Genomic DNA, 144,179 nt, shown 5'->3' with positions numbered 1-144,179 from the left:
TTCTTTAAAGTCTACATGAAAAAAGAAATGGAATGTCTGATGACAGTAGCCTGCAGAGTCAACTCCAGTTTTTAACACATTAGGCACCAAATTTTCCAGTGACCTCAAGATGGCCTCCAAAATGGAGCATTCAGAACCCACGCTTCTGGACGCAAACGGAAGCAGGTGCAGCTGTGAATCTGACCAACAAAATATGCTCCCTGAAGCGGCTTTCAGATATTAGGTTATGCTAAGCATATGACTCTACTGGAGAGGAGACTACATAAAATTACTTAACATATTTTACAAATTTCATTCTTCAGTACACTTTCTTAACGCACTTTTCCCTCAGTGTAGTGGAAGGCTGGGATACGCTTGCTGAAGTGCCAATCAAGACTATATGTCAAGCTAACTCACTGGTTGCTCCCAATGTCCTAAGAGGACTATTGGTTGGCTGGCACTTCATGGTGCCATGTAGGCCCTGATACCATAGTGTGTGGGCAGACAGCTACGTGTGTACTGAGCCCCACAGATGTCACGGGTGGTAATGTAGGCTCAGCAATGGGTCTGCATGCTGCACTTTGCAAGGTTGTGTGTTAAATGGGAAGCAAAAGGATCAGAGGCCAATCTGAATAATCAGAAATACATTATGGATTTGACAACATTTGGCCTCATATCTGTAAAAGAGGAGTGAGTGCTCTTGATATCAATATTTTCTTGAGTCACACAGCAACTTCTTAAATAATGTAATATAATGTAATAATAATATATGCTTCTCAATAAGGCTATCATAGCCATTTGAACTAAGAATCAAGGGGAGAGCCACTACATGGTTTCAAAATGTTAATGAGGTCTTTGGGTGGAAGTCACTATAGAAATACAAAATATTAGTGTAGGCCAGGCATTCTACAAACTTGAATGTTTATCGTGATGATGGAAGGATCAATGACTTTGGATTTCAGTTCTGCTGATTAGGTGGAGGGGTTTCTCCAGTGCCCACTCCCCCTGGTCTTCTAATTGGGTTATGGCAACATCTCTTCATAGGTAGGGACAGTTGCGTTGTGTTTGTGTATGTAGCTTGTGCAATGTAGTGTTGGATTTTCAAAAATGCTTCCTGTTGGCCTGACTCTCCCAATGAAGTCAATGGGAGCACAGGTAGGGTAATGGGAAAGTCGAACCAAAGCCAGTGGGGCCAGCTGTTTCCTTGCCTATGGGTAGTTTTCTCCCACCCTCAGCTGATTGTACAGAATCTACAAATCCCTTATGCACGCGCTCACGCTCTCTCTCTCTCGTACATATATGCTCACTCTGTATTTCCTTTGGAGTATATGACTTGTTTTTGTTTCTGCCTGAACATTCTCTGCTCATTGTAATTTGGTGGCACGGTCTATTTTAGTGGTTGCAATATGGACTTTTATTTTCTAGAGAAGTGAGGAAAATTTTCATTTGCCTCATTTATTTTGTGCCAGCAGTGAGTCAAGGAAAGGTCTGATTCAGGCTTCAACTCTCAGTTCTGGACTTCCTGCTATGTGCTCTGACACCTAGAATATGGCAGGGAACATTCACGATTAAAAAAAATTTCACTTTTCCGAGGGGATTATTTACTCACTTTTTTTGGCTACCTCTCAAGTGTCTCTTGTCACGCTCCTTTTAGACCCCAATTTACCTCTGTCTCCCTCAGTTACTGCGACTGGCAATCTTCTGTTATAAATGACTAAAGCTGGGTAGGAGCTAGAATTTCCATTTTGTGGGAAATTTTGCCGATTTTGAAACTTGCTTTTTATTCCACTGGTTCACCCTTGTTCATATGCTTGTTGACCCCTCAAAGAATTCTAATAAGTTGGTGAGGCACGATTTCCCTTTACAAAAGCTGTGTTGACTCTTTCCCAATATGTTCATATAAGTGTCTGATAATTCTGTTCTTTATTGTAATTTCAGCCAGTTTGGCTGCTACTGAAGTTAGGCTTCAGTGGGTACAGGCATATCTGTATTCCTTAGCAGGATTTGGTGGTCAAGTCTTTTAGCTTCACAACCTTCAGCATCAGGAAGTTGATTCAATCTCCATTGAAGGCAAAGACGACTGTTGTTCACATACAAAGTATTATGGAGACAAAAAAATAAGTTTGATCATAAAGTTCCTCTTACCAACATGATCCCTGGCTGTGGGCTAACGGAGGCCCTGAATTGGCCATACGGCTCTTTTCATCCGTTGCACTCACATGAGCTCAGTAAAGGGAGAGAGACAGTAGATGAACTTTTCAATTTCTTTGCTGCAGTCTGGCTTTCACAGTCACTAAGAGCATCTCCGCAGGAGCATCTTAGCTGGAATTTATTTTGAATTTAACGTTAACAAATACAAGCAGCTTCCTAGGCTGTTTGCATGGTTTACAGGTCAGTCACGGCCAAGCTCAAGGTAATTTTCAGACAGGTTGCAGATCAGAAATTGTAGGGAGACCTGAGGGGAAGTGGGAGGAAGGCCACGCTTTCCAGAACTCAAAGGGGTACGGAGAAGGGAGAGTTTAATTGTGACATGAAAAACATTTGATCTTGTTAAGAGAAAGCTCAGCTACATTCTGAAATGAAGCTGCGACAGTTGGAAAATCCTGCATTAATTTCCAAAGATATTGCACATACAGTACCTAAATGCCATACGCCCTGCTGTTGCTACAGCATGTTCCCCTGCTCGCTGTGCAAATAGATTGTCACTCACCCCAATATGCCTGCATGACTTGGTTGTGATTACATGGCCCTAGAATTGCTTTCTCCTGGGTAAATGACTCCATAGGCATGCGCACTCAGGCACGCACCACAGGGCATAGAAACGGTGCTCAGCTCTCTGACTCTCTAGTACGCTTTAGTTAATGAGTCTAGGTATTGGATAGACAGGGTCAGCAGTCCATTCATCACTGGACTGACATGGGCTCAATTGCAGAAGGGGAGGTAATGCACTACATATCGAGCAAATTGGGTCTTTTGCCTTTCCACTCTTCCCCCCTCCCCCACAAACAAAACAAAAAAACCCCCAAAACCCAAGAACAAACAGATTGTTTCTGTCATGTGAAGGTTTGTATTGTGACTTGCTGATGTATGAAATGCAAAAAATCCTGTGTCAGGAATTGTACCTGCCTCAAATGCATATTAATCCACGGACTATTGTGTTACCTTTGTTTGCTGGAGTTCTCTGCAGTGGATAGAGGGAACGGCAAAGAGTCATTGGCCTTTACCTTGAACAAGTGTCTTAATCCTTTTGTTTACAATATATTTAATTACACTGGACCACATCCTGAGCGCTATCTGCATCTGCCCCAGTATTTACACCTTGAATGGGGTGCCTCCCATTTATGCCTGCCATCTCTCAGCATCTGGGCCCCTTGTTAATTATTTGTATCATGATAACACCTACCCCCCATGAGATTGTGGCCGTGCTGTACAAACACATAAACCCAGTCCTTGCACTGAAGAGCTTATCATCCAAATAGAGAAGGCAGAGAAAGAAGTATTATCCCATTTTACAGGTGGAGAACTCAGTCACAGAGTATAATTTCAAAAGCAACTTGTGATCTCTCTGAAAACCTATAGGTTAAAACCTGCACCTTCAACTCTAACTGGAAATGTACTGGAATCTAATGCAGATCCTGGTGCATGGATGTAATATAATCCTTTTATGAAACTTCACTGAATAAGCAGGCCATGGCATTGTGCACCAGTTTCCATTTCTGATTTCCAATCCAATCTCATGGATATTTGCGTCATTATGATATTTGTGATAAGGCCTGAATCAGAGAGAAAATGGGGCATTCTTCTTGCCAGGCACACATGGGACACTGCTCTTAGGCCTGATCTTCGCTGGGGGTGGGGGTCGACCTAAGATACGCAACTTCAGCTACGAGAATAGTGTAGCTGAAGTTGACGTGTCTTAGATCAACTTAGAATCACTTACTTCACATCCTCGCGGCGCAGGATCGACGGCTGCCGCTCCCCCGTCCACTCTGCTTCCACCTCTCACTCTGGTGGAGTTCCAGAGTCGACGGCAGAGCGATCAGGGATCGATTTATCTCATCTACACTAGATGCGATAAATCGATCCCCGATAGATCAGTCACTGCCCGCCGATCTGGCAGGTAGTGTAGACGTGGCCTTAGCCATAGCTGCTACTGGGGCATACAGAATGAGAATGAGTGAACTGGTTTGGATACACTCTGACATCCCGTAAAAGAAACGATATCACACAAACCTTCTCTCCTTACCTCTAACCTCAACCAAACTTTTCTGTGGCTTGTGCCTGTTAGCTTTTCCCTGTTCTTGAACGCCATATAATGGTGCTTGGGACAATCAAGGTCTGAGGTCAAGTGCTGAAATATTGCTAGAAAGCTTGCCATCATGTGACTTCCAGTTTTGCAGACCTAAGAGGTTTGGATAGTTTGGAAACTCTTCAAATGCCTAGTTTACAGCAGGCTACATAAAAAGCACTAGTAAACTCTGTACAGACTAAAATTTCACACAATGACAAGTTTATACTGCTCTATATACCATATGGTGAAATGTAAGTACAATATTTATAGTCCAATCAATTTATTTTATAATTATATGGTAAAAATGAGAAAGTAAGCAATTTTTCAGTAATAGTGAGATCTGATTTTGTAAGCAAACAGCTTTTAAGTGAGGTGAAACTTAGGAGTATGCAAGACAAATCAGACTCCTGAAAGGGGTACAGTAGTCTGGAGAAGTTGAGAGCCACTGCCCTAGAGACCAGTCCATTACTCCTTTAGAACCCAGCCGTCAAATTCCCAAGAAGAAACCCATTAACTAAAGTTTCCTGCCTGGTTATTTCATCACCTTGTACCGGTATGAAAGAAAAACAAAACAGTAGATCATTCAAAAGTGGATCTGTGCCTGGGGAGCCCTGGCAGCACGAAGACACCTGTAAAGTTTCTGATTGTTATATTTTACCATTATGACTTCTTTCTATCACAGTAATGCTCCCAGAATACAGACAACTATCCCCTAACTCCATCAAGAAAGACAGTAGGGTCTCGTATTGCCCCTTCTAGCAGAGTGTAAAATGCAGCGAAATGAGGTCGTGCTCTGTACATTAACCAGCCAAACACACACACACACATTTGACATAGGCGCAACCTTGTGCACACCTTTGGTTTGTCCCCTCCTGAGGCAGTGTACGCTGGGCACGCTTTATTCCTCAGCCCCAGCAGCCTTTCGCTGCTGCTATTGCGCCTATGTCCTGGGAGCCTGACGCTCCTTCCCAGCTAATCACAATGGGAAAAAAAGATTGGAACGTGCAAGTGAGTGGCCAGTGGTATGGGCCAAAGCTTCAGATGGTGTAAATCAGCCTAGCCCCACTGATGTGGAGGGAACTACTCTGATTGGCACCGGCTGAGGGCCTGGTGCTAGTACTTTATTTAACCGCACGCTGTGTCGGCCTGTACTTCAAAGCCTGCGACGCTGCTCATCTCTCCCGTGATGCCAGGATTACCAGTCTCCTGTGTTCAGGTGCTGCCATGCCACCCGTCCCCTGTGTATTAAAGCTCCCCCTTCACAACAACAGAAATATTTGTTTTCTTCTCCTTCAGAGAAGAGAGTGCTAAGGAAAATCCCCTCTCGGCTTGCCAATGGCCAGCATTGTGGCATTTGGTAGTATGAAAAGATTAAATGTAGGTTTGAGTATCGTGCTTTCCTGTTTCCCTCTCTGGCATGCCTGCAAAGCAGGAGCCATTATCAGACCTTTCTGCTTGGGGCCACTCTAGCATGTATTTGTAGGTTTTCATTTTCCTAGCTATTCACACCCTAAATTGGCGTTCCAAAACTGTATGGAGGTCCAGGTAGGGAAGGCTGTGCCTCCCTAAACAGCCTGGCTCCTGCCCCCTATCCACTTCCCGCCCTCTGACTGCCCCCCTTAGAACCCTCGACCCATCCAACACCCTCTGCTCCTTGTCCTCTGACCGCCCCCTCCTGCGACCCCCCCGCCCCTAAACGCCCCCCTGGAACCCTACCCCCTATCCAAGCCCCCGTCCCCTGACTGCCCTGACCCCTATCCACACCCCTGCCCCTGACAGGCCCCCCAGGACTCCCTTGCCTATCCAACCACCCCCTATTACCTGTCCTCTGACAGCCCCCCCACAGAACCTCTGCCCCATCCAACTGCTCCCTGTCCCCTGACTGCCCCCTAGGACTTCCTGCCCCTTATCCAACCCCCCTGCTCCCCGCCCCCTTACCGTGCCGCTCAGAGCACCAGGACTGGTAGCTGTGCTGCCCTGCAGGAGCTCTCAGTCCTGCCGCCCAGAGTGCTGGCAGCCTGGCGAGCTGAGGCTGCCTGGGAGCTAGCCTCCCCTGGCGGGAGCTCAAGGGCCTGGCAGGAGGGTCCTGTGGGCCAGGTGTGGCCCGGGGCCGTAGTTTGCACACCTCTGCACTACACCCTGGGCTTGATTGTGAGTTGAGAGAATCAAAGTGTAGGGGGCTGGCAAGCCTGGGGCTAAGTCAGCCCTGAAAACAGGATGAGCCACATCTGGGTTGAATCAGGTGTTCGCAGGACAAAAAAAGCAGGAAGTTGCTAGTAACTTGGGAGAGTTTAAGAAACTGCACCTAGTCCTGTAGGTGCTGCATGAAGTAGTAAGAAAGCTCCTGCAGGGCCCTGAGTCAACGGGAGGAAGGCACTGTCCAAGAAGTTTGCAGAGAAGGTCAAACTCCAGGCAGGGGATACCAGTAAGCAGATAGACAGATGATCCTCAGGGAGGAGGGGCTGTGCTCTACTGAAACTGGGATAAAGGCAATGGGACTCCTGGTGGGGATTGTTTCTTTCAATTAGCTTTGAACAGTGAGTTCTTAAAGGGGCCCTGGAAAGAGAGAACACAGGCAAGCTGCTGTAAAGGGACCTCTGACCATGAGGGGACACTCAGCTGATGGCCACGATACTACAGGGAAACCAAATGGGTGTAGCTTAAGCCTATCTGGAGGCTTGCTGGAGGATTCTCTGCACCTTGAAGTCTTTAAACCATGATTTGAGGACTTCAGTAGCTCAGACATAGGTGAGAGGTTTATTGCAGGAGTGGGTGGCTGAGATTCTGTGGCCTGCATTGTGCAGGATAATCATAATGGTCCCTTCTGACCTTAATATCTATGAGTCTCTGAGTCTACCTCTGGTCCCCTCAACAAGTATGTAACGCCAGCTTAGTCTCACTCACATAGTGGTAGTAGGGTTGCCAGGTGTCCGGTTTTCGAACAGAACGCCCAGTCAAAAAGGGACCCTGGCGGCTCCGGTCAGCAGTCGTTAAAAGTCTGGGAGGCGGTGCAGGCAGGCTCCCTACCCAGCTTTGCGTGGCTCCCAGGAAGCTATGACATGTCCCTCTGGCTCCTAGGTGTAGGGGCAGCCATGGGGGCTCCACGCGCTGCCCCCACCCCGTGCGTTCCTGGCCAATGGGAGCTTGTGCCTGTGGGTGGGAGCAGCTCGCAGAGCCGGATGGACATGTTGCTGCATCCCAGGAGCTGCATGAGGAAGTGCTGCCTGGAGCCCTCACCCCCTGCACGTACGCCAACCTCCTGTCCCAGCCCGGAGCCCCCTCTCGCATCCTGAACCCCTCATTTCTGGCCCCACCCTGGAGCCGGCACCCCCCAGCAAGAACTCTCACCCTCCCACTCCCTAACCCCCTGCCCCAGCCTGGTGAAAATGAGCAAAGGTGGAGGAGAACGAATGATGGAGGGAGGGGGATGGAGTGAGTAGGGGTGGGAGCTTGAAGAAAGGGTGAGGCAGGGGCGGGGCCTCAGGGAAGGAACAGGTGGGGCAAGTGTGTTCGGTTTTCTGCCATTAGAAAGTTGGCAACCCTAAGTGGTAGAGGGGTGCTAGTAAGCACCTGTCTATACTGGCAGGAGGGGATTTGCACACCAGTTAGCTGCAGTTGTGGTGCAAGCCCCTAGGGCAAATGTACTGATCTGGTATGAATTGTGACTTGTATCAGTGCAGCTCGTCCTGCCTGCAAACTGGGTTGGGGTGTCGTGGCTAAACCTTGGAACTGCTCCAGTCAATGTACAAACCCAGCATATATCCCATCCCATGCATTGTATGCAGTCTCTGGGGAAACAGTACGTGGCTGTCAGCACTTTTCATCTCTAGTGAACTGGTGATATTTCATGCCTGCAGGATTTTGAACTGGGGGAGGCTTGGATAGAGTAGCATATTGTGGAACGCAGGCTCATGGAGGATAGACTATAATCACTATTAGCCAGGATGGATAGGGATGGTGTCCCTAGCCTGTGTTTTCCAGAAGCTGGGAATGGGTGACAGCGGATGGATCACTTGATGATTACCTGTTCTGTTCATTTCCTTTGAAGCACCTGGCACTGACCACTGTCAGAAGACAGGATACTGGGCTAGATAGACCTTTGGTCCGACCCAATATGGCCGTCCTTATGTTCTTATATAAGCATGCAGGATGGGATTTTCAAAAAGTGCCTAAGACTCAGGTCCTTAAAGGTATTTAGATGCCCAACTTCCAGTGATTGAAATACCTTTGAGGAGTTTTGGCCTTACTGATTTAGGAGCACAAGGCACTTGAGTCTCCACCACTGGCAATTTTTAAACTGAGGCTGGATATTTTTCTAATAGAGTTGCTCTAGTTGAAGCAGGAATCCAAGGATGTTCTGTGGCCTGGGTTAGGCAGGAGGTCAGACTCTGTGATCACAGTGGCCTTAGGAGCACACTGACTTTCATCATTCTAGGTCAAGTAGACACCCTGAAAATCCCACCCATAATCTGAAGACTTGCTTGGCCCTTACATGTAGCTTGGACTGACTTGTAAATGGAGAGCTCATCTTCAGCTATCACCTCTGGCTCCCGGTATCTATTATACATCCTTGCTCCATATCAGTGTTCCACGTTGCACTCCTACTATTTCATTCTATCACAGGGGCCTCAGCAGAGCCAAATCCTCAGCTGTGCTTCGGAAATACGATGGCCAATGGACAAATGAGCCAATCCTATGCTCTTTGCTTTTCTGCCTGTGTTGAGCCCAGTCCTGCTCCTATTGATGACAATGGCAAAACTCCCAGTGACTTCAGTAGTAGCTTGACCAATCCCATTTTGTTGGGAAAGCAACTCAGATCTTGGTTATCCTGAGGCCCTTTTATGCCATTCTGGCAACAAAAAGGGGCTTTAAGTGGGTGGAGACAGCCCTGAGAATCCCTCTGTCCAGGGACCTCCCACCTGGTGTAGAACTGATGTAAATACTAGACCATCATCCTTGCTCCAGGCAGGAGGCATGGCCTGAGAGAACTGTACCATGGCCCGTCTCCAATTCGCAGGGCTCATTGTGAGAAGAAAAGCAGAGCGTGGTTAGAGCGGCCTTAGGACCCTGCACAGCCCTAGTGTATGAGAAGCATGAAGATGGCTTTTCCCCAAGCCTCATTCTTGTTGCAAGTGCAGGAATGGAGTAACTGAGAAGCAGACCCCTGGAGTTTACAAAGGAATCACTATTAAAGGAGTAGAAAAAGAAGATGACTTGAGATCTGACATCTAAACTTTAGCTCTCCAGATGTATTGATCCCTCATCTTCTTTCAAAAATAATACATTATTTAAGGAGTCAGATGAAAATGTATTTTGCCAGTATAAAAACAAGGCACTGTTTAAAAACAAGACATTGTTTAGACACCCCCCCTCCAACTCCATCTCAGTGAGTGCTCTGAATATCCATCTTCTGCCAGAAGTCATCTGCCAAAAGCTCATCGCAGTTGTTACCAGCTCTTGTAAACCACTCTGCAGTGTCAATAAACTACATCAGCTGTGCAGCACAGCAAGTGCCTGCCAAAGACAAGCTCAACTATTTGGGGAGAGATTCATGCTTCAGCATCTTCTTGCAGGGGACGGTGTTTCCTAATGGAGATGTTCACATAAAAGTTCTTTCTAAAAATTGAGAATTATTAGACTTGGTTATAAGATTGTGTCAAGGAAAAGGATACTGGAGAGTTGCATAGCTGGCGGATTGGGTCAAGTTTCATTAGCATAGTCTCCAGCTGATAGTATTTTATGAACTTGCTAATGAAGTCAAAGAATGACTTGGCTATATTTACTTGACACACTATTTGCTCGCATAAGCACCGGTTCAGGAAAGAACTTAAGCATGCAATTTATTCAGGACAGAACTTATGCATGTGCTTGGCTTTGTTTCCATTTTTAAAGCCAGGTACTATGTTTGCCTTTCTCCAGTCCTCTGGAACCTCACCCATCCTCCATGAATTCTCAAAGATCATTGCTAATGGTTCCAAGATTGTATATCTAGTTCCTTAAGTACACTAGGATGAATTTCATCAAGTGCTGCCAACCTGAATCCATCTAACTTATCTAAATAGTCTTTAACCTGTTCTTTCCTTATTTTGGCTTGTGTTCCTTCTCCCTTGTTAAAATTAAGTGTGTTGAGAATCTGGTCACCATTAACTTTTTTAATGAGGACTGAAGCAAAGTAGGCATTAAACACCTTAGCCTTCTTGATGTCATTAATTATTAGCTCACCTTCCCCGCTAAGTAGAGGACCTTTCCTTAATCTTTCTCTTGCACCTAATGTATTTAAAGAACGTCGTCTTATTGCCTTTTATGTCCCTTTCTAGGTGTAACTCATTTTGTGCTTTAGCCTTCCTGATTTTGTCCCTATGTGGTTATGCTATTGTGTTGTACTGTACTGCTCCGTAGCAATTCATCAATGTTTCCAACATTTTGTAGGATTCCTTTTTATATTCAGGTCATTAAAGAGGTCCTGATGGAGTTCTTTCACTGTTCACTTCACCACATAGGACCAGATTCTGATACTCTTACTTACCATGAGTTGTACCTTACTTCTCAATTAATCCCATTCACTTCAGTGGGGTCGCTTGTGGAGTGAGATACCCATACTTGTGTTGTGTTGGAGTCTGGCTCTGTATTTCTAAGTGCTTTAAGAGAAATAGTATATGTGATGGCTTGCAAAAGCATTTTAAAATCAATAAAGGGGTGGGAGTGTGCAGAAGGGGACTGACTTATACCACAGTGGTATTTTGGTTGTAATTTTTACAATGCTTTGGGGAGGGGGAAGCAAGTTGCATACAGAGAATTGTAAATGAAAGAGAACTCAATCCAGTCTTACAATTTTAACCTTCGTACGCTGTTCTGCTTTGAAAATGTTAGGCTGTTGAATACGGATGAACATAGCAGCCATTTCAATATACTGTGTGCGTTGTGGAGTTAGTTCAGATCAGCATCCCAGTATTGCAATGTAATTTCTTAAAATATGTAATAGACAGATGAAAAATTCCTGTGTTGTTGATGTGGGTACCTGATTTCCCCCCATGACCAAGATAAACACTAGCATTCTAAGGGTTGTTTTTTTTTAAAATGTCTGTTCTTTGAAGAGCTTCAAGAGAAGCTCTACTTGAGTACGAAAGTCATCTGACCAAACTGACCTCTCAAGCGTAGACGTATTTCAGCACGGCAGGACTTTTATCTTTGCATCTGGTCTCTTTGGGTTTTTTGTTTTGTTTTTTAAATCAGGCAAGAGATTTGAGTCTTCTGTGGCACAGAACCAGTACTGGAACGATGCCACAGCCGAGCTCGGGTAGTTCCCCGCAGGTGCCTCTAGACCAGTGTTTCTCAAATGTGGCCAGCATGGCTTTTCTTGTGGCCACAGCCTCCTGGGTGATGATGGTGGGGGGAATAACCCCTCGCCAGGGCAGCCAGCAGGGACTGGTCTCTGTCCCCTTCTGGCGCCACAAACACTGTGGGAGCAGGCGGCCAGCGTGAGTTCCCCACCTTCCTGGGGACGCTGGGGCCCAGGCTTACGCCCTGGGGTGTTGGGTGACAGGTTGTGGCCGTGCGGCAGCAGGCTCCATACCCCGGCCGCCGGGCTTCAGGCTCATGCCCCGCACATCAACCCTGGCCCCCACTGCCTCCTCCGGTCCCCATCTGTGCACCAGGACCCCAGACTCCTGCCCGGGGCTTACCTCCCCCATCTCCCCGACTCCCTCAGCCTCCCATCTATCCCCCCATCGCCCCTTGGGCCCCTACCCACCTCCCCATCCAGGGCTTAATTTGTCCCCCAGCTTGCCCGGGCCGAGTAAGTCTGCCGTGAAAAGTGATAGTTAATATCACTTTTCCCAGCCAGCTAGCAAGTCTGCTATGAAAGGTGATATTAGCAAATATACAAATGTCATTTTTCACAGTAGCAGACTTACTAGCTAGCAAGGCTTAAAAAAAAAAAAGCAACTAAAAAAAAAAAAAAAAGCAAACATGCAAAGCACCCTATTTGTGTTTCTATTCTGTTCAGGTCCAGTAAAGAATAGAGGCAACTGTCCATTATTTTTAATTGTTGAGTCTGCAAGAAAAACCCTGCATAAATGGCAATGATTTGGAGAAGTATATGTGCATATTTATTTGTTTTTCCTAAAGTTAATTAAGTATTTTAGGAAAAATTGTCAGAGTGGCCACCAGCAAAAGTTGGTGGCCACATTCTGAGGCCACCCAAAAATTTGTTGCAAGAACCCCTGCTCTAGACCTTTCAGGAGAGGAGGTCAGATGAAATGAAAGTGCTTGGCTACTCAGAACAAGTGATGGCAGCCTGATTCCAAAACTGCCTGCACCTCACCTATAGAACTGTCTGCTTTTCAGGTTGGCGATCGGAAATGTTGGATTCACGGCTCTAGTACTAAAATCCTTGGAGTTACACCAGGGTCTGAACATGGGTGAGTGGAGTGACTGAGTGGAGGATCAGACTCCTTGTCCAGAATGGTTTGAGAATGTGACATTATCTACCAGGGGTCACTTAAGAAAGGAGGACTAAGAACAGACAGCTTGAATGTAATTCCAGAAAGAGCATTCTGAAGAAACATAAATGTGACAATAATACAAACAGGACTTTTCAACAAAAAAAAGTCTAGGTAACAGATGGTGATTTGAGCAAAGCTAGGGAAAGTAAGTTATCAGGTGTCCCCCTGTCCTGGGGACTGTCTCAGAAACACAACAGGGGAATGTGGACTGGGAAAAGGAGGGATGCACAGAAAAGGAGATATTTTAATTCAGCATTTCTTCTGGAACTAGGGCTGGGTTGACATTTCTAGCTAGAAACTGGAAATAAAGAGTTGCCTGTTTACATATTTTAAGATGAAATGTTAACAGAGTAAATGCCTCATAAATAAACATCAGAAACAATATCAAGCGCTACTTGAAGAGAGAGATTAGCAGAGCAAGCTCCTCAGCTGATGTAAACCAGTATTGTTCCATTGACTTCTGTGAAACCACTTTGATTTGAGGAGCTGGCCTCTAGATTTCCAGAGGTGGAAAGATATTTTATTTTAGCAATAAAAAGAGCTATATCTTCCCCTTCTTTCAGGGGCACAAGAAGAAGAAGGAAAGCGTAAAACAACACTTCTGTTTTAAATGGACAATGCTTTAGAAGTGGCTGAAAGGAAGGATTATCTGGTCATTAGAGCTCTAGCTTGGAACTCAGGAGAGACGTTGGTTCAAAGACCTGCTCCCCCATAGATTTCCTGTGTGACCTTGGGAAGTGTCATTTAGTCTCTCTGTGCCTCAGTTATCCAGCTGTAAAATGGGGACAGTAGCACTTCCCTAACCCACAGGAGTGTTGTGAAGCTAAATGCATTTGAGATTGTGAGATGCTCAGATACTGTGGTTAAGAAGGTCATTTAAATACCTTAGTTAGACTCAAATACAGAAAACAGCCCCTCGGTCAACCCAACAAGAAGTTACCAAGAAATTCTACTAGATAGAGAGATGCCGTAGGGTAGGAAACCTTATTAGAGCCTGTGATGACAGTGAAAGCTTAATTAAAAACTTCTAAAGTTCTGCATGATGAAGAGATGCAGCTTTAGCTATACAGAAATTGCTTCCCTGGCACTGGGAAGGTCAGTTCCTTTGTATTTCATATCCTGTACTGTACAGATAATTTTTTTCAGAGAAGTCTGCTGTCAGCATTTTGGGATGTATCTGTAGGGGCATTGCCAGCAGATCGAGGGACGTGATCATTCCCCTCTATTCAACATTGGTGAGGCCTCATCTGGAATACTGTGTCCAGTTTTGGGCCCCACACTACAAGAAGGATGTGGAAAAATTGGAAAACATCCAGCGGAGGGCAACAAAAATGATTAGGGGACTAGAACACATGACTTATGAGGAGAGGCTGAGGGAACTGGGATTGTTTAGTCTGCGGAAGAGAAGAATGAGGGGGGATTTGATAGCTGCTTTCAACTACCTGAAAGGGGGTTCCAAAGAGGATGGATCTAGGCTGTTCTCAGTGGTAGCTGATGACAGAACAAGGAGTAATGGTCTCAAGTTGCAGTGGGGGAGGTTTAGGTTGGATAGTAGGAAAAACTTTTTCACTAGGAGGGTGGTGAAACACTGGAATGCATTACCTAGGGAGGTGGTGGAATCTCCTTCCTTAGATATTTTTAAGGTCAGACTTGACAAAGCCCTGGCTGGGATGATTTAGTTGGGGATTGGTCCTGCTTTGAGCAGGGGGTTGGACTAGATGACCTCCTGAGGTCCCTTCCAACCCTATGATATTCTATGATTCTATGCTCCACTGTTTGGTTAGTGGCCACCGCCTGTATGGCGCTAGGGGTCCCCTCTAGTAGACCTTCTCTTTTCTTTCCATCTTCCTCCAGAATTGTTTGTTGGCCACAAAGTCAAGCCGCTGATTCAGAAAGAGAAGAAAATGCAGCAGTGGTTCTAAGAGACGCTCCCGTTTCTTCACAATGTTCTGGTGAGTGATTGTGCCCCAAACCACAATGGGCAAAAAGCAAACACTTAAACAGCAGTAAAGTCCAGCTGTGGTAACAGCAGCTAAGGACCTTGAAGAATAGGTTTGGAAGCATCACGAAGTGTGCTGCAGAATAGCAATCTGCAGCAAAGGGCAGTCACTTATTTTTAATGTGTAGAACCAAAAGGCAACATAGACATCCCACTATAGGTACAACAACATCGGGTTTAGACATGGTAGGACAGGAGGAATGGAAGTGCAGGTGTAGATGGAGGAAGGCCTATAGAAGGTATCCAAACCATATTTGTCTCAGTAGAGAAATAAGCAAAGATGTCGGGAACTCTCTGTGTTTTAATCCCTGCTTTGTTAATGACTCTCTGTTTGGCCTTGGGCCTCTCATTGGTTCATTTCTCTGTGCCTCAGTACCCTAGTGCAGGACACATTTGATATTGTGAAGATTAGTTAATATGGAGTACATCACTTTTGCAGATGCAGCGGTAAGCCTCATTATATTGGGTCAGGCTGGGTAGCTTACCCAAACCCATTTTGAATGTCAAGCAAAATGGTTACCATGATATTAACCTGGTTGTGCTTTTTTTCCTAACAGTGTCAATGGGATTCCTTAGTCAGAATGGGAAAGATCACAAGTAACTTGTGACTCTCAAGTATTTGAAATAATAAACTTTGTGTGTAAAAGAGGCTTGTTCTTCTAAATCTAGCTGCCTGGTGTGCTCAGCATGGTCTTTTTTACATCACAACTCCCTGCCCTGGAAGTGTTTGTGATGGGAGCTGTGTGAAACCTTCCACCTTCTTCAGAGATTCCACAGGAAACCCAACTCTCAGTGTTCCAAGCAAACCTCTGCCCAGGTTCAACCAGCTGGGTGGAAGGTTTGCCTGAGTGTCAGAGATCAATGGCTTCACCTTTTGCTCGCTGGCTAGTGTAGCTGGTCAGGCATACAGGAGGGAATAAGCTGTTCCATGAAAATGAGCTAAATAGCTTCCTCCAGCCCCAGAGCATGGGGTAAGAATTGGAACTCTGAGTCACAGTTCACTTTTTGGTCTGCTCATGGGATCATGCAGCACTGCCCTGACTTACTGTGGACAGTAATGTCTCACTCTAGCCCTTAGTAGTCTTCAGCCAGTTCCCCTTGCCAATGCAGGGTTGCTCCTGGGTGCTTTGTCTAATCCTGTTTTAAATTATTCATACAATAGGATCACACTTCTTCCCTTTGGAGACCATACCCCTCTTTTTTAGTAAATTTCACCATTGAGAATTATTTGTCCTGATCTTAAAGCCTACGTTTTTCTTTTGCTTCATTTCAGCCCATTATCCTTAGTGACACCCCTTTACAACTTCCTGAACAATTCTTCTTCCTCACTGATATTTACACCCTTTAAATCAGGGCTTTGGAGTGGAGCCCGGAGCTGGAGCGTGGAGCAGCTCCGGAGCAGTGGAGCTGCAGGTTTTTGCCTGGAGCTGGAGCGGAGCCGGAGCACAGCTCCAAAGCCCTGCTTTAAATACTTTTAAGCAGTTATTGTATTTCTTTTCTGTGGTCAGTTAGCCAAAGAATTCAGAATTGCTCTTTCCAAGTGTCTTCATGGGTCATTCCCTCCAGCTCTTCATCTTAGTTGCTTTGTTCTGAAAATTCTTTATAACATTTTGACTTCCTGTTGGCAGCATTGTTGGTTAGATGTAGTGTCCCCAATGGCATATGGAGGGAGTATCACTCATCTGGTCCAGGATATCATGCCCCTGTAACTGTGGCTCAAAATTGAATGGACAGTTTTACTTGGCTATTGAGCTAATATCTAGAGATGGGCCAGAGCTTCAAATTTCCAGTACACATTTTTGCCCCCACGTAAGAGACTCAGGATGTTTGGATGCAGGGTTTTGTTTTAACCCATTAGATAAGAGCCAAACTTGGATTCTAGCTCCAGGTTTGGATTCTGAATTCTCCAAAGTCTGGACAGGGGTTTTGAAATTATCCCTTCTTTGATTTGCTGCATGCTGTTACCTCTATTCTGTTCTACCCTAGTCTATTCTGACTACTCTCACAGCATCACCCTCCCATCAAGCACCTGTTTTCCCAACACTATCATAAGGATTGTAGCTACAATATGTAGCTGCTAATCAATATCCCTCTGCAGCTGGTTCCTAGAGTCATTGACAGCCTGACTCCACTCCACTGAACTCAGCGGGCATCTTTCCCTTAATTTCAATGGGGGCTGGATCAGCCCCTCCGACATTTTGGTGGGTGCATGCTGTTCCCCCCACCCCTCCGCCCCACTCTGCCTACAAATCTCTGCCATCAGTGACGTGATGTTGTTTTAAGCCCATCACTCAGTTAAAACATTCTGCTGTAGCTTGCATCGTCTGTTTTCAGTGTATCCAGTTTTACTGAGATGTTATCTCTTTGCCATGCTGGTGAAATGTCACGCTGAAGCAGACTGTACCTTGGAATTCCACTCATGCATATGCTCTTGCACCACGACTGCCAATTTATCTCCGGTTTTAATAGAAGATAATATGATCGCTTTGCAGGGCACTGTTATAGTAATCCCACAAGTGGACAAGACCATATAATCCTCACATTCCATGCAGGGAAAAAAGCTCCATAGATCTAAACATAAATGACCAAGGGTGTGTTATTTTAGGTTTGAAAGCTTGGAGGCAGGGTTTAAAGGCCAGCCTAATGACATTTTTTTCATGAGCTGTCTTAAGTCCCCTTGTCTCTTGCTAGTATTGCATCAGACAGCAGTGACATACTTCGGTGCAGAACCTGTAGCTTCCTCTGTTCTCTGTGCACTTTAAGCCTTTGTATGTGGCTGAACTAAGCAAACTGGAGACTTGGAGCAAATGCTGGCTCTGATCAAAATTTCTTTTGATCCCAGGACTGTCACAAAACATAAAACAGCCCTATAAATGGATAAAGTCAGATTGTAAGCCTGCTTCTGGATGTTTCATGCTATTCCAGTTTGCATGCGTTCTCTGTCCCCTTGGAACTGGGAGACGGGCTAGTAATGTGAGAGAAAGTTTTCACTGCCAGGCAGATTTTCCTTCTACCATGGACAAGCTCAGCTTTACTGTAAATTAGAGAAGCCTCAGGCTGACTCATACTGCCCTGCATCCAGGTTAGCAACTGAGAATAGCCAGAACTCAGCCTACATGAACCCCAGCTGCCTTCCCGTAAAGTCCCCTGCACCAGGGCAGGCCAGCATAGAGCCATTGCACCAGCTCTGTGCCCTTATGTTGGGGGGATTCCATGAGGGCTGTTTCTGCTCGTTTACACCATGTTCCCATCATTGATAAAGCTGAATGTTTGTCACAACTGTGACAAAATCTGGGATTTATGGGATTGTTTCCCAAAATGTCAGAATCTTTGCCACCCCCTTTTTGTGCGTGTGCGCAGTGTGTATTTGTGTTCAAATATGAAGTCAGAGCTGCACAACTATGAGCCAGATCCTTGGCAAGTAGCACCACTGAAGTTAGTTAAACAACCGCAAACAAAGAATAACTATTAATTGAATGATGTCAGTTTGGAAGGAGATCTCAAGTGGGGCTCCGCAGGGATCTGTTCTAGGTCCTGGTGATGTTTAACATCTTTATTAATGATCTGGATGTTGGTATAGAGCATACTTATCAAATTTGCATATGACACAAAGCTGGGGGGGTTGCCAACATTTTGGAGGATATAGCTAAAATTCAGAGGGAGCTTGATAAATTGGAGAACTGGGCTGTAGACGACAAAATGAAATTCAACAATAACACATGTAAGGTGCTACACTTACGGAAGAAAAACCAAATGCATAAGTACAGAATGGAGGATAGCTGGCTTGGCAGCAGAACTGCTGAGAAGGATCTGGGAGTTGTGGTGGATCACAACCTCAGTGTTAGTCAGCATGTTGCAAAACAAGGAAATGCAATTTTAGGTTGCTTTAACAGAGGCATAGCATGCAAGTCACGGGAGGTGATAGTACCACTCCACTTGGTGCTGGGTAAGCCTCAGCTGGAGTAGTGTGTCAAATTTTGGTCTCCGATGTATAGAAAGGATGTAGAGAAACTGGAAAGAATCCAGAGGTGAGGAACAACGATGATCAACAGGATGGAATGCAAGCCGTATGAGCAAAGGCTGAAGGAACTGTGTATGTTTAGTTTGGAAAAGAGGCGATTAAGGGGGAACATGATAGCGGTCTTCATATACTTGAAAGGCTGCCATAAAAAGATGGAGAAAAGTTGTTCTCTCTTGCCACAAAGGGCAGGACAAAAGGCAATGGATTCAAACTGCAGCGTAGAAGATTTAGATTAAATCTCAGGAAAAACTTCCTAACTGTAAGAACAGTAGGTCAATGGAACAGATGGCCTAGAGAGGTCATGGAAGCTCCTTCACTGGAGATTTTCTAAAGGAGGCTGGTTAGGATGGTTTAGACCCAACAGATCCTGCATCTTGGCAGGGGGTTAGATTAGATGACCCTTGCAATTCCTTCTAACTCTATGATTCTAAGTTAAGGCCAATACAACACCTGAAGATCTGGTCCTCGGTAGTTCAGAAATACAGACCATGCTTTATCAAAGCCTGATATACTAGCTAGTGCTCTATGAAATGTTCTGGGCCAGATCCGTGACTGGTGTAAATCAGCCTTGACTTCAAATACAGCTATGATGTATTCCACCAGTCGAGGGTCTAGTCCCTTATCTATATTTCATTCTGCTAATTTATATGCTTTTAAACTACTACAGGCTCCTACTCAACTGTTTTCTAATAGAAAATAAACCTACTAGAAATTAGAGCTGTTTTGAAAACTTCACAAGCACTTAAAATATCAACTTCATTTTAGGTGACTTTTGCTAGCAATTATGTTTAACGAAAATGTAGTTTCTGTCAAAATTTTCCAACCAGCTGCTACTAATTTAAAATATGGGGAGCCATGCTTTTTGTATTTTTAGAAAACCAAAATGATCCCTTGCAAGTTTGCTATAGTTCTTGCTGTAACAAGCAACCGGCCTGAATTGTAATTAAATCTGGAAGATGGCAGCCTTTATCCGTTATTCAGAAGGATGGCAGGCTATATAGAACAGATACATTGGACATTTTTAATAGAATGTAATGGGCTATCTCTGTAAATCCTCACTCAGTCAATGCTCTCACTGACTGATCAGCATCTCTGAAAATCAGGCCACTTACATGGGTGCTGAAGGCCTGAGTCCTGCAAAGATTTACTCACATACTTAATGTTAAAGGTTAAGCATGTGCATCAGTCAGTCTTTTCCCCGATCAGGGTCTAATGATGGATTAAGATGCTTAACTTTAGGCATTCACGTTCAAAAACTTTGGCCTGATCATATTTTTTTAAGCCATTTCCATTGTTTTGGATACATACACAACCACATGCTTTGGAAAAATTACTAGAGTTTGTTTTATTAAAGTGAACCAGAGCCAAACTGGCTTGTTCCTTTCTGAGCTGTTTGTCTTTTGTTCCTTCTTTCTTTATACAGGGTTGCTTTTCTCCTCTTGAGTTACCCCATCCATCTCTTTGCTCCTCATAGTTCACACTTGTATTCCCTTTCTTGTTCTTCTTTGGAGAATACTTCCCTAATTATAACTCTCAAAAGCAGCGGAGGTAAGAAAACACAAAAGAAAAAGACAGACAATTTCTGCATGATGGTGTTGGTTTGCTTTGCCTCAGAGGATTCTGTGATCAGACAAAATTTCCCTTTCCTACTGTGATGGTCTGAGTTACTATCCAAGGGCCATTTGATATAAATTGGAATGATTTGAAACCTATTTAATCCCTTTGGAAAGTATGACAAAAAGAGGAGGTGCTTTTGGTCTAACGTTTCAGGCAAGGACAGCAAAAACCTTGTTAACATTTGAAAGGGACATCAGCATGAAGGGGTATATGTTCACAGCGCGGCAGTGTGGATACCTGTAGGGGTATGCAAAGAGGATTGTGTCTATATTGAACACCTCCCCGGTTCAAAGCAGCCTTTGAAATGATCCATGCTAGGTAGTGAAAGGAGATGAGGATTTCTGTTCCCTGTGGAGTGAGCTGGAACACACAATGGAAGATGGTCCAGCAGGCTCAATGATCATTGTGTACCTTAGAGAATCTGAGGCTACACTAGCCTTTTTTCTCTAAAATTTCCCTCTGTTGCTAGCAGGGATGCAGCTCTGTGGGGGGAGGGGGGGTAGCAGAGGTGGAAACACTGGTGTAGAGAAAGCATTAATGAGCTACCCGCATTTTAAGCACCATGGTCCAGTGGCTAGGGCAGCAGAGTGGCAGGCTGGAGCTCTGGGTTCTCTTCCTGGGAGAATTTGGTCAGGCATCTTCACTCCTCTCTGGCTCTTTCCCCTCCTGCCTTTTGTCTCTCTTGTCTGTTTAGGTAGCCAGCTCTCCAGGGCAGAGACTATTTTTTGTGACTGTACCATGTCTTGCACAATGGGGCCCTGATCTTAGCTGGGCACTCTGGGCATTCCCACAATAAATATAAAAGGTTCTAGATGATATTGAGGTACAGTAGAACCTCAGCGTTATGAACACCAGAGTTACAAACTGACCAGTCAACCACAAACCTCATTTGGAACCACAAGGACGCAATCGGGCAGCCGCAGAGACAAAAACAACAACAACAACAAAAACCCCAATACAGTACAGTTCCATGTTAAACGTAAATTTCTAAAAAAATAAAGGGAAAGCAGCATTTTTCTTCTGCATAGTCGTTTCAAAGCTGTGTTAAGTCAAAATTCAGTTGTAAACTTTTGAAAGAACAACCATGTTTTGTTCAAAGAAAGAAAAGGAGTACTTGTGGCACCTTAGAGACTAACCAATTTATTTGAGCATGAGCTTTCGTGAGCTACAGCTCACTTGTTCAGTTACGAATGTTTCAGAGTTACGAACAACCACCATTCCCGAGGTGTTCGTAATGCTGAGGGTTCTACTGTAAAAACACGGGAGGCTGCAGATGTCCTTTGTACATTACAGCTCCTCATTATTGCTTCCACAGGTAGAGCTGCACAGTGGGAGCAGCTGTGGGAAATTCTAGAGGGAAAAGGCTAGTGGAGACAAAGCCTATGAGAGGAGAGACACCTGAGCTCTAGGAAGTGAGTACTTGAGTCATAAAAACAACAAGGAGTCCGGTGGCACCTTAAAGACTAACAGATTTATTTGAGCATAAGCTTTCGTGGGTAAATAAGTGGGGTTTTTACCCACGAACGCTTATGCTCAAATAAATCTGTTAGTCTTTAAGGTGCCACCGAACGCCTTGTTGTTTTTGTGGATACAGACTAACATGGCTACCCCCTGCTACTTGAGTCATGGCACCGTAACTCCAAGTCTTTTCCTCATCTCCTGATGCTGTTACCTACACCTGGGATTAGACAGGCTTGTGTTACCTTTCATTCGCTCCCCTTAGATACTTTTGATTTAGGCTGATGGGGCAATCTTGTGGATTGTGGGGAAAGAAAATGAACTTCTGCTGTCTGGGGAGAGACTGAATGAGGGGAAAAGCTTAGAGCTAACTAGGTCTGGAAAACAGGGCCAAAGGTATTTAGGTGCCTAACTCCTGTTGATTTCTGTGGGAATTAAGTACTTAAATATCTTGCCACTTAAATTTCCAAATGATGTCGCTGAAATTTATTGTGTTTCTGGCTGCTTTAGAGCACAGGATTTTTCCTCGATTGTTTCAGCAATATTAGAACAAAATCCCCATACCACCTTGTGAAAAAAGAAGAAACAAATGTTTCAGCATCTTGATAAGCTTCCATGAGTCACACTGAATAAAATGAAGGAATCTGAAGAGAACTTAATGAGGAATGTGCAGGGAACATGTCTGGCTCTCCATGTAACTAGCTTGGAGATGGTAATGAAAAATAAAACCAATGCCATTTGTTTGAGAAATAAAAAAGTGTTTTGAAAAGAAGTGAGATTACAAATGCAACTAGAGAGTGACTTGCTGCTTAGAGCCAAGTTTAACATCATCAGAAGTGGATCATCAGAACAGTGACTTATGTTTCCCCCCTCCCCCAGGGCTGGAACCCATATTGGGATATGCCATGTTTGTAATCTTCTACTATACTGGGAGCCCTCCAAAGCAGAAGTGACATGGAAAGAATCCCAGAGTTTCCATCTGTTGAATTCCCAAATGACAGTAACTTGATGCCGAATGCAGAAGATACACTCCAATTTATTACTGGTGTAGCTGATCAAACTGCCTTAGTTCCTAGTCATGCATTATTAATTGAGCTCAGAGAAAGAGAGAAACTGATGATAACTGGAAAGGGGATTCAGTGGATTTGAAAGGGGAAAATGTCCAATTCATCTTTGTTAAAACCAGACTCATCATAACCTGTGAGAAAGACGGGTTGATGGCTGGAACTGAAAGGACAGTAGAGCACCTTTCAAGGACAAAGACGCTACCAGTGAGGCTGAGTTCCTTAGGACAATAAGAAAGACCGTTTACAATCATTTGTAAGAGCTGCCTAGAAGATGGATGGGGGAGGGATGTGTGCATAGGAATCAACAGTAAAATATAAAGTACTTAGAGTGTTTGCTTCCGCTGAGTATCTGGGCACAGGAATATTTTGTAATTGTGTGAGTTGCCACAGTGCCAAATCCTGTACAGATTGTGAAACCCCATATGCAGCATGAGCCAGCTGCATGCCCAACCAGCTGATCCTGGGGCAGGTTTGCCTGCCACTCAAAGATGGCGGAGTGCGTGCGGGTGTTGAGGCGGGCACTCCAGCAGCTCGGGGGTCATGGCGGCCTCCGCGGTGCCCTCTGGCAGCTGCTCAGGGTCAACGATTTGAAGACCGGTGCCCTCGTAGGTGTTGACAAATATGGAAACAAATACTATGAAGGCAAAAAGTATTTTTTTGGTCATCCTAGATCGGTTGACTATGCGACTGAAATGAATGGCAAAAATACATTCTGGGAAGTGGATGGAAGCATGGTGCCACCGGAATGGCATTGTTGGCTTCACTGCATAACTGAAGACCCTCCAACTACTCATCCACCAGCTGCTCGTAAATTCATTTGGGAGAACCACAAATTCAATCTGAGTGGCACTCCTGGGCAATATGTCCCTTTCTCTACAATGCATAAAAAGATACAGGAGTGGGTCCCACCTACGACTGCTAACAAATAATTGAAAAGCCTGACTTGCCTAAAACTAGGTTCTCAATGTAAACTGGACCTTCATTGTTTGGTTGGTTTAAAATAAAAGCCTCTGACAAAAGTAAAAAAAAAAAACAAAAAACCCTGAGGTGGAGGGAGCCTGTAGCTCATAAAATTCAGCTCTCAGGCCTGAATTAACGCTCTGTGCTTCCTAGCCCCCTCACTCCCTCCTGAAGTGAATCCAGAACTTACCCCAGAGCTAAGGTTGCTGTGACTCCTCCCCAGGTCCAGCCAGGGAAAGGGGGGACAAATAAGAGAGTCTCCCCTCCCATTCCTCTCTCAAGCAAAACAACCTACACAATTGTCGAGACTGTCGCATGGTGAATCATAGAACATGAAGTGTAACCTGTCCGTCCATCCCCCCACCACATACACACACGGAAGCAATGGGACTCAGCATCACCCCGGTCACTGCTAACCTCTCCCAGCCCCACCTTTTAGGGATGACCAGCCAATCACAGTCCCAGTCATAGAGGCACTGGCATTGACCAATAGCAGCTCCCTCAGAAGGGAGAGCCACCTAGTGAGTGCGGCCCCAGCTCTGTCCTGCAATCCAGAGCCTGCTTGGAGGACGGACACCCTCCTTAGCTTTTTTCTGAGTGTGGATTGCAATTCAGTGCATAGGTGGTCTTGTGGGTGTTCCCCCCCTCATTCCTGCCTGATTAACACCCCTGTGGCAACTACTAGGACATAATTAATTTCTAGCTGTTTTAATGCAATTTAGCAACTGCAAACCAGGAGGAGGGACTGGCCCATATAACCAGCCAGCTCTCTGAGTAGCCAGTGTCTTGCAGACCACCAGTGGCCACAGATCCTGGGCTGACTACCTCTGGCTTAGGAGGAGGGGAAAAGGCCATTCCCAATGTTTGCAGCAGAGGCGTAACCACAGAGTGCCAGATATTACAAACTTACAGGCTCTGCTGGAGGCTTTGCCACCATGCTGAGAAGCAACAACAGCACCCTGGAATTCGGCCTCGTCGATGTGTCTTGTGACATTGTAAGCCATACTTTTGGCTAGCCCCAACCTGACCTCCAGAAGTGTCCCACACTTCGGTGTGTGCATGAAATTTGAATGTAGTTAGGCATTGCGGATGCAAATCAGGGAGCTGGGTGACCCTGTCTGAGGTACTACACACACAGTATTGCCTGGTTTTAGGCTGTGATGTAGATACACTGGGCCAGATCCTGAGCTAGTGGCAATTAGCATCTGCCCATTTACACTTGCTGAGGATCCGGCCTTGTGATAATAGCTTTTTCCAGGGCTTTTTTGTGCCTTCTCTGATCCTGGCGGAAAGTGCAAACAAATTAGTGAACATTTATGAGCCTTAGAAGAGGTTCCGTCTGGCGCAGCTAAAGTTCTGGGTCAGTTTTAATGTAGGTTTAAATGGTTCATTATATCTCCCCACCCTTCCCCTTTCCTGTGGATAAATGGATATAAATAGTAATAGTTTCCAAAGGACAGAATTGTAGCATAACTTGAATGAATACATCCATTACCCCCAAATCAGCCTCTTTGGAGAAATGCAAACTTCCGATCTTGGCTCTCTTGCTGCAATATATTCTGGAAAAGATCGCCTTAAGCAATTAGTTTTAATGAGCATTCGGGTATCCACATGGCTTCAGTATTTGTTTAGCACTATGGTACATGTCCCTATTGAGGGAAAGGAAATTTCCATATTAATGTGTAAATTTACAAAACAGGCTTTCTTAAGGCTTTGTGTTCTTTTAGCTTTTGATCCTCCTCCCGCTGAAGTCAATGGCAAACCTTTCATTGACTTCAGCAGGAGTAGGATCATGCTTCTAAACAGAAGCGGAACTGGTGAACCCAAGTGTGTGCATTTGCCATATGTTGTTTTCTCTTCCCCTCTGCTTTCCTCTTCCCCTCTATCTGCTTTATCAAAGAAATGGAGCTGATCACTGGGTGTTTACACAGGGAGTGTAACTCAAGCTCCAAAGTGAATTGTTTTTGGCAGGGGCATCTAGGTACTGCTTGTTGTTTCAGCTGACCTCTTCCATGTCTTCTCCACTGGCCTCTCAAATGGCTGGGGGTGGGGGGGAGTTTACTGCGGTGGGTCTAATGCAAGGTCTTCCTTGGGTTCAATTTTTCTATTGTAATTTTCCTTTGACTCATCAGTGTGTCTGAGCTACTCACTTCCTCTTTTGTATCATGTTTGAATAAGCTACTGTGGGAGCACTTCTCCACCTAAGGGCCAAATTCTGCAACATGTATTCACTGTGAATGAGTAGCACTTAGTCATCTGAGTAGTTTCCACAGGGATGCCATAAATGGGTGTTGCAGGGGCTCTTTTGGTAGTACCTTCACCTCCGTGTCACCCGTTCAAATCCATTCTGGTCTACTTAGGTTCTTATACTACAGACACCACTGTTGATATCAGAGTGTCTTCACCAGGACCAAGTTCACATTCTCAACAAGTCCTGCACATGCTTCACTATAAGCCCATCCTTTGAAAATATGGTCCTTAAGGTCAAGAAAGGTATATGAATTATTCTGTGTATCAGCTGCAATGGTCTGGACAGCCAGAAGAGAACTCCTTACTTTGTAAGGGTGTGAAACACACCAAATTCCCTTCTGTTCCCTTTCTCAGTTATGTCTCTCTAGTGGCTACACCAGCAGAATGGAGAACAGTCAGTTCAGAGACTGACAATCCCAGCTGAAACATGTCAATTTTGAATATTCCATTAAAAAAAAATTAAACAGGAGGGTGTGTAAAATATTTGAGCCTCGGAGCATTTGCAATGTGTGTCCCAACAAGAGATTATGTGTGGGTCTTATACAATTATTTACTCTGATTAATAACAAAAGATAGTAACTATAGTAACTGCGATATCTCATGCCCCTCTGACATGCAGATCATTTTCTTAAAGAAACAGAGAAATCCCCAAAATGTTTAGGGTATGTTTTGTCTTTTTTTAAGAACAGGATGAAATAAATAAACATATAACTTTCATAGGGCCAGATCCTCAGCTGGTGTAAATCCACGTAGCTCTATTCAAGTCAGTGGTGCTATCTTGAGTTACAGCAGCTGGGGATGTGGGCCATATAATTTAGTGACTTGTTGTAAGGTTGCTTTTCAGGACTTTCAGGAACTTTCTTCCACTTTCCCTTGTTATGTTTTTTGGGTGGGTGTATGTTTGTTTGTTTTTTTTTTAATTTTGGACACCCTGCGAATGCAAACACACACTCTGTTCCAGAATCATTTTTTAATGTAACCATAATCTGTTTAGAATATGATTTTATTTTGGTTGCTGAAATTGTGGGATCCTGTTCTCTTCCATTTAGGTTCAACTGTTTTGCCCATCACTCTAGTATCTGAACTGGTGCATTCATCTGTGAAAATAAGGTTCTATGAAGTTATCAGTCTCTTGTGAGATTTTGCTTATATTGTTTAGACTGATGTCCAGTGATGCTGGGCCCTTGTCTTTACTGGTTACACCAGGGTACATGCCAGGGATGCCAACCAGTACTTCCTCTATTCATTCCAAAGCAAAGTCCTCTCCAAATTCAGTACTGGTCTGCATAGCCCTTTATGCACTACCTTCATGCTTCCAGGTGGGTAAAGGAAAATATGGGTTGGCCAGATCCCATTGTAGTTACTACTCTACTTGCTGAGTTCTGGGTCAAGTGGCTGCTCAGTTGCCCCAGTTCTCCTGAGGAGTTACTCCAGCTGAGAGTTGGGGTTCAAGGGTTGAGCACTGCAGAGAGCAGCAAGGGGCTAATGGGCTGTTTGCACAGAGAAGAGCACAGGCAGGCAGGAAAGGGTGAGGAGTCAAGTAGCCAAAGTTCTTGCAAGGACAGATGACTGATTACAGGGGAGCATCACATGCAGGGACAGAAGCTTCTTCTGTTACCCCAGTCTCATCCCAGATCCCTCACATAGTCAGCTAAACAGGTACATAGTGGCATTCTGTAGACTCCTCGTTATTATGTATTTATTTATGTGTATTACCATAGCTCCTAGGAGCCCTAGACATGGACCAGGATCCTATTGTGCTTGGTACTGTACAAACTCAATCATTTCCTTGTATAGATTTTCCACTGTGCCCAGGAGAAACTGTCTCTTGTGCGAATGCACCACATTTGGCCCTACGGTTGTGATTACCCACAGCCAGTCCAATATCCTTGAATATCATGCAAAGTTCTCTGCCCCACGGCCCCTTTCCTTTTCCCTATATGCCCCTGAAGTAGGCTGGTTTCTGCCCCCAGGTTGGGTGATCTTATGTAATTTCCTAACATTTGGCTTACTTCCTATCAAATCAGGCTTTCTTCAGCAATGGGGTATTGATTTGCTTAGAGACGGCTGTCTCCGCAGAAGGTCTGAGTGCTTCATAATTTATTGAACGGCAGCCTAAGGTTTTTGCTGATTACCACTGCTTATGCTATTTGGGTTAACAGCAATCTAGTGCAGGCAATGAGAGCCTATGTATGTGATTGTTCTTTCTGGTGTCTCTTTCAGAAAAAAGAAATATATGCAGGAAGAATTCATCTTGAAACATCAAGAGCTTTAGCTCTGTTTTGTTTCCCAAGGTCCTGCCTCTAAGGTACATTATTACTAGCATCAGATTTCCTTATGTATAGACCATTAAGTACTTAAGGCTCTCTACACACTTAGCCAAGTGTTTTGCCAAAAAACCTAGAATTTCTGTGCTTTAAAGGCACAAAGTCTTCCATTTGTTTCTTAATTATAGGGTTGAATACACAATTAAACTGCAGCTATGTTTCTACATGCATGGAATGTAACACCACTTCACTTTGTCTCACATGAAAGACAACTCGTAAAAGCCATAGATGAGTAATAAAACTGTAAGAACACTTATAAGAAAGGAAAGAACCCTTTTTAAACAAAAATAAAAAACGTTCAGTAAATCATTGGTCTTTTTAGGGTTACATTCCCGCGAATAAAAGACAAAAATCTCTTGGTCAGGAAGTGACTCTGTCTGAGAACCGTACTTCCAGAAAATGTGGTTTTTGTGGTAGAGAGCCCATCTGCTCATAACCACAAAGAGGGTGGGGCCCTTAATAAACGATATGCAGCCTGGATGTAGAATAATGCTGACTTGCTCACTGTAAATCAGGCAAACCCAGTGCTTAGACCCACTATGCAGCGTCACTCCTGGTGGCGTTTCAGTTTAGATTACGGTAGTGGCAGATTCTAGAAGCTTGCTCGTGTTAAAGGATGATACAACATTTAGCTGCTGCAGCACATTATAGGTGATTTTACAGGGGCTGAGCCTGCACCATGGAAGTGAACGGTAATTTTTCCACTGGCTTCTATGGAAGCACGACTGGGCTCATAATAATGTGTCCTGCAAAAGGCTGCAGGCCTGATTCCAACTCTGCTCCTGCACTTGGGGCAGGGACAGGAGCAGGGGACAAAGGTGGCTTTGAGCCACATTTCTGCTTCCATAGGCTGAGTCCCGGTGGGAGCTGATCTGGCTGGCAGTCCATTTAGAGCAGCTTCAGGGCTGCTCTTTATTTACTCTCTGCTTCTTGTGGCCTCCTGTGAATCCAGGGAAGCAAAGAACAGCTGTTGTGCAGTGTGATCTAGCCATGTCCCTATCCCCTGATCCTCCCCAGACCTGGGGGCTGGGACTAGTGCCAATGTAGAGCCATTTCACCAGAGCTGCACCAGCTGGGGCACCTGCATCTGCCCATTAAAGGTTTTTTTATGCTGCCAGAGCAACATAAGGGAGTCTGAGCATGAGAGAGGCTCCATCCTTGTGTATACACATGAAGAAGTGTATTAGGAAAGAAACCAGCTTATAGATCCAAAATGTGATTGACAGCAATCAAACAGAAACTTGGGCTTTTGTACATAGATAAATAGAGGCAATAAGACAGTGCCTATAACAAATACACCCCGTTACTCTTGCTGTTACTTTAAAAGAAATGTGCCCTCTCTTTCCTAGCAGAATCATCATCAAAGCCGGAAAGAAGCATCAGCAAAGAGATGCCTTCTTCACACAGAGCATTTAATCTTCATTTTAACCTGTGATTATTTTCCACTGAAAGATCCAATTAGCTGCTTCAGATACATGCCTAATTAAATGTTTTTCTTGCCCCCCTTCCAGTGCCAAATTCCTGCATAATTAAACAAGTTGTATCACCCAGCAGAATTATTTTTTTAGTCAGAACATGCTTGTCATTCCTAGCAAATTAGATTAAAAAGGGTGGGTTTAGCCACATTTCTGCACGCTAATAAAACAAAATGGTTAACAATCCTCACTGGGCTAAAAGTGCTGTTTTGCAGACTGCAGAGACCAATACGGGTAGTGCTACCTCACTGTGAATTGAAATGCAAATAGGCATTGTGCTGCATACCAGTCACAGCCCATTGTGGGTCTATGAAGCTGAAGTTTAGTGACCTTGTAAAGGAAACATGTAGGCTGTGCAATTGCATTTTTAAGAAAGCATAATAGGGCTTTTGTCTTCTGTTTTTTCCTGTGTAGCGTGTTACAGCTGGTTTTCAAGCCTACCTTAATCTGCACCTATTATTTCTGGACAGTTCTCTTGCCAATTCTGCACTTTCTCTTTTTCCTCGCCTGGATGTCTCAGCAGATAGCTAACGTTTTTGCAGTAATTGATCATTTTCTCATTTTTTTGTGTGGATATTTGCAGAATCATAGCCTTAATGTTCATTGGACACCCACATGATGAGAGCATAAACCCACCCACCCTGTTTTCAGCACGTAAAACCTGAGCTCCCTGGCTGAAAGGTGTATATTTACCATGAATCAAATGTCCATTTGTGTATGTAACTACAAGGAAGGTTGGTACAGAAATGTCACGCAGGCTTACTGGGGAAGTGGTTGTTGGGTGGTTTGGGACAGATGAAGTGATCTGAGGCATCCATAGTGCATTTGGAATAAGTTATGTGGTTTGGGTTTGTTTGTTAAACAGGATATTTTAAAGTAAAATTCCCATCTGTAAAATGCAGTCCCTGTTCTTTTTAATGTGTTGTTTTATAATTTAAAAACTAACTTTAAATAGTTGATGATCACAGGTCTCTGCAGTGGGTGTTGTTTTAAGCACCAGGATCTGACAGCCACTGTAGCTCACGAAAGCTTATGCTCAAATAAATTTGTTAGTCTCTAAGGTGCCACAAGTCCTCTTTTTCTTTTTGCGGATACAGACTAACACGGCTGTTACTCTGAAAGCTGCTTTCACTGCAGTACATAGATAAGCGATACATGTTCTCAAGCTCCTGGCTATAAGGAATGGTGCACGGAAGTGAATAACTTAGAAACATCAGTGTGAACCAGGATCCTAAAATATTGAGGATCCCGGGCTTCCCAGAACACCGCTAACGCCATTGTGGGATGTGGGGGGACCTGCAATGGTGTTGGGAGGCAGAGAACTCCCTACGAAGTCAACTTAACTCTCATGCCATCCAATGCCTGCAAGGGCTTGGAGTGAGTTCTAATGAGCATCACAGGTATTGTGGGGGTAGAGCTTTGTCAGACTCATGGTGGGATGGAGTTCAGCAGGACTCCAAACAACTTCCTAAGGCTTATCTTGATGGAACTGAGGCTGCCAGCAAACCTCTTAAAGCTCACCAGTGTGGGACATGGGGAGCCTCTGATTAACCTCCTAAGACTTGCCAAAGGACTGATGCACTTTCCCGGGTGTCACCCTGTTCCCATCTATCACCTTATAGGCCACGGGAGATGTACTCCACTGCAGTCTTAGGGAGAGTGTAGGAGGGAGAATCAGGAAATCGGGAGGAGATGGAAAGCTCCTCTTTGTTCCCTTCACTCCCTAGTCACTGCACAAACACAGAGTAAGAAACAATTCCTGCCCCGGCGAGTTTACAATCTAAATAGACAAGGCAGCCAAAGGATACAAGAAAGGGACACAGCACGCAAGCAGAAGGGTGGTCCCTGAGGCTCTGAGTGGTTAAGTAACTTACCCAAGCACATACAGGAAACAAGAGACAGAGTGCAGAACAGAGTCCAAGTCAAATCATAAGACCATCATTCCCCCCTTTACATGTACATGGCCGCACTGTAAATTAGGGGATTTGTATATATTGTGCGTTTTAAATATCTTCCACTCCTGCTTGATGTTGCAAAAAAAAATTAGTTCATAACTATTCTTATTTCTTAGTTGTATTGCGCTAGCACCTGGGAACCCCAGTCACGCACCAGGACCCCATTGTGCAAGGTGCTGTACAAACACAGCACAAAGATAGCCTCTGTCCCCAGTGAACTTACAGTTTAAGTGTGAGATGACAGTTGGATACAGATGGGTGGGAAGAGAAGGAAACAACGAGGCAAAAGGTACACAATGTTTTATAATCTTACGCTACATTTTCTTAGGTTACGGTTGCAGCCTGTACGGGTTCTGTTTCTTCCAAAGTAACGTAACACTTCTCCATTTTAATTAAGAGATACACCCTGGGATGTGAGACTGTATGAGCCAGATACTAGTGGAGTTAAAAATGGAAGAGCTATATAAGCATACGTTCTATAATAAACAAATGCTGGCAACTCAAAGGAGCTCATGTCCTATACAGGAGTTCCCAAATTAGATATTTTTGTTTAAATGACACTGCTGCCCTTACAGCTTTACTCACCAGCTGTTCTATGGAGTAATATGTTCTATATTCGTTTGTTTACCTTGTCTGCTGTAGGAACGGTTCCCATGACTGTATCTATTAGGGAGAAGAGAACACCTGCAAGGAGAGTTTGACCCCCATAATTTTCAATTCCGAAATTACTTGTTCTTAAGCATCAGTGTGAGTCACATAAAAAACAATGTTTCAAAAGGAAATCAAGTGCTGGTAGTAGGGAGTAGCACCTGGGACATCAGGGGTTGGTATAATGTTCTTCAAAATTCCACCTCACATCAGTGATAACACTGAGTACTTTGAAACAAAGTAAGTGCTCCAGAGTTGTCTCCTATTGTTAATCCTAGAAGCTGGGTATTGTGCAATCCTGCAACAAGGAGAGAGTCCCTGCCCTAATGATTTTACAATCTAATCAGATGACTTCAGCTGCAGCTGAATGAGAACTGGAAAATAGAGCCCCTTCCAGTTTTGGCTCTCACCTGGAACCAAGTCAAAGGGGCAATTTCAGATTCAGGAATGCAAATCCCCATGTCTGATATTCCCTACCCTTCTGTGTTGGGGTGGAGGCTTCAGGGTCCTCCCACACCCATCCCAGGAAAGGTGTAATGGAGAAGTCCTCTAAGCAGGCCAGAGTGGCTGCAGGGGAAGCAGCCAATCAGAGAGGCTGCAGGGAGCAGCCAATGAGGGCCCAGCAGGCTCATATAAAAGGAGCTGAAAGGGCTTGGCTAGATCAATCTGTTTGCAGAGATATGTGGAGCAAGTGGTGGTCCTGGCTGGCTGTAAGGGCCAAGGCAGGTGTGCTGGCAGGGACTGGGGAAGCGAGTGCATAGTTTCTGGTTGGCTGCCAGCACTCACTTGATACAGGCTCTGGGGAAGTAGCCCAGGAAAATAGTTAAAGGAATGTGGCGCATGGCTGCTACTTAGAGGATCCCTGGGCTGGGACCCCCTCCCCTAACAAGGGAGTGTAGACAAGCCCAGGGAAGGGACTGTCTGTGGAACTGTTATCCCCTGAAGGGGGGCTGATCTAGACTGACCCAGCTGGGGTCAGAGGACTAAAAGGCAGGTGAAGAGCCCCCAGGGAGGAAGCCTGAGCAGGAACCTTCACATGTAAGATGGCCAACTAGGGCACTAGTTGAAGTGAGCTGTAGCTCACAAAAGCTTATGCTCAGATACATTTGTTAGTCTCTAAGGTGCCTCAAGTCCTCCTTTTCTTTTTGCAGATACAGACTAACACGGCTGCTACTCTGAAACAGGGTACTGAGATAAATCCTGTTCCTCAGACTGAGGACCAGAGCCTGAGGAGGGCTACAGGACATTACTGAGGGCTTTGAGATGGGCCTGGTTGGACAGCATACCCCAGAAAGGGGGACAGTGTAGGTGGCTTGGCCAGAGAATTGAGCCACTGTAGACCCACCAAGAGATCCATCGGCTGAAACAGGGTGGTTGTGATAGGCAAGTGCTGATCCCATTACACCTTCCCTGCCTCTGAAATTCAACAGAGCTCCAATTTGAAGTTCCAGTTCTGGCCCATCTCAAGTAAAGTGTTAGAAGCCAAATGCCTATGGTATGTGAGCCAGGCACCTAGAAGGTAGTTAAAGATTTCCACACCAGATACATCCTTATCTGGTTGGATCTAACAGTTTTAATGCCCTATGGCGCTAACAAAGCAATAAATAGGGGCCGTATCCTAAAGGAAAATCTGTCTCATAGAATCTGAAGCTGGAAAAGACTGGTTTAGCCCTTCTGATTTATGATGTGTCTTGTTAAATTGGCTACTGTATTTGCACACATTTCCAAGGCTAATTTTGCAAGCTTCATGTTGATGTGTGCTCATGTACTAAAGAGAACAGTTTATTCTAAGAGGTAAAATTCACTAACTTAATTAGCAGGGCAATTAATTCATAGTTAGGCTGATAAAATAAGTAGCTTGTGTTACAGAGTTACTGGGCACCCAGAAAGGGATGTTTGTTTCCAGAGGACATCTTACTAGATGAGCTAAGAACCCTTCTGGCCTTAAAATGGATGAATCTATACAAGTTCATTATTTAGCACTCCCCCAATTTTTGTGTCTGCTTCAAACTTTATCAGTCATGATTTTTTGTTTTCTTTCAGGTTATTGATAAAAATGTTAAATAGCAATATGGCCTTCTTTCCCAGTTGTGGGATTTTGACTTTTGGGGCATCTAGTAGTGTTCTTTAAATGATTCCCAATGATCATTCACATTTTTCTGATTAATTCTTCCTCCAAGCTGATTTGTCTCATAATTGTTTCAGTTTTGTGAAACTGGCCCTTTTAAAGTACCAATTATATATTACTGGTTTGGATTTTATTCTGTTTGCACTTTATAAAAGTGATCAAATGATGATCACTTGTACCTAAGTTACCATTAATTTTTCGTTCATAGACTCATAGAAATGTAGGGCTGGAAGGGACCATGAGAAGTCACCAAGTCCAGCCCCCTGTGCCATGGCAGAACCAAGTAAACCTAGACCATCTCTGATCAGTGTTTGTCCAACTTGTTTTTAAAAGCTTCCAACTATGGGAATTCGATGTTCAGCCGTGGAAGTCTATTCCAGAGTTTAACTATCATTATATTTAGAAAGTTTTTCCTAATATCTATCCTAAATATCCCTTGATGCAGATGGAGCCGAGGACATCATGTCCTACCTTCCATGGATATGGAGAACAGTTGCTCCCCATGCTCTTTAGAACAGCCCTGAACATATTTGAAGACTGTTATCAGGTCCCGCATCAGTCGTCTTTTCTCAAGACTGAACATGCCCAGTCTTTTTAACCTTTCCTCCCAGGTCAGGTTTTCTAAACCTTTTATCATTTTTGTTGCTCTTCTCTGAACTTTCTCTAATTTGTCCACATTTTTCCTAAATTGTGGTGCCCAGAATTGGACACAGTCCTCCAGCTGGGGCCTCACCAGTGCTGAGTAGAGTGGAACAGTTATCTCCTGTATCTTACATACAACACACCTGTTAATATATCCCAGAATTGTATATGTCTTTTTATTAGAGCTGCATCACATTGATGACTTGTATTCACTTTGTGGTCTGCTATAACCCCAGATCCTTTTCAGCAGTACTATCAGCTAAACAGTGATTCCTCATTTTGTAGTTGTGCATTTTATTTTTCTTTCCTAAATGTAGTACTTTTCACCTGTCTTTATTGAACTTCAGCTTGTTGAATTCAGACCAATTCTCCACTTGGTCAAGGTCATTTTGAATTTTAAATCTGTTCTCCAAAATTCTTGCAATCCCTCCCAGCTTGACTGAGCCCTGTGAGACCTCACTAGATATCCTCCCAGTTTGCCAGCAAACCATTGATAACTCTCTTTGAGTACTGTCTTTCAACCAGCTGTGTATAGTAATTTCCTTATAGTAATTTCATCTAGACCACATTTCCGTAGTTTGCTTATGAGAATGTCATGTGGAACTGTGTAAAAACCTTACTAAAATCAAGGTGTATCATTTCTACTTATTCCCCCATCTCTGCTAGGCCAGTAATCCTGTCAAAGAGGGAAATTAAGTTGGTTTGACATGATTAGTTCATGCTTAATGCTATTATCCTCCAGGGTCTTACAAATTGGTTATTGAATAATTTGCTCCAGTATCTTTTGAAATACTGAAGTAATACTGAGTGGTCTATAATTCCCCGGGTCCTCATTGTTCCCCTTTTTTAAAAAGATAGGTACTATGTTTGCCCTTCTCCAGTCTTCTGAGTCTTTCCCATCCATCCTTCAAGAGTTCTCAAATATAATTGCTAACAGCTCTGAGCTTGCTGCAGCTAGGTTAAATACCTTGGGATGAATGCTAGGCAGTGCTGACTTAAATACATCTAATTTATATAAATATTCTTTAACCTGTTCTTTCCCTGCTTTGGCTTGCATTCCTTCCCCCTGGTTGTCAATATTAATTGCGTTGAGTAGCTAGTCGTCACTAACCTTTTTAGTGAAGACTGAAGAAAAATAGGCATTAAATACATCAGCTTTCTTGATGTCATCCGGTATTAGCTCTCCTTTCCTGCGAAGTAGAGGACCTACACCAGTGATGCCAGAAAGTTTGTAAAAGTGTGTGTGTGGGGGGGGGGGGGTGGCAATGCCAATGCCAGCCACTGGGGGTGCCAGAGTCTGCTGGGAACCTTTTGGGAAAGGAGGAGTTTACACAGGAAGAATGGGCTCCACCTAAACCAAAATAGAACCAGATTGCTGGCATGTAAAATTAAAAAGGTCACAGAGGACTATTTAAACTAAGGGCTCAGGAAAGCCAACAGGTGCAGAGAAGCACACAGTTTGGACAGCAACATCCCTTAGGGGGGGATTTATTGATGGGGATTCTCTGTATCCTAGTGGGGATGAAAGGATGGAAGCTAAAGTACACATAGGATCTGATGAGAAACAGTCAAATGAAAAGGAGTCTCCTTCAATTACATCACATGAAGGCAGACAGCTAAAAAGTAACAAATTTTATAAGTGCTTATATACAAATGCTAGAAGTCTAAATACTAGGATGGGTGAACTTGAGTGTCTGGTATTAAATGAGGATATTGATATAATAGGCATCACAGAAACTTGGTGGAATGATGATAATCAATAGCACACGGTAATACCAGGATAGAAGATATATAGGAATGACAGAACAGGTTGTGCTGGTGGGGGAGAAGCACTATATGTGAAAGAGCATAGAGTCAAATGAAGTAAAAATCTTAAGTGAACCAAACTATCCATAGAATCTCTATGGATAATAATTCTATGCTCTAATAATAAGAATATAGCAGTAGGGATATATTACCAACCACCTGACCAGGATGGTGATGGTAACTGTGAAATGCTCAGGGAGATTAGAGAGGCTATAAAAACAAAACAACCCTCAATAATGGGGGATTTCAACTATCCCCCTATTGACGGGGTACATGTCACCTCAGGACAGGATGCAGAAATATAATTTCTTGACACCATAAATGACGGTTTCTTGGAGCAGCTAGTTCTGGAACTCACAAGAGGAGAGGTAATTCTTGATTTAGTCCTAGGTGGAGCACATGATCTGGTCCAAGAGGTGAATATACCTGAACCGCTTGGTAATAGTGACCATAATTAAATTTAACATCCCTGGGGGGGAATAACACCAAAGAAGACCACCTCAATAGCATTTAATTTCAGAAAAAGGGAACTACACAAAAATGAGGAAGATAGCTAAACAGAAATTAAAAGGTACAGTCCACAAAATGAAATGCCTGCAAGCTGCATGGAAACTTAAAAAAACCCCAAACACCATAGTAGAGGCTCAAATTAAATGTATTCCAAATTAAAAAACATCGTAAGAGGACCAAAAAAGTGCCACCATGGCTAAACAACAAGTAAAAGAAGTGGTTAGAGGCAAAAAGGCATCCTTTAAAAATTGGAAATTTAATCCTTTGGAGGGAAATAGAAAGGAGCATAAGATCTGGCAAGTCAAGTGTAAAAGTATAATTAGGAAGGCCAAAGAAGAATTTGAAGAGCACCTAGCCAAAGACTTAAAAACTAACAGCAAAAAAAAAAAATTTTTAAGTACATCAGAAGCAGGAAGCCTGCCACACAGTAAGTGGGTCTACTGGACAACTGAGGTACTAAAGGAGCACTCAAGGATGACAAGGCCACTGAGGAGAAACTACATGAATTCTTTGCATCAATCTTCACTGCACAGGATGTGAGGGAGGTTCCTACATCTGAGCCATTCTTTTTAGGTGACAGATCTGAGGAACTGTCCCAGATTGAGGTGTCATTAGAGGAGGTTTTGGAACAAACTGGTACTTTAAACAATAATAGGTCACCAAGACCAGATGGTATTCACCCAAGAGTTCTGAAGGAACTCAAATATGAAATTGCAGAACTACTAACTGTGGTACGTAACCTATCATTTAAATCAGCTTCAGTACCAGATGACTGGAGGATAACTACTCTGACACCAATTTGTAAAAAAGGCTCCAGAGGTGATCGTGGCACTTACGGGCTAGTAAGCCTCACTTCAGTACCAGACAAATTGGTTGAAACAAGAACAGAATTATCAGACACATACGTGAAAACAACACTTTGGGGAAGAGGCAACATGGCTTTTGTAATGGGAAAGGAAATCATGCCTCACTAATCTATTAGAATTCTTGGAGAGGGTCAACAAATGTGGACAAGGATGATCCAGAGGATATAGTGTACTTGGACTTTCAGAAAGCCTTTGACAAGGTTCCTCACCAAAGGCTTTTAAGCAAAGTAAGCAATCATGGGATAGGAGGGAAAGTCCTCCCATGGATCAGTAACTGGTTAAAAGACAGAAAACAAAGGATAGGAATTATCAGTTTTCAGAATGGAGAGGAGTAAATAGTGGTGTCCGCTAAGAATCTGTCCTGGGGCCAGAGCTTTTCAATATATTCATAAATGATCTGGAAAAAGGAGCAAAGAGTGAAGTGGCGAAATTTGCCACACAGCTGTGTCCAGCTGCTGCACTGACTGTTTGGCAGGCTCCGTGCTTCTGATGTACTTTAAAAAAAAATTGCTGTTAGTTTTTGAGTCTTTGGCTAGTTGCTCTACAAATTATTTTGTGACCTGCCTAATAATACTTTTACACTTGCTGGAGTTAGTGTTCTTTTCTATTTTCCTTAGGATTTAAGAAGGGAGCATAAACTCTGGTTTATGCTGAGTGATGGGGTGGACTCCCCACACTGTCCATGCAAGAGCTACAGTAAGCCAGATGGGCCCAATCAGCAAATTAGGCTGGAAGCTGGGGAGATTTAGGCTGAAGGCAGCTAATTAAGGACAGGCTCATCGGTGCAGCAACAGGCCTGGCCTGTATAAATCCAGGTAGCAGGCCCCAGAGAGGGGGACTGCTGCTGCTGCAGCAAAAGACTGCGGGGAAGTAGGCTGCAGTCACTCCCTGAGTGGCGGGAGTTGGAGGCTGTCAAGCCCAGAGATGAGGAAAGCTAGATATGTAGGAAGAAGTCCAGGGAAACAGCAGCAAGAGGTAGGACTGTGGCTCCTTGTTATAGGGTCCCTGGGCTAGAACCCAGTGCAGAGGCCAGGCCTGGGTTCCCCTACCAGGGGGCAGTGGCAAGGGCATTGGAAGTACCAGCCAGCCAGGGGTCTGGAAAGACTATGAATTCCCCTAAAGGAGAGGATTTTGGTGACCTGGCTGGAGGGCCAAGCCACAGAGAGGAAGCTGCAGACCCAGGGGTGAACAGGGCAGCAGAGTGAGACAAGATGGGAGAAGACAACACTAAAGGGAGAAAGCAAGCTGGCAGAACTAATCCCCAGGATGGCCAGCAGGAGGTGCCACTTTCAGTGAGTGGACACTATGACGCTTTTGTTTGTCACTCCTCCTCCCCTTTTTCCTCTCTGATCCTTCCTAAATAGGTTAAACCAGTGATTTTTAACATTCCAGTCATGTGAATTAGCCCACCAAGCTTCAGTAATACCAACTGGATTAAATGTACGCTTATAAATGAGCAACTCCAATTCATCTTTGTTACCCAGGTCCTAGTATTGGTGTCTAGGCAATCAAAGAATTTCTTCTCTTCTTATCCTCTGGTTCCCTGATTAATTTTATTCATGGCATCTTGACTCTGTGCTAAATGAGAGCTCATATCTTCCCTCTTTTTTTTAAGCCTCCCCTTTTGTTGTTTTAATTCCCTCCTGCCTACTCTAGGCAGCCTGTCCCCAAAGAGATTGATTCCCCTTTTATGAGGTGGCAGTCACACAAACTGTATAACCCTTTCTCTCCATAGAAGGTGCAGCAGTGTTCCACAAAACCAAAACCCTCCACCCCTTACCTAGCCAGAGGTTCACTTCCAGAATCTTCTGCATTCTGTCTTCACTGACTAGTGGGAGAGGAAACACTTCAGAGAAGATTGCTTGGACATTCTTCTTCAGTATGCTTCCAAGTTCCCAGAAGTTCTCTATTATCTGCAACATTTGCTGTGAAGCGGTCATTAGTGTCAATGTGAACCATCACCAATGGATCATTGCCTATGGAATCTTACAGTGATGTTAGAGATGCATCACTAGATTGTCCAAGGAGCTTATGGATTCTGCTGGTAAATTATTTGTTGTTTTTTTTTCTGGTGAAAATCTGACTTTTTTTTAAATTAAGAGTTGCATTCTACTGCTCTGACTCTCACTGATTAGCACTTTACTCTGCGAGTTGCCCTTTCATGGTAAGATTCTATCCACAAGAGTAAAGCTGGTAGAATGTAGCTCAACATTTCATTGGTATATACGGGTCAATTAACGCGCAATCTGATCTGTGCCTCTAACTTTCAAAGGAAATGGCTGAAAATAATCTCAAGGCCTGTAGGTGTAGTGGAGAGATCAGATAGGTAATATACGTAAGTTACGGGTAACTGTCCATCTCTAGCCTTTCACAGCCTGCCACCTCACTGGGGTTATATTTAGCTGAGGCATCTGTGGTGACAGTCATTTTTTCAGTATTTAGGAAATGCTAGTGCTGTCTTCTGGTTGGCTGCCAGGTGCTACTGGGGAAACATTTGTTGGGATTATTTTGGGAGCTCCCACAACCCGAGTGCCCATCAATCACTTCTGTGGAACTGATTCAAGTCAGTCTGGACTACATCAGTCTTACAAAGTCCTGCTGCATGTTGGGGGAAGGCGGGGAGGAGAAAAGTAGAAGGCTCAAGCAAAGCATTCAGATTATTTTTAAAAATAAATAAATAAAATAAAAGCAAGTCCAGCTAGGATAAGCAGAACTGTACTAGGGCCTGCCCCAAAGCTCATTGAAGTCAGCAGAAAGACTCCCATTGGAGTTTCAATGGGCTTTGGATCAGGACCTAAAAATGCACTGGCAGACTGAAATCCTACAGTATAGTATTTAAACCTAGCAAATCAAATAACTCTACATTTTCTGCACTCCATGTTGAAATCTTAAGGTATTCTTTCAAAATGCTGCCCAGAAAGAGAAGCCAAATGGATGAGCTAACCCTCTGTCTTTACCATGTGTTCAGCATTATGTGATGCAGCAGAATTTTTAGCAAGAAACTCATTCAGTATTGATTTCTTCCGGAAATGGTTCCAAAGTTGCTTTTTGTATTGGTCTCTCTCCTTGTTGAAAAGGCAGAATGCAGTAAATAATAGATCAGAATTAAGTGAAGGGACAGAGGTTAGCTGATCGCAAAGTGCTTTATAAGAATCATTACTACTGGATGTATAGTGTCTTAAGCTCGTTATTTTTTATTTAGCAGATAATGGCACTTTTAATATGTACTTTTGTAGCAGCTGCATCAAGAAAATGTGTTGAGACATTATGGCTCTAAAACAGCAGTTCTCAAACTGTGGGTCAGGACCTCATTTTAATGGGTTGCCATTGCTGCCGTTAGACTTGCTGGGGCACAGGGCTGAAGCCAAAGCCTAAGGGCTTCAGCCCTAGGTGGCAGGGCTCAGGTTACAGCCCCGCTCCACAGGGGCTGAAGCCCTTAGGCTTTGGCTCCCCCACCCAGGGCGGTGGGGCTTGGGTGGGCTCAAGGTTTTGTTCTTTTTTCTCCCACCTCCCCTGGTTCGTGTAGTCATTTTTGTTGTCAGAAGGGGGTCGTGGTGCAATGAAGTTAGAGAACCCCAGCTCTAAAGAACCATTCTGTCAGACCCTGACACACTTTATTTTCCAATGTGACGTTTTCCTTGCGTCCCTATCAAGTCATCATGTACCTTTTGTAAATGTCCATTTTTAGCTCACTTTTTGATCTGAGGTTCTGATCCTTGCAGCTACACTTCATGGGTAGTCCCTGCACCCCGCATTGACATCCTTCCCCCTGAGTTCAATAACACTGCATAACCACAAGGGTCAACTTGCACAGATGCAGTTGGAGGATCAGAGCCGAAGTCTAGACCACAGTTATCAGTAACACTAAGGCTGGAACCCCATTGGGGATACTATCTCCCCGTGCTGGATTTTTTTCACTTTCTCCTTCTCTCTCTGTTCTTCTTTCTCACCCTTCCCCTGCCCCATAACCTCCTTATCATGGATTGATCACGTACAAGGACAGGACAGAGCGGGGAATGCATCTGCTGGGGAAAGGCCTTTTCAAAGAGGTGGGTTTTACCTTTAGCCCTGACCATAGTCATGTTTGTGCAGTCTGATATCTGCCGGTGAGCTACACCCATAGCCAGTCTCCCATCCACAACTTCTGCTGGAGAGTCTGATCAAGGGCCTCTCTACCTCCATCATTCCTGTGGCGCACCAAGGTCTTGTAGGGCTAGACGTTTGAATTCGGCCCCAAAACAGATAGCAGCCTGTGATGTTCATGGAGCACTGGTGCAATGTTCTCTTGCAGGCCTTTGTTGTTTCATAGGCAGGCCATCTGTATGCTGCACTTGAAGTGTCTGCATGGCATTTACCTTAAATCCCTGGTAAAGTGGGTTACAGCAGTCAAGCTTGGAGGTAACAAAGGCCTGGATCATAGTGGGGAAATCCAGCCTTAAGGAACAGGGAATAGTCTCCACGCCAGCTGAAGGTGACAGATGCATGGCTGCAGTGCTGAGCAATGTTGCTACTGTGGCAAGTGGTGGATGGATGCCCTCAGTCAAAGTAAGTCTTTCCTTCTTCCTGCCATCACGATTCATTCTTCCCTTGATTAAGTGTGAACTACTCATCATGCAGCTGCTTATTTCTTATTATACTGGAATAGGTCATTCAAAAGTCATTCAGTCCAAGAACAAGGACAACACCATGTAATTTATGTAACTAACCAACATCAGTGAGTGATCTTCAAATTAAGGGCTCGCCTATGTGGCGAGTTAGTGCATGGCAAAGCAGGGTGTGAATCCGTCGCACGATAGCTTGCTGCACACTAAATTGCCATGTAGACCCTGCTACCGCACACTAGCGGTTCCATTGTTCATGGGAACAGGTTTCACACAGGAGTACGTCAGGGTTCACTATGCAACTTTTAGTGAGTAGCAGCAAGACCCACATAATGCGTCACTGTGGAGTAAACTAGGGCTCTGTAGATTCCTGCCCTGACTACCCACACACTAACTTGCTGTGGAGACAAGCCTTAAGAATTATTTGCTGAAGGACATCTGTGAAGAGTTTAGAATATTTATACAAACTCGGGGATTTTTCAGTCTTGTGGATAATGAGAGAGAGAGAGAGAGGTGAAACTCGTCAAATACATTATTCATGGAGAATTCTGCACCCTCCTGTATTGTGTGTGTGTGTGTGTGTGTAGATCACATTTCAGCTACTACCCTGTGTGGACTTTGAGAAACATCCTTTCCGGAAAACTGTTTTCTAGGAATCTACAAATTTCCATGATGATGATTTGTTGCTCCTACATCTGGTATACTATGGCAAAAGCAGTTATGGGATTGCTACATCAGTTCCTGGTTTTGTGCTGGGCCTGGAAAGATATTTGATGCAAATCCCTTCCAGCTGATACAAGATCACTTTGAATGATTCAAGCAGGTTTCCTCATGTCCATTTATCCAGGTTTGACGTATGTGGTTGTCACAAGTTAGTCATACCATCTGACTCTTGACAAAAGTTGCAAATCATCCGGCTGTTCATTCTGAAACCCCTTGGCAAGTATGTGATTGTGAAAACTATTTAATCACTTTCCAAACTAACATTAAGTCCTTTCTCCCCACTTACTTTGTTCTCATATAGATGCTTACCTCTTCATTCAAATACTTATTGTTCTTATTATTTCAAGCAGGAGATGCTGTGTTGCATGATCAAGTACAGAAGGCGCAGCGAGAGGACAAATTCCCTGCCATTGCCCAGTTAATATGCCCCAAATCTATTGTGTAAGATGTGATAGGTCTTGTCTATACAGCAAAATTTATTTGGATTAAGGGAAAGTGTGAATTTTAAAAAGGTATCTATTCCCAATTAATTCCATATGTGGATACACTTAATCTGGAATAGGAGTGCCTTGTTCTGATTCATTTTAAGATACTTCCAAAATGGATTAACCTAATTTGGAAAAAGGTACTCTTTGTTTTCTGGAATTAAGGGATGTGTACACAGGGAAATTAATATGGATTAAGGTCAAGTGTGTATTTAAAGAGAAGTAGCTATTCCTGAATAATTCCACAAGTAGCAAAACCTACAGTGATGATCTCTGTTCACTTCCCTCTGCTTACTAGCCGTGATGATCTGTACCATTTTTCATTAAGAATTGGTCTGATCCCACCAGACTACTTCATTCACTATATTGCTGTGTAGATGGTAATTACTTCTGATCGCTAGCTACATGGTCTGGAGTCAAATTAGTGATTTGAAGTGAAAGACTCCACATCCCATTACAAAATACCAATCTACCTAGTCCCCTTTAATACAAAGGCATTTATCAATAGCTAATTATCATTGTACCATCTAAAACCAAAAAACAATGCTATTGTTGTGTAAGTGAATGCAAAGGGATTGTTTCTCATTCTGTGTTTTTACAGTGTCTTGTGTAGCAAAGTTCCTGGCAGGCCTGAAGGCACTACCATAATAAACGTAAGTTATGATGATGATGGTTTTATGCTGTTAGAACTGACTCTATATTTGGGAATAAAGTGCAACCATCTAAGCTGGATGGATCTTAACTAGGACCCAGGCCTGCAGCTCTTAGTGATGTGAGTAGCCTCCATTGCAATCAGTGAGCATTCGTTTGAGTAAGGTCAGAAGGATCAAGTCTCTAGAGCCATGAGAGATTTAAACCACCTTTCTGAGCTAAGCTTGAGCCTATGGATGCTCTTTTATAGCCCCCAGACTACTCTAGCCACACAACTGTACAGTACAGCTAAACACCATCCTGGAACTGCAGGATGCACCTGTTGGTTGTGAGATTTCTCCAAGAGCTGCCACTCCTGTTCAGCCTGGAACAAATCCACATTGTCTTAAATTCAGAGTTAAAGTCAAACATCCATCCTTGAGGTGCCCTGTTCAGTCTAGGAATTGCAGCATATGTGGAATGTGCAAGGTCTTCATTGATCTCTGCAATATATTGATAGGTGAGGATAGGATAAAAGATGACCATCAAGGTTTTAAATCCAAAATTTGACCTACCTTAATGTGCTTTATAACATGCTGGGAGAAACCGTTCTTTACTCAAACAATGATTAAAATAAATATACCCCATATATTTATATTTTTGCATTTACTTTCTAGGGAAAGTCCCCTAACCTCTCTCTGCTCCTGCTTCCAAGACCAAATAACAGCTTTCCCTCCCCTGAGGGGAGGCTGTCAGGATGGATTTCAGCTGAAAAAGTGCTTTGAAGGTGAAAAGTTCTGGACAGCCACACCATTATTATTGGGCCCAATCCTTTGGACTTTTAACTAGCAAGGAGGGGGGAGAGGCTGGTTCAGTGGTTAGGAGGCTAGCCTGGGGTTTGGAATACCTGAAATATGCCACAGGTTTCCTGTGTCGCCTTGGGCAAATTACTTAGTCTCTCTGTACCTCCATCCCCCATCCTTTAAAAAGAGGGGGATACTAGTACACCCGTACCCTAGAGGGGTGGTGTGAGGGTGAATATTGCAAGATGTTCAGATACTATGCCAAAGGGAGCCATATAAGTATCTAAAATAGGAAACTCCCATGGATTGCAAAGGGAGTTTTGCCTGAAGAAAGGCTCTGAGCCATGCAGCCTCTTGCTGCAGAAAATCTATGCATGGTCCCAGCCGAGGAGCAAAACTGCATGAGGTTTCCCTCACTAAGTTCATAGATTCCAAAGCCAGAAGGGACCCTTGTGATCATCTAGTCTGACCTCTTGTATAACGCAGGACACGGAACTTCCCCAAAATGTTTCCTAGAGCAGATCTTTTAGGAAAGCATCCAATCTTGATATTAAAATGGTCAGCGACTAACGAAGATCATGGTGGATTGTCCAAGTTTTCCAATGGTTAATTACTCTTACCGTCAAATTTACATGTTCTTTCCATTCTGAATTTGTCTAGCTTCAGATTCCAGCCATTGGATTGTATTATACCTTTCTCTGCTAGATTGAAGAGCCCATTATCAAATATTTGTTCCCCATGTAGATAGTTACAGACTGTACCCATTTAGATTCATTGCTCGGGGGCAGGGATGGTTCATGTAACGATGCACCCTCTCCCTGGACATGGATCTCCAAGCACATAGAAGACTCTGCTGCGGGGGATAGCTCCCTGCCCCTCTTCATACAGATGGTGGGAGATCCATGCACAGTGGGTTTGTGTAGGCTGATATGGCTCCTACTTGTAGTTGAAAAACAGTAGGGCAAATTTTACCCAGAGTGGAGTTTTGCAGGTAAATGCTAACTTCCCTCAACATAGAGGTCGGTATTGAAATTGCTGAGCTAGAACAGAGCTTTGGCAGGGATTTTGCTGTCTTCCAGTGTGCACCCCTCTCCCCCCTCTGCTGTGCTGTGCAGTGCTGTGTACATGCATGGTGCTTAGTAATAACAGAAGACTCAGTGTTACCCTTTCTACACAGGGAAAACTCCCCATTAACTTTAGTGAGATTTTTTTTTTTGCATGTGTAGAAATGCAAGATTTGTCCCACACCGGGGAGGGAGGTGACAGTTGCTCTGCGTACTGTAGAATTAATAGGGGAGACGGTGAATCAGAATTATTTTGAAGCATGAGATGATTTTTACTTGAGTTCAAAAGTTCTAACTTTAGGAAAGTGTGTGTGTGTGTAACCTTGGTGACTGCTCTGGAGCCTATACATACGAGGGTTTCAATCAAGATTAGTTAAAATGTAATAAATCTAGGTAGGCAGACACGGACTGTCCGGACTATTAATAGTAGGAGTAGGGGGGGTCTCAACAACTGCTTGTTGCGCAAAGGGCTTAAATGGATAAAATGAGACCGAAGGAATACATTTTAATATAGGGTGTTAGAGCTGTCATATGGGTGGAAATCATCCTTGCAATGAATACCCTACACTATATTTTATATGCAGACTGAATGAAGAGAAGTTTATTTCCAATATCATTTTTGCTGTTATTGGTTTTGCACGTTTGGTTTTGGAAAAAAGGAGTTCAAAGAAAAACCTTAAATGTTAGCACTTGATTCGGATGTGGTATGTGAAAGAACCCATTAAATTGATAAAATAGTGAAGCAAGGTCCTCAGCTGGGGTCAGCTAGCATTTGACATTATACCTCTTTCAAAGGAAGAAAGATGTGGAGCCAATGGGAGCTGCGGGAAGTGGTGTGGGCTGCAGGGATGTGCGGGCCGCCACTTCCTGCAGCTCCACTGGCCAGGAACAGCGAACCGCGGCCACTGGGAGCTGCGGACAGTCAATGTAAACACTGTCTCGTGGCCTGCCAGAGGATTACCCTGACGGGCCGCAGGCTGCCCACTACTGCTCTAGGAGCTACCATAACACTAATAAACTTGCTTTTGTTTACATTTCTGGTGTAATTTTCATTGTGTAAATGGATATTCTTCTTATACTACTTGAATTGCCCAAAAATCAGTGGGAAAATATAGCCAAGAGCTTTGTGTAGACACCCCTCTGAAGTACGGTTCTTCTGGTGCTCCTCTCTTGCCCAGGGGATAAAATAATCTGCTACAGCCTTCTCCAGGGTACAGCATGCTTCCTTCTGCCAGCCCAGCCAGCTCTACCATGGTTCTGTCTCTCTCTCGCACTTGCTCAGATGTGGCAGGCTTGCAGTCAGTGTTGTCCTCCTCCCAACTGAGCTGGGCAGGTCTGATGTGGCCATTCAGGGGATGTTTGGTCTTACTCCCAAGTATGGCTGTGTTAGAGCTGGCCATCATCTAGTCCTAAAGAGAGAACCCAGTTTGTGGGACTGCTTTGATCCAGAGCCTGGATCCCTGTTCACCAGCACTTCATGGTGAAGTTGTGGGTGAACAGGGATCTGGGCTCTGGAGAAATAATGTCGCAAGACCTTTCCCTCCCACCGTGAAACTCCTGACTGGGGCTGAACTGAATGTACAACTTTATTAGCTCAAGCTAGTAGCAGAGAGCCCATTGTGCGCTTCTCACATTCTATTGTTTTGCTGCCAAGGAAACCAAAGTTCAGTGGTGGACTTTGGATCTGAAGGCCTTGAGCTGCTGGAGGTTGAGCAAACCATTTAAATGACGCATTCCATCTCTGGATGTTTCCTGCCTATTGCCAATCACAGAAAGTGAGATGAACACTGGGTTTACAGATAGTTCAGCAAGCTGGGGGAAAACTTGGTGTAAAGAGCCATGGTGGCCCATGTCTACTAAAGGGGCAGGGTAATAGGATCCAATAGACAGAGGAAGAAAAACTGTAAAAATCTATTAACAAGAGTAATCTGATTTTATCTGATATAGAGTGTTGTATCATTTGACAAAGTTTTTTTTTTTTGGTCAGAAAATGCTGATAAATCAAAATTTTATGGAAATTTATCAGTTTCGTTGACACTTAAGTGGGGAAGTTTCTTCAGGTCCAGGATGGGTTTTTGAGAGAGAGAGAGAGGCTAGAATAGCCAATAGCTCAATAGATAAGGCACAGTCTTGAGAAGTCTCATTTTCTGTACTGCGTTTGAATGAAAACAAATGTCTAAACCTTAAAACTTTTCATGAAACAGAATTCTTGTTTTCTGGCCAGTCCTACTATAGAGAGGAAATTTCAGTATCTGAGTGATTGATTCTTGTTCTTGCTTTCTGGGCCAGTGAAGTTGACATATAAAATATGTAAAGAAAGAGGATGAGAGTGGAAAGTAGTAACCAAGAGAAGCAGATGCAAATGGAGGAAAGGGTTTTTGTTTTTTTAAGTGCTGCTAAAAATTAGTCTGCTAATTATCAAGGATTTCATTTATTTAATAAAATAAAAAATAGAATGGGTCAAAAAACAAAACAGAAGAAAAATAGTTTTGTCAAACATTTTAAAGGTTTTTGCATTCCAAAATGAGTTTTGGAAAACTTCAAATGGAAAAAAAAATCAAAAATTGGAAATTCTGATATTTTGAAAGGTTGGCTGTTTGGTCTTCATCTTCTTTCTGACTCTTCCCTTCTACTGTTCAATGAAATAGAGTGAATCATATACACACATGAAATATAATTCTTAATGCTGGTTTTTCCTTGCTTTCACTTTTTCATTTTTCCTTTTCCTTTTGCTTTTCCTCATCTTTGGAATACAGAGTTAAGTGGCAAAATGAAAAATGAAATGCTGTAATTCAGCTGCTCAGTAAGTTTGATGGAAAATTTAGAAAAAACGAGAAGTTTTTCATAAATTTCCAGGTTTGGGAAAAAAACCTCTTTTTGTCAAAAGTTTTGGGGGGAAGAATCCATCAGCTCTAGTAAAACTATTGAAAGTCCCCTGTCTAAAACTAATCAAGATACATTCTGAATAGCTCATGAAATAAAGAGAGAATTTTTACAACTACTTCTAAATCGTTGAGAACTTGTTGTAGACTACAAAACGGATGTGTTCTATAATAAGACAGATATGCTATCACAAAGACTGTGTTAGCTGCAGTAACAACATGAGAACCTGACATATGGATCACAAACACATTTTATCTAGTAGCCAGGAGTGGCTGTTACAAAACCAGTACAGCCAAACCAGTTCAGATACTCAAGTTGTATTGTGAAGCTTTCCACAAGAAAGAGAAAAAAAATTCCAGTACTCTTCACTTCCAAAGAAAAGTAGTTCAGTATAATCCCACGTGGCTTTTTGGTTGTCTTACATCTTTGCTTCCTTATGAACTTAACACCCACATTTATTGTCTCTTTAATTTCCTGTATTTGTCTCAATTTAAAGATCAAATATGATCCTTTTGCAGTTTTCCCTTTCCTGATTTTTCAACACAGTACTTTAGTGTTTCCGTCATTTTATTTTTTAAAACCTTAATTATCTAGCAAAGAGCAGGAGAAAGGAAAAAATAGATACAATTAGAGGCTCAAATGACTTACTGTTAATAATTATGATTAGTAATGTGTATTATTGCAGCAAGATCTGTGTCTGTGCACACACACACACACACACACACACACTCTGAGTGCTTTCACACCTGCAAACAACTGTAAGGTCATTATGACTTTGCAGAGAGTATGTCATTGCTTGTGTTGCAGAACCCAAGCTGTAACTTACACATCCAGGCAATAGGCTTATATCACAAGAATCTGGATTTTAAACACTCCAAAGTTCTAGGATGTTCATATTTAGGTTTTCAGTTCAGGATCTTTTCTGTTTTCCTCCAAAAAATTGTTTCACACTAATCCCCAAAATATGAAGAGTAATCAGTGGGGGTCTGGGCAGCATGTAGCAGTATCCCTCTGATGGTAACTTACTGCTAAACCCTTATTTTTCTTTCTATATATGTAATTTGAATGGAGGTGGATTTCTTCTTCCGATTTCTTAATGAGTGATTTGTTGATTCTGGCATAACTGAGGCTGGAAAAAAATCAATATGCTACTGATTCACAATCCCTGTGGCCATATGAATTTGTAGACCCTGATCGCGACTGTGGGATGGGAAGGAGAGAAAGTAAAGTGGTGATTTATCCATCTGCAATGACATATTTTATATATCAACTGATTTTAGATGTAGCTGAAGAAGATGACAAATGATTCCTTCTTTAAAACAAGCCATAATTTACATCCATATTGATCTGTTTATAAATCACACATGCTTTCAGCTTTGTGTAACTCTAATGCTGCAAATTATATGCAGTTTTAATTATTCCAGTATCATTTAATTATGCTGAAGTGATCCTTTCAGATCAGAAATTAATATTTTAATTACAATATGATTCAGCAGCAGAAAATGGGGAAAAAATGTTTCTCTATCATCTGTTACTCAGTCTCAGCAGATGAACTGAGCCTGCAGACTTTAAACCTTAAGAAAACAACCCCATTTCATTTTTCATTCCCAGGTCACTTCTTCCATCCAGGAGATGGATACCACTCCTTCAAATAACTCCTGTGTAATTTGAACTTCACTACAAGATTAATAAGATTTTTTTTTTTTTAGAGGCCAACCTGATGGAAAGTGCTGCAGTTAGCAGGTGGACTTGTGGCAAAGAAAAGAAAGAGCAAGGATCAAATATAGCCTTGAACATGGCTGCTCAACAATGTATCAGATAACCACCAATTCCCTTAAAATCTGTCACTACACAGCAGTTGTTATGCAAGGGTGAGTATCAGGCTGTTTAGTTCATGATCATAATTAGGCCAGGTGGGAAAACGCCTTTTAAGGAAGAGTCGGAACAGGAATGCACTAGTCCCTAATATTAACACCAAGTCATCTACAGGGGGAATAAAAGGTACCTGATGGAGCAGATGACACAGCTGTAGTTTTGTCAAGGGGAATTTTCACAGGAGGAACATAAAGAGGCAGGGTCCTACCTGTCTGTCAGTGGGTCTGGGGGAACTGAGGCAAACATCCTTGCTCCAGCAAGTGTTTGCATGGTTTCCATTTTAAAATTTCTTTTAGAAATAAGCCTGAGTACAAACACCCGCAAATTTTATGGGGCAGGGTTGTTGCAATCTGGACCCAGATCCCAGATTTTCAGCTATTGCTGATCTCTGTCCTGGGTCAAACTGAAAACCCCTCTGTGTGTGGCTGGGGCCTTTTCCTGTTTCATGTATTTGTGCATTTTGTATGAGGCGGAGATCTTTGGCACACGAGGGTTTTAGCCTCTGGTGCAGTTGCACTGATGCAGTGTCTCAGGGAATGTCTACATTGCAGTTGGGGATCTGAATGGCAGTGCCATGTAGATAGACCCTCACTAGCTGTGTTCTCAGTGGTTTTCAACCTGTGGTCCATGGACACCACCTGTCTAAGATTTCCAAAGGGGTCTGCGCCTCCATCTGACATATTTTAGGGATCTGCAAATGGAAAAAAAAGATTGAAAATCACTGTTCTAGCTCCCTCACTAAAAATAGAAGTGAGGCTGCCACAGGCCAGGCTTCAGCACTGGCTGCACAACCATCTATGAACCCCAGGCTGAAGCCCATGCTGCCGCACCCTCACTGCTCTTTATAGCAAGCTAACTAGAGTACAGCTAGCATAGGTACGTCTCTATGAGTTGCAAATCTCACCCGCAGCTGCACTGTAGACATTCCCTCTGGCCAGATCTACACTACAGAAAACCCCCCACCCCTGAGCCACACAGTTATACTGCCCTAACCCCCCGGGTAGACAGTGCTATGTCAGTGGGAGGGCTTCTTTCATCGACATAGCTGCTGCCTCTCGGAGGTGGATGAACTAGTAACGGGAGAAGCCCTCGGCATATATGACTGAGACACACAAGGCCCAAGTCATGTTTAATTAAAGTCAGCTGAAAATAACACAATGAAATACTTAAAACTGCTGTTCTACCAGTGTAAACACATGAAGGACTCGTTAATAAGTGACAAAACCTGTGCCTCCTTCAACCCCTAGGACTCTGTGGTAATTGGTGTAATCGGTGCCAGCCACTTTGGGCCAAAAAGGGCCTGTGCTAGGAACCTGTGCAAGAGTTGATTGCCCCCAGTGTGACTCAGAGCCCAGGGCTTTGGGGACATCTCCTGTGCTAATGTGGGATTAAAGTGGGGATTGGGAGGAGTGAGGGCAAGGCTGGAGAGAACAGGTTTGGGACTGAGGGTTGATGTGCTCTTCATAGAGGGGTGTGCAACTAGCCCTGCACCTGCCTTAGCAGACTTCGCCAGGGATGAAGAGCTCTTACCCCTTTCAGCATCCTCTGTACTCAGGCTGGTGCTGAGCCCTTTGGAAAGTTAAAGGCTACCTACTTTTAACCAAGTAATCCAGCCTCTTGTTGATCTAATCTATTTTCTTATACTGCACCCGTTGCCATGGCATCTGAGGTAATCCTCACCCCATGCTGCACAACTAAGCCAATGGATAGGATATTTGAAAATATAACATACAGCTCCAATGACAGCAGCCTTCATCCTTGTGTGCCATGAAAGCTAACCCCCCTTGTTTCCCCTCAGCGAGCCACCTGCCAATGCCACTTCAGGGGTTCATCCACTTCGGGGGCACTTCAGAGCACCCCAGCAGTCATTTGAAGAGGGAGGAGGTTAGAAGAGGGAATAGGCATGCTGGGAGGGGAAGGTTAAGAGGGAAATCCATTTGCCATGGTGTTCATATCTGAAGCCCAACTCCAATCAAGGAACCCAGCCTAAAAATAGGGCCCTACAACTTGACCTTTGAATTTCAAATAGTGAACGAGCCACAGATCAATAACTCTTCAGCAAAGTTATTATTTGAAATGATTCAGCAAATAATTTTGAATCAAACACATTTGTAAAAAAAAACAGACAAACCATGGTCTGTTCATAAACCAGCAAAAAGGTGAATTAATTATTTGGTAAAATGATTTAAGCAGCTAAGTCCCATTTTCAGAAATGACTTTTAAAAACTGGACTTAGGCCCACATCCTCAAAGGCATTTAGGTGTCTAATTGCCATTGAGTTCAGTGGTGTTAGGTGCTTAGCTGCCATTGAGGATCTGGGCCATAGGCTGCTAAATCACTTAGCCATTTAGGAAAATTTCACCCCAGATTTACTAAGAATCATAAATTGAATTACAGGCCAGCATTTCACATTGGCTTAATATTTTTCTTATATTCTACATGCTTTTTATGTTCTTCAGATCTCTTTAAGGGTGTGTGAGATTTAGAATCAGATTATTATTATTTATATTAGTCTGGCACCTAGGAGTTAAAATTAAGGTTGTGGCTTGAGCCTGTACAAAGGCACATTAAGAGATGGTCCCTGTCCCAAAGAGCTGGCACTCTCAAAGGGGCGAGATGGACAAAGTGCAGGAGGGGAAACAGAGGCACAGAGAAATGAAGAGATGTGCTCAAAATCACACAGTGGGTCAGAGACAGAACCAGGAACTGAGCTCAGGTCTTCTAACTCCCAGCCCGGTACCTGAGCCCGATCCTAGTTCATACTGTGTGACCCAGAAGTCCCTCAATGCCAACTTGCAGAGGCCTCCCATATGGTAACTCACATCAGGCTTGACACACTCGTTGCTCCACACACTGTTGTGATAATATGGACCCCAGCGGGGGTCACGTAATGTATCCTATGTAAACTGGTGACACGCTAGTCCTGAAAACCATTGCATTAGGTATGTATGGGCTGTGCATAGTGAGTTATAAGTGTGTGCTGAAAGTATGTTCTTCAGATGTGTGTGGGAGGTGGAACATAAAACCAGCCTGCCCTAGACAAAGTAATGGGTATATACCTATTGGACTGGTTTCGTTACAAGCAGAGAACAATCAAAGTAGATTTACATATAAGGTAAACAAAGCCATCAAGCTAAACGAGTAGGGGAGAAGACCATCCAGCAATCACACTGAGGGACAGAATATGCACCCCAGGAAGCCTTTCTGGCTCTTGAGGCAGAGACAATGGACTTTGAGTAATATAAGGGGAGCAAAAAAGACATTTCAGTTATATATCACTTAGGGGATGTAAGGGGACAGCACCCTGTGAGCCCATAATAGCTGGCTCCTCTTAGCCTGAAAGGCAAGAGCTGAGCGAAACTTGATATAACCTGCTTAGACAGAGATTGTAACTTGCTAAACTTAAGTTTTAGTCACTAGCAAGTGTGTGTTGTGGTGTTTTATTTGTAACATACTTGTCTCATTGATTCTTGGTTAGCATCACTTAAATCTCTGTTTTTTATTAACAAACTCATTCTTGTTTTATTACAAAACCATCTGAGTGCTGGGTATTAACCATGGAGGGGGAAGCCTCCGCTAACCGAACAGGCTGGTGTGTACCCTGCCTCTTTGGAGGCAAAGAACATAACTTCAGCAAGAGGGACTGGATGCTGCAGGGGGCCGTTTCTGGGGAACTGGGGTTCACTGATTGTTACATGCAAAGCAAGGTTTAGCCTGGCGCAGTCCTGAAGAGTTTGCTACCAAGGCAGACAAGCTGGTGTGTTAGAATTGACTCACAGCTTAACAGCAGCAAATCTCACTTGTGCTGAGGCAGAGCAGTAATGCAATGTCTCACAATTCTGGGTGTCTGAAGCAAGATGTCACATGCTGCCTGTTAGATGGAACCAGTTTATCTATGGAACCAGTTAAACAAAAACTCTGTTAGCATAGAATAGTGTCAACAAAGTTATGGAGTTTTTTTAGCTGTTTGCTAAAGCATAAAGGTCTCTGCTCACTGAAGATAGGTTAATTTTGGTCAATCTGATTTTATTTTCTCACTTCTATCAGTTAGAAATATTAATATACCCACATGAGATTTGAGATTAATTACAACAGCATTTAGTTTAGATCCTATTTTGCTGGCATGCTGATTGATTTGAATGCTACTTCACAATAAACAGCAGAAGTTAACTTGAAGTGCAGCACAAATGTGTCTAATTTACACAGCTGCTGTTTGATGGAGAAACTATCATATTATTATCACAATGTGTGCTAGTGGTTTGGGAGCAAAGTCGTTCAAGAAAGTCGGCTTCCTTATGTATCTCTGTGTAATCCTTTTGTGGGAATGTCTGCTGAGCTTTAATCTGGGATTTCTTCATTTTAGGTGTTAAACAATTAAAAACCATGAGACCAGTTCAGTAAATGAGATCAGTTTTAATGTAGGCATCTGCCCTCTTTTGAAACTGGAGCACATGCTGAAATTAAAAGCTCGTTTACTCAGTGTACTGTGTGTGTTGGTATAGCCAAGCCATGGAAAAAGTGATATTTTGTTCAATTTTATATTCTGTCCGATACAGAGAAGTGAGGCATTTCCAATATTTAATTTTACTGGTGGTAGAGTGACAACTGAAATCATAAGGAATATTCTTTAGTGGTTAGAGCAGGGGATTAGGAGTAGGAATTCTGGCACATTGCAACTCTAGGATTCTATTCTTAGTTCCGCCACTGACTGGTTTTCAGAATTGCCGAGCACCTGCAGCACCCAGTGAATTCAGGTGGAGTAACTGGTGCTCAGCACTTCTGAAAATCAGACTCTTTATGACTCCATTTTTTCTCCTGTTTAATGGGGTTAAAACTTTGCTGCCTCACAGTGGTATTGTAAGGCTTAATCCATGCACATTTGTAAAGTGCTTTGAAATCTGTGGATGGAAGGTTAAATGCAAAGTAGTATTATGGCTCCCTAGAAGCCACATTGGTGGATACATTAGATATACCGTCAGCGGCTGGCTAAATTTTCAGGGCTGCCTGCCAAACTTTTTTTCTATAAATGGAATAAGCCCTCAAACCATTCTTTAAGGCTCTAAATTTTAGAACTCTAGGACAGGGCACTCAGCTATGCTACTGCAAACAAAGACTCCTGGGAATATCGTAGTGCATTGAAAGTACCAGTATGCACCAGGGCTGAGGATTTAAATAAAAAAACATAAAAGTCTGCATCTATGGTATTTAATATCACTTAGAATAAAAAATTATATGGTTGGTCAATTGACAGAAGCTAGAAAGACTAAAGGAAGATGACAACTTTTATCATTTAACAGGAATGGCAAAGAAACCAAATGCACAATGAATAACAATATAGGTCCATTACAAAGCGCATAAATAATAATTACTATCAAAATTTATTATTTATCTAGTGCCATATTTGTGCAAGACTTTTCACAGGCAAATAAATGATGGGGTCCCTGTCTCAGTGAAGGCACCTGTGATAGGGTATGTTCTCCACATTAGACCTGTAAGAGCTGAATTGGAGAAGGTGGGCCCAATCAGCTAATTAGACTGAAAATAGGGGCACTTTAGGCTGGAGGCAGCTAATTAGTGAGAAGCTCACTTGGGAGGGACAAGTGGGGCTTCTGCAAAAGACAGGAAAGATGGGGGTCCTGAAATTGTGGCCCTCCGGGGGATAGTTCACATGGGCAGATATAAACCCAGAGCCAAGTAAACTGGGAGGAAGACCTGTGGGCTGTGACTAGTGTGATGACCTATGAGTCAGAGGCAAGAGAAAGGAAGAGCTAGGGGCCTGTAAGGAGCTCACAAGAATGATGGAGAAGCCCAAGAGGCAAGTAAAGACATGTGAGGTAAAACTGGGGGGAGGAGAAAGACCCCCAGGGAGGAAATTAATTAATGCTGAGATGAGTTGCCTAAAGTTACTCCTTGGGAGTGAAGAGACTGGCAAACCCAGAGGAGTGGGGAAGGCCAGGAGGTATGGAAGTGGCTCAGGGAAAAGCAGCAAGGTGCAAGGAATGGACCTTGGCTGATGAGTAGAGAGTCCCTGAGCTGTAACCTGGAGTAGGGGGTGGACCTGGGTTCCCCTGCCAGCCACTGCTAGAGTGGCACTGTGAGGCAATGAAGCAGAAGACTGCTGGAGAGTAGGAACTTGGATACCCTCCCGCACCCTCAGAAACCACAGTAGTGACCTGGATGCAAGGTGAGTCACAAAGAAGACAGCTGCAGGTCTGGAGACCAAGAGAGGGGCTGCAGAGGAGAAACTGACAGGGTGTTATGGTTGGAAGGGGTGTTGGCCTGACCAAGTTAATCCCCAGAACTGCCAGGAGGTGACGCTGTCCAGTGGTGAGTAGAGCAACCCCATCACAGCACCATACTGGGGTGACTGGTCATCAGGAGCTGATGGGCCTCAAGCCAACTGGCAATCTAGGGTTGCCAACTTTCTAATCAAACAAAACCAAACACCCACTCTGCCCCTTCCCTGAAGCCACGCCCAGTTCCCCAAGCCCCGTTCCCGCTCATTACATTCCCTCTCCCTCTGGATGGCACATGCATAATTTTTCTGGCTTCATGCAAATGTCACTAAACTACAAGAAACAAAACAAATTTAAAAAACCTCTAGTCAGTGTCATCCTGGCATGTGCCAAAGGACTTGTCTGGCCTTGTGTGTTCTTATCATTTTAATTAAGCTCTGAAACCCCAAAGACATTATTTCAGGATTCATGTCTTTGGTATTTGCTCTTGGCTCCCACGTGAATATTATTCTCCCGTTTTGTGCTTTTGGGTAAAGGGGAGGGGCCCAAACTTTTGGGCACTGACTGTGACTCTCTCTTTCAAATGTCCCAGGGATTTGATTCCGCAACAGTTACTCACTGCTAGTACGTACATGAGTGCCCCCTCCCCGAATTCATAGGAACTACTCATCTGAGTAAGGGATGGAGAAACAAAAGGTGGCCAACTTTCTCATTTGTGAAAACTGGACTCTGAGCGCTGGAACCTCCCTTGCTCTGCCTCTTTCCTGAGACCCCACCCTTTGCTGCATCTCTTTCCTTGCAGTTTCCCCGCTCCTCTTCCCCCCACACACACACCCACCGTTGCTCACTGCTCCCTCCAGCACCCTCCCCCTACCAGCTGAGTAGGGCTGTAGGGGTGATGGGAGCAGGACATTGGAGAAAGAGACAGGCTTGGGGGTGAATGGGTGGGGGAGGGAGAGACGTGCTCCAGAGGTGGAAGGGTGAGAGGGGCAGGGACAGCTGCGTTTGGGGCAGGACAGGGGAGCCGCCAGTACCTCTCTCCACCAGAGCCATTCCTGAACGCTCCACGGCGGCTCCCGGCTCCAGCAGCAGCTGCTGCTGTGCTTCCCTCTCCCCCCAGTGGCGGAGGACAGTTACTGCAGGTAACCAGACTTTTAGTGTCCAGTCAGCACTGCTGACTGGACACTGCCAGGTTCCCTTTTTGACCGGACTTTCCGGTCAAAAACTGGACACCTGGCAACCCTAAGAATCAGGCCTGCAGAGGACAGACTTAACTAATTTGAATGGAGTCCAAGCAACACTGTCACTTTATTCTTCACACTGCACCCCAGTCCTTTATGAAATCTTCCCGTGTGAAGGCCAGCAGGCTATCAGTGCAATGTTTGCCCTCAGTGAGAAATAACGGCTTCTGGAATGTGATGTCCACTGCATCTTTTATGTTGTTCACAGCTCTCCCTGCCCCAGGACTCTGGTTTCAGGTCACCCAGCTAACTGGCCATAAAATTGGGGTTGTGTAAACAGACTTAGTACTATGGAAGTCAATGGAGCTGCCCCCACTTACTCAAGCTGAGAATCTGACTTTCAGGGAAAGCACATAATTACCACTATATACTGGGTTCCTGAAACAGGGGTTCCAACGAGAATTTTTTTAACCTAGAAATATAAAAATGATGGCTTAAGAGCTCACTGAGTGGTACAGAGAATGGAGAAGTTAGGATAAAATGGGATGTGAAAAGAAACTAAAACAATAAAGGAAGGCTAGTACTATTTCATGCAATTAAGCATGTTTTGTTGGCCATGTTATGACGGGACTATAGTTTTTAAACATGCCATCACTTCTGCCTTCAGATGTGCATGAATAACTCACACTGGATAAGATTCTCAGTGGGTGTCCATTTCTCCATTGACTGCACTGAAGTGGCGCCCATTTACAAGAGATGGCCCACTGACTGTAATGAAGCGTGCATGGGTGTATATGAAAGCAGAATTGAGCCCAGCAGCTGGGGTGAAATCCCGACTCCACTTAGGTTAATAGCAAAACTCTGCTCTGCTTCATTGCGGCAACAGTTTCACCCTGATGTCCGCTTGATTTATCTCAATGTCTGAGATAAATCAGGCAGTTCCTGTACATGTAATCAACATTGCAAAATAGATAGTGAAATTGTTTGGGGGTTTCGTAAAGACTATGGGCTAAATCACATTGGGGTTTGTAAGAGGGCAGCCTGCACCTTTTATGGGCTCGGAGGTCTTGCTTCAGTCAGCCCTGCCCTGCTACATCTGCTTTGGGTGTAGGACTTAAAAGGAGCTTGAGTGGACACCAGTAACACTCCAGGCAGGAAGATCTGCGGTTGCCAGGCAGGACAGAAGCCTCAGAAGAGCTACTGAGGGAAGATCAAAGGAGTTTAATCCTTTAGGTAGGGCTGGGAGCGCCAGGAAGGGCAGAAACCTTTGAAGCTCTAGGTGGCCTGAGGAAGCTGTTGTAAGTCAGCGTTGCAGAGCGTACAACTGGCTCCTACAGGTAGTAACGGAACTCACTCCAGCTCTGGGAAGGAGGGTTGGGGACTCTTGAGGAGACATACCCAACTGGGGTTGGAATTTGCAGAGCCAATGAGAGTAAGGATTAAATAAATTGGACTCCAGAAGGGGAGTGTCTTAACATCACAGTCTAACAGTAACTCCATTAACTTCAGAGGTGTTACTCCAGAGTTACAGCTGGTGTAACTGAGAGCAGAATCTCTCCCATTCTGTGCTGCACATTTGTCTCTTCACAGAACAGGTTTTTGGGTTGGTGTTCTGTTTTTTGCTTATTTTACTTCTTTAGAACAAAGATTTTTAGCTTCACAAACACTTAGATCTAGTACCTTGAATAGGTTTTGAATGCACAGGGTGACATAAACTGATCTCTTATGAATACAATCACAATTATGAAGATTAATTGTGCTTTCCTATTTATTTCTCGGTTCTTAAACTGCAGCATGCCACTTATTATTCAGTATGCACCATTGCAGGGAAAATGAGGATACAGGTACAGTGGACAAAACTCTTATCATTATGCCTGTGAAAATCTGGAGTAGCTCTTCACAGCTAAACACAATGGAGTTACTCCAGATTTGAAATCAGAATTTAGCCCAGTATGCCTATAAATTGTTGCAGTGAGCACACAGAAGTTGCAGAGAATTAGTCAAGTCAAGTTTAAACTTTTATTCTTAAAGAGTGACATCATCATAGCCTGTTTGAGGGGTCTGAGATATCATTTGACTTATTTTTAATGTTTTGGTGAATGATTTATATTGTTCCATGTGCTGTGTTGTTTGGCCTTTCAATTGTTCTCTCTAGGAAAATGACTTCCATCTTTCTTTTAGTTGTTTGAAAAGTTATGATCTATTTTTTCCCCTTTGTGCTTCCTCCCGTCTCTAACAATGATGGAATTTGTAACATTCTTGTATCTGTTTTCTGTCTGCAAGTTCTGTCTTTGTTTTTGTTTTTTATTTTAATAAAAAAAGCAGATTGTGTGGTCTGTTGCTGAGTATTTCAACAGTTCCCTGTCCGTAGTTGATGTAATCATGAGAAAATGTCCACGAGGGGGGCAATTTAAATACAGAATAATGAAACTGTGTTGTGTGTGTGTTTGTTCATTTGTTTTTTGGAGCAATGGCTGGGTAAAATACTATACAGAAATCTTAAATCAACTGTGTGAAACAATGCCCTTGACATCTGGCTTACGGCATTATTGACACAATCCTGTAGCTACTGTATGAATAATAATAGCTGGCTCTTAGCGCTTTTCATCAGATCTCAAAGCACTTCACAAAGGAAGTCAGCATCATTATTTCCATTTTACAGATGGGAGAACTGAGTCACAGAGAACTGAAACAGCAGAAACATGACTAGAACCCAGGTGTTCTGAGTCCCAGTCCATTGCTCTAGCTACTTGTTCATTTAACTCCAGTGCATTGAACTAGAATGGCTGCAGGATCAGGTCGTAGAATGTACAGTCTCAAGGGGGGTTTTTTATACTCAAGTGCATAAAAAAAAAACTTTGCAAGATGTAAAATAGATCTTCTGTGCCTGAAATACAGGAATCCCACTGTTGGGTAGGAAATGCTATGGAAAGTCCTTCTCAGTTTACTTACCATGGTTTGTGTACTCTGCTACCAGGAGGAATTGGTGGAAGGGGTTGATAACAGCTTTGTATATGGGGGTAGGTGGGTACTGAGTTTGGCTCAGTCTGTTCCATTTAGATCTGGCGGGTTGCGTGGGCAAAACATGATCTGACAATAGGTAATTTCTTAGTACAGAATTTTTTTAATAAGAAAAAATTCTCTCGGAGACAGCCCATTTTTATACACGCCAACAACTCTGTTGTAGCTGGACGCATTCCAGACTCATTGTAAGAAGTTCCTGATTGTGTTTTTAAAACAGGTTCAAGGGGGAGTTAGTTGTCTTTAGCTGCACGTCCTAATTACAAATAACATTACTGGATGATGTTTGCTACTTATAGTATATTGCAAAACAGTACAGCAGCTATATATAGCCTCCCCCTGCACACATGGAGATTGGATTTCAGGCAAGAACTCCTGGTCTCCAGCAGAAGTTAAACCCCCTTGTGGAGGTGTTGTATTTCGCTGTCAAGGGAGAGCACTAAAGAGTTAAATCACTGTCACTGATACTCATGAAGGGGGTTGCTTGCCACTTTTACCAGAGAGAGGAAAGACATCTGTGCTCTCTTATAACAAGAAGGCAGGGAAACTGTTGGGAAATCATGCTCATATTGGCTCTTAATTGACCAGAGTCTCAGCTGGCCTATATTGGCACAGACCCACTGAAGTCAAACTGTGCCAGTTTACCCCTTCTGAGAGGCGTATTTAGTTTAAATGTCACCATTTAACCAATAAACATCCAAATAAGTCACTGCGTTCCTCAGTAGGCAATAAGCCCCATCTTTAAATAGACAAAAAACCCATTAATGGGCCTATGTGGAAAGAGGGGAGGGATATATTTTGGTTAGGAGGCTTAAATATGGATGTGTGTAACAGTTTTATGAGCTTTCCACAGACTGAAGTGGAACATAACATACCCAGATTGCATCAGTGGCACTATTGTAAGATACACCAATGTCTGATCACAAATTTGTCATCTCCTGCTCAGGCATTACCTCTTGCTTGTAGAGAAGCGTGCTGCACTGCTGTAACCCTGGAGGCCACAGAGTAATGCTGAGCTGCATATATAACTCAGCAGCTGGTTAAGCTAAGATTAATGTGTAAAAGTGCCTTAAACATCCCTGTAAAAGGTAATTGGTGGGGTAGAATCCTTCAGGATTCCCCATGGTTCAACCAAAGGACACAAAGTCTGGTTAAATCCTTTGAATTGGCTACATCAAATGCACTGCTCCCCTCTTTGAATCTTCCAGTGTGGCTTGGCTGAGTGACCAGTTTTGGAGAGGCCAGCATGGCTGAGTAGTGCCTTTAGGATCCATGCATGGAGGGGACCTTCTCTGTGTAGATTTACCTCCTCCTCACTCCAAAGGCAGAGGGCTCTCCATGGGTCTGCCCATCTGTCAGTAGGGAGTGGACCGGAAGGATGGAGAGCCAGTTTGACCGTGTGCTTGATTGGTTGTTTAAAAAGTGTGAATTGGGAGTGCTTTGTTCCAGGTGAGCCTTGAGTGGGCCTGACTGTTATAAAAAGCCAGTCAGCTGCAAACCAGCGGAGCGGCGAACAGCAGAGAGGCCAACAGAGGGAGTTTGCCTGGGAGTTCGCCTGGGGAGAGCCCACTGAGGCTTACATCTTGCCGGCTTCTCTGAGTAGTTACTACAACTCCTGAGGAAGCTCGTAGAAGGAAGGTAATATGGACGGGGGGTGTTCAGCTGTTGTGATCTGCACTGGATGTGCCATGTTTGTCTTTCTTCCATAGGACAGAAGCGACTTTGTCTGTACAAAATGCAAGCTTGTCTCCATATTGGAAGAGAAAGTTCAAGGACTGGAGCAACAGGTATCGACCCTGCGTTGCATAAGAGAAACTGAAGATTTACTGGACAGACGTCAGGATATGCTTCTACGGACACAACGTTCTGAAGATTCAGAGCAGGCTGCACTGCGGGGACAGGAGGACGGTGAAGAAATTTGGCAGCATGTGACCTCCAGAAGAAGAAAGGGGAGCGTCCATGTACCACCAACGCAGATACAGTTAAATAATTGTTTTCATGTTCTCTCCACAGGTACTAATGCGGAGAGTGGACTTGATGATACATCTGAGGGAAGGGAACAGAAGGAGACTCTGCCAGTTGGAAGGCATGAGATGCACTGTCCTAGGGTTGGGGGTTCCACGACTACCGCTCCCAAGAGAAGGAGGCGGGTGGTGGTGGTCGGGAACTCTCTCCTCAGGGGACTGAGTCATCTATCTGCTGTCCTGACCGGGAAAACCGTGAAGTCTGCTGCTTGCCAGGAGCTAGGATTCATGATGTGACGAAGAGACTGCCGAGACTCATCAAGCCCACGGATGGCTACCCCTTCCTGCTTCTCCACGTGGGCACCAATGATACTGCCAAGAATGACCTTGAGCAGATCACTGCAGACTACGTGGCTCTGGGAAGAAGGATAAAGGAGTTTGAGGTGCAAGTGGTGTTCTCGTCCATTCTCCCCTTGGAAGGAAAAGGCCTGGGTAGAGACCGTCAAATCGTGAAAGTCAACGAATGGCTACGCAGGTGGTGTCAAAGAGAAGGCTTTAGATTCTTTGACCATGGGATGGTGTTCCAAGAAGGAGGAGGGCTAGGCAGAGACGGGCTCCATCTTACGAAGAGAGGGAAGAGCATCTTTGCCAGCAGGCTGGCTAACGTAGTGAGGACGGCTTTAAACGAGGTTCACCGGGGGAAGGAGACCAAAGCCCTGAGGTAAGTGGGGAAGTGGGATACCGGGAGGAAGCACAGGCAGGAGTGCGTGAGAGGGGAGGGCTCCAGCCTCATACTGAGAAAGAGGGACCATCAGCAAGTTATCTCAAGTGCCTATACACAAATGCAAGAAGCCTGGGAAACAAGCAGGGAGAACTGGAAGTCCTGGCACAGTCAGGGAATTATGATGTGATTGGAATAACAGAGACTTGGTGGGATAACTCACATGACTGAAGTACTGTCATGGATGGATATAAACTGTTCAGGAAGGACAGGCAGGGCAGAAAAGGTGGGGGAGTTGCATTGTATGTAAGGGAGCAGTATGACTGCTCAGAGCTCCAGTATGAAACTGCAGAAAAACCTGAGAGTCTCTGGATTAAGTTTAGAAGTGGTGAGCAACAAGGGTGATGTTGTGGTAGGAGTCAGCTATAGACCACCGGACCAGGGGGATGAAGTGGACGAGGCTTTCTTCCGGCAACTAACGAAGTTACTAGATCGCAGGCCCTGGTTCTCATGGGAGATTTCAATCACCCTGATATCTGCTGGGAGAGCAATACAGTGGTGAACAGACAATCCAGGAAATTTTTGGAAAGTGTAGGGGACAATTTCCTGGTGCAGGTGCTGGAGGAACCAACTAGGGGCAGAGCTCTTCTTGACCTGCTGCTCACAAACCGGGAAGAATTAGTAGGGGAAGCAAAAGTGGATGGGAACCTGGGAGGCGGTGACCATGAGATGGTCAGGATCCTGACACAGGGAAGAAAGGAGAGCAGCAGAATATGGACCCTGGACTTCAGAAAAGCAGACTTTGGCTCCCTCAGAGAACTGATGGGCAGGATCCCCTGGGAGAATAACATGAGGGGGAGGAGTCCAGGAGAGCTGTCTGTATTTTAAAGAATCCTTATTGAGGTTACAGGGACAAACCATCCCAATGTGTAGAAAGAATAGTAAATATGACAGGTGACCAGCTTGGCTTAACAGTGAAATCCTTGCTGATCTTAAACACAAAAAAGAAGTGGAAATTTGGACAAATGACCAGGGAAGAGTATAAAAATATTGCTCGGGCATGCAGGAGTGAAATCAGGAAGGCCAAATCACACCAGGAGTTGTAGCTAGCAAGAGATGTTAAGAGTAACAAGAAGGGTTTCTTATGTATGTTAGCAACAAGAAATTCAAGGAAAGTGTGGGCCCCTTACTGAATGAGGGAGGCAACCTAGTGACAGAGGAAGTGGAAAAAGCTAATGTACTCAATGCTTTTTTTGCCTCTGTCTTCACGAACAAGGTCACAGCCTGGGGAGGAGGTGACCAGCTCTCTGTGGAGAAAGAAGTGGTTCAGGACTATTTAGAAAAGCTGGACGAGCACAAGTCCATGGGACCGGATGCGCTAAAGGAGTTGGCAGATGTGATTGCAGAGCCATTGGCCATTATCTTTGAAAACTCATGGCGATCGGGGGAAGTCCCGGACGACTGGAAAAAGGCTAATGTAGTGCCCATCTTTAAAAAAGGGAAGAAGGAGGATCCTGGGACCTACAGGCCAGTCAGCCTCACCTCAGTCCCTGGAAAAATTATGGAGCAGGTCCTCAAGGAATCAATTCTGAAGCACTTAGAGGAGAGAAAAGTGATCAGGAACAGTCAGCATGGATTCACCAAGGGCAAGTCATGCCTGACTAATCTAATTGCCTTCTATGATGTGATAACTGGCTCTGTGGATGAGGAGAAAGCAGTGGACGTGTTGTTCCTTGACTTTAGCAAAGCTTTTGACACGGTCTCCCACAGTATTCTTGCCAGCAAGTTAAAGAAGTATGGGCTGGATGAATGGACTATAAGGTGGATAGAAAGTTGGCTAGATTGTCTGGCTCAAAAGGTAGTGACCAATGGCTCCAGGTCTAGTTGGCAGCCGGTATCAAGTGGAGTATCCCAAGGGTCGGTCCTGGGGCCGGTTTTGTTCAGTATCTTCATAAATGATCTGGAGGATGGTGTGGATTGCACCCTCAGCAAGTTTGCAGATGACACTAAACTGGGGGGAGAGGTAGATACGCTGGAGGGTAGGGATAGGATACAGAGGGACCTAGACAAATTAGAGGATTGGGCCAAAAGAAATCTGATGAGGTTCAACAAGGACAAGTGCAGAGTCCTGCACTTAGGACGGAAGAATCCCATGCACTGCTACAGACTAGGGACCGAATGGCTAGGCAGCAGTTCTGCAGAAAAGGACCTAGGGGTGACAGTGGACGAGAAGCTGGATATGAGTCAACAGTGTGCCCTTGTTGCCAAGAAGGCCAATGGCATTTTGGGATGTATAAGTAGGGGCATAGCGAGCAGATTGAGGGACATGATCGTTCCCCTCTATTCGACATTGGTGAGGCCTCATCTGGAGTACTGTGTCCAGTTTTGGGCCCCACACTACAAGAAGGTTGTGGAAAAATTGGAAAACATCCAGCGGGGCAACAAAAATGATTAGGGGTCTAGAACACATGACTTATGAGGAGAGGCTGAGGGAACTGGGATTGTTTAGTCTGCGGAAGAGAAGAATGAGGGGGGATTTGATAGCTGTTTTCAACTACCTGAAAGGGGGTTCCAAAGAGGATGGATCTAGACTGTTCTCAGTGGTAGCAGATGACAGAACAAGGAGTAATGGTCTCAAGTTGCAGTGGGGGAGGTTTAGGTTGGATATTAGGAAAAACTTTTTCACTAGGAGGGTGGTGAAACACTGGAATGCGTTACCTAGGGAGGTGGTGGAATCTCCTTCCTTAAAAGTTTTTAAGGTCAGGCTTGACAAAATCCTGGCTGGGATGATTTAGTTGGGGATTGGTCCTGCTTCGAGCAGGGGGTTGGACTAGATGACCTCCTGAGGCCCCTTCCAACCCTGATATTCTATGATTCTATGGTCCTGGAGTGTGGTTAAGGGCAGTGTAAGAAGAATGAGTTTCATCTCCTCTTGCTACCCAGCAGCAAGAGGAGAGCCTTTGGCTATATTAACTTTCCTATAGAGTATCCTCTGTGCTGGAGAATCCCCTTAAAAGGGGACACTGCACTAACCGGGGAGTTCCTGGCTACACAGCTTCAATGGAGATCAACAACTCTTGTGAGACTGCTATGAGTTGAGGCCCAAATCTTGAGCTTGCAAGATTTCGGTGCTGTTGAATCCAAACCTGGTTGGCTTTTCGTTCCATCCACCGCAGCCCATTGTGAACCAGGGTGGCCTGTAGTGACTTGTGGAGGAAGGATGTCTCTGTGGGTGGCTGCTGATGGTGGTTGTGATGGCTGAGACCTTCAGGTGATGTGTTGGAGACCTTTGATATTTTCAAAGGTATAAATGACAGACTCCCAACTCCTATTGAAAGTCAGTGTGAATTAGAAATCTGATTGCCATCTGTGAGCACGTGAAAATCTCTCCCATTGTCTCCATGAGGACTGAGATCCCCTAGTACGATACAGTGCAAAGAGGTGGCACATTCATCGCCACTATTCCCACATTGGCTGTTTTAAGAATCACACATCAGCTCCCTCAAGTCTGTTCTTGGGAATGAGTGGGGGGAGGGGAAGGGGCTCTCCAGCATCTAAAGCTGGATACAAAACCATGGCCACTCTTCCTTCTGTGCCTTCTCTAGACTTATACTATACTGAGTAACTGGCAGGAGCAAGCAGGAACTGGGCAAGAGTCTCTTGAACCCTTACAGAGTGGCTAAAATGGGTATCTATCCTGAGAGCTAGCATCTAAAGAAGGAGTTAGTATGGAGTCCTTGATAGTTTAAGTTGGTTTAAAGAATGAAAACATTTGTACTTGTAAAAAGAAAAGGAGTACTTGCGGCACCTTAGAGACTAACCAATTTATTTGAGCATAAGCTTTCGCGAGCTACATGCATCCGATGAAGAGAGCTGTAGCTCACGAAAGCTTATGCTCAAATAAATTGGTTAGTCTCTAAGGTGCCACAAATACTCCTTTTCTTTTTGCAAATACAGACTAACACGGCTGCTACTCTGAAACCTGTCATTTGTACTTGTATCTCATGCAGCTAAATGATCTGGCATGAGTGCAGTAATGGTTGCTGCAGAGGACATACCTCCAAGGTTAAGGTAGAGGTGGTGGTGAGCAGTGTCAACAGCAGGTGATGGGAGCACCTTGTGAAAAACTCCAGATTATAGAAATCACTGTATTTGCCATCTAGGATTCAGACCCCAGTGGTCATGGCGTGTGCATGCCATTTGGAAAATCCAAACTGTGCCAGAAAGATAATGCTTTATGAGCATTTCTATTGGTGCTAGCTCAACCAAAGGGGCAATGGCTCCACCGCATCCTATCCTCACCCCATGCACAACAGCAGAACTGAGAGAATGCAGAAGGGAAGGCATGTTCCATTGTCTCCATAGGCAGCACACTGCTCCATAGAGACATGAGCCTTCTCACATTTTCAACCAATTTTGCCTCACTGGTAACAGGACAGATGAAGAGCGTGGGCATCCAGTTTGTCTCAGATGATGCCTTTATTCGCCCTTATGAAAGTGATTTTTTTTTTGCTTTGTGAGGTTACCCCTATCAGCTTTCTTCTGGCTCACTTATTTCTGCTCTCAGTCTATATCATTTCATCAGCATTGTGTCTAGCAGTCATACCCTGCGTCATGCAAATTGGAGATGAGCCCAAATCACAATTTTTGGAACTGGAATTGGATCCACGTTTGAACTTGATTAACTGGATCTGGTGTCCATTCAAAGCCACATTTCTAAAAGAAATACTGTGCAGCAGGAAAAGGAACTAAAACACTTCTTCTGAAAAGCCTACTCTTGTTTAGGGCTTGGCGAGATCACGTGGACTGACCATTAGTTCAAGACAAATACTGCAAGATCTCAACATATTGAATACTGTTGATGGCTTCTAGAAGGGGCTGAAAAACCCTCACCCTGTAGCATATTTATTTTTAATGCAGGCCACATTAAAAGCTCAGCACAATACACTTAAAACAATAAGTGATGAAAATTAAGTTCCATGTCTGTTGAGAGGCTGATAACATTCATGGTTGCCTTGCTACTCCCTTTGCTGTGCGCATTTTAAAATAATCATGTTTGAGACAGATGCCATACAAGAGTGTGATGATAATGCAGCCATTGAGTGAAACTAAGGCCTTTTCTGTTCTAAAAAAAAAGTTCAATGTGCTATGGATATATTTCGTTGTGTGGAAGGAACAGACAGAACAATTCAAGACAAAAAAAATTCCTAAAATCACTAAAAGGAATTCTCCTTGATCACTGAGATTGCATTGTATACCTTGACTGGAAGAGACCAAATAACTGCGGGCGTGGGAGAGAGACTTTCCAAGGTGCGAATGGCCATTTAGTGCTCAACTCCTCTTGCTTTTTACTGGGAGCTGGGGGTCTAATAGCTATTTGTGCCACTACAAATCTCCCCCAGGTGAAATTACACTCTCCATTTCCCCTGCCAAAGAGTAGTCATTTGCTCTAGGAAAGTATATACAAATATTCCCATTCCCTTAGCAATACTTTCAGAAGCCCAGGTGCAGACATTTGGCATCAAGCAGAATCCCTAGAGCAGTTTCTAGTGCATAAATCTTGTCCCTGGTTGATCAAACTGCAGTAGAATGCGCCAAAGAACCCTTGACATGCTAATGAGCTCATCCTCCTCCTTCTCCATCTTCATTAAGGGCTTCTCCCTTTCCTCAAATAGATGGTATTTTATTTTTTAAATGAATTTAATGCTGGTGAAGATGCTCGACTGATGCACTGGAAGCCGAAATCCTGCATTCTGTTCTTTGTTCAGAGTCTTTCCTGTACTGCCTCTGCCAATGTGCTTTGACCCATTGTGGGCCCTGTCACCACTACAGCTCCTAACTGAGCATGTAACTAGTTAGCGGCATCATTACGGTGGCTCAGACCATGGTTTGTATTCCCGACATGATTAAAACACCAGTTTAACCGTGGTCAATAACAGTCAGCGTTTCTCTTTGCCAGATGCCTACCCTAGTGCCATGCTGTAACTGATTCAGCAAAATAGTTATTGTAGTGTGAACAGGACATGCTGGCTGTGTTTGTGTAACTGGTTTGCCTGGTCCTCCTCCCTCCCAGCTTTCTGTGTGGTGGGACGTCCCAGAGGGCATTGTCCCATCCGTTGCTGATACTGAGCTTTGTGCATGTGGACTCAGAGCAATGCCAGCCTGGCCTTGGTCGCTCTGTCCTCCTAGTGAGGCATGATGGGATAGACACCCATATTTTCCCAGAATGCACTGATATGTACACAGTTAGTCACCATGGTAGGTGCAAGCCAAAGTGTTGAGGGCAGAAACATAGTTGCATGGACACAAATTGAGCCAGGTAGCTTGTAAATGATTAAGATGAATGTGCCTCTAACTAGTTAGTTACAAAACCAGATTTAATAGTTGTAAAGATGGGACCGTGGAGGTTTGTTCAGTGTCCAGGGCTATTGGAGACCTTAGTTTCTCCTTTAATAGCATCATCTTGCCTTAACACAGCTATGGAGCTGGGCAAAGAAACCCTCACTGAAAGTGAAAATGATAGAAACGTATCCTCATAAGCCAATGAGCAAAACAAAGACTTTTCTTTTCTTAACTTCAAGATGAAATGAATAGCTCCTCTCTTTGAGGCAACTGGATGCATGAAACTTCTGTTCCTGGATCAGTACTTCGTATTGAACACTGAACCCCACTGAATTTCAAGGTATGGAGTTTTTAAACCTGTCCCTGTGCTCTTGGGTCTGGGGTTTTGTTGGTTGCTTTGCCATGTACTGAGTTATAAGACCCATCACATTCTTTTAGTATGTAATATGCTGTCCTTGTCCTCTGGTCTCTGTTGGTTTTTCTTTTTGTGTGTGTATAAACTACTGAAACCATGCCCCATTTATGGTCCTACCAGACATTCATAGAACGGTAGGACTGGAAGGGACCTTGAGAGGTCATCTAGTCCAGTCCCCTACACTCATGGCAGGACTAAGTATTATCTAGACCTGTGGTTCTTAATCTGGGGTGCACGCACCCCCTGGGGGTGCGAGATGCCCTTTCTGGGGGTGCGAGACATGCCAGATTTTTTTAGAAGGTAAATCATCGAAAACACAAATTAAGCACAGGCACATAAGTACAACTACTTTGTTCCATCAGACCTATGTATTTATTAACATTATACATTTTTAACGATTACTGTAATATACAAACAAAAAATATATCTAGGTTTAAAGAACTGACCTACTTCAATGATTTTTGATAAGGGGTGCGAGAACATATTTTGAGAACCAAAGGGGTGCAGGCTGCATTAAAGGTTAAGAACCACTGATCTAGACCATCCCTGGCAGGGGTTTGTCTAACCTGCTCTTAAAAACCCCAATGACTGAGATTCCACAACCTCCATAAGCAACTTATTCCAGTGCTTAACCACCCTGACAGTTAGGAAGTTTTTCCTAATGTCCAACCTAAACCGCCTTTGTTGCAATTTAAGCCCCTGGCTTCTTATCCTATTCTCCGAGGTTGAGGAGAACAGTTTTTCTCCCTCCTCCTTGGAACAGCCTTTTATGTACTTGAAAAATGTTATGTCCCCCATCAGTCTTCTCTTCTTCAGACTAAACAAACCCAATTTTTTCAATCTTCCCTCATAGGTCATGTTTTCTAGCCTTTAATCATTTTTATTGCTCTTCTCTGGACTTTCTCCAAATTGTTCACATCTTTCCTGAAATGTGGCGCCCAGAACAGTGTTACACTGTTGACTCATATTTTGCTTGTGATCCATGATGACCCCCAAATCCCTTTCCAGAGTACTCCTTTCTAGGCATCATTTCCCATTCCTTCCTAAGTGGAGTACTTTGTATTTGTCCTCATTGAATTTCATCCTATTTACTTCAGACAACAGTACATTCCTCCAGTTTGTCCAGATCATCTGGAATTTTAATCCTATCCTCCAAAGCACTCGCAACCCCTCCCAGCTTGGTATCATCTGCAAACTTTATAAGTGTACTCTCTATGCCATTATCTAAATCATTGATGAAATTATGGACTTACAATAAACATTCAAAAATACTTCTGCATCCGGCTTTATTGGCAGCAAAAGGAGACTTTGTATGATTCTGAATCTGATAAAGCTCCGACATAGAAATCCTGGATCCCAAATGTTGCCAGTTTAGTTCTTTTGGACAAAACTTATTCTCAATCTCAGCCCCAAGAGTAGTAGTAAGATCTCATGTAAAATCCGTTCCCTAAGCACTGTAAAACAACTGAATTTAATAATGAATACTTGGCAACATTTTGGGGTTTCTAAATGCTAATGATAGCTCCTAAAAACCCATTCAATTACTCACCAGTTTCCCCTGCCTGCCATGGCGCTACGCACTGTGTATTTTAGTCTGTTTTACCTTATTCCAAATGCCCTCGGCTTCCCATTGAAGCTGAAGGTAAAGTACACACAGATCAATTGTGGATATTTATACCTCTGTTTTATTTTGTTAATGGTTAGGACATATGGCCTTGGGTGTTAAGGCACTGGCCTAGGGCCCAGGTAATCTGTGTCTAATTCCTTGTTCTACCATAATCTTCCTGTGTGACCTTGGGCGAGTTACTCCCAGTGCCTCAGTTCCCCATCTGTACAATGGGGGATAAAATCCTTTCTTCCTCCCGTTGTGTTGCTTATATAGATTGTAAGCTCTTGGAGGTGGGAAATGCCTCCATGTATCTCTTCACTGCCTAGCACAGTAGGGTCCCAATCTTGGCTGAGCTTCTAGGTGCTATTGTAATGGCATTTGTTTATCAATACAAGTAACGGTAAATAAGTCGGCTCTACAAAGAATCTTTCCTGTCTTCAGTGCCTAACAGTGATGTGTGACATGCACCTGCTCTGTGCACCTAAATATTTCCAGGCTTGTGGTGCACATTTTTATGTACCACTGAAAGCATTCAAATGGCACAGAAACACCAGGTGAGTTACAATGAACACTTGGAACCATGGTCAGTGTGAATTTACAGCTGAAGCTTAGATGAATGTTGAAAACACAGTTGACAATAGGGGGGAAACCATTTCAACCAAAAGTGGGCTCAGTCTAGTGGTTAAAATAGGTGCCCTGTTGCTAAAGAAAAAGTGTGAAAGCTGTCTGTTACTCAGTTCAGTGCACTCAGCTGCAGTACAGTGGAGTGAAGTGTCTGGTGCCTTATTTAGAAACTTAGAAATGTACACCATTCCTTCACACTCACTGGCAGTGACCCATTACAGGCCAACATGCCAGTCCTATAATAGCTCTGTATGAGAGCCCTATCATGTTGCTATCATATTATGTTCATGATCTATTGTTTTAGGTGTTTGGGTTTTTTTTATTCCACAACCCATCGGTTGTCATCATTTAAAATGACTTCAACCAGAAGAATGTTACAGGTGGACCTCTACAATAGTGTAGGTGGATGGTGCTCCAGTCTGAGGGTTAATTTGCTGGTCCTGAAAGTTACTGAGCAATTCCTTAGAATGCTATCAACATTCATTGACTTCAGTGGGTGCTGTGGGAACTCAATATGCCGTAGGAGGCGTTCAGCAATGAGCAGGTTCAGTCCTTGTTAGGAATAAAATCACACCGCACCAACTACTTTATAGATCTTTTGTGTGACACTCAAGAAAAGGACTATGATAGTCTACTCTGTAGGGTGGCTTTATCTGATTCTAAATTTTTCTAGAAGTAATTTTATGAAAGGAGTAAAATGTGGACTGGAACACAGCCTTTCTGTGCATAGGAGATTACCTAATTTTGCCTCATGTACCATATGTGCATGCAACATTCTAGAGGAAAATATCAGTTAAAACACTCACTACAAATAACAATCCTTGTGAGAACTCTTGTGGTTTTAATGGTGTTCCCTTATCTAGCCTCGGAGCCCCTGCTGCCTTCCCAGAAGGGCCAAATCTGTTTTTTGAAGCACTGGCTCACACGTGTGGAATTCTGTGGTTGTCTGAATGGCAAAAGTGATGTGACTTCTTTGGTATATGGTCTGAAGCTCTTCTCCATCCACCCCTTCATCCATCCACCCCATGGTATCTTCACTGGAAGATTAAGCTACTTGTTGGTTTCTTGCCTCCATATTTTATTCTAGTCATGGCATATTTGCTTTTATGCATTTGTTTTACCGTAGTACCTTGTGGTCCTAATGGTGCCAGGTACTGTACAAACAGACTAAAAGGAAAGTCCCTGTTCTGGGAAGCTTAGCTAATTAAGATGCAACAACACTGTAACAAACAATCCAAAGGAAGTGGGAGGAAGGATGAAGGATGTAGTAATAAGAACATACATTCACATAGGCCAGAGGGGGTGCAACTGAATGGCTGCAAGTTGGGTAGACTTTTTTAATTAAAACAATTGCAGGATGTAGGTAAACAAATATCTGAAGCCCCATCTAGACATCTAGGTAGCTGTCAGCACTTTCCTATAGGCATCCCAGGAGAGGACAGGGTATTGGCTTTATGGACTAATTCGGGAAGAGTGCTACGTTCCGAAGGGGTGGCATAGAATAAAAGGTGAAAGACTCACAGAAATGGTCAATGGAGAATGGCATCACTGGTGGTGCAACACAATAAGAAACGCAAGTGGATAAGAAGGGAGAGTCTAAATTGTGATGGGCCGTAATAGGAAGGACAAGAAGTATGCACCTGATGCAGTGGAGAAGCGGAAGCCAGTAGGGGCACTCCAAAGGAGGAGAGGCATGGTCAAAGTAACAAACCAAAACGATGGTCTTAGCAGCAGGTTTTTGAATGGACTTGATGGGAATGAAGTAGATGTTAGGAAATCTAGAGAGGAGGCGGCTGCAATATCCCAGACAGGATATGGTGAGGGCCTGGGTGAGTGTTTTAACAGCATGGGTTAGATCTTATGGGTGATGCCAAGGAAAAAGTGGCAAGTCTGGGTCATGGCCTGAATGTACAAGTCTAGAGAGAAAGAAGGTAGAGATGACAGCAGGTCACAGGCTTACGTGACAGGAGGGATGGTAGTTTTTTCAAAGGTGACAGAAAGCAGGGAGTGGAGTGGTCTGGAAGGGAAGACAGGGAATTCAGTTATGGCCAAGGTGAAGTTTATGCTCATGAGAGACACTGAGGGGGAGATATAAGAAAGGCTGATATGTGGGAAGCTGCTCTGACCTTCACAAATTTAATTTACAATAAAACCCAGACATGTGCAGTGTGAATCTGTTGGCAGAATTTGGCTCCATTTTGAACAGGGAGACAAAATTTTCATTCATCTAGGTTTTAAAAAGCTTTCATATGAAACTCACTTTCACCCCTACCCATTTTAAGACATGTAATACACTTATAAGAAGAGACTTCCATACAGTCTGTTGTAACAGAACACTTTCATGGACTGGTTGGACAAACATCTGTCAGGTTTACTTGGCACTGCCTCAGTGCTGATGGTTAGACTTTGACTTCCCGAGGTCGCTTCTTGCCCAGTGGTAGGATTAATTTCTTACCGGTATGCTGCACTCATGGGAGAGACACAAAGGGGGGGCACCAGCTAAAGGGGGGCACATGACCTCCCTATGTGAGCCCCCCATGACGACTGCATGCCCCCAGCCCAAGGCCCCTGTGCTCTCCCTGTCCCCTCCCCATGATCCATCCCATGTTCCCTGGGGGCGGCGGGGGCGGGGTGGGGTTCTGTCCTCCTCCCACTGTGCCAGAGACTTCTAAACCAGAGGGCTCTCCAGAACTGCAGCAGCAAAAGGAGCAGAAGGTGGGGCCGCTGGCAGCTCTTCCAGCACGGCTGTACCTCCCCAAGCTCTGTCCTCCAACAGGCCTGCTGTACAGACCCCAGACAGGAGATGCAGTTGCGTGGAAGGGCTGGGGGCAGAGCTGGGTGCTGTACAGTGGTGCTGGAGGAGCTGCCGGTGTGGGGCTCCCCGGTGGCCCCTCATTCTGCTGTACCGCTGTACATGTACTACTGTCCTGCCCTGCATCTATGACTTACTGGTTAAACAGCCAGAGAGATCTAGTGTATTAGCAGTAAAGAAATGCATTGCTGAAGCTTTCAGATTGGTAGATTGCACACCCTATGTGTAAAATTCAGCATATTTGTAATAGACTCACATGAAATTATATTAAACACAATGGATAATCTATTTAAGCATATGAAATTGCATTATTGTTGATTTAACCATACAAAGTGAAAACATGTCTGTGATACATCTAAGGAATGTGTTGTTTATAGATTTAAAAAGTCACCAGAAGTGGTGTGGAAAAAGAATGTCTGCTGATAACACTGACACAAGCAAAGCTGTGAGTACTTAACTACTTATCTTTGCTTAAGTGTCCTCTTAAAAAAACACCAATTCACAATTGTGAATATATAGAACTGGGATATGAATGAAATTTGACCTCCGTTCTTTTCAGCTTTTGGCCACTGTAGATATTGGATCAGGTTCTGTTCTCACTACACCCACTTATGTACATAAACCTGTATGGGTGTAAAAAAATCAAATCTTGGCCTCTTATGATTAAATGTTGTCAACACACCCCAGTATATTTTTAGTATGGACAAGCATCCTACACACCTCCTTTTATTTTTAACCTTGGGCAGAATATGGAATTCAACCACGCTGTCATCCGTCATGCTCTTCTGATGTCCCTCAATGCATCTCTTGTGGTTAGATCATGGACGTTGAATTTGATCACTGATGGTTGGACAACAGTAGATGATTAAGTTTTAACAAGAAAATGCGTGGTCTGCCTTTATATAGATCAAGGATTTAACAAATTTATATAGCCTTTAGGATTTATTAAGGATTTAGCCTTTATATAGATCAAGCAAAATTCTTCTGTCTGAGCCACGTGCATAAAAATCTGCATTGTGTCTGTCTGTTGCATATTCTGCTCTCATTGTACTTGAAGAATGCCCACAGATGTCAGTAGGACTTGCATGCATGGAATGAGTTCAGACTATGTAGTAAATATCTGCAGTGTAGATTAGGGTGGAAAAATGCTAAGTTTCTCTAGAAAAATAAACTAATTCACTGAAATTTTCACATGAAAATTTTACTTTGTTCAAACATTTTTTGGAAATATTCATTTTTTTAATAAACAAAACAAAAACTTTGATCTCTACAACAAAGTGTTAAGGGGGAGGGGCAGAGGGGCAAACCTAAACCTAACAACAAATTAAATTTATTAGAATCTAAAAAAACTTGTTTTGAATCAAATCAATGACTTTTTTCATTTTAGTTTTTAAGAAAAATATTTTAAAATATGAAAACTTTTCATTAAAATCATGTGATTCATTAGAAAAGCCATTTTTTGTTGGGGAAAAATACTTGTCAGCAAACATATTTCAGCCATCTTTGATGTGGATCTTTTATCTGCAGTGTGGCTCAGTGGAGGAGTTTAGCCATAAGATGACCACTTGCCAAGCCTCAGCAGAAATAGTGGTACATAGTGTTCAACAGAAAAAGTTGAAAACATTCACAGAATTTGTCTGTCTTTATAGAATTTTGTGCATCTGATTGCACCAGCATAATGCAGAAATCCTGCAGAGTCACTGTTGCTGATTATAAAGCATATGTCCTGTGCTCCAGAAATTTCCCCAAAAAGATCAGTTTGGAAAGAAATGTCTTGTCATGAACTAGTTCCCTGCCTTTGTTTTAAAGTATGGTTACACTGAGTCTCCCAGTTAGAGACTGTCTTTTCTACAAAATGAGAATTTGGCCGTGAATATTCTAAACCTACAGGAAACAATTTTCTCATATTAGTCACTAATATTAATAGTCTCAGATTTTTATAATTAAAAGTAGAATATTTAATACTTGTTATTACATTAGGAGTGTTATGATCAGAACTAATAACTTGCATGTCTCCACTGCCTTTCATCTAATGATCTCAGAGCCCTTTACAGTCACTAAGGAACCAACACTGCTGTGAAGTGTTATTCCTGTTTTGCAGATGGGAAACAGAGAGAAAGAGAAGTGAAATGACTTGCTCTAGATCATGCAGGAAGCCTGGGAGAGAGTAAGGAAGAGAACACATGTCACCTTACTCCTGGCCCTGTGCTTTAAACAGGAGATGTTCCGTTTCGCCTTGAAAATAAAATATTTCCTGAGTTTTACATAGAAAGTCATATAAAGGTAATATATTTATTACTCATTCAGTATTGGCCATTTAGGAGCTACTGTACTGATAATTGAATAAAATCCTACAAAACCATCAATATTGTGATTCACAATCTTTAGTGTATTCTTCAGGGACATGACATGCCACAAGGTCTGTTCGTACCAGAGGATAAACAAGTAAGATAGTGTCTCCAGGAATAACCTGTCCCCCTGACTTTCTGACAGAAAGAAAGGTGAGCTTCATTCTTAAACAGGTCAAACTGTGAAGTGTGCAACTTCGGTGGCTAGCTTTCTCATTTGTGAAAACAGGACACTGAGTGACAGAACCTCCCCTGCTCCGCCTCTTCCCCTGAGGCCCCGCCCCTTGCTCCACCTCTTTCCCTCAAGGCCCTGCCCCCCCCGCTCCCCTTTCCCCCCCCTACAATCGCTTGCTGCTCTCTCCACCACCCTACCCCTGCCTTCTAAGCAGGGCTTTAGGGGTGGAGGGGTGACTGGGGCAGGATGTTGGAGAGAGAGCCAGACTCCAGGGGGTTGGGGGGAGGGAGAGCTTCATTCCGGGGGGTGGGGAGGGTGAGCCGTCAGTACGTCTCTCCGCCAGAGCCGTTCCTGAGTGCTCCACTGCTCCTCCAAGCTCCAGCAGCTGCTGCTCTTTCCGGCCCCCGCGCTCCAGTGGCGGAGGCTAGTTACTGCAGGTAACTGGACTTTTACTGCCAGGTTCCCTTTTCAACCGGACTTTCAGGTCAAAAACCAGTCACCTGCCAACGCTTATGTGCAACCTATTCTCCCCCACCCCAAGGGCCATTCCATTCCAAATCCTAGATCTCTTGAGCCAGAGACCACCTGAGAAACTTCCATGGTGGAGGTTATGGTTGTTGTCGTTTATTATTTGTATTACCATAGCACCTAAGAGCCTAGTCATGGACCAGGACCCCATTGTGCTAGGCACTGTACAGAAAGCACCTGCACTGCCCTGGAGGACTTACAATCCTCCAGTTCCATGTTAAAACTGTGGGGTTATATTAGAGGTTTTCACATCTTGACTCTGCCCAATAGAACCTCATTCACAGGAAAAATGAAGTCACTCAGGACAAAACGCTTTGAACTCCGACACCTGGCTGGCAAAAACTCAATGAGCTCAACCAGGGAATCGATGGTGCAGTGAGTTGGCCCGAACATCACCAAAATTCCCATTAATCCCATTCTTGGATACACACACCTGCATGAATCAAATCTTTGGACAGGGCACCTGCTCTATTTGAGATCAGATTTAATTATCCTAGTAACTCCCCACTCCTCTACTTCACCAGATTGGAAGGCGCACCACTGGGAAATATTTCATCAGAGAAGGGTGCTGACAACGGTGCATGCTGTGAAGGAGGCTGGCACCGGCTATGCATGTATTCTTTGTATGCTGCTTAAACTTGCACATCAGGGACTTCCTGTGTGATTACTGGAATTCTGATAGGTAGGAGTGGCAGCACTCCCTGATTTTGCAGGCACAGATTACTGAACAGGTGCCCATCCTTCTCAACAAAATGCTGCAGGCAGTCTTCCTCCATATTTCCAGCTCATTGCTTACTGTTCATCTCATGTTCCTTTGCCTTTGTTTTCTCCATCTTTGCCTGCCTTAAATATTGATGAGACAATTCCTTGGCAGTTCCTTTTTGAGATCTGTTGTTCCCCAGGTTCCGCACCATGGCCAAAATTTTCAACCATCACTAGTGATTCTGGAGGTCTTAATTTTTTGGGTACCCAACTTGCCTTGTAGAGCTGCTTGTGTTTCAGAAAGTGCTGAGTACCTACCTACTTAAAAACAGGCCCCTATAAGTTGTCTCAGGTTGGGCCTCTAAAAACCATTAATCACTTTATAAAATATTAGGCCACATAGCAACATCCAATAATTTTCAAAAAAGTGGAGAATGTGTGTTTGGTCGGAGCGTATTCTTAAACATGCTAATAGTGTCTGTACTGCAGTTACTTTATATCTAGTATTTCAGTACTTGTCTGTTTATTTAAAACAAAAGAGTTAATTAGGACTTGAGATGTATTTCCGTGACGATGGATATTGAACTTCCAGTGCCAATGTTAAAACTTTGGGGTTGTTTTTATATTCTGCTATGAATATTTTATATTCATATTTATATATGCTTGGCTTCCTGCTGAAAGTTGAATTTAGTAAGCGGCAGTATTTAAAACACTTATCTCTTGTTTGCAGAAAACTCTGGACATGAAGTTACATGTCTATTTTATAAATCGCCTAAAGAAGAAGATGAACTTTCTGAACATAGGACAATTTTTAGGAAGTTGGGCGTTTTTTTTTTTTGTTTGTTTTTGAAGGTATGTATTGGCTTAGTGTATTAGAAAAAGAACAGCACAACCATAGAAAGATGTGTGATTAGAAAAGGAATGTGTCATGGGGTTAACTCACCAATAGCAGCACCTCCTGCTGGTTGTCCTGGGAATTAGCTCTGCCAGGTGTTGTGCTCCCCCTTTGGGGGTGTCTTACCCTGCGGCTCCTCTCACTCCAGGGACTGCAGTCTCCTCTTCATGGCTTGGCCCTCTGGCCAGGTCACTAAGGTCCTCCCCTTCGTGGGAATTCAAAGTCCCTCCAGACTGGCTGGCTGATCCAATGCCTTTGCCACTTCCCAGTGGCTGGTAGAGGAAACCAGGCCCACCCTCTACACTGGGTTCCAGCCCAAGGACCCTATAACAAGCAGCTAAAGTCTCTGCATGGTCCTACCCCTTGCTCTGATTCCCTGGGCATCTTCCTACTTATCTAGCTTCCCCTCTCTCTGGGTTTGCTAGCCTCCCAACAGAAGTTTCTAAGTACTAAATAATTAGACAGACAAAGACATATCAAATGGCTGGAAGCTGAAGTTGGACATGAAATTCTAACTAGAAATAAGGTAAAAATGTTTAGCAGCAAAGGTACTGACTATTGGAACAGCTTGCCAAGAGGTAACCAATTTCCTATCACTGGAAGTCTTAAAATCAAGATTGGATATCTTTCTAAAATATTTGCTTTAGTTCAACTTCAAGTTATTGGCTAGATGCAGGAGTTACTGCGTGAAATTATCTGCCTGTTACGTAGGAGAAGGTGGCTCATCTGCTTAGCATCCGGGATCATGAGGACTTCAACAGTATACACATGAAAACATCTGGGATAGAGGATGCTAGATGACTACAGTGGCACCAGAGGAGGAAGGAGAACTGACCATTGGCCACCTCAGGTGGTAGACAGTGCTCCACCACCCAATCCAGTTCCTCCTTCCGTTGTGGTCAAGAACCAATATGCTGTATTGGCAACAGCAGGTGAGGAGCAAACCCCAAAGGCTGAGGAGAAGGAGTTACCTGCCCCCAAGATTAGAAGACTTATGGCCACTGCACCCAAGAGGAAGAGGCATAGGGTGCTGGTGAGAAGGGTCTCCCTTCTGAGAAGGATAGAAACATTCATCAGCCGACCTGACATGATGTCCCGAGAGGTATACTGCCTACGGAAAGATTGTGAAGGCTCATCTGTCACTCTGACCACTATCCCATGCTGCTCATTCGTGTGAGCATTAATGATACTTCCAGGTATGACCTGAGAACATCAGCAGTGTCTATGGGGTTCTGGGAGAGATTGTGAAGGAGTCAGCAGCACAGGTGGTGTTCTTGTGCATCCACCTAGCTGATGGTAAGGGCCAGGCAGGGACATGCGTATCTTGGAGATGAATGCATGGCTGTGCACATGGTGCTGACAGGAAGTCTTCGGCTTCCTCGACTCTGGGATTCTGCTCCAGGAAGGAGGTCTGCTGGAAAGAGATGGGATCCATCCAACCAAGAAAGGAAAGAGCATCTTTGCACACCAACTAACCACCCAGTGAGGAGAGCTAGGTTCAAAGGGGGCAGGTGACAAACGCCCACAGGTAAGCATAAAAAAGCAACCTTAACGGAGGGCTAGATGTTGGAAGGTAGAATTTGGAAAATTATAATCAGGTCACAGGAGCAATAAGAGAAAAATCAGTGCAGGAGTCTGTTCAACATTTTAGATGCCTATACAGAAATGCAAAGAGTATGGGGAATACACAGGAAGAACTGGAAGTATTGGTATGACTTAATTGGCATCACTGAGAGTTGGCGGGATAAATCTCATGACTGGAATATTGGTATAGCTTGTTCGGAAAGGACAGACAGGAAAAATAGGGAAGAGGTGTTGCTTTATACATCAAAATTATATACACACGTTCCGAGGTCCAGAAGGATGTGAATGGCAGACCAGCTGAAAGTCTCGGGGGAGGGGAGAAATACAGGGGTGATGTCGTGGTAGGGGTTTGCTTCAGATCACCAAATCAGGAAGAGGAGGTGGATGAGGCATTTCTAGAACAAATAACAGAAATATCCAAAACACAAGAGCTGGTAGTAATGGGAGACTTTATCCCAAACATCCACTGGAAAGGTCATATGGCAAAAAAACAATTTCCAATAAGTTCTTGGAATCTTTGGGGAGAACTTCTTATGTCAGCAGGTGGAGTAAGTGAGTAAGGAGATAAATTCTGACCAACAGGGAGGAACTGGTTGCAAATCTGAAGGTGGAAGGCAATTTGGATGAAAATGGTAAAGAAATGATAGATTTCGTGATTCTAATGAAAGGAAAGGGTGAGAGCAGCACAATACAGACAGTGGACTACAAAAAAGAAGACCCTAACAAACTCAGAAAGCAGGTGGGTAAGGTCCCATAAGAAGGAAGTCTAAGGGATAAAGGAATTCAGGAGAGCTGACAGTTTCTCAAGGACACAATATTAAGGGCACAACTGAAAACTATTCTGATGTGAATGAGAGAGAGGGAGAATAGTAAAAGGCCAATGTGGCTCCATCAGGAGCTCTTTAATAACATGAAAATCAAAAAGGAATCCTACAAAAAGTGGAAACACAGACAAATTGCTAAGGAGCAGTACAAAAGAATAGTACAAGCAAGTAGGGACAAATTCAGAAAGGCTAAGGCACAAAATAAGTTATACATAGCAAAGGATATAAAAGTAAGTAAGAGGTTCTTTAAATGTATTAGGAGCAAGAGAAAGACTAAAGAAAGTGTAGGTCCTCTACTTAGTGGAGAAGGAGAGTTAATAACTGATGAAATCAAGGTGGCTAAGGTGTTTAATGATTATTTTGATTATTTTCAATAAAAAAGGATAATGGTGACCAGATACTCCACACAATTAATATTAGCACCAAGGGGGAAGGAACACAAACCAAAATAGGGAGAGAACTGGTTGAAGAATATTTAAATAAGTTAGATGTACTCAAGTCGCCAGAGCCAGATGAAATTCATCCTGGGGTGCTTAAGTAACTAGCTGAAGCAATCTTGGAACCATTAGCAATGAACTTGAAAACTCATGGAGGAGGGGTGATGTCCCAGAGGACTGAGAAGGGCAAACATAGTACCTATCTTTTTTAAAAGGGGCATAAAGGTGACCTAGGGAATTAGAGACCAGTCAGTCTAATTTTGATACCTGGAAAGATACTGGAACAAATTATTATACAATCACTATGTAAACACCCAGAGGATAATAGGATTATAAGGAATAGTCAGCATGGATTTGTCAAGAACAAATCATGTCAAACGAACTTAATTTCCTTTTTTGACAGGATTACTGGCCAAGTAGATATGGGGGAAACTAGTAGACATGATGTATCTTGATTTTAGTAAGGCTTTGACACAGTCCAACATGATATGCTCATAAGCAAAGCAGGGAAATGTGATGTAGATGAAATTTCTATAAAGTGGGTGCACAACTGGTTGAAAGACTGTACTCAAAGAGCAGTTATCAATGGTTCGCTGTCAAACTGGCGGGGGGAGGTATTTAGTGGGTTACTGCAGGGGTCAGTCCTGGGTTTGGTACTATTCAATATTTTCATTAATGACTTGGATAATGGAGTGCAGAGAATGCTTATAAAATTTGCAGATGGCACCAAGCTGCAAGGGGTTGGATGTGCTTTTGGAGGACAAGATTAGAATTCAAATGATCTTGACAAATGGAAGAATTTGTCTGAAATCAAGATGAAATTCAATAAAGATAAGTGGAAAATATTTCACGTAGGAAGGAGAAATCAAATGCACTGCTACAAAATAGGGAATAACTGGTTAGGTGGTAGTGCTGAGAAAGGAATCTGGAAGTTATAGGGATAACAAATCGAATGAGTCAACAATGTGACACCTCCAAATATAATTCTGGGGTGTATGAACAGAAGTGTTGTATGGAAGACACAGGAGGTATTTGTCTCATTCAACTCAGCACAGGTGAGATCTCATCTGGCATATTTTGACCAGTTCTGGGAATCACGCTTTAGGAAAGATGTGGACAAATTGAAGAAAGTCCAGAGGAGAACAACAAAAATGATAAAAGGGTTAAGAAACCTGACTGATGAGAAAAGGTTTTAAAACTACCTGAGCATGTTTTAGTATTGAGAAAAAGAAGACTGGGTGTGTGTAAACAGTGTTCAAATATGTTAAAGGCTGTTGTAGAGGGGACAGAGATTAATTGTTCATGTCCACTAAAGGTATGACAAGAAGTAATGAGCTTAATCTGCATCAAGGGAGATTTAGGTTAGATGTTAGGAAAAAACAGGGGTGAAAGTAACTTCAAGGACTTTTACCGGTACTCCGGAGTCCTTAGGAGGGGGCAGGGCCTCAACCAGAAGAGGCGGGGCCTTTACGTCCCCAGGCCTTTTAAATCAAGACTGTGGTAGCAGCAGCTGGGAGCCCCAGGCTCTTTAAATCATCCTGGAGCTACCAGCTGCAGAGGCGGCTGGGAGCCCCAGGGCTCAGGGGTGATTTAAAGGGCCCAGGGCTCCAGCTGCTGCTACCGCAACAGAGCCTCAGGCCCTTTAAATACCCATCGGAGTCCCAGGGGCTCCCAGCTGCCACTGCTACCCCCGGACCTTGGGCTCTGGCAGAGCTTTAAAGGGCCCGGGGCTCTGCTGCAGTGGCAGCAGCCGGGAGCCCATGGCCCTTTAAATCACCATCGGAGCCCCGCTGCCACTACACCAGGGCTCCAGCAGCGGGGCTCGGGTGGTGATTTCAAGGGCTCTGGAGGGTAGTGGCAGTGGGAGCCCCGGGCCCTTTAAATCACCACCAGAGCCCCGCTACCCCAGGGCTCCATCAGGCTCTGGGCATGATTTAAAGGACCCGGGGCGGTAGCGGCTACCAGAGCCCCGGACCCTTTAAATCGTCCCCGGAGCCCTGCACTGCTCGGGCGGCTATTTAAAGGGCCCGAGTCGGTAGCTGCGGCAGGAGCCCTGGCCCCTTTAAATCGCCGCCCGAGCCCCATCGCCGCTTCCCCAGGGCTCTGGCAGCGCGACTCTGGAGGCAATTTAACAATGAGGGTAGTTTAAGTTCTGGGATAGGCTTTCCACGGAGGTTGTGGAATCCCAGTCATTGGAGGTTTTTAAGAGCAGGTTGGACAAACACCAGTCAGGGATGGTCCTGCCTCAGTAGAGGAGGCTGAACTGGATGACTTCTCAAGGTCCCTTCGAACCCTACATTTCTATGATTCTGTGTAGGAGGTGATGATCATAGTGGTTCCCTCTGGTCATAAAATATCAGTCTATGAATTCCTCTCCATTACTGATGTAATATTATTTATTTAGCGTGTGCACAGTCGTCTAGCCAAGCTATGGCATCTTCCATGGCATGATGCAGTTCTTCTAGGCCACCGTTTACCAGTAAAAGGGAGTATTTCAAATGGTCTGTCAGACAGTGGCCAGTATCAGCTGCTTCAGAGGCAGGCATAAGAGTCCCCACATGAACAGTTATAGCAAACCTGCCTACATTAAAAGTTCCTAATCCTTGTTAGGGAAAGGCTGGCTTCTTTGCTAGCATGCCTAGATGCCTTATGAGATGAACACACACAATATTATTTATTAATTTGTGTACGTTTCTCAGTTTATTTTCTATAGGATAAGCTTAAATTACTGATTGAAGGGTGACTCTAGGAAGCATATGAAGCCATGCCAGAAAGCACTGAATGGGGTCAGTGGCTAGAACATTCAGTGAGTTCTGAAGAAGGAAATGTTTGTTTGCATATGTTATATGCGTACAATCCTGGAGTAGCTGCATGTCTCTAGCTTCTCACTGAGGGCTGAGTGGGCTGTGCAGTTGATAAAAAGTTACATGTACTTTCAGTCTATTTCACAGCGAGGAAACAGAAAGCAGTATTACAATTGTTCTGTGCTAATTAATAATGGTGTAAAAATACTCCTTCACTCTCACCGCTCTTGTCCTTTTTTGTGTGATTCTTTGACCCCTCTTGCATTATCTAGATATATTATCCCTAGACACACATAGTGAGACCTATTGGCTTGGCTTCTCATTGCTTTGAGTGTCAAATGCAGCGTTAGTTGAGTTGCACCACGACTCTGTTGCCTGGCGCTCTCTTTATATGCTGAGCCTGTACCTGAACATTCGTAGCCCTTCCCATATTTAGGGCTACACCTTATGCAACAAAAGTGACTGATACTCCTTTGTTGTTCAGTGTTACTCCCTCACATGGGTTTTTAGTTCAAGTCACACAATCTAACTCTTGGGCATAAACGCATGGGCTAGGAGAAATTTAAAAAGGATCTGCTGTCCTTGTTGTGTGGCTAGACAAGTCATCGCTTGGCATGAAGCGTTCTCATCTCACTAACTGGATTTTTTAATTTTATCTTTCAAACCTGATACATTTCCCCAGCGTGAACATTTTGACTTCAGATGTATCTTATCTGAAAAGACTTTTCCAAAGTAATGAACCAATAACATATACACAATACAAAGGACATGACACTTTTCTTGTCAATGCGCACCCATCCCACTCCACAAAGGATCTCAGAACTTTAGACCAGGATAAAACAATGTGAAGTCTGCACTTTTTCCTAATAAAAAAGAAGTAAAAATTAGATTTCTGCAGCATTAGGTACCACAATTTGTATTTAGTTCTTCCCCAGAGGCAGTTAACTGACTGTTGCATTCTGATCCTTCAAAACTGGATGTAGACGTAATCTTCTTTGAGGCTATTGAAGTTTAATATAACAAATAATGCATGGTTTGGATCTGTTTCACTAAAAATGTTACCTACATGTAACATGATTTTCATGCAGATATTTTATAAGGGAGTCATTACTGCTCTTTGTGTTCCATTCCGTATCACTCCAGCACCCCTCCTGACCAGTGGTTCACAATTTAGGCATGTGGTGACATATAGGCAGAAAATTGGCGGTGGAATTCAAGAATGTGCCTGCAAATAACCAACATGTGAGTATTAAACTACTTCTTTCCTACTTCAATTCAAAGGATAGCATAAACATATCTTGGCTCTTGCTTCTGGTAAGGTTAAAATAATTTTTTTTATTTAATGTTACCTTCAAGTTTCAGTTTATATCGTGTTAATCCATGCTTCCTGGACTCTTTCCAGGCTTGACATGTCATGACTCAGCTCTGCGGACACTGTAATATATTAGGATGGAGAAAACTCAAGACATTGCAAAAAGTGGTGTCTAATGCAAAAAAACTGAAAGTCCAAACAATAATCTCATACAATTCCCAGTATCTGGCTCTCATATATGACATGCACTTTACCTCTAAAAACAATTTATACCAAATAAAAATTCCTCAGCTTGTTCCTCTCTAACCAATCATTTAGGTCCCTGCCAAGAGTAAGGTCCCATCATGTAGCCAGTCCACCCCAGGAGCATCCTAAGGAAGGAATTGTGGCTCAGGCAATCTCCCTGCTTCCCTTCTTACTCTTGGACAGTAGTAATTTATTAGTGGCTTATGTCATCAGGCAATTACTACCTACCGCCATGTGCTGGCTCAGTTATGCTGGCTAGTGGGTGATGGGCCAGAGACAAGACTGTGGCCCTCACCCCTCCTGTTATAATGCCCACCTGCTCTGAGGAGGGAGTAAGCAGGTGTACATGCATGCCCTGACCCAAGGTCCAGATAGCCCACACAGAGCTATAAAGGGGTGTGTAAATGAAGTCACAGTCTAGGACGTGGACAATAGACGTGGAAATTCAGAGGAGGCAAAGAACCCACAGAAAGGAGGAAGAATCAAAAGCAGCAAGCAAGATGCACAAAATCCAAAGTCTATGCCAGTGGTTCTCAAACTTTTGTACTGGTGACCCCTTTCACACAGCAAGCCTCTGAGTGTGACACTTCCCCCTTATAAATTAAAACACCTTTTTGTATATTTAACACGATTATAAATGCTGGAGGGAAGCGGGGTTTGGGATGGAGGCTGCAGCTCGCCACGCCCCACGTAATAACCTCATGACCCCCAATTTGACCACCAGTTTGAGAACTCCTGGTCTGCGCCATCAGGGCACAATGTGTTCTAGCAGCTGTAGCATAGGTGGCCGGGGCTTGTGCTAGACAACCGGAGCTCTCCAAGACCTTGGCAGTTGTGTGCACAGGGGTCGGGGTCGGGGTCGGGGTGGGGGAATAGTTTCACAAGGATGTACTGTTCTTGACCCATTTCTTCACAGGTATAAACATGATTTCCTGCATCCTCAATACACACATCTTCTCTCCTAACCAGGGTTTTCTTCTTGAACAAACATGTTTATTGTGGTTGATGCAGGGAAAATCCTAACTTGCATTTGTTTGAGGTCTACAGAATAGGGTGTTTGGTTTTCATTTTTTTAAAATTCTGTTATGGTGAGCACAGAGAGAAATTAGGTAAAAACATCAAATACTCTTGCTGGAAAGCTACAACATCACACTATTTTTATTCTTTTAAGCCAGAACAATAACACCCAGTAACCAAAAAAACCAACAACAACAGAGAGAGGCGCAGCAGCCTGCTCCCCAAGGCAGAGAGGCGCCACTCACCTACCTTATTCGAGGCTGGTTTTTCCAGACTCTGATTGCGCACATACTTCCTTACAGAGGCCCCTAGGCTGCAAGCAGGACCAGGAACCTCCCCTTCCCCATCCCTCGCACTTAAAGTGGTAGCTTGAAATTCCAACACAGTCCTCAGGCCACCACAAATTCCTCTTCAAAACTCCCAGCTAGGATGCCAGAATGGCTGAGGTAGGGAGTGTGTCTGTGTGTGTAAAAATAACTTGCAAATTATGTAATCAGATGAAAGTAAAGATACGTGCATCTTGCTACTGTGGGGACATGCAGATCCTGAAACCTTTTCACTTTCTTTCTGGAAACTTCTGAGATAACTACACCAAAAGATAATGATGGGGGTGTCAAGTTGAGAGGAGGAGCAATTAACTCCATTGTTCTGGAGAATTCCAGTGGGAATTCTCATCGGATGTGAAGATCAGCTGTAGAGGAAACACAGGGACTTCCAGTACTAAGAATCAACAAGCACATAAACCGCAGTAATAACGTGGACACCAGGGTTCTCACACTTGGGCTTGGATAAATGGGACTCACTAGCTGGGGAGGGAGTGGGCAGCCAAATAATGGGGCACTGGGTCACAGAGCTATAGCTTCTTTAAGGAACTTTCCTTTAGAGTGGCTGATATAGAATGATTGCCACATTTCTGAATATTCAGGGTCAAATCCTGCCTGCCTTACTCATGAGTAGTCTTATTGACGTCAATGGAACTTCTCAAGGAAGGATGATGAGCAGAACTTGGCTGTGTGTTCTGATAGCACTGCCTATGGGTTGCCTGACACGTCCCATTATCGGAGTCTGCTTTCAGTTGCTTCTAACTTTGCCAAACTTTAACTGTTTGGGTTGAAATTTTTCGTGCTGGGTGTCTACATCAAGCTGAATTGTTTTGGAGAATTTCAGCTAAACCGGTGGTCACGTCTGAGAATTAGACTAGGGAAAATCCATTGTCTTGCCCATGTTAAGAAATTCTGGCCACCTTTTCTTTTAAAAGCTCTAGCATTCCACTGTGTTTTGGTGCAGGGTCTTAAAATTTGGCAGGGGCGTGGCCTTGGTGTCCAGGATGTGACTTTTGCTGTCCTTGTGAAAATCTGCTTACATTTGGCCAAGCAATAAGTGTTTGAAAAAAAATCACAGTTTGCACATGGTCAATAGATAGCAGATTTTAGCAGCTTAATTACCTGAAGAGTTCATGCATACCGGGCTTGCTCCAGGGTGGGGCTGAGCAGGACTTTCCTTGCAATTGCTTTTCTAGGCTGCTGCAGGCTGTATTGGTTCCAGGGCCAGACACTGGAACTGAGAGCAGGGACCCTGTCTCTTCTATGTTCTCAGTGGTCACCTGCTAGGCCCAAGCAGCATCAAGGAGGAAGCTTCTTGATTTGAATGTAGAGGGGGCATGAGCCAAACCTCAAGGGAATAGGTTGGAATAAATAGGTCTAGATGGTTAACAGATTGGGGGTAAGGAGCTGGGATGGGGTGGGGGAACTGGGAATGGCTGGGCAAGGTGCCTGGGAGTGTGTGGGGACACTGGGGCTGGGTCAAGGGCAGGTTGGAGAGGAGAGGGCAGAAGGGGTAATACTTGTGGGCAAATGGGCAGAAGACTCTGTGCCCACAAGAGCACACTCTCCTCCAGCACCTGGAATGGAACCCAAGATTCCTGAGTCTTGCCATTCCTCTGCTGTCAGCAGATATCTGTGAAATCCATCGGCAAAGTGTCCCATCCCTCCTATTCCTGGTCCCTGTAGAGGATGACAACCTATGCTGCTATGAATTACTCTGTTAGCTCAAGTGGAAGAGGTCTGTGTGGTGGAAAAAGTTCCAACGTTGCTGATGATTAATGTGGGTCATTTCTGTTTTTCCGTTTGCCTTTTTAAAAAACCTAGGAAATCACAGGAACAGAAAAACCTACCTTACAAGAACATTATTAAAGTTACAAAATCAAGCACTCAAAAATTATGAAGTGCCAGAATTAAGGTTGCCTCCCCCTTGTGTATGGTTACATTATCAAATACAATGTTTTCAACAGAATCTCCTGCCTCCTTCATTGCACAGGAGGGACCTGCTTGGGGGTTCAAGCAGGCTTGTGTAGTGAAAGAAAACTTCTCGGTAGGACCCCTGCTTCATTTATTGCAGAAGTTGGAAGGTATTAATTGAATGAGGTGTGGGATTGCAGGAAGAGAAAGGAAGGTCTCCTGGTTAAAGCAGTTGACTGCTGGAGAAATGGAATCTATCCCTGCTTCTGCTCAGGGTTCCCATGAGAGGCTAGTCTCATCATTTAAACCAAACCTTTCACAAGAGGTTGCTGATTGTGTGTTCCTCACGTTCCGAGTGCCGGAACTGAGATCCTGGGGTCTGATTTGCAGAAGTGCTGAGTACTCACACCTGTCACTGAGAGCTGTGCTTTGAATATTTAAAGTGCTGTATAATGCTAAAAACTCTGAAAAATCAGGTCCTAGGCCTCGCAAGGTGGGCAACCAAAACTTAGTGGACACTTTTGACCTTAATCTCTCTGTGCCTCAGCACCCATCTGTAAAATGGGGACAATACTGCTCGCTCTCCTCACATGGGTGTTATGAAAATAAATTAATTAATGTTCACGAAGCTCTCTGATACTACAGCAATATGCTCCATAGAACAGCCCATGAATAAGTTAATTATTCTGTCTTCAGAACAGAGTTCATATTGTGTGCAGTGAATAAGGCCTGGGGCCACACACTGAACAGTGAAGAGAAAACAAAATATTGAAGTGTTGCTCATTAAAAGGTCACTGTCCATCATGTGCACTGAATGAGGCAGGGCCCTGTGGAAAAAAGTAGTATGTGATCATGTAATTAAAGACTGTCTCATAATGCAAACACACAAGAGGGCTGAATTAAGGTTCCACAAACAACAGAGCTCAGGCTCCAGCCAGAGCCCAAACCCCTGCCTGGAGCCCAAACCCAAGTCAACTGACCCAGGCCAGCTCTATAGACGTACCCTGAGTGCTTCTTCCTCAGCCAGAGGCAGCACCTACCGAAGGACGTCTCTCCTCTCCCACAAACCCAAGAAAAGGGAAACTGAAGAGAATTTGAGGGCCACAGCCAGTTACAACTCCCTGATGCTCTGCCCCAGCCCAAAATAGATAAAATGGTGGCAGCTGGCAATGGGCCCCCAGAAATCATATACCAACTGGTGGTAGCCAGAGTGTAGTATAGTTCAGTTCTCCCTCTTCCCCAGGGACTGAAGGCACAGAGGCCTAGGAACCAGCATAGCTGTCTCTGCATCTGTTGGAGACTTCCATGATGTGAGGGGAATCTTCATCAAGGGAGCACTGGGTGGCTTCCCTTCTCTTTTCACTCCCTGAGAGGTGCAAAGGGAACAGAAGAGGGCAGAGAATCTACTCTGAAGCATTGATTGGAGTCTGTCACATAATGTGCAATCACTTCAAGAGCAGGCCTAAACCAGCACATCCCCATTCCACATTATGGCTTTTTAAGGCCTGGCATCCTAGGAATTGTAGTCATGTGATGATAAGTTGCTGCAAGGCATTCTGGGAAAGAGTGAGAGACAATATAAGAAGCAGCCTCCACTCTAGAGACACCATATTCAGTGTGGGGGTACTTTGCTAGGGGAGTGGTGGGAAAGGTGGGCCCCCTGAGATGGATGAAGCCAGTGAAGGAAAAGCCATGGAACAACACATTATTGGTGTGAAGGTGCAATGTTAACACCTGTCCTTAATTAGGGGTCTCAGGCTGGAGTTTCCAGAGAGCATGATGAAAAACACTTTTCAATTCTCTGTATTAAGGAGAAAAAGAGAGATCAGACCAGGTCCTGTGAGAGAGACTGTGGAGCCCAGAGAGGGCTGGAAGACTGGGTTTGTTTGGATCCTTGTCTGCTATGGAATGGTCAAATCACCTTACCAGACCAAGGATGACTGACTGTGAGGGGGAACTGAGGCAGTAGAAGCATCTCCACATAGAAAAAGTAAGATATTATATGGCTTCTTGACTTTGAGTTATGTCTGGCCCTCAAGTTGCAAAGGTTGGATGCTACTGCTCTACCCAAAGACAGAGCTAGTGAGACTTCAGAGGGAATTAGGTGGGCAGAGTATAAAAACATGTCCAAGTCACTCGCATTAATACCTCCCTCCTCTGGCTCAAAAGCCCATTGAGACCTTTCATAATAAGAGCCTTGAAATAAGGCCGAGCCCGTGAATAAAATCTGTTTGGGGGGGCGTTCAAAATCTCAACAATACAGACTCCATCCTTCATGGTTCCTGGGTTTGTTTTATCAGCACTGTATGGCTTTACCTCTTCCTTCTTTCCTTTCTTTTGTTTCCAAGGTTTCTAGCTTTGTTCGGGGGATTGCCTTATGCCTCTTATCTCTTCCTGTGCACGATGCATGTTCTCCTTTCTCTCCTTGTAGTCTCCATTCTGTCCCAAGCCAGCATCACCCTCCCAGCATCACAGAACTTTCTTTCAGATTATCAAAACAATAGGCTAATGTAGGGAGCCCTTGCCACATGGGATAGTACCGTCAGCAGGGGCAAACTGCGGTGTATGGGTTTTTTTCCCATTCTGTTTGCTTGTTCCTCATGTTCTGAGTGCCGGAACTGAGATCCTGGCGCTCTTTCTTGCAGGGCGAACAGCGGTAAATTGACAGTCTGAGCTCTATAGGGCTTTTTCATAAGAATTTGCAGCATTAGTGTCTTCACTCCGCACACAGCTTAGATTTGCTGCTCTCTGTTCTCAGAAACCTAGACTAGGATCCTGGGCAGCAGAGTTCGGGTTACTAGAGTGCTGTTTACTTCTGCAGCAAACAAACTCTCCAGGTGTCCATTTCCTTGACGACGCACCTCCTTTCTGAACAATAATATTGTTATAACTTATTCCACGTTTTAGTCAGTTTTGATTAGGTTTCACTCCAGAGAGATGCTGATAAGAAAAGCCTCAACATGTACTTAAGCAAGAAAAAATACTTATAATCTAAATCTACGCCCTACATTGGCATCTTCTAATGGTACTGAGCACGTGAAACTTGGTGCATGGTAACTAGACTAGAAATGTATTTTCTTTAGGGGTACTTGAATTAGCAATTCATAGAAATGGTTATATTCTTTAGAAGTGGGTACGTTCATGATACCATCAGTGGTCAATAGACATCCTAGGATTTAGCTCCTCCTATATTATGTACTATTCTATAGGTAGCACAGGAATATAACTGAACTTGTGGTGCACATAAGCAAGTAGAAAAAGGGATGTAAAAAGCAAACAGCTGTTTGGTCCATCGTATGTTTACTCCACTAAGGGTAAAGGACCAAATGCATCCCTGATGTTTCTTCATTGGTGAGATCAGAGATGATTTGGCTAAGAGGCAAAGGCTCGGGCTGCTGACACCATTCCAAACACAGGTTACAAGGTCACCAAAGCAGCAAGAACTGACTGCATGCACTTCTTCATTGCCAAGATCTTCCTTACCCAGCAACTAAACCTGCTGCACAAATTACACCAATCTGAGTCACACTGTGTGGAGTTCAGGGCAGAACTTGGTCTGTCCTATCCTGCATTTCAGTTAGGGACAACACTAGCTGGTTAGTTGTCAACAGAGTGACTGAGGGCCTGATTTATCCCTGGGCTAGCGCTGAGGCCTGCACAAGGATGGAGGAGATGTGGCTTATACTTCCCTTATCCCAGGACTGAAGGTGGGCTGTTGGGAAGCGGGTGGGGGGGGGGGGTTGGTTTCTGGTGCTATTTAGGGTACCAGGGAGGGCTCATCTCCTCATGCATCTCTCTCCCATGTAACCTTGTGGTAGTTATTCCAGGTGAGCATTGTATTGACTTTGCGGCCGTTTGGGGCCAGTATAGCCCATAATGACGCCATTAGCATACAAACCTTGCCTGTAACTTCCCAGTGCCAAATGGCTTTAAAGCCACCATTTCCTGCAGGTTTTGATTTGTTGGTTAGAATGTAGTTCTCTGTTCAGTTTGGCTTTCAGGCTTTTAAGTTATTAAATTCTTATTAACGACTACTAATTGCTAGCTACTTCCAAGCTCCTCATTCTAACTCCACCACTGGCTGTTGTGAAGCTGGCAGTTTCTTCTGCTGGGAACTAGTTACGCAAAATGTCTCTGGAGATGAATTCACAGTAGGCTTGGAGAAGCTTAGTAACCATGCCTAGATGACATGTGAGCTGTATTGGAAGTAGGATTGTTTGCCCACAGTGCCCCAGCCACATGCATAAATATGAGGCTTGTTATTTCATCTCTATCATGTACTGTACATTCTAGTTTACAAGAATAACAGGTGTCCTCTTCCTATTAAACCACAGTAAAAGTAATTTGGGATTGGACTCCCAAGTAATTCTGGTTTGACACAATGATGGCTTAAGTGCAAACAGTTAGTTCTCCAACCTCATTTTGTCCCTCTGTACAGTTGTAGCTAAAATCTCTCTGGGTAAAATCTCTGAGGCTGAGACTTCAGTAACTGAACACGGATTGCAGCTGTTATCCAGTAGGGTTGTGCAATAAATGTGTGCTATAATGCACATGGATTTTCTTTCATAGTGGATGTTGTTTAATTTATGAGCTTGCTTACAACATTTGCACTCAGTTGTTTTATGCTGTACCGTTTTGTTACACATGGGCAGCACTTTCTGACCAAGGGTAGAAACTGGATACAGAATTGCCTCCAGGCCCCACAGAGATCTGAAGCTCAGCAATGCCACCCCACCTCCAATCAGAAATTTTGTCATATAATTATCTTTACTGGTTCTTTTTAAATGGTCAGAATAATTGAGTAAATGCAAAAAAACCCAGGCAGAGATGGCAAGGGTTAGCTCTGGTAAGGGCAAGCAATCGGTGCTTTGAAAAGCATACCAAACATGGGATATGCAAAGTAATGCACACTGGAGAACATAATCCCAATTGTATATATAAAAAGATGGGGGGTCTAAATTAGTTGTTACCACTCAAAAAAAAAAAGATCTTGGAGTCACTGTGGATAGTTCTCTGGAAACATCCACTCAATATGCAGTGGCAGTCCGTCCATCCCACCCCAATAAAGCAAACGGAATGTTGGGAATCATTAGGAAAGGGATAGCTAATAAGATGGACAATATCATATTGCCTCTATATAAATTCATGGTGCGCCCACATCTCGAATATTGAGTGCAGATCTGGTTACCTCATCTCAAAAAAGATATATTGGAAAAGGTATAGAAAAGGGCAACAAAAATGATTAGGGATATGGAACAGCTTCCATATAAGGAGAGATTAATAAGACTGGGGCTTTTCAGCTTGGAAAAGAGACGACTAAGGGGAGATATGATAGAGGTCTATAAAATCATGACTGGTATGGAGAAAGTAAAGAAGTGTTATTTACTCCTTCTCCTAACACAAGAACTAGTGGTCACCGAATGAAATTAATAGGCAGCAGGTTTAAAACAAACAAAAGAGAGAATTTCTTCACACAACGGACGGTCAACCTATGGAACTCTGTCAGATGATATTGTGAAGGCCAAGTTGTTAACAGGGTTCAAAAAAGAAGTAGATAAGTTCCTGGAGGATAGGTCCATCCGTGTCTATTAGCCAGGATGGGCAGGGATGGTGTCCCTAGCCACTGTTTGCCAGAAGATGGGAATAGGCGACAGGATGGATCACTTGATGATTACCTGTTCTGTTCATTCCCTCTGAAGCACTTGGCATTGGCCACGGTCACAAGACAGAATACTGGGTTTGATGGATCATTGGTCTGACCCAATATGGCCATTCTTATGTTTTTAGGGGATGCTTTGCTCAGACACTCTGTGATGTGTGATAGACGTCCAGGTTGACTAGGTTGTTCTTCTTTCCCACTGCTACTCAAGTATTTTGAGCCCAATTTTACTTCTGTAGGTAATCCTGAATAGTATGTAACTTCACTGTATTCATGGCTTACTTACATAGGACCTGATCCAAAGCCCTTTGCAATCAGTGGAAAGAGTCCAACTCACTTCAGTGGGCTTTGAATTGGACTGGAGTTTTGAGCCACTGACCCATGTGGGGTGCAAGATGCAGCCACCCTACCTTAGCGGTTGTTCCAGGATGACTTTGCTTTAGGCGAATACCATTCCTCTTGAGTGGTCTGGGGTGCAGAAAGTCTTTCCCTCTGGTGAGTCCACTCTGCCTATGACTTGCTATGGGGAAGGGCAGAGTCAGCCTCAGCCACCTCTCCATCCCCCCTGTCATAAATATAAAGGGAAGGGTAAACACCTTTAAATCCCTCCTAGCCAGAGGAAAAACCCTTTCACCTGTAAAGGGTTAAGAAGCTAAGACAACCTCACTGACACCTGACCAAAATCACAAATAAGGAGACAAGATACTTTCAAAGCTGGAGGGGGGGAAACAAAGGGTGCTCTCGGTCTGTGTGTTGCTTTTGCCAGGACCAGAGCAGGAATGCAGGTCAGAACTCCTGTAAAAAGTCAGTAAGCAATCTAGTTAGATATGCGTCAGATTCTGTTTTGTTTTTAAATGGCTGATAAAATAAGTTGTGCGGAATGGAATGTATATTCCTGTTTTTGTATCTTTTAGTAACTTAAGATTTAGCCTAGAGGGATTCTCTATGTTTTGAATCTGATTACCCTGTAAGGTATTTACCATCCTGATTTTACAGAGGTGATTCTTTTACTTTTTCTTTAATTAAAATTCTTCTGTTAAGAACCTGATTGCTTTTTCATTGTTCTTAAGATCCAAGGGTTTGGGTTTGTGTTCACCTATGCAAATTGGTGAGGATTTTTATCAAGCCTTGCCCAGGAAAGGTGGTGTAGGGCTTGGGGGGATTTTGGGGGGAAAGACATTTCCAAGTGGGCTCTTTCCCTGTTCTTTGTCTAACACGCTTGGTGGTGGCAGCATAGGGTTCAAGGACAAGGCAAAGTTTGTACCCTGAGGAAGTTTTTAACCTAAGCTGGTAAGAATAAGCTTAGGGGGTCTTTCATGCAGGTCCCCACATCTGTACCCTGGAGTTCAGAGTGGGAAAGGAACCTTGAAATAGGGGCTCTGCATAGCTCTGACGCCAGGGTCCTCCAATCGCACCCCCCCCCCCGCCTATGTGTTCATGTCACCCCATGCTGGAGCTATGTGTGCTCCCCCAATACCAGAATCTCTTGGTCTCCATCCATTACTCCCCCCCCGCCCCATTCCAGAATCTCTTAAGTCCCCCCATGCCCCACCTGCCACCACTATTTTTTGCCTTCCAGCTGGGAAATAAGACATTCCGTGTATCAACATGTTAAACTCTACTGGGAGGAGGAGTATGAGGCAGGGGTATTGTTATGCCCATTGTAAGGCATTAATGGGAACCATCAACTGGTCCTTTGAGCTACAGAAAGCTGCAGAAAGACTTGAACCTGTGGGTCTGCGAAACAGATGACAGAGGCTGCACGTGTTCCCCTTTTGCCATTCTGGTTTTCCTGCAGATATCACGAGGCTTCTGTGTACGGATTCCCAGAACCTTCCCTGAAGCTTTTGAGTTGGTTGGGTGCAGCATTCAAAAAGGTATCTGGTGCAGACCAATGGACAAATGCCATCAAGGCAAGCAGAAGACCTGGCAAGTTCAGCCAGTTACATCAGCAATCCCGTACCCTCCATTACTCAAAGGCACTGGAAATTTCACCCCCAAAGTGAGACTGCTAGAAATTCACCAGTGCCGTTTCAGGTGATGATTATTTTCCATGCCTTGAGGGGAAAACCAAACAAACCATTTTTCCAGGGAGTTTCAACAGTATCCATTTTTGACTCCAAACCACTTGCTGGTGAAAGACAGTAAAGTGGGTACAGAGGGGTTGGCAATAGCATGAAACCGATAACTGGCTGGGTCAAAAGAGCGACTCTATACAAACAGCACCTTTTAGCTCGATGTCTGCTCCCACTGGACTCCATCCTGATTGTGCCAAGTACCTTCTTAATTCCTATGTCCTAATTAGTGTATATCAATAAGAACAGAGAGTACTCAGCACCTTGCAAGATCAGGCTGCATGTCAGGGTTTTGGATCATATGTTCACAGCAGATGCTCTGAAAAGTTAGATTGAAACATAAATATTCTTGTTGGAGGGTTACAACGTACCTTACTTTGTTTCTTAGAATTCAGAACGATAACAAGCAAGAACCGAAAAACAAAGACACAGAGTAGGCTGCTCCCTAAAACAAAGACACAAGTCAACTCACCTTACTATGGACTGTGTCTAGATCACACACTTACCTGGCGAGGGCCCTAGCGTGGAAGCAAGACCAGGAACAACCCCTGAGAACGTAAAGTGTCAACTTGCAATTTTAACAGTTTTCAATATGCTACAAAAAGCGAACAGGAGTCTATCCTGCTCCAGCAGCAAAACTGGTGCTTAAGTTGGGGGGAGGGATAGCTCAGTGGTTTGAGCATTGGCCTGCTAAACCCAGGGTTGTGAGTTCAATCCTTGAGGGGGCCATTTAGGGATCTGGGGCAAAAATTGGGGATCAGTCCTGCTTTGAGCAGGGGGTTGGACTAGATGACCTCCTGAGGTCCCTTCCAACCCTGATATTCTATGACTATCTATGACTATCTTCTGACCGTTAGAATCATCATACTGGCAGAGGTGCGGAAACCAAGAGCTGGATTTTCAGATCCTAGGTGGAGCTTGTCATCTGAGCTAGTTCTAGGGGCAGGCAAGCAGAGCAGTTGCCCTGGGCACCGACTTCTAAGATGTATCAGGCCACTCTGCTATTTTTTTTAGCGCTCTGCTGTGGTTGGTTAGCCTGGTTTTGCTCTGCTCATTGGACCAGCCTTCCTAATTTGCTTCACTGATTGGGTGCCTGAGGTGGGGTTTTTTTGCTCCACCACCCAGGTGGAATGGTACTGAAAATGTTTTCCAGCCTGGCTGGGGCAAACCGGCTAGGACCACTCCTGCTTGTCATGCTGCCTTTCCATTTGTAAACATGACACTTTTTAAAGATACGGTAACATTTTCATTAACAACCAATGCAGACTTAATTGCCTACAACATAACCACTGAGTGGATTGTTAGAGTTAAACAGTGTAAGGTATTTCAATACAAATTTCCATTAAGTCCTGATGAAAACCTTTAATCTTTTCACAGTAAAGTAGATTGGCATATAAAGTAAGTTATCCCTCTCTCATTTCAGGAGAGTTCAGTTCGGGCAGAATGCAACTGCCCACTTGTTAAGTAGTATAGCCTATCGAGAACATGACATCAGTGCTCCACAACCTTTCCTGTCTGTGACTTGCCAATCTTACATAGCAGGTCAAGTTAAAGACTAACTCAGGTGAAAACTAGAAGCTGCCTGAACTCACTAGGGGCAAAGGCCTAGTAAAGACAACTCAAGTTAGCTAGCTTGAGTTCACACACCTTTCTGTCACCCCTAGTGAAGACGAGGGCTTAGTTCCAACAACAGTAATAAGTTGAAATAAATATATCAATACTTGCTCACATTTGAAATTGGACTCATATTTCCCCCCGCCCCCCTTAGGCAGTGCTACATAAATGCAAAGTATCACCATTAAGTATAACAGCTTTGACCCTGTAAGTTAAGAGAAATAATGAGATGTGGGCGGGGAGGGAGAGGGGGAAGTGACAAGGGATAGCATTGGTTTGCCAAAGTAAAATTAACCAATTCCATTCCAGCCCCATACTGGACTCTTACTGTACCTTTTGTAAGCTGGTTACAGAACACAAAGATTTGAGAAAAATAAGCTTTCAGTTTGAATTTCCTCTTTCCTGAAAAAACAACAAACTGAAAGATAACAGCATTAAACATTTTCTGGCCACAAAAATACTTCAAACAAGAGGTGAAAATCAAGACAAACCATGTTTTCTCCTTCATCAAAGAATTCAAAGAATTAAACTGTAAATGAGCTTCATAACAGACTGAACTCAAACTAATTGCCCCAGAAATTCATTCAGAGGGCATGGCTAAGAGTCACATGACTGATGACTCATTTTAAGTATGTGATTTCTCTTGGTGGCATGCATTTCAGGATGTGATTTAATAGAACAAGGTGTCATTAGAGATACATGACTTGCACTAGTGGATACATATATGATACAGCTTAAGATATGCATGTCATTAGAGGAAACATGCATTTCTAGATCCAAAGTTTTTAATAATATCCACAAGGGTACCTCACATCACTACAGTTTTCTTTCAACCAAGCCATGTTTGCCATTTGGATTAGAGTTTTTGGAATACGCTACTGTACGTGAGCTTCCAGATATAGTTGTAGAACAGTCTGCCAACCATCGCAAAACAGGAACAAAGAATGCACGCCATACCTACAGACTGGGGGATTGCACCCTGGAAAGCAGTGACTCTGAAAAGAATTTAGGGATCACAGTGGACAAGCAACTGAATACGAACTCCTAGTGTGATGCTGTGGCAAAAGGAGCAAATGAGATCCTTGGATCTATAAATGGAAATAGTGAGTAGAAGTAGGGAGGGTATTTACCTCTGTATAAGGCATTGGTAAGGCAATACTGGAATGCTACATACAGTTCTGCTATTCACACTTTAAAAAGGATGTTGCAAAATTAGAGAGGGTCCAGAAAAGAGTGTGATTCGAGGGCTGGAGAAATTGCCTTCTAGTGAGAAATTTAAAAAGCTCAATCTGTTTATTTTAGCAAAAAAGAAGATTGGATTACAATGCACAATTGAGGCACGTTGCACATATGCTAAAATGACTATCTTCGTATGGTATATGGGAAATGGGGCTAAAGTTACAAGTTCTTACTTTAAGCGTGAAAGATTTGCAAGCAGCCCTAGGAAACCAAGTCTTCAAATCAAGCCTGGATGCCCTTCTGGAAACTATACTTCAGGCAAAGCAAGTTATTGGACTCAGTACAGGTGTAATTGAAAAATTTGTGACCTGTGATATACAGGAGTTCAGATTAGAGGATCTAATAGTCTCTTCTGGCCTTAAACTCTATGAACACTGCAAGAAGATTACCTAGTAAGCTGCTCATGTTCACCCATAAGACCAAATGCATAATCTGCATTTGTCTACTGCTTCAGGGTTGTTAATCCTACCAGGTGCATTCACATATGACTGCAGGAAATTCACCCAGCATGTGGATGAACTTTGGAACAGTACATCATGTAAGAGATACAGGAATTTCTGGGGAAATATGTACTAGATCTGTGGAAATAACGGATTTTTTAAAATTTTGGATCACGGGCAGTTCTGAAGAGTTGAAAAATTCATTTCAGGTTGAACAAAATGTTTTGTTTTTGTTTTGATCTCTTCGATTTTATTTAAAAACAAAAAACAAAAAAAGAAGCTTCAAAAAGAAAGTCATTCTGAACCAAAACATATTGTTCTGAAAATGTCAAAACAAAAGTATTTAGATTTTTCTCTTAAGTATTTTTGGTGAAGACATCAGTAAATTTGACACAAATTTTCAAAATATGTTTTAGTTGATCTGAATCTACATTTTTCACCAAAATTTTTTTGGTCAAAAAATTTCACTCAGCTCTAATCCATACTATTTAATTCTAACATGCTGTTTATTTCATACTAGGAGAGACAAAATGCAAAGCTGAGTGCTGTCATTTGAAGACTTTCTTGGAATCCTTGTCAGACTTCCTTAACCAGAAGATTTTCCTCCTTTCCAGCCCAGCCTGTCTTTGGTCACTGAAGTTTTCATGCTGAATATGTAACAGCTAAGCATACACATTTCCATAGCAACAGTGATGCCACATACACAGGATTAGGTGACTTCCCTGCTGAGTCAAGCAGAATAGTAACAAGGACACTGATAACAGTGGTATTTACAATGGTACTTAGGTGCTTAACTCCCATTGAAATCAAGGGGAGCTGGGAGCCTAAACACCTTTGTGAACCCTACCCTAGTTACATTTGTATGGCACCTCCCAGCAAAGGATTTCAGATTTCTATACAAAGATCACTCCCATTTTGCAGATGGAGAAATGGAGGCATAGAGGGATTAAAGGCCAAACCCTCTGCCCTGCACCAAGATAAATAAATAACCTGGGCTTGGTGCCCATGCAGTTGAGAATGAAGAATCCTTCCCACCTCCACGCTGTGAAGTGATAAAAGAGCTGTTCCTTCTATAGCAGCTCAGTGCTGCTGCATTACCGGCTCCCCCATCCACTGCATGCTATTAGAAAACCTTCAGCCCCCAACTAAAACCTCTCCAACGCATCATCAAGGATCTACAACCTATCCTGAAGAACGACCCATCACTCTCACAGATCTTGGGAGACAGGCCAGTCCTTGCTTACAGACAGCCCCCCAACCTGAAGCGAATACTCACCAGCAACCACACACCACACAACAAAACTACTAACCCAGGAACCTATCCTTGCAACAAAGCCCGTTGCCAACTGTGTCCACATATCTATTCTGGGGACACCATCACAGGGCCTAATCACATCAGCCACACTATCAGAGGCTTGTTCACCTGCACATCTACCAATGTGATATATGCCATCATGTGCCAGCAATGCCCCTCTGCCATGTACATTGGTCAAACTGGACAGTCTCTACATAAAAGAATAAATGGACACAAATCAGATGTCAAGAATTATAACATTCAAAAAACAGTCGGAGAACACTTCAATCTCTTTGGTCACTCGATTACAGACCTAAAGGTGGCAATTCTTCAACAAAAAAAACTTCAGAAACAGACTCCAACGAGAGACTGCTGAACTAGAATGAATTTGCAAACTGGATACAATTAACTTAGGCTTGAATAAAGACTGGGAGTGGATGTGTCATTACACAAAGTAAAACTATTTCCCCATGTTTATTCCGCCCACCCCTCCACTGTTCCTCACATGTTCTTGTCAACTGCTGGAAATGGCCCACCTTGATTATCACTACAAAAGGTGTTTCCCCCTCCTCTCCTGCTGGTAATAGCTTACCTTACCCGATCGCTCTCATTACAGTGTGTATGGTAACACACTTTGTTTCATGTTCTCTGTGTATATAAATCTCCCCACTGTATTTTCCACTGCATGCATCCAGTGAAGTGAGCTGTAGCTCACAAAAGCTTATGCACAAATAAATTTGTTAGTCTCTAAGGTGCCACAAGTCCTCCTTTTCTTTTTGCGGATACAGACTAACACGGCTACTACTCTGAAACCTGTCAGTCTGCATGCCATTAGGTAGCACATCCAACCAGTCTGTCTCCATTTTCCCCACTCTGTATTCAGGGAGCGCCCATTGAACTGTGCTTTGTGGCGCCCTTTTGTGCATGGTCTCCACCCCTAGAGGAACGGCACTAGTTCTATCTAGATATCAATATGTTACTGAGCACATTGAGGTCAGGACCCATAGGGAGAGAAACAGGGTTTGGTCCCGAATGACTAACCAACACTGACACCAGAAGTCTCAGACACAGCCAGTAATAGAACCCGACTCTCCTGACCTCAGTCCTCTGCTAATTAAGACACAAATATACTAGATTGACTTGGGCAGAGGAACACAGAGTGTGACTGGTCAAGCATAATGCTGTCTGCATAAATGTACTTGGAACCACATGACACTATTTCTGAGCCATGGGCTGTCCCAGTCAGCATGGGAGCTCCAGTGGCTGGAAAGATCTATACCCACATTCACACTGGGTGTGCTTTGCTGGAGTAGTATTGTGGCATAGCTAGACCAGCAAAGTACTCCTACCTAGTGTAAATGCAGCCTCAATCTCTACAGGGTGGCCATAATGCGCAGATTGTGTCACCGGGATTTGTCAGACTGAGAGGAATGGACAGTTCTTCTCAGAGGCTGAGATGGTGCCAAAGCCTTCAGCCTTGGCAGCAAACAAAAGCCTGGGGATCCTTCCAGTTAGCAGCATTCAGTCCTTGGGATAGTAGCTGACTAGTCTCCTTGGTTGCTGGTAAGGAAGGCAAGGTGCAGCCTGTGTCCAAAGTGGTACAGGTATTAGGAGTAGCATAGAAAATAACCATTCCCTAGATTTCTAAGGTTTCACACTACTGGCCACTAGCCTTTCCCATAAGCCCAGGTAAGAATTTACACACCCTCGCCTCTCTGGCCTCTGCCCCGTTCTCTCTTTAGCTAAGTAGTTAGCTCATCGCTAACTGTCAGGTCCATAGGCTCTGGAGCTTTTCCTCTGTGCTCTCCCGCTAGGACCATTCAACACATTGCAGTGGACCAGTCATGATCCTAATAGAGGGCTTCCCTAGTAAGTAAAGCTGGAATAGCGCTCCACTTGTCTGTATCTATAGTGGTGCAGGTATTGAGCCCCAGCAAACATGTCTCTTGGGCCTGCGTCCATCAGCTACTGAGTCCACCGGGTTACAGAGCTTTCAAGCCTCTTTGCCTAAACTCTCCAGACCGCTATTGTGCATGCTCAGTAACTGCCCCACCCTCGTTCTAGGAGTGGTGGAGGGGCTCTTCCAGCTGAGTTGCCCAGCCCTCTGCATGTGTGCAGAGACTGCTCCAACCAAAATCCATGTCTTCTCCCTGCTGCTTCTCTCCCTTTCTTTGGGCTTAAATATCATCTGCTGTAGTGTAACGCCTATAGGATTACATGTGCTAAAGCATATTGTTGTAGTAATGAAACAACAAAGCTTGGGGAATTAAAACTGCTCCTACACATTGGAAACCTACTTGCTTCCCCATTGCAGTATATATATGTAAGAGGATGGGAGTTATATTTTTACCCATACCGGCTGCTCCAGAGCTGGCTTTCAACTCTCACATGGCTGTTTCTGCCCTGGCTGTAATGTTAGCATCATTCATGTTTCTATATTTTAAGAACAGCAATGATCTTTAGGTTCTTGGTCCCTGGTGCCGTTTTCCCAGTCCTCATTGTTCTCCCTTGGTGCACTCCTCCAGCCCAATTCCTTTCCCAAAGTGCTTCTCCACTCCCGGGAGACAACTTCTATTTCAGTATCCTTGAACATTTTCTTATTCTCTGGCCACCCTTTCTCCCCTATGTCACCAGAACTCAAGTCCTCTGAGCACACACAGTTCTTTCTTTTTCTTTTTTTTTTTTCTTTTACAAATTCTTTTCTTGGCTATCTCTGCTGTGACTTCATCAGCAGCATGTTTTCTGAGCCTTTTCCTTCCTCGCTCTTTTCTTAGGCCGCTCTCCTTTCTCCCCTCCCCCTCTCCGCAGGAAAAATCAACGCTAACTCTGCCTCCAACCTTGGAATGCCGACTTCCTCTCTAAAGAGCAGTAGCAACAGCTTCCTGTGACCGCTGCTGTCCCAGACACTCTGGCTCCACGGCACGCCCTCCACGTGCACAAAAACACACTCCACAAGGGCTTTGCTTTTTTCTTCAAGAACTCGGTTCAGCTGTAGCAGCAGCGGTATTAAGGAAACACCTGTACAGTCTGTGGTCCATTCCACTGCTGATAGCATGGATGCCTAGACTGGCTTTGTTGCTATAAGAGATTCAATTATTCACTTTCCCCTTGCTTCTGTCTTACTGTCTCTTCTACGTAAGCCACCTATGACTGACACTTATCAGATTACTTTTTAAAAGAAATCTAAATACCCCAATGTTCTCTTTCAACTGATTTGCAATCTGTATTTACAGTTTGTTTTATACACATTTGTCCCTGTTGAAATGCAGCCACTTCTGGGGTGGAAGGCAGAAGTCGTTTAACAAGGCACAACAATATTAAAGAGTTGGGCGAAGAATACTTTATCTAGCGGAGGGGTTTTGTGTGGGGGGGTTTCTTTCTCAGGTGAGAAGAAGGTAGAAATATTCAACTGGAATTTGCACATATTGGCACTTGCAAAAAGTGCCCCAGGGTATCAAAAATGGTCTGATCCAGGCTGTGAAAGTTAAAAATGTGTCTTATTGATCCTTCTGTCAATGACTGGAATCCTGTTCATTCACTTCCCGCTTATTCATCTTCCCAGGTGCTTTGACTCATCCTCACAGGTTGTTTGTTTGTGTAATGGAGGGTAGAATTCCTCTCCATTAGCAGATCCTGTTTGAGCTTGCTTGAAGGTGGGCTGTTTGGCATCTGCTGCCTGCAAGGGAAAGGCTTAAGTGACTGCACGCTCTGGGGAGGGTGCTGGGAAAAGTAGTACCCTTTTTTCCAGCAACAGGGCAGTTGTGCCATTGCCACCTACAATGTAAGTGCTAGTGCACACCAAGCTGTTTTACAATGTCATGAACACCTGTGCCTGGATGCTAATGGGTACTAATATTCTTGCCAGGGCGTAAATTCTCATCAAGTATTTCCCGGAGATCCCTGTGTCCCCACCCCCCACCCCAACATGCTATAAAAACTCCATGGGGTTTTAAACTATTTATGAGAGCTCTGCTCTGGACAGCTCCAGCTAAATTTAAGCCCTGATTCTTGGTATAGACGAGGCCTTTGACAGCAGCCACTTCACAGCAAGCCATATCTTATCAGATCTCCTGAGCTAAGCAGGGTTGGAACTAGTTGGTACTCAAAGGAGAGAGAGCCAAAGAAAACCCAGATGTTGCAGGAAATGCTGTCAGAGTCAATTGAGAGCAAACTCTGCTGCATGGTATTCAATTCCAGCAGCACAGTGCCCTCTATCAAATGAGACACTGAAACTAATTCCCTGTGGTCACTAAAAATGCCATGGCACTTTGTCAATAGTAGGAGTATGAATGCTGGTGACCTAGCCAAATTTTTGTCTAACTTAATTTTCTTCTGTAGCTTTAACTTTTTTTGGTTTTGCTTTTTTAATTTCCCCTCCTAAATAATGGTTGTATAATAGTGCTGTCTCAGAACAATTACTTTGTTTCATCTCAGAAGCAGTTGTATTACAGTGGCGCGTTAGTGATCTATGTACTTAATACATACAGTTTTTGAAAGGTTTGGGGAGCCTTCAGAACAAAAAACTATATGAAGCCGGGTCAAATGCACTGACATCTTCCCGACATTTGACGAAGTAACATGCAGAATTTGGCTAACAGGTACTAGTAGCCAGCACATTCTCCAAATTCTTGTTTGCTTAAGAAATCATAGGTGAGCCAATGAATGCAGTGTGAAAAATACAGCCCAATGGCAAATTTCACATCTCTGAGCAGAGCGCTGGGGCCACTTTCATGGACATCTTGCCATGCAGCTTCTACTACAGATTCACTGCAGTCTAGGGTTTTTCAGAGTGTAGCTTAGGGTGACCAGGTATCCCAATTTTATAGGGACAGTCCCGATTTTTGGGTCTCTTTCTTCTATAGGTTCCTATTACCCTCCACCCCCGTCCCGATTTTTCACACTTGCTGTCTGGTCACCCTAGTGTAGCTTGCTCACCAGCAGTGAGCCTTGGATAAGAAATCCAATCTCCTCCCTCTAAGGTGGCATGATTGACAGCTGCACACCCCATGCTTGGTAGGGCGAGGGTTAACATTCTCTGCTCAGGGAGAGCTGCTACCACAGATGTCAGCCCTCGTTACCGGAATTGCCAGGAAGCCCAGCCATGAGGGGAATGTGGCTGGGCTCAGCTGGAGTGAATTGCTATGTCCCAACAGACTATAAGAAGAATGAGTTCTTGAGAGTCTTTTCCCGCACTGTATTGGACTGATCTATTTGCTAGACCTGCTCTGGCACTAGGGGGTGAATATACCAGGGAAGTGCTTTTGTGATTTACTTTAGGGGAGCCCTTGCTGTGAGGAACCTGCTTAAAATTTAACCAGCTGTGGCTGTTGGGAGCCCTTTATTTTGAATCCTCAACCTTGGGAGATGGGGAAGGAGACGGTGAGCAATGGGATGTGTATCAGAAGCTTCTGAAATGGGGGAGGGTGGGAGGGAGAGGAGACAACATTCCTGAGCGTGAAACTTCATCTCCCACCTTCCTGCTTTCTCTCACTTCTCTGGGCTATTCTCCCAGACCAGGAGGACGGGTAATCGCTGTGTGTCACTGGCAGGGCAGGTGCCAGCTCGTGCCTAGGTCCCCAACAGATACATTGCTGTGAAGTCTTTCTAGCTCACTTGTGGGTTAATATTGATAAAATCGGTATTAGAATTCTAGGACAGTGTGTTGACTCCATTGCATGCTTGTGAGTTGCTGCCTGCATTAATCTTACTTGCAGTATCCGTGTTCCCTATTGTAATGGAATATTTGAGGAGTTGTACTGGGAGCCTTTGACTGTATGAATCGCCATACAGGAGAGGGACATTAATTCCTGTGAAGAGCTGCTCTTCTACAGAAATGGTTATGCCTTTCCCAAAAGAGGGGACCCATCGATACCAGACAGGCAATAGGTGGATTTTACAACTGGAAATTCCCTACTTCTGGTCTGAGGAATTGTCAATAAAAGGACTAAAGACTCTTATTGTTCTGGTCTCCTCCCCATGAAGATGAGTCGTGCGAGTGGACTCCTCCCATCAGCTGAGTTTGCAGTTCAGAGCACATGGCAGGAGGCAGAGGAACTAAGGATCTCTTTGCTTCTTGAACTCTGGGTGGGCAAGGTGTTTCAAGGCATAAGCAAGAGATCCCCAGATGCTTAGCCTGGGTTAGCCCTGAAGGTCAAACAGAGCTTGCTGATTATAGAAACCTACATTACCTTTTGAAACCTAAGACTATAACTTGTTTGTGTGCCTGTTTACCCGTTTTAACGTTGTAAATAACTGTCATTTCCTTTTTCTATTTACTAGATCTTCCTTTTGTTCACTATAGGATTAGCTACAAGCATTGTCTTTGGTATGTGTCCTAAAGCACAACTGACCTGGGTTAGTGATTGATCCTTTTGGATTAGGAGTAAACTGGATATTGCTGTGATTCTTGGTGTAAGAGACCATCTATCACAGAGAGATGCTCACCTGGGTGACTCTGTGGCTCCGTGTGAAGTCTGTAAAAATGCCTGAGGAGTTTGCACTTCGTGAAGTTGGTGCTCAAAATCTAAGTTCAGAACTGATAACCAACTGGAGGTTTGTGCCCTGGTTTTTAAGAGTCCCCCGAGGCTAGTACTTGCTCTTTGGCGTCACCATTGGAGCGTGACAAGCTGTTGCATTTATTGACCCTCCTGTCAGAATCCAGCCACATAGCTCACTGCTGCAGTGTTTTCCAGAAGCCCAGACCTCTGTGTGCTACTGACTTCTTGGCAGGGTCCCAAGCCTTAGAGTGGTGGAGCCAAAACTGGCATTCTAGCCATTGCTGTGTGAAACAGACCCACTGAAAAAGGCTCTCCTTGCACGAGGCAGCGTAGTATCTCTTCTGAGCGCTACATCTGCATTCCCCTCCATGTAGGTCTGAACTTGTAACCTTCACTTAATGACAATCCCCAACACGCCATGCCCAGCGTTACCAAGTCTGGTGATCTCTGGTGGGTTTTTTCATTAAAACACTAGCTCACGGAATCGTGTTATTCAACACAAGCCTCCTTTTTTTTCATTTAACAAAAACAAAAAAAGCTTTCAGCCTACATGGTTGTGGAAGAAGCTTGGAAACATGAACCCTAAAAGCAAAAAATACCCAAAACAAAAAACCCCCCTCCCCACAAACAAACTTCTCCCCACAGGAGAAGATAAACAACCCCCCACCCAATTTATTTTTAAGATCTCATGATTTGGGAAGGGGGAATTTTTGACTCAAGATTTTGAATGCTTACAGTTGTCAATACTCTGTTCCTTATGTGTAGTCACCTCTGTGTGAAGTAGTTGCGCCTGAGTTTCCCTATTCATGCCAAGCTCTTAGATTGGCTCTCCTAGCTTTTAAAAAATCCTTATTGGTGTAAATTTCATTTCTTATAACTTTATTGCTCTCTTATGTCACCTGGAAGTCTTGTCCTTATAACTTGGATTCGATTCTGTCTAGCTAAAGTGGACTTGTGAGCTGTTATGAGCGTTCAGTGGCTTCCCAGGCATCTCTCATCTCATGTTCTCACAACTTGATAATTGAAAACAGCACTGTGTGGAACAGCAATTCTGGGGTCTCCAGAATGATGACATTTTGTGCTTGTAGGATTTTCTGCCTGGCCCTGAAATTTCACTTAGTGCACACAGAGGGAATGTGTTGGGTCTAAAGGAGGGTATGTTACAGTCACAAGTCCAGTCAAGCACGCCCTGTTGGCCACTCACCAGGTTGCTGTGTGGGAACCCAGCCACCAAATCCCATATATTTTAGCTTCCAGAATCTGAAGGGAGTGCAATCACTACCCCTGGCTTAGGATGTCCAGCCACACTCTTAGGGTGCAGATCTTCTATCTGGCACCCACTCCTGAAAGTTTAGATCATGCTGCCCAGTTCATGGAACCAATGCTGGCCTATAACTGTAAACGCACCCTCTCTGAACTCCACCCAAAGATGTGAGCATTCTGGGTTACCTCTTCAGGGGGCACATAAGGTGTAGCACATAACAGATTATTGCTCTTTCTCTAATGGCACAAGACCTACATAAATCTGTACAAAAATAATAAACCCTACACACCCTTCCCTGCCTCAGTTTCCTCGGCACTCTGCAGCATTCTCTGGGTTGGAGTAAGAGGCCTTTGGGGCTGCCCCACATCCTTCTGCTGCGGTGCAGGACTTGTGTTCTGAAACATGGAGCCTGATCCCCTAGTTTACCTACTCTAACCATGGCCAATCCATCCCCTTCCCCTCTCCTGCCCAAACTTCCTGTTTGTCTCCTCACTGTCTTCCCTCGTGTATCCTTTCATAGTCTCCTGCTGAGTCACCTGTCTCTGTCCTGTTTGGGGAATTTCTACTCTGTTCACTTACCCCTTCCCATCAGACCAGAGGAGGAAGTATCTTTTCCCATCTTGAGAACCCATTCTCCCAAGGTGTTTCACCCTGAACAGACTGACACTGAGTTCCAGTGACCACAGTTGCCCTGGTTTGGCACTGATATGACACAGCCTTGCTAGCAATGGTGGATTCGACTGACAGACAAGCTGGCCTTCCATGGTACAGCAACATCATCGTAACGTCATAATTATCAACTAAAAGTCATCAGTCGTACACAGGTCCCCCAAATCATGGCAGTTGCAGGGAGACTTTGGGGATGCTAGAAGCCTGTCACATGACAGTGAGAGGTAGGAAGCCCATTGCGGGAGGGGGAAATAACTGAGGACCAGGGAAGATGCTGATGTGGTGTTTGTGGAATGTGAAGGACATGTGCTGGGGAGACCATAGGGAAGGGAGTCAGGACTATAAAGGGGGTTGTGTGAAAACAAATCAAACCACAGTGGATATAGATTTGAGCTGGGATTTTATAAAACGCTTAAGCACACGTCCTCCTGACTTTCAAATGGTACCCAAATCCCTGCGGCACTCTTGAATTGCCCATCTTTGATCTTCGTAGAGCTTCTACCGGTGCCCAATGCTCACATGGCACAAGTCACAAGGGAAGCCTTTCAAACATTCTCCAGGGCTCCTTTCTATTTTCTGCCAATGATCATATGGCTAATAGCCACACACCTGCACTCATCTTGAGGCAATTGTATAGCTGCTTTTGTGCCCCCTATTTGTGCACACAGATTCTCACTAGAATTTTCCTCTATGTAAGAGGTAAGGTGACCCTAACGTAGTCCAGGCAACACTTTTCTCTTCCAGCTCTCTTGAGGCTGGTAGGTGTTCCTAGGTTTTAAATTACATTTCATAAAGCCTGGAGTATCTAAAGCACTGAACCTGTTGTACCCTGACCGTGGGGTGGCGAGGGGAGGGGAGCGTTCTTTGAAGGGCACAGAAAGAAACCCCTTTGAAGAGCTTTCCAGGACAATGCATCACTTTGACAAACATTGTCTGACTTGCCTCGGAGCACAAATGAGGTCTTCCTAAAAATATGATTGATTAAATGAGACACAGTTTACAATTGCAATAAAGAGCAGATGAAAGAAAAAACTGCATAGGAAATGAAAAGGAGTACTTGTGGCACCTTAGAGACTAACAAATTTATTTGAGCATAAGCTTTTGTGAGCTCACTTCATCGGATGCATGCTTATGCTTATGCTTACGCTCAAATAAATTTGTTAGTCTCTAAGGTGCCACAAGTCCTCCTTTTCTTTTTGCAGATACAGACTAACATGGCTGCTACTCTGAAACCTGTCATAGGGAAATGGGCTATCTAAGTTGGCCATTTGATATTGTATCACTGTCATCTGAGCTGATATAGTGCTCTGAAGTTCTGATCATCAGCACATGGAACTCTTAAACATCATTAGCACCACAGCTCGGTATCTTACTATAATTATGTCCTGCATTTAGCTCTCTTTTACAAAAGGTTAATTGCAGAGGTCTGACAATAATGTTCCTACCAGATTTGAGTGGTGAGCTGTATTCTATATGGGGTGGAAAAGATGCAAGTACACTTTAAAAAAAAAAAGTCTTCCATAATAGGACAACAATGATAGATGTCCTATCCATAATGAAGTTAAATGTTATGGGGATTCCAGATAGAGACAGATAAACTTGTTATGTTCACACCACATTGAGACGTCTTATCTTGTCCTTCTAGGTCAAATCGTTGTCTCTCAAGTCACTGTCAAAAGTCTAAAACTTTTTCAGTTCTGTGAAAATCCTGGTTTTTCCCAGGACAATAACCTCCTCATGCTGTCCTGTTAGCAGAATGCATCAGTATGCATTATTTTAGGAACCCAGTGGGAAAAGTCCGTTTGGGAACAAGGAAGGCATCCACGGAGTGATTGTGGAGTGTTGGGAACATGCTAGTGCGATAATGCAGAAGGGAGGTCAAGGTTAACAGGAGTGGGATAGCCATCTGCTTTCAGCAATAAGGATGACATTTGCAAGTGTCAATCTGTTCTGATAGTTTGTTGTTTTCTCCTTTCATGCATGTGCAAAACTCCTGTGAATGGTAATGGCTGCTATGTCAAGAGGCTCCTCTGTGGGGTTTTTCCTTACTCAGCACTATGGTATGGTGTTTGCAGAAAAAAACCCACCATCACTGAGTCAACATGCTTGACCCGAAGCCAACTTTTGTCCAGCTCTTGAAGGCAAGTTTAGGGCCAATTGCTAGCACCAACACTACGGTTTTCAGTTTGTTTAAAACCAAAAGGGCCCATCACTAATGATCACTATTAATTCTATCCCTAGGTGTCCCAAGTTGGGCCCCAAAAACATGGAGGTCCCCAAATTATTGGTCTCTTATTGCAAATGTTGGCCTTTCCATTCTCACTTCTGTTCAAAAGTAAAACATGGAAGATATGGCAGTACAGTTGGCTGCTCTGAAGCACCACACTGTCTATAGCCTGAAACCACAAAGTCTGTGCCTAATTTCCATGTCCCTCGCTCAGGGTGTCGGATAAGAAGATGAAACGATGTGGGGGAAACCTATCATCTTTTCTGGCAGACAGTGGGGCTAGGATGTGAGTGTGCTGCAGAAGCAGGGATAGGGAGAACAATCAGAGAATCGGGGTGATTTTTTTGTTTCTTGATTTATATACTGTAATTAGGAAGTTCTTTCTTTTTCGCGTGCCTGGACTCCCAACCGCTCTGCACACCCACCCACTGCCTATGTGCCGCACTTTTATTATAAACATAGCCCCAGGTATTGTGGAAGCAAGGCCAAGCATACTTTAGTAAAACTAGAAGAAATATCATCAGACGGGTCTGGACTGCACTGTGGGCAGAGCATATTTGGCAGGACTTTGTGAAGGAAGCGATGCAATCCAGAGACATTCCCTGATCCTATCTGAACAGAGGTTGAACTTGCAAAACGAGTCCCAGCTTGCGAGCTGCAAGTCAGTGATGTTTTAAAGGCTGCCTTGGCATCCAACTCTGAGGCCTTTTTATCTTGTTCATCCTACTAAATAAATGCAGCAGGCTACCAAGTTAGTGTAGCAGCCCTCGGGGCCAGTGAGGAAGACGTCTGTCTGACAACTGCCGTATTTCTCAGCATTCGTTAGCAACTGCTCTGTCGAGATCAGTCTTTTGTGTTCAGCCACCTTTCTATCCCTTTTTTTCCCCTGTGCATTGTGGCTCAAAAGTAGACTTGTTTGAACAATGCAAAGCAGAGTTAATGAGCATTGTGTTGTATCAACCAGGCACTTTATTTTCAAAGTGGAAACCTCTTTACCAAGCTGCTGCTGCACCCTCTGTAGCTTTCTCCCAGCCTCTCAACCCCTTCCCACTCCTTCCTGTTTCCTGTCCTTTCAGATTCCCAACAGCCAGTGCTCCCAGTTCTAATAATTACAAGCAACATCTAAACACCACACACTGGTGTGAGTTAAGTTGCTGTTTGATTCAGCCACGTTCATACTCCCTTGTTGATTGCTGTTGGAGAACTTCCATGTGAATGGGTTTTTCTTCACACAAGCATTAGGAGGATGGTTGGTTGTGTGTGCATGGGCGTATTAAAGAAACAAATGTCTAATCTTTTCATTCAGAGGACCACCCATGAGAACATTTTGTTTCCCCCCTCTCCTCTGAGACTTCATGGCCTGATTCTCAAAGACTTTATTCTATTGGCTGTCAGATGGGGCACTGCAGTTCACTGGTGACCTACAGATCATATCTGAGAACTACTAATGAGAAGCGTTGGCTATGAAAACTGAAAACCGTTTTCTAAAACGTTGTTATGACAGTTGTGCTGGCATTTTCAGTGGAAGGGAGAAGATTTTTGGCCAATGCTCAGTGCTTTTTGAAAATCTCTCTCCCCACATGCTTAATATATTATTGAAATTGAAAAACTTCCACATAAGATATCCTTGCCTAGGAGCACTGAAAATCAAAAGGGAGGAACGGTCATAACTGCACTAAGGAATCACAGATGCATTATTGCATTTATCTTGTTAATTTCTCTCCATCTTCTAGTATTGCTTAAAGTGGCAGGCAGGTGAAATCAAATCCAGAAGGTTGCAGAGATGGGGAAAATAATGCACATTGGAAAACACAATCCCAACTATACAGGTAAAATGATGGGATCTAAATTAGCTGTTACCACTCAAGAAAGATCTTGGAGCCGTTGTGAATAGATCTCTGAAAACATCCCTCTGATGTTATCTGATTAAAATATAACCATATAGATCATTGTTGCAACCACTGTTATATATTGTGACAGGGTCGGGCCAGATGGCTACAGGAGAGTTATAGAAGGCAGATATATTAGCCCCAGATTAAGTAGGTCCCTTTCCCCTGGGTAAGGTAACAGGGAGGGTTCCAGAACAATCAGGAACTTTCTGGAAATACTTAAGGCAGACAGGCTGATTAGAACACCTGTAGCTAATCAAGAAGCTGCTAGAATCAATTAATGCAGGCTAATCAGGGCACTTGGGTTTTAAAAAGGAGCTCACTTCAGTTTGTGGTGCATGAGAAGAGTTGGGAGCAAGAGGTGCAAGAAGCTGAGAGTAAGAAGGTGTAGTACTGGAAGACTGAGAAATACAAGCATTATCAGACATCAGGAGGAAGGTCCTGTGGTGAAAATAAAGAAGGTGTTGGGAAGAGGCCATGGGAAAGGAGCCCAGGGAGTTGTAGCTGTCATGCAGCTGTTACAGGAGCCATTGTAGACAGCTGCAATCCCCAGGGCCCTGGGCTGGAACCCGGAGTGGAGGGCAGGCCCGGGTTCCCTCCATCCCTTCCCAACTCCCTACTTGACACTGGAGGAGTTGACCTGGACTGTGGGTTCCACCAGAGGGGAAGGTCTCTGGCCTGTTCCCTGATCCACTAGGTGGATCAGCAGAGACTGCGGGGATTGTTCTTCTTCCTTTCCCCATGCTGACCAGTGATGAAACTAACTGAGTGAACGGCAGATTTGAGCCATGAAAGTGGCCGAACTGAGGGCTGCCATGAACCTCTGAGGCGAGCAAATCTGCCAATAAGTGCAGGACCCACCAAGGCAGAGGAAGAACTTTGTCACAATATTTACAGCAAATCTTGTATAAAATGTGGCATGTAAGATGTCTACGAAAAGGTTATGATTTGCTGGTTATGATTATGCTATCCATATGCATGTATCATTTTTTATTTGATGTTATGAATATTGGCTCTATACCTGGACTTCAAATGTTTGCTCCTGGGGTAACGCACACAAGGTAGCTAGCCAGCACATCTTGGAGGGACTATTCAAATTGTGTGGCCCATCAAAAGGACACTTAACTCACAATGGACCATGGGAAACACACATCTACAGATAATGGACTTTCCTGCTGTGACTAAGCAAAAATATGCATGGACATGTGACTTGCCCATGTGATTCCAAACCCCGTCTTGTCACCTGTGAGTTTCTACTAGTTGTGCTGAGTGTTTTGTTGGATCAATGGATTTCCCTCCATGTGGCAGAAGATATAAAAGGAACTGGAAACATCTCCATTTTGCCCCTTTCCTGCTTCAGCTTCTTTTCTGCTCCAGCCTCTGGACTATGAACTTATGCTAATGGGAGCATTCTAACCAAGGAATTGAGGACCTTCCAATTATTTGGAAGCAGCCAGAGACTTGACTTAAGCCAGCAGTTTATTCCATCACTGCTACAAGCCTGAACCAAGAACTTTGAAATTACCATATGTATTTGATTCCTTTAACCAATTTTAACTCTCACCTTTCTTTCTTTTTATGAATATACCTTTAGATTTTAGATACTGAAGGATTCGCATCAGCGTGATTTTTTTGGGGTAAGATCTAAGCTATATAGTGACCTGGGTGTGTGGCTGGTCCTTTGGTATCAGAAAAACCTTTTATTTGAAGAGATTGGTTTTAAAGAACTATTCATCTCTATCTCTAGTGTTTTCGGTGGTAATACAAGGACTGGAATGCCTACCGAAACTGCTTTTGCTTTTATTACTTCTTGTTAGCCAGTGTGGTGAAACTGAAGTTTACTTTTGTTGCCGGTTTGGTATATCTATGGAGGATTAGCCACTGGTCTTGGGGTGTATCTGCCCTATTTCTCAGCAGTTTGTCCATAATTTGGCATTCTCAGTTGTGACCCGCTGAGGCATGGTTACAATCCCTCAATGTGCAGCGTCAATGGGTTTTTTGTTTTATTTTTGTTTTGTTTTTTAAATGAACAGAATGTTGGGAATCCTTAGGAAAGGAATAGATTATGAGACAGTACACCCACATCTTGAATACAGCATGCAGATGTGGTTGCCCCATTTCAAAAAAGATATATTGGAATTGGAAACGGTACAGAAAAGGACAACAAAAATGATTAGGAGAAAGGAACAGTTTCCATATGAGGAGAGAGTAATAATTTTTTGGAACTTTTCAGCTTGGAAAAGAGACGACTAAGGGGGGATATGACAGAGGTCTATAAAATCATGACTGGAGTGGAGATAAGGAAGTGTTAGTTATTCCTTCTCATAACACAAGAACTAGGGGTCACTAAATGAAATTAATAGGCAGCAGGTTTAAAACAAACATAAGGAAGTGTTTCTTCACACAACGCAGAGTCAACCTGTGGAACTCGTTGCCAGAGGATGTTGTGAAGGCCAAGATTATAACAAGTTTATGGAGGATAGGCCCATCAATGGTTATTAGCCAGGATGGACAGGGATTGAAAACCATGTTCTGAATTGTCACTGGATCCCCTGTTTGCCAGAAGCTGGGAATGGGCGACGGGATAGATCACTTGATGATTACCTGTTCTGTTCATTCCCTCTGAAGCACCGGGCATTGGCCACTGTCGGGAGACCAGATATGGTGCTAGATAGACCATTGGTCTGATCCAGTATGGCCGCTCTTATGTACAAGGCACATATTGTAATGTCTGACTTACATTTCTGAATACCAAAAAGGATGAACTTCACCCCCTCTTTCTTGGGCCTCATGACCTCCTACTCCATATTTTCATTTTGCACTACACCAAAATGGGCAAATAACTTGCTTGCCTGAAATAACTTTAGATGGACAGATAGTGGTACCTTTCCAGACAGATCCTAAACACACAAAGGCTCCATTCCAAATATTCCGCTACTCATGTCTCTGTTCCATATGTTACACTAACAATAAAGAGATTTTAAAAATCAAACTTCAGAGAGTGGAAGATGTAGGAGTTTTTCATTGCTCAGCTTTAGATATTGAAGACAGAATAAAAGCTGGGAATGCCCCATTATAATCACACTTACCAGGAAGCTATTTCACTCCTCTTCCCCCATACAACATAATGTCTCCCTTCACACTCCTTTTCTCACACCTGATCCTTGCTTTCGTTTTGTAATATCACTCCTCGCTCTTTAGCATGTCAGCACTACCCATTATCAGCGCAATACACATTCCTTTAACAAACAACACTCTACCCCATCTCACAGGCTTAGGGTGAATTATTTCAGAGATACCATTCAAGGACCTTAAATATATTGGCTGTAGAGCTATTTTTATTTATAAGTGCTCTACCCAGCCCTTGGATGTTGCATTATGGGTCCATGGTTTTTTTAAAAAGTAAGAACATTTTTAATGAGTAAGACCAAGTGGTCTTGTTTTCTACCCACTAAACTGTGTGAGAAGCTGTAGCATAGGGTGTAAGCCTGCACTTCTAGAGGGATAGAGTAGCTGGCCTCATAGCTATCTGGTGTCCTTAATTTCTGTAAGCTTTTTCCCATGACTAGAAAGATCTCCTTATTAAAATTCACAAAGCCCACCCCCTTGTCCTTTCTTAAATCCCACCTTTTAAACGTCTCTCTCTCATGATGCCTGCAACTCACTCCTATCTGGCATAGGTTAGGTTGGCCACCTGAGACGATTGACACTCACCAGTTTCTACAGTTACCTAGTATTCTATCCCTCTTCCCCACCTGTCACCTATTGTCAATAACACAAGATTTAAGTTCTCTAGAAAAGGGTATCATCCCTCGTATAATGGGTCTCTGACCCTTGTTTGGGGTCCTTAGGTACTACTGCAGTAGAAATAATAAATATTAGCCCTTGTCAAGGTTCCTTCCCCACTCTGAACTCTAGGGTACAGATGTGGGGACCTGCATGAAAACCCCTTAAGCTTATTTTTACCAGCTTAGGTTAAAACTTCCCCAAGGTATAAACTATTTTACCTTTTGCCCTTGGACTTTATTGCTGCCACCTCCAAGCGTCTAACAAATATATAACAGGGAAAGAGCCCGCTTGGAAACGTCTTTCCCCTCACTATCCTCCCAAACCCTACACCCCTTTCCTATGGAAGGCTTGATAAAAATCCTCACCAATTTGCATAGGTGAACATAGACCCAAACCCTTGGATCGTAAGAACAATGAAAAAGCAATCAGGTTCTTAAAAGAAGAATTTTAATTGAAAAAAAAAGTAAAAGAATCATCTCTGTAAAATCAAGTTGGTAAATACCTTACAGGGTAATCAGATTCAAACCATAGAGAATCCCTCTAGGCAAAACCTTAAGTTACAAAAAGACACACAAATAGGAATATACATTCCATTCAGCACAGCTTATTGTACCAGCCATTTAAACAAAACAATCTAACGCATATCTAGCTAGATTACTTACTAAATTCTAACAGGTTTCAGAGTAACAGCCGTGTTAGTCTGTATTTGCAAAAAGAAAAGGAGTACTTGTGGCACCTTAGAGACTAACCAATTTATTTGAGCATGAGCTTTCGTGAGCTACAGCTCACTTCATCGATGAAGTGAGGGCAGAGAGAAGGAAAATACATTTAATGGGCTTAAAATGTCAGATTTCAGGTTGGGAATGATTTGCTGCGTGGTTTCAAATGGGCAGAGGAGTGCAAAACCAGTTCTGGATTAGCTTTTGGTTTGCCTGGTCTGAGATAATATATGTAGCTTTCCCATCTTGTTAAAGGTGAGAGAGAACAAAAACTGGCACCCGCTTTCTGCAGACTGTGTGTATGTGTGTATATATATATATACACATATACCCCACAGTCAGGGCCGGCTCCAGCGTTTTTGCTGCCCCAAGTGGCAAAAAAAACAACTAAAAACCTTGCCGCCGAATACAGAGGCAAAGTGATGGTGTGGCCGCCGAATTGCCACCAGCGACCGAAGAAGAGTCGTGTCCTTGCCGCCGCATTGCCACTGAGCGTGGAGCCAAATACAGTGAATACGCTGAATACAATGTCTGAGTGATCTGGAAGCCATCCAGTGGGTTACAGTGAACCAGCCAATGCAAATGGAAACCAAAATAGAAACATCATAAAAAGTATGCTGAATATCCTTTTCTCTCTGTTTCAACCAATGGGTTTGTCCTTTATTATCACCCTGGGCAATCATCATTGGCTAGTAGTACTTGAAGGACATAATCTGTTGAATTTTCTGTTTTTTTAGCAGAGAGAGTGTGTCATGATATAAGAAAGGAAAAGACACTTGGAAATGAGCATGGGGAAGAGGAAGAAAAGGTAGGAGGAAAGCAAAGGCAGGCTATGAACTGTAAATAGTCCAGAGGAAGTGCACAGTATATAGAGGTAGTAAACAGTTCGTTAATGATCCTAAATTAGGAGGAGTTGCAGGTGCCACTGAGAACAGAGAAATAACCCAATGGCACCTCAAGAGATTAGTAATATGGCCAGGAAATAACATAACTGGGATAATACAGGCTAATACAGTTGAAGAAAAATCATCCAAAATACACTGGATGGCCAAATGCTTAAAAAGGAGTGAGGGCAGAGACTTGTCAGCTAAGTAGGCATGATTTTACAATGCAGTTTGGCTTGGGAAAAGAAAAGGCCAATGCAATTCTCAGTTGTGTCTACAGTGGCATCACCTTAAGAAGCATGCCACAACAGCTGGAATATTATGTTAATATTTTGGCACTACATTGCCAAATAATATACTGATGAATTTCAACACTCAAAGAAGAGCAACAGACATGATTAGGGTGCTGGGTGGAAGGGTGACTTATGAAGGCTAAGAAATGTTTAAATAGATGTTGGGTAAAGGATGACAAAGTGCGGGGCCAGGAATCTACAAGTATCTGACGGGTGTAAACGGGGCAGAGACACTATATTTAGAGAGCTATAAAATGAGATGAAATTGAGAAAGGGAAAATTCTCTGCCAGTGAGCTGCATTAGAGCAATAATCACGCAAGTAGAAGAAAGAGGTAGCGGAAATCCTATTGCTTGGGACACTTACAAAAGACCAGTTCTCTCCCTACCCAAGCAGGACTATGCATACAGTACATTTTCTATTCTATCTCTGACTTCTTAAGTTCAGTGACTCTATGATAGAAAAGGGAATTTTAAACTATATTTTGGTAAGGGCTATAGCAAGTGGAACAACTTACTGAGGAAAGGGAAATGGCGAAGAACTCAACACCTACTTCATTCCTGTTTCCCTTAAAAGGAATTTGTTTAATGAACAATCCGATATAAGCAAAGCAGCTGAACAGTCAGATGAGAGAAAGTAGCAAAGTCATTAAAGAACCTGTAAAGAAATATCAGGAGGTGAATGCATTTAAATCAGCACACAGGGCCAGATGGTATATACCCAAGAGTATTAAAGGAATTAGCTGCGAAACTCTTAGAACCATTATCCATTATGTTCAACTGTTCCTGGAGAACAGGGGTGGCCCCTGGAGACTGGTACAGGAAAAACGGACTGATTTTACCAAAAGGGAAATTATAGACCAATTAGCTTAACAACTGTTCCGGGTGAAATTCTGCATCTAATAATTAGAGAGGCTATTAGTGAGGGTTCTGTGCATGATGGGTGGGAGCAGTTTGAAATTATTATATGTATGCAAGAGGTAGAAAATGCATCAATCCAATTCAAATCTATTACCCATTTGGGGTGGGGATAGCTAAGCATTTAGAAGAAACAGCAGTCCAAGGGAACCTGGATAAATGAGCTGATGATGGGCAGAGGGAAGTCACATGAAATTGAACAAAGGGAACTGTGGAGTAGCCCTCATGGGTAATGACTTTTACAAATGAGTGCAAAATGGGACGCTTGAGGCTGAGGACAACAGTAACGCAGAGAGGGACCAAGAGTGCAAAGGTTGAAGAAAAATTAAAAATGAGTATTCATGCAAAAACAATTGCTAAAAATCCTACACAGAATCTTTTGATGTATCATTTTGAGCAGTGCACAATAAGAAGGGTAGAGGGGAAACTGTTAATACTATAGATAACTAGGATAAATAGGAGAGTGGAGGGAATGACCTAATCAGTTAGAAAAGAACAAGGGAAATAAACATGCACAGCCTGGAAAATTGGAGGGTGCAAGGGTTAGTCTGGTGATGTGTAGATGGAACTGTCCATAAAGGCATGCTGCTTAACAGGAGAGAATCTGGTCCCATTAGTTAGCAACGAGAGGCCTGCATGCATAGGGCCAGCCTAGTCACTGGGTAAGAGGATACAACCCACTGACTTAGGTCACACTTGGAATGGCTGAGAAGATTTTAGCTGTCTTCACTATCCAGAAGAACAGTGTTTAAAATCGATCGCTGAACCAGTGTTTAACCTGGTTGGTTCTCTGACTACATGGTGTGGCTAATTTAATAGGCAGCAGGTTTAAAACAAACAAATGGAAATGCTGCACACAACTCAGTCAACCTGTGGAACTAGTTACCAGGGGATGTTGTGAAGGCTAAAAAATAGCTGGATTCAAAAAAGAATGAGAAATTCATGGAGGACAGGTCCATCAATAGCTATTAGCCAAGAAGGTCAGAGACACAACCCTCTGCTCCGGGTGTCCCCAAGCCTCTGACTGCCAGATGCTGGGAGTGGATAACAGTATGGATCACTTGATATTGCCCTGTTCTGTTCATTCCCTCTGAAGCATCTGGCACTGGCCACTGCCAAAGCCTGGCCCAGTATGGCCGTTCTTACGTTCAACTGGCTGCAACTGTTCGGTCTATGTTTACACAGTTTTTCAGCATGGTTCTGTGGCCAGTGGAGAGGAAGATGGAAGCAAGATCAATTGAGTTTGAATATCAAGAAAGCGTTTGCTGGCAAGATCACGTGAGAAGGGAACCGTCTTCAGAGAGAGCAGTTGAAATCGCAATTGTGTGGGGCGAGATTGCATCATTTAGACCCAGCCCTGACCTGGCAGTTTCAATTAGTTCCCATCTTCTGAGAGAGCTGGACCAGTAACAGCATACTGCACTGGTGCGCCACAGTCTGTGCTGACTGCCTGCCAACTCCGGGGCAGAATGCGAGGGGCAGGTTGCTATCTACTGAGCCACAAATGGCCTACGGCCCATCTTGGCAGCCTGCCTCCCCATTTCTGACTTGCCTTCAGTAGGAACATGTGAATGAATTGTCCCCAGTGTTGGTAGGGCTTTCAGGAGTCTGAGGCAGGATATTCCTGTAGCAGGCCTTTTGCTCTTGAATTCACACCCAACACAAATGCATCCAATCCTGAGCCTGGTCATGTTCAGAAAATTGCATTCTATGTACCTCTTTTTCCAGGCTGTCTTGCTAACTGTAGTCTCTGGACATTCATCTTAGTGGCAAGGTTTTCTTCATCTCTGGGTGTTTGAATTTTAACCTAAGCCATATGTCATAAATATAAAGGGAAGGGTAAACCTCTTTAAAATCCCTCCTGGCCAGAGGAAAAATCCTCTTACCTGTAAAGGGTTAAGAAACTAAAGGTAACCTCGGTGGCACCTGACCAAAATGACCAATGAGGAGACAAGATACTTTCAAAAGCTGGGAGGAGGGAGAAAACAAAGGGTCTGTGTCTGTCTGTATGCTGTTTTTGCCGGGGACAGAACAGGAATGGAGTCTTAGAACTTTTAGTAAGTAATCTAGCTAGGTATGTGTTAGATTATGATTTCTTTAAATGGCTGAGAAAAGAACTGTGCTGAATAGAATGACTATTCCTGTCTGTGTGTCTTTTTTGTAACTTAAGGTTTTGCCTAGAGGGATTCTCTGTTTTGAATCTAATTACCCTGTAAGGTATCTACCATCCTGATTTTACAGAGGTGATTCCTTTACTCCTATTAAAAGTCTTCTTGTAAGAAAACTGAATGCTTTTTCATTATTCTAAGATCCAAGGGTTTGGGTCTGTGGTCACCTATGCAAATTGGTGAGGATTTTTACCAAACCTTCCCCAGGAAGTGGGGTGCAAGGGTTGGGAGGATTTTGGGGGGAAAGACATGTCCAAACTACGTTTCCCAGTAAACCCAGATAAAGTTTGGTGGTGGCAGTGGAAATCCAAGGGCAAAGGGTAAAATTAATTTGTACCTTGGGGAAGTTTAACCTAAGCTGGTAAAAGGAAGCTTAGGAGGTTTTCATGCAGGTCCCCACATCTGTACCCTAGAGTTCAGAGTGGGGAAGGAACCTTGACACCATGTAAAATACACCCAGGTGCTTGTGATACATGGGTACATTATAATAACGCTGCAGTGAGGGGTGCCTGTAGAAGTAGTCATGGAAGCTTTGGTTGAGGTGGAGAAAAGAGGAAGCGAAGGAGAAATTTTATATCCAGCATTTCACTCCTGTAGGCTGCTGGTTGGACACAGATCAAGATTATAGCTGGAGGCACAGATATCTGTGGGTAGCTGGGCTTCCTATTTTGATGTTGTAGTGGGCTGTGCCTATCAAAATATTTGGGACCCACTCATCTCTGCTTAGCAGCCCAGCTTCAGAAGTGTTTGTTGGCCATGCTGAAGCCAAAGCAGTGCATCACACTCTCAAGACATTGGCAACCAATTAACACCAATGACTGCATTTCAAATGTTGCTAAAGGGAAATGCCATGGTAACAGGAATGCAGACATGTTGAAAATAACTTTTTAGGAGTGATTCTAAAGATACAAGGGATAGTACACTTACATAAGTGCCAGTTCGTATACTAATTGCTGATCTGTTTTCCTAAATACTTCCACATTTTATTTGAAACATTTTTGGATTTACAAGAAATTATCTGGGTCCCAAATTAACCATTTCATTTTTTAAACTGGAAATGTTAAAATTTCTAATTTCCAAACTACACTCAAGTTTAGTTTGCTAAATCAAAGGATGGATGGCCTAGTTGTTAAGGGTTTGGGACTCTGGAGAGCTGAGTTCAACTTCTGGTTTTGCCACAGACTGCCTGTGTGACCTTGGTCAAATTATCTAATCTCTCTGTATCCATTCCCAAGCTATAAAATAGGGACAGTTTCTCCACTCTTTGTCTGCCTTGTCTGTTTAGAAGCTCTGTGAGGCAGGGACTTTCTCTGACTAGATGTATTCCTAGCACAATGGGGCCCTGATCTCAGTGGGGGTCTCTCAGTACTGCTGAAATACAAATAATTGATAATTTCGTTGTTTGTTTCCCTGTTACTATAAAGCAAGGCCAGAGACTCTGCGGGACTTGAGTGTCTAGCCTGGAAAAGGCTTCTATCTCTCTACCCATGATGGGGAGAGGAGGGTTGCACAGATGGACAGATCTTGGGGTGGAGGGGGGAATATGGATCAACTCCCCTCCATTTCTGGGGAAAGACACTGAAGCTTGCCAGGGTCCAATATAACTGGTGCTAGCTACTACTCACTAAAGATATTATATGAATGGGAGGGGGGGTGGGGGGAAGGGTAGGTATTTGATCATATGTTTGTAAGCAAATTCCTATAAAAGTCCACTTTTTAATTCATAGTGCAATAAATGTTGAGCATTTAATGTGTAGGGTTAGGGTGGGTTATTTTCCAAATTGCCGTCAGTCAAAGTATCTAAAATGCCACATTCAGCTGAGCTGTTATCCCCTTGTCTAATTTCAGATTTATGATCTCCCTTCCTGCCTTTCATTGTCTGTTTCTCTTGAGGAAATCAAATCACAATGGGGTAAAGTAGTAATTCCACTGTATATAATGCATGTGATTTGCCGCTTTAATTTTAACCTTTTAATCTGCCTTAGGCTGGTAGCACAGAATCACGTTCCTCTTTGTTCCTTGCCATGGCAGCAATGATAATCAGACTCCATTGTCTTGCTTGGGTTTCTTCTGTTCATTCTCCAAAGTAGTCCTGGAAACATTGAGGGTCCTCGGTGCTACCCCACTGACTTTGCCCCTGTCCATCCTAGATATTAAGAGAGCATAAAGAACACCTGATACTCCCTACCAGCCTGGATAATAAACTCTTCTTTTAATAAGGGGAAACCTTTCAGAGTGCAACAGTCTGCAAGATCTCTGCTGCTGAGCAATGGTTTCTGCAGTATGGGTCAAATTACCACTCACTTTCACCTCTCTTAAGTGAGCTAATTGTGAAGTAAGCAACACACTAGCCGCCGACACTGCTTCTCAGGTTCCTGTTTCCAGCATCCCTCTGTCAGGCTTCAGGGCAATGCCCAGAGACAACACTTGCTGCTCTGGTGGATGACCAACCTCCTCTCCATGAACAAGGGTAGTGCAACCACACGCCTACAAGGCTTTTGATGTTGTTGATCCCCAAATTCTCCAAGAGCCTGCGGAGTGAATGAAAATGCCCTGAAATCACTCAGGTCCTTTGGTTCAGACCAAATCCAGAAGATTATTTATAGCTTTTTTTTTTTTAAGGCCAAAATCACATGCAGACGTGACTTTCTGTATCCGGGCCCTTGTGTTCAGCATCTTGCGGCATCCCCCGGATGTTAACTCTTCACCTCATCCTCTCCCCAGCTATCTAGGGAAGGGGAGGATGGTGGGTTTTTCTAATAGGATGAGATGATAGGGAAGGTCTCAATCCTTTGTAAGCTAGGGAGTCTCTCAGTCGTACTGATGACGTGTCAGTTTAGATTTGATTGTTCTAGGTGGCTTTCTATTTCTAGTAACGTTCCTAGAGGGTCTGATCCAGAACCCACTGAAGTCCATGGCCTTTGAATCAGGCCTGTAGAGAGAGAACTTGCTAGGATACACTGGTGAATATGGAGATTTTCAAGGAGCTTTATGGTGAGTTTCAGTGGGCATTGGGCACCCTGCACCCACAGGCTGCTTTGGAAATCTCAGCCAGAATAAACACAGTAGCCAACAACTGTATTTTCTTCATCTCACAAATGCCTAAACAACGATCACTATTGTATTTTGTATCAGTATGAGACCCTGCTCGCTGCCCATATGCTTCCAAAAAGAAAAGGAGGACTTGTGGCACCTTAGAGACTAACCAATTTATTTGAGCATAAGCTTTTGTGAGCTACAGCTCACTTCATCGAATGCATCCGATGAAGTGAGCTGTAGCTCACGAAAGCTTATGCGCAAATAAATTGGTTAGTCTCTAAGGTGCCACAAGTCCTCCTTTTCTTTTTGCGAATACAGACTAACACGGCTGCTCCTCTGAAACCTGTCATATGCTTCCAGTCACTCTTGTTGCTTTAAAGAAATAAAATGCAATTGGGCAAAGCAAGTTGGGAATGAAATAGTGAACGAGTGGCCCTATGAAATGTTACTGCAAGTGGCGCCCTTGGCCCCTGAGGAGGTGCTGAGATGCAGCACAATGTCCGGTATGCTGTGAAACTCCTTACTACAGCAATGGGTGTTACCAGTATTTCCCCCATTGCTGCCTGTCTTCACTTAAAAGCACACCACACGCTGTGTCATTACTGTATTACTGATCATTCATGAAATTACTGGTCTCGCATATAATCGCTTCTTCTTCTTGAAAAGACACATGGAACCCTTACTTGGGTCCCAATTAAAGATGTACTTAATTACTTTGTTTAAAGTTAAGCATGTGCTTGTTGTGTCTTCTCGACTTCAGTGGGATTTAAACACGTGAATAGGGATGGCTTTAACAGGGATGTGATTTCCTGAAAGCACTCCTTGCAAGTATTATTCATATTACAAGTAGTGTGGATAATTTTGCAGTGAATTTGGAACTAATGGAACTACTTTTTCTGCTCAGGGAATATTTGTTTCCTCAAATTAATTGTCTGAATTTCTTTGACAAAGATCTCAAATCTCACAGTATGGGCTGTTTATGAAGATTCAAAATTTGAGTTGGCAACAGCCTGTACTTCAAATGTGAACACTTGTGTTCACCAATTTTAAATTATTTTCCATAAATGTACATGGAGCAACTTGAAATTCCCTTTCCACAAACACTTTTGTCCATCGATCTCAGTGGTTTGAATGTTCACAGAAAGCAAGCATATGTGAGGGCTAAACATAGATTAACAGGATCATAACTTAAATAAAGGTTTGCAGAATCAGAGCCTTAATAGGACAAGTCTAAACTACAAAGTTAGCGGACCTCGCTGTGTTGCTCAGGGGGTGAAAAATTTGCTCCCCTGAGAGATGTAATTAAGCCAACCTAAGCCCCAGTGTAACCACGGCTAGGTTCTTCCGTCAACCTAGTTGCCCCCTTACTCTCAGAGATGTGGATTTACTGCAGCAAGGGAAGAACCCTTTCCATCACTGTAGTGAGCCTCTGTGCTACGAAGGCACAGCTGCACGTGCGCTGTGGTAATGTTTCTAGGGTAGACATACCCATAGCCAGGTTAAAAAACAGCACATTGATTTAGTTGCATTAAATAAACAAACTAGATTTGAAGAGATGTTGCTCCAATGCAAAAATAATGTTAATTACATGAATAATTAGATCCAGAATTTTTATGTTATTTGTAATGCAGTGGTGCCTAGGGGATCTAGTCATGAATCAAGGCCTACGTTGTGCTAGGTGCACAGTACAAAAAGACAGTCCTTTCTCCAAAGAGCTTTGGTTTGAATTATTTATTATTGTATTCTAATTTAGGCAATTATTACAAATGGATTGTAATTATCAATTTTTTTTAGAGAAGATTTCTCTGGTTTTAAAAAGAAAACAGCTGGCGTAAGAGAGATTTGAGGGTTTGTTTGAGGGTATCTGTCAAAGTTCTCCAGCTATGACAAAGGTAAACGTGAAAGGTAAAAGTGAGCCAGAGAGGGAGAACGGGACAGAGGGAATTTGAGGGCCGGGGGCTGACGGGAAACATGACTTTCTCAGGAAGCAGAATAAGGATTAATTAGAACCTAGGGGTAATGAATGAGATAGCAGGGTTTAGCATTCACCCATACCATGGCACACAGTGAAGCTTAGAGAAAAGCAGCATTCATTAGTTTAAAAAAAAATACTGTTTCATTAATATTCACTCCTTTAAGCTATTTTCACAGCTAAGGCAATTTGACCTGAATATTGGCACCTCACTTTTCATTGTTTGCCTGCTTGTGTGTTGTGTAATATCTCTGGCAGCCTGCTGTTTATATTTTTGCACCTGATGAGTTTTCTTAACATTTTTAATGTGTGTGAAATACTTCTCCTCATTACCCTAGTGATCTTGTATAAAAAATGCCATGAGGCACAGAAGCTGAAAAGCACATTTATAAAGATGATGGTGTGAGAAACACTCCTATAGATTTACCAACACATCCATATTTCCTTCCAGAAAACAGTAAATTTGTAACATGCATGTTTTCATTCTGTATCATCAGAGCTAAAAGCCTTTTCTGGTTCTGAGTCACTGTCAGCCAACTATGTCAATGACTATGCATCCGATGAAGTGAGCTGTAGCACACATAAGCTTATGTTCTAATAAATTTGTTAGTCTTTAAGGTGCCACAAGTCCTCCTGTTCTTTTTGTGGATACAGACTAACACGGCTACTACTCTGAAAAATGACAATGAGGTTTTTTGGGTGGATGGTCTCATGATTAAGGTACCAGACTGGGACTCAAGAGATCTGGCTTCAACCCCTGGCTCTGTTATAGACTGAGTTACATGCTCATGGTCACACACCATCTCTCTCTGCTCCAGCTCCCCATCTATAAAATAGGGGAAATAATAATTCCCTCTCTCCACCCCTTGGTTTGGTTTATTAAGCTGCAATCTCTTCAGGGCCAGGGCTGTTTCTTATGTGCACATGCACCACCTACTACAATACGGCCTTGATCTCTGTTGGGGATCCTGGGTTCTACGGCAATAAAAAAAAAAAATACAAGGAATACAAACAGCAGTAAAATGGTGCAAATTGGCATAACTCCATTAACTTCACTGGAACTATGTTGATTTATACCAGCTGAGAATCTAGCCTGTATTTACTTGAAAAATGGTTAATGTCTTTTTAATACCTTCACGCTTGCCCAAAAACTAAAACTTGGCCTTCTGTATAATGGTTCTGTCCTCCTTCACGTTATCCTGAGATTGTAGCTGTTAATTCTACTCCCCTACATCTGCACAGCTCCTCTGAGGCATCTTTAAACCACACGTTCTTCTCAAAGTCACACTGGGAGGGAGGGAGTTTCTCTACGGCTGGTAGAGTACAATGATATGGTTTAATATTTACATCAATCTACATCTTCCAAAACTTGTGAGCAAGACTTTTGCCTGGGCATTGGAGTTGATGGAATTACTCACTGTAGATAAACGATCCAATTAATTTAATCCTTTTTTGTGGTTTGGTTGGGGGCTGATCCAGACTTCTGCAAATGTATCTTAAGAAGTCTTCAAATGGTGTGATTACATTTCTGCCTATTGATTGGCAACTGTTCACCGAGGCTGTGTCTACACTGCAGACCTTACAGTGGCACCTCTATACTGCTGCAGCTGTGCCAGCGTGAGGTCTCCTGAATAGTCGCCGTATGCTGAAGGACAAGAGCTCTCTTGCTGGCATAATTCAACCACCTCCAATGAGCGGCGGTAGTGATGTTGGCGGGAGAGTGTCACTCACCGACATAGCCCTGTCCACACCGGCGCTTTTGTTGGTGAAACTTATGTCAGTCAAGGGTTGTTGTTTGTTTTGTTTTTTTCACACCCCTGACTGACAAAAGTGCTAGTGTAGACAAAGCTTAACACTATTATCTGCCATTCACTGTTCATGGTGTGCAATAGGTCACATGGTGTTTCTGCTTCCTTCTTGCTTGACTGTAACCTGTTAAACAGAACAATAGTGAATAATGGATCAAACACTTAATGAGAGATCAGATCTATCCTTTCCAAATTTAGAATTTCTGACAAAATTCAATTTTTCAGAGGGAGTTGGCGAGAACCCTTATATTTTTAGACCAGCTCTAATTTCTAGTACAGATTTTAAAACAAATATTTGTCATTACAATTGATAAAACTTTTCAAATTGATAAATGTTTTCATGAATAAACTAGCAGGCATCTGGATCCTCGGAAACGAGTGATAAGATGAACTCAAATTTGGGTTAGAATTGGTTATACCTGAAATCCTAAACTCCAAAGAAAAAAGAAACAGCCTGCTGTCACTCTATAAAATGTTTTTCCTTTACTGTGATTCTTTGGCTACAAGTCAAGTCAATGAAAAGAACTCTGAGGCAGATCCTCACTGGTTGAAACTGACATAGTTCCAAGGAAGCCAATGGAGAGCTCTGCCACTTGTTGGGAATATGACCCTTTATGTTTACAAGAATGTTAAAATTGCTCCGTCTTAACGTTTCACACACAGTAATGGAGCCCGTTTTCAGGAGGTGGGTGGGGGGGGTTTGAAAGTTGTACTGGCTTTCTAAGTAAACTAATTGTAACTCATTCTAATAAGCTGCTTGTTATGGGGTTGCTTAACCTAAATGCATTTGTGCTGTTCTAGTTATTAGCAACCTGATGCTAAATTGATTTAATTTTTGTTGCGCCTATGTTGATTTAACTACTGGGCAAGTAAACAGTGCTGTACAGGATTTGCTCAGGATGAATTTTGGATATTCTTTTTAAGGCCCTAAATGAAGGAAGCAAACCCTCCCACAATTGACTTTCTTTCAATTTGCCTTATTCGACTTTCCTTAGATACTGGAGAATATATTTTTTTCCGTGTGGGGCACCCACAAAGCTGGTTTGCCAGTATGATAATTGGTGTCATGCTGTGCTAATCTGGCTCGCTGCTTTCAAAGTGTCTCCCTAGGTGTTTGGTTCTTGGAGTGAATTGATATGGGCACCTATTAAAAAAAAAAAAAAAAACTGAAAAGAAACCTGAATGGGGGGAGGAGGAACTGTTCCCAGGGCTTTTCACACATAGCTTCTGTTGCTATGGTAATCACTGTCTGTACATGTTCAAAGCAACAGCTTCATTCAGAGTATTGCATTCAAGCAATTTAGATCATTCTGTTTTGGGGTGTGGGGGACAGAAGTTTTCCCAAAACTGTGTGTGTGAGCGAAATCACTTACTTATTGGCTGGGTCCCTGCTTTGAGGGAGCTCACAGTCTAAATGTGTTTGTCATTGCACTGGGTGCTGTACATCTTTATCTCACTTGGGGCCTCCGGGCAATGCAAATTTAATAATAATAGACAGGTTAGTGGGGAGTGAGAACAATAGGCAAGTGCACGTACTGAAATATTTGTGGGGTGTGAGAAAATGTCTCATACCCAAAACTCTCTACAACATGCTCTGAAGCTACCGGAGGGGCAGAAAATCTTTATTTTTCTTAATCACAGACACATCCTAGGCACACTAGACAGTCGTGCTTATCATCTAAACAAGACAGCCACAGCGCGCACAAGAGGCCCTGAAAAAGGCAGACGGGCAAATCACTAGGGCTTCGTATTCATGTAGGGCCTGTTCCTACTGAATCAAGGCCATACAGTCTCTATGGAATCGAGTGCATCGAGCTTGTTCCACTCTGGCCCTGTTTCAGCAAAGCACTTAAGCATGTCCTTGAAGTTAAGCAGGGCCTTTAGGAACATGAGATTTCACAGTTTCCTCTCCAGCACGTGGGTCTGCTGTGCACCGGTTGGGTTGGTGGCCTCCCCCCTCAGAGGTGGCGGAACTTCAATTGCTCTGCATATGTTACATCCCTATAAAATACTTAAAGGAGAGAGGCACTGTGTAAATAAGGAATCATTTATCCCTATGAAGATACCGCACCAGTTTAGGATTTAAGAAAATAAGAAAACTCTGTAGTTTCTAGGGCTCTTACCTCCTTTTGTAACATGATTTCAGGAAACCTTTATGCTTCCTTAGTGGAAGTTTTCTGCAGCCAAATGCCCTGAAGTGTTGGTTTTTAAGCTTTTCCAACTAACAAGACATATCCTGCTTAAAAAGTATACTCTGTCTCCACTGAATGATCTGGCAAGTGCTAGAATTCAACCTCCGAGGAGCATGGTGTTTTTCTAAATTCAGCTGGATCAACTGTTCACAAACGAGGAGTTTCTTGGCACAGTTCAGAGAAAAACATGGATAATCCCCACTGCATGTTTGCATTACAACTGGCATCTATTTAGAGCTGGTATTGGGAAACCCTAGCCTCCAGCGCCAAAGGGGTTAATGTTATTGTCACTACAAGCATCTGAATTAGGCAATACATATCTGAGTTTAAATCATGCCTCAAATACGGACTTAACGAATTGAGAGTATTTGGGGTTTAATCCACATTTCATTTCTCTTGACACTGCCTGTTTCCATCTCTTGAATGCATTCTAATTACTTTTTTGTAAAAATAAAGAAATCAAAGAATTGTGTGAACAGAGTGCTTGTTTCCAGCTTGTAGGGCCATGTAAACTCTTTGGTTCAAACCACAACATTACTCGAAGTCTGCCTCGATTTGAATCTGAACTGCAGTTACTCACTGGTGCCAATTCATTGCTCCTAGAAGCCTTTTGCTATTTTTCATTCTCTCTGTAGATCTGCAATATTTTCAAGCTGCGTTATCCTCTGAGTTTGAGACTGCCTTATTGACACAGATGCCACCATGTTTTCCTGTGCATCTGGTGGGCAGAATCTAGCCCATGTAATCAGGAGAGTAGGACACAGTCACCCACAGACAACAAAAGCAAATGCCAGTCAGAATAAGCTCTTGATGATGCAGAGAACTGACCATTCTGTCAAGGTTTTAATAGCTCTGTGGATCGCCATTGTTTCTGGAGTCATTTGAATCTTCCACAAGTTCAGTAGCAAATGTTTTCCCATTGTTTAACTGTTCCAATTAAATAAAAAATAAAAACATATTTTTGCTGCTTTTCTATCTGCCTCCCCACTGTGGAGTGAAGAGTTTTATGTCCTATTTAAATAGAACTGTGTGAAATGTTTTGTTGTTTTTTTTTTTTTTTGAGGGGGGGGGGCAGATATAATTTTTCCATAGAGCTTTCTTAGAGTGGAAGCCAGTTTATAAGAAAGTGTGGATAATGTCTGTGCTGTGAGGTTGTTTGCATTGGAAAAGACAGTAAAACTGACAGTAAGGTCTGACTCCAAGGCTGAAATGGTGGGATGGAAACTACAAATACATTATACATCATCTCCTCATAGAAATATAGGACTGGAAGGAACCTCGATAGGTTATCTAGTCCAATCCCCTGCACTGAGGCAGGACTAAGTATTATCTCGATTGTCCCAGAGTGGTGTTTATCTAACCTGTTCTTAAAAACTACCAGTGATGGAAATTCCACAACCTCCCTCGGCAATTTATTCCAGTGTTTAACTACTGTTACAGTTAAGAAGTTTTTAAACCTAAATCTCCCTTGCTGCAATTTAAGACCATTACTTCTTGCCCTATCCTCAATGGATAAGGAGAACAATTTATCATATTATGTACTTGAAGACTGGTAGCCTGTCCCCCTTCAGTCTTCTCTTCTCCAGACTAAACCCAACTTTTAAAATCTTTCCTCATAGGTCATGTTTTCTAGAACTTTAATAATTTTTGTTGCTCTCCTTTGGACTTTCTCCAGTTTTTGTCCACATCTTTCCTGAAATGTGGTGCTCAGAACTGGACATAGTAATCCATCTGAGGCCTTATCAGTGCTGAGTAGAGTAAACTAATTACTTCTTGTGTCTGGCTTACAACACTCCTGCTAATACATCCCAGAAAGATGTTTGCTTTTTTTTTTTTTAAACAGTGTTACACTGTTGATTCATGTTTCGTTTGTGATCCACTATAACCCACAGGTCCTTTTCTGCAGCACTCCTTATTAGGCAGTCCTTTCCCATTTTATATTTCTGCAATTGATTATTCCTTCCTAAGTGTAGTACCATGCATTTGTCCTCACTGAATTCCATTCTGTTTATGTCACTTCGCCTGTTTGTCAAGATAATTTTTTAATTCTAATCCTGTCCTCCAAAGTGCTTGCAACCCCTCCCATTTTGGTATCATCCACACACTTTATATGTGTACTCTCTCTGCCATTTTTCAAAATCATTTATGAAGATACTGACTAGAACCAGACCCAGGGCAGATCCCTGTGGGTCTCCACTCAGTATGTCCTTGCAGCTTGACTGACCCATTGATAGCTACTGTCTGAGTATGCTTTTCCAACCAGTTGTGCACCCATCTCATAGTAAGTTCTTCTCGACTGAGAAAGTCATGAGAGACAGTAGCAAAAGCCTTACTAAAGTAAAGATATGTCACATCTGCTATTCTCCCCTTACCCACCAGACTTGTTACCCTGTCAAAGGAGGATATTAGATTGGTTTGACATGATTTTTTTCTTGACACATCCATGTTGACTTTTACTAATCACCTTATCTTCTCGGTGCTTACAAATTGATTTTGATTATTTGCTCCATTATTTTTCCAGGTATCAAAGTTAAGCTGAATGGTCTATAATTCCCTGGGCTGTCCTTATTTTCCCCTTTATAGCTAGGTATTGTACTTGCCCTTTTCCAGCCCTCTGGGATCTCTCCTGTCCTCCACAAGTTCTCAAAGATCATCGTTGATGGTTCAGAGATCTCTTAAGCCTGTTCCTTAAGTATGTTAGGATATATTTCTCAGGCCCTGTCGACTTTGAGACTTTTAAATTGTTTCCTTATTCCCTGTTCCCTTGACTGGAGTGATGAGAACACCACCTGCACCCCCAATTCCTTCATCCTCCATCCCAGAGCCCCGAAGTCACTTCTGATCTGCTCAGGGTCAAATATTGCAGTATAATTAGTGCCCCGTGGATAAGCAGCATGGGATTGTAGTCAGAGGACTGGATGATGCTTGGCAATCCCTTCATAATGTCTTGGATATGGGCCCCTGGAAGGCAGCATACCTCCTGGGAGGCCAGGTCAGTTTGGCAGATGGATGCCTCCATCCCCCTTAGAAGGGAGTCACTAACCACCACCACCCTTCGGAGTACAGAGCTTCTCCTCCTCCACCTTTTGGGGGAGATCCCTCATCTCTTGTTGCCAGGGCAACATAACATTGGTGGTTGTTGTTTTCTTAACCTCTATGTCTGATGGATTGGGAGCATGGTTGGAGCACTGCCTCATGCCAGAAGTAATCAGCAGCCAGGTTCCTCCCTGTGAAGGAGCCATTTCCTCCTCCCTTTGTGGTGCTACTGTAGTCCTCTCCAGCTGGATTGCTGCCTCAACCTTGGAGGCCTCAACATGCATAATTTCAATGAATTCTTCAAGTGCACGGATGCTCCTCAGCCTAGCCACCTCCCCCTGTAGCTCTGCCACCTGCTTCCTCAGAGATTCTACCAGTAGGCATCTCTAACACTGGCTGATCTCTCCAGTCTGACTTTCTATGACAGGGGAAATACAGGCTACAATCTCTGGAAATACACACCAGGATCTGGGTAGAGGCATCCATGGTCAGGGTCTTTGTCTGCACACAGGTGCAAGAGGAGAAGCCAGGAGTATTGTTGGCACTGGCATTGTGGCCTTCCCAAATCATGCTGCTCTCATGCTCTCTCCCGGCTACAAAGGCCCCAGTTTGCTGCCCCTGGCTTCCTACCTCCCCTTGGTCACTTAGTGACTGGCTTTTTGAGCCCTTTTTCCCTACGTCAGCCCTGCGCCCTTGTTAACACACATGGGAAGGATGATCAAAGGACAGGAGGCTAGAGCCTTGGTTGTGCACACTCAGCTAGCAGCTACTAGGCCTCTGGTCCCCACTCGCACACAATCCCCAACACATTGTACACACTGTAAACTTCTAAGCAAGCCAAAAGCACTTACATTCACTAATACAATTCCTAAGAAGTTGATTCCCAGCCCAGCATGGTATGATATATACTAAGATGAAGCCTGCTAATATAAGAGAATTGCTGACATAACATAGGTGATGCCCTTTCACCCTTCCTCGTATTCCTTCCAGAATGTCTACCACAGCTGAGAGGAAGGATAGTTTAGTTCTAAGGCACTGATCTGAAACCCAGACAAAATGGTTGGGTTCAACTCCCTGCCCTACCAGACTTCCTCTGTGACTTTGGACAAGTTTTTCATAGATAAGGCCAGAATCATGATCATGTAAGCCTGACCTCCTGCATAACACAGGCCATAGAACTTCCCCAATTAATTCCAGTTGGAAGTAGAGCATAACCTCTTTGAACAACATTCATTCTTGATTTAAAAATTGCCAGTGATGGAGAACGCGTCATGACCCTTGGTAAATTGTTCCAATGGTTACTTACCTTCACTGTCAAAAAATGTGCATTGTGTTTCCAGTGTGAATTTGTGTCGCTTCAGTTTAACAAACTCCAACAGTTGGAAGCTTAATTACTTAATCTCTCTATGCCACGGTTCCCTGTCTGTAAAAATGGAAAAATAGAACTTCTCTATTGCACAGGGACTATGTCATGCAAATGCTTCACAGTCGTTCTGTATTCATCCACACAAGAAATTCCTATTGCATGAATCGGAGGCTTTTCCACATGTCCTGTACTGATGTAACAAAGCAGAGAAACATGCTCCCTTTATTTTTCTTAAACAAAACAACTCCCACGTCCAAAAAAGTACTGCCCTTAAACAACAAGCAACTTTCCCATAGATAGTCTGAAACATTCCTAACCAGTATAAATGATTGTCAGAGAAATTCCATATGAATCTCAAACTTGACTGAGCTAAGTGGGGAATGCGCTTCCTGGTTCTTCATTTGGACTGTGTTTATATTGCTTGGCAAACTTATTCTATGGTAGAAGGAATTTTTTTAAGATCCATAAAAATGGAGTGGTACATGACCTAACGGAACTGGAATTAGGGTGGAGGTATTTGTCATTCCTTTACATTTTCCCCATCTAGACAAGTACAAGCGGAGGCTGGAGGACATAAGGAGTGAGACCAATTAGCATTTGAGTGAGTAAGTTAAAAGCATGTATCGTTACAAGCATTTCACAATATATTCCATTAGAATTGCAATCAGTGACAATGTGGTACACATTTCTGCTCCGCATTACAATCCCCTTGTGCACTTGAAAGCATGGCAGTCCCCTCTTTTAAATCTTTAATGTAGGAGCACTGAGTGCTCCCGTTAAACTCAGAACTGTGACCTTTTTCTACACTCATTCTCTCACACTGCAGCCTTGCTCTGCCTTTCACATAGTTATTTTACATGGAATAACCTGATTCTATAGAGTTGACAGGCCCAGGAGTCAAATTGCATGGACCAAATTCATAAATGCACTGAGATCACAAGGAATTAACTTGACCATTGTCTTTGAGGTTTCTTATCTGAGTAATAAAAATCTTTTAATAGTAAGAATTTCATTGCTTTCAAAAACACAATGACCAAGATTTTTGCAAGTAACGAGCAAGTAACGAGTCCCTGGGGGACTTTAACAATTGAGTGCCTAATCTGAGACCTCATAAAGGGACCTAATTCATCAGAAAGTGCTGAGCACCCACTCTCTGAAAATCAGGCCCCTTTAAGGTGTTTAAGATTCCAGTAGGCACCTGGAATCGCTTGTCACACTGGTCACTCTTAGCCCGGGTTTCTTTCCAGTGTGCCATTTCTCTTGCAGCCTGGAGGCTAAAAATGTGAAGATGCCCATTCCAGTGCATCAATCCCAGGGCCAAAGTCAGCACTAGCCTACACCCTATATCACCCCAATGGTTTCAGTGGGGCAACGGAGGTGTAACATCTGGGCTTGGAGAGTGTAAATGGGATTGGGGCTTGGAGAATGTAAATAGGATTGGCACCACAAGCCTAACAGTTTCATTTCTAACCCTATAAACCTGCCATCTTAACCTTGTTAGGGAGTCTAATGCAACTTCAGCTTTAAAAATAGGTATCGCTTAGTACCCGGCTCCCTGTGCCCATAGGGGTGGCTGTGCCTCAAAGGAGACTCACGTTGGGAGCAGCAAGGTGGCAGCGGGGGGAGGGGGCTTTCGACACTGGCTGAGGATCCATAAGGATGCCTTTTGAATCAGCAAATCTCCCTAGGGCCTTGTGTGGAGCTGGGCCATCGTCATGCATTCTATGGTCTGCACTGGTGGGCTCTGGGCTCCACAGCAAAATAGGAGTTGCAAGTACCTTGCTTTGCAGTGCCCTGCTCTAGGACAGAACTTCCTGCTTCCAAAGGCCTGCAGGCTGGGTTCCACTGGCAGACCTCAGGCAGCAAATGTGGCCCACCGCACCTACCTTTATACTTGCAGCACCTGATGCTGCTCTTCAAACAGTTTTTGCCGTAGCTGTTTCCTTGTTACAGCCGTGACTTGGATAGGCACCAATGCAGGATGGCATTGACATTGGTAAAATGGAACCAAAGGAACTAGAGGTCATGTTATCACTGGGCTCCACCACCTCAACTGATCTACATGCAAAGCAACTGTTTTGAAAAGGAATGTGTTTAGATGTATTGCAGCTTCCTAACTACCCGCGCACAATGATTCCGTAGCACTATGTGAGAACTCTTCCCACTGTTTTGTATCCCATATTGTGACGTTAGGATCTGAAAGTCTCTGGGTTTGGTTTGGGGTTTTTTTTGGAGGGGAGGGGTAAAATAAAAGCTTACTGGGCCAGAACCTCTGCTAGCATAAATGTGTGCTGCCACTGGAATCAGCTGGTGTCACTATAATGTTATGGGCCAATGTGTCTAATGACAAAAATCATACTACGAAGGAAATGTTCATGGTATTGTGCCATAAGTTTATATATAAAGCTGAGTAAATTATTATAATTAATCATCTACCCTATGAACATGGCCACTATACATGGCTCGCTGGCAATTTGCGAGCAGGAATAGTTTTCACTTATTTTTATTTCCTGTTGTTTGCTGTGTAATGTAATTTCTGGTGTGGCACTTCTTCACGAGCAGTTTGCTTCTGTTGGGAATGGGCGACGTCCACCCTGATTGAATTGGCCTCATTAGCACGGCAAAAAGTTTTTTTTCCCTTTGTTGATATTTACCCCTTCTTGTCAACTGTTGAGAATAGGCCACTTCCACCTTGATTGAATTGGCCTCGTTAGCACTGACCCCCCACTTGGTAAGGCAACTCCCATCTTTTCATGTGCTGTAATATATATACTGCCTACTGTATTTTTCACTCCATGCATCTGATGAAGTGGGTTTTAGCCCATGAAAGCTTATGCCCAAATAAATGTGTTAGTCTCTAAGGTGCCACAAGGACTGCTAGTTGAGTTTGCTTCTGGTATTCAGCCTCTGAAACTTGAGGAAAGTTGGCTAGTTTTGACAGCATGTGTAGGTTATGTGGTATTATTCTTGTCCTCCAACTGGATGAGTAAAATCACTAGAATTAGGTTTTCAGCTGCAAATGCTCTCATTCATGAGTTCGACGGCATTCACTTTCTGCAAATATTCCCTGACATCTACTTAAAATTCACTGTTTCCACAAACACGCCTGCTAGTGAACTCACTCATCCAGTACAATATTTGCAGAAAGTGAATACCCAAAAAGGGGCTTCAGCAGAGAAAATTATGATCATTTTATTGACTTGCTAATTAAAATTCCAGCCAATAGTCACACAACGTATCTTCAGGTATTTGCCCAGCTGTGGTTATAACTTTCATTGCAATATGATACAATGAATGCGGTAGAGGAATGAATGCGGTAGTAATGAATGCGGCAGAGGAAATCCTGCCCTTCACTGTTTTGGTGTAAGTGATGTTACTTTCATGTCCCTCATCCTGTGCCTCAAGCAGGCTTCTAGAGGTAAAGCTGTGACTGGCAGTTTTGGTCAGACGACCAGACGTGACGTGCAAGAGGTCAATTCATTCTGTGTTTGTCAGCAAGGAAGAGATTTATTTGCTGTAGGTACATCCGGCTTTGACTTCTTTGCAATGCTCTTTTGTTTATGCAAAATGCTAGCTGGGGACATAAGGGTCAAGACCGACATTCAAAGTAGGAAATCAATGCTCATAAATAGCAGCTCTGTGAGTTCAACAGATGAAAGTTCCTCTATGTTCCATCTCAAACACTCCCTATAGAAGGAAAACAGAAAAATTACATTTTCACTGTAGGCATATTGATCCTTTTATACTGAAACTCCAGCCCTGGTAGGTTATGTTTATGCAGCCTATGGAAACAAGCGCCCCAGCCTGGATTGATGGATTTTGGCTAGCAGCGCTCAGGCTTATGCTCTAAAAATAGCTGTGTGGACAGCACTTTGCAGTCACAGCTCTGGCTGGAGCTCAGACCCTGAAGCCCAGGGGAGGGGGTTGGCTTCAGAGCTCAGGCTCCAGCCCGATCCACAGCTCCAAAGTGCTGTCCACACAGCTAATTTTAGAATGCTAGCCCAGCCCTGCTACTGCAAATCTGTTGAATGGGTCTGAGAGGCTCACTTCTGGGGGTTGTGCAGACATGCGTATCGTCATACAATCGCCTGATCCCACCATATATATGTGGGAAGACTCTGGGTTTCATGCATCTGTATTAACTACCCCCTACCTGAAATCAAAAGTCCAAATGTTATAGAACAGGTTGTAAAATCTTAGCAAATAATTTTGGCTAATGGCAACTAACAACTCTATCAGTCAAAGCTATTTGTTATTTGTACTATAGTAATGTATAGGGGCTCCAGTGAGGGGCCAGACCCCCGTTATGTCAGGTGCTGTACTCTCATACAACAAAAAGATGATCACTGCCCCAAAGAGCTTGCAATCAAAGTATAATCTATTGCAGTGGCATTCTTATCTTGATCTGAAGCCACTTACCTTTCATAACATCTGATCGATATTAAGAACTGCTGTGTGACGATATGGGTTATATCTTCTATTTCTTTAACAAGTGACTTCTAATGTTTGGTTCTTTTAATCCCTGAGCACTTGATTTTGTTCGTAACAAATACTAGAAAAAAAAGTAAAAGTGATTGATGTCTCAGGAGAAATAACACCCTCTCCAACTATCCTGTAAACATTGACATATCTGCACAAACATTTCGCACTGGGTTCGCTAACGCTGTTAATTTCCCTCTGCTGCCACCTACAGGTACTGCATCAGGATTATTAACAGCTGGGAAACAGAGGTTGAAAACCCTCTACTTCATGGATTTAAATCCTTATGTACCATAGTGTCTCCAGCTCAACACACAAGAAATCCCTGTAGCTTGGACAGTTATGTTTGCTGCCTGCTCCCAGAACATTCTTGAGCTAGTTACTGCAGAAGCTGGTCACCTGGACACTTGGCTTAGCCAGCCACATGATGTTATCAAGGATTGCATAAGTATAAATGTAAGGAAACAAAGATTCACACATCCAACCTCTTGGCACAAGAACGATGTCTAAAAGCTAAAGATTTCTAGGCCATCTAGTGTGGAATTTCTCTCTACTCCACTACGGCTTTGTGCTTAGAATGCAGGTTTGCAATTCTTCATCCCTAGACACTGACTCTCTTCATACACCTTGTCTACACCAGATATTTTTTTGGAAATCTACCCATCTTTGACTGCTACTAAATCAGCTCAATTCGTGGGAGCAACAGTGTACCCAGGGGACTGTTCTCTGATGTTTCCACCATTGTCGCTTAGATCCCCTCTATGGAGAGTTACGCTACGGTGGTGAAAATATCAATGCCCTGTCTACACCAGGTTCACCGCCATCTTTACTGCTGCCATACAATGGAGCCATACAGGCAACAGTGAAACACTGTGAGATATCCCAAAACAGGCTAGTGTCAACACAGACCGAGTATTTCTCAATGAGTAGCAGAGAAAACTGCAGAGTATGGCTCTTAGTCCAAGTTCAGGAAACAAAAGATCTGGTGTCAAATTAATGTCAGATTCATCCATAGGACAGCCAATGTCCTCTGTGACTGCACAGAACAAT

The 144,179-nt window shown here is 43.6% G+C and overlaps 1 pseudogene; it reads left to right on the top strand.

Annotated features, from left to right (window-relative positions):
* Positions 1–23,424: 23,424 nt before the first annotated feature.
* Positions 23,425–23,940, top strand: LOC144266971 (NADH dehydrogenase [ubiquinone] 1 alpha subcomplex subunit 12 pseudogene; annotated as a pseudogene).
* The last annotated feature ends 120,239 nt before the right edge of the window (positions 23,941–144,179 follow it).

Source organism: Eretmochelys imbricata, chromosome 6 (assembly GCF_965152235.1).
Source record: "Eretmochelys imbricata isolate rEreImb1 chromosome 6, rEreImb1.hap1, whole genome shotgun sequence".
In the NCBI taxonomy this organism is placed as follows: domain Eukaryota; kingdom Metazoa; phylum Chordata; order Testudines; family Cheloniidae; genus Eretmochelys; species Eretmochelys imbricata.
The sequence above is the reverse complement of the archived record's forward strand: the minus strand, read 5'-3'. Positions and strand labels throughout refer to the sequence as shown.